General features: G+C 46.6%; 1 long non-coding RNA gene across 1 annotated transcript; it reads left to right on the top strand.

Annotated features, from left to right (window-relative positions):
* The first annotated feature begins 48,899 nt into the window (after positions 1-48,899).
* On the top strand, positions 48,900-118,488 carry LOC142290724 (uncharacterized). The gene is made up of 3 exons (XR_012750369.1): positions 48,900-49,070; positions 89,359-89,576; positions 118,280-118,488. It is a non-coding gene; the product is annotated as an uncharacterized LOC142290724 (long non-coding RNA).
* The last annotated feature ends 25,691 nt before the right edge of the window (positions 118,489-144,179 follow it).

Consider the following 144,179-nt stretch of genomic DNA (forward strand, 5'->3'; position numbering starts at 1 on the left):
CATGTTTGTGTCTTACTCAAACTGCAACATGTGTAATATCATTTACTTATCTCGCTCTCTCCATAGAGAAGAAGACGTAGCAAATATTGATATGGTCTAAAGTGGTCACAGGCAATAGACAAGTATTAGGTGGGTGCGATGGGACCCCTGAAGGGATCAGGTCCATTGCTGATTGGTTTAAGGCCGCTTTACACGCTATGATATATCTAACGATATGCCGTCAGGGTCACGTCGTTAGTGACGCACATCCAGCATCGTTAGAGATGTCGTACCGTGTGACACCTCCGAACGACTGTGAACCAGCAAAAATACTCACCTTATCGTTGCTCGTTGACACGTCGTTCATTTTCAAAATGTCGGTCCTCCTTCTGTGCTCCGGTTGTTCATCGTTCCCGAGGCAGCACACATCGCTCCGTGTGACACCCCGGAAACGACGAACACAGCTTACCTGCGTCCCGTCGGCAATGCGGAAGGAAGGCGGGATGTTACGTCCCACTTATCTCTACCTCCGCTACTATTGGCCGGCGGCTGTGTGACATCACTGTGACGCCGAACGTCCCTCCCCCTTCAGGAAGAGTATGTTCGCCACCCACAGCGAGGTCATTTGGAAGGTAAGTACGTGTGACGGGGGTTTACGACTTTGTGCGACACGGGCAATAAATTGCTAATAATGCACAAGCGATGGCGGGTGCGATCGCATATGCGAACGCACGATAAGTCGATACGTGTAAAGCGGCCTTTATTCCACATTTTAATAGAGAGTAAGAACATTCACAGCCAGGGATGTAGTATCCACAGGTGTATAAACATGTCCTTTCTTAATCTACTTCTTAGACTCTGTTCAGGTCTATGGGGCACATTTACCAAAACATCTGACTTGTTTTGGGTTGGTGCAAATTTGGATTAGCAAATGTTCCACAATGGCTCATGACCGATAGTGTTTATTGTGATGGGGTATGCGACAGAGTAGTAAGGGACGCCAGGCCACGGAACAATCCAAAGGGCTTTATTGGAACCACAAAGATAAAGCACCAAACATGAATATAAATCCTTAAAGTGTGCAAGGAGTCCACAACAAAACAACAGATCAGGGGGCACCACCCAGTATTCCAATGCCAGGGAAAATATGGCAATGGTCCTTATATGAGTTCCTTGAGTCCAACAGGGTGGACAACAAAACACAATCCCACGTGGCCACTGATATCCAATCTGTAACAGTCCATACACAGACACTAGGATCTAGCCTCAGCTATAGATCCTACTCCTTCTCCAGCCAAGATCCAACAATTGACCAACATGGGTCTCATTGTTCTCTTCTCCTGGGATCAGCCCCTTAGATGGGCAGAAGGGCACACCTCCCCCTGGACATTTGATACCTGAAAGTATTCTAGACGTCCTGGCTCTATTCTGTCTACCAAGTTGTGGATTGGAGGAGTTCCATGCTGAGAAGAACAAACAATCTCCCACCAGAAGTAGTACATACAGGACAGTCAAGGAGGGACAGACTATTACACCATGAGCACAGGTGGGGGAGGGACACGCTGTTACAATTATGATGCATCTTTAGACTGTCCAATTTTTCTATCACCTTATAAGTTGGCTTGCTTTGCAGCAGACATTTGTGCTAAAATTTTAGCCTATGGGTCACTTTTCATCATTGGTTGTATTTGCTTAAATCCAATTTTTTTTTTATATGTGACTTTTTGAAATCTATTATATAAGTACCCGTCTGTTTCTCCTCAACCTACTTTCATAGATTCATCGAAGCTTGGAATGTTAGAGTTGGAAGGATACACAGCAGGAGTCACTAAACCACATCAGACAGATGTCTGTCCAGCCTATGTTTGAAGACTTCCATTTGAAGGAGAACTAACCACCACCAACAGTCGTGGCAGCCTGTTCCACTCATTGATCATCCTCTGTCATGAGTGTATCTCGCTTGTGGAGACCCTGGGTGAATCTGGTGTCAGAAGGTCACAACGTCTCACTGCTGGCAGGTCCACTGCTGTTATTTAATAATATCTCCTTCTCCTTCCTCCCTGAAGAGACAATTTTAATATTTCCCAGAGGAGCATTGCAGCTATAAGACTCCTCACCACTGATAGCCAGATTGCTTTGTCAGTCTCCGCAAGGAGAATAGTTTTCCCATGAGACCCCTGTATGGGTTAAGCACCTTTTCCTGCCTGGCTGCGGGCTTTAGCTGTCAATTTCAGGTGTGCCTCTTTGAGATCACTTCCCTTTCCTTTTTAAGTCATGTGATCTGATCACATGATGCCTGTGATAGAAACTGTACCCTCATATCTATGTGGTCCACTTTGGAAAGAGCGAGGTCTGGAAGAAGTCTGTCTTGTTGTATGCAGCATTGGTGTTTATTTTCCTTGCATGTCCATTTCCCCTATTTTTATTCCTTCCCTTGTGTTTCTGTATTGTAGTGGTGAGTCTAATGAACTCGTTGGCCGACTCACTAGGCAGGGTGAATTTAGGGCCACCTGAGGGAATAAGGTACCCTGCTCGCGACAGGTTGAAAGAACTTGTATAGGGATGCTAGGGAGCTCAAGAGTCAGCTTGAGGTGAGTTCAGGAAGTGCCCCCACCCCTTTCCCTAGCAGCAGGGACCTCCGTTATATCGTGACCCCTGTGTCCCCTGTGTGTTGAAACATCTTCTGGGGGTTTACCAGGTACTGGGTAAAACCTGCTTGTCACATGCGTGACACCCTCACTGTCAAAAAGTTTTTTTCTAATATCTAATCTAATATGTGCAATTGAAAATAAAGCTGGCCCTCTACACTGTGACAGCCATTCAGATATTTGTAGGCAGCTATTAAGTCTCCTCTTAGTCTTCTTTTTTGCAATCTAAACATTCCCAGATACTTTATCCTTTCCTAGTAGGACATACTGTAGTTTGCAGTCTGGTCACCATCCTGGTAGCTCTTTTCTAAACTTGCTCCAGTTTCTTGATGTCTTGTTTAAAATGCGGCGCCCAGAACTAGACACAGTATTCTAAATGAGGTCTGACCAAAGAGAAATAGAGGGGAAAAATTATTTCATGTGGTCTAGACTTTATGCTTCTCTTCATACATCCCTGTTCTGATGCGGAACCATGGAAGACCACCACAAATCATTGGTAAAAGGTGACAAGAGCATTGGCAACTAATCTGGCCGCCATCCCCCAATAACCATCAACACTAGAAGTAGCCGAGGGGTGAACTAACATCCTGTGCACCTCGAACCCAGCCAGAGAACTAGCTATCCTAAAGGAAGGGAAGATGAATAACTCTCTGCCTCAGAAAATAGATAAAGAATAGCAAGCCCCCCACATTCAAAGACTGCGGTGATGTAGGAAAACACAATACACAGATAGATGATAGGATTAGAAAAAGGTGAGGCCCCCACTGACTAAAATAGGAAAGGACAGGAAAGGGGCTGATGGTGGCCAGAGAAAAACCCTGCAAAATTCCAAATTCCTGATAGTACAAAAAGGCCCTCAGATCGCACGATCTGCACTCCGTCCTATACCAGGCGCTCTTGTCATACCAATGAACAGAAAACAAGAATCATTACAAATTCAAAAAGCCACAAACACATGGACTTAAAGGAGCTATACTCCAAACATAACTGCAGGGAGTTTCCCAGCTAAGCCACTGATAGGGAAAATCCCTGCATGCAAATAAACAGAAAACAACCACAGTAAATGACAAACTCAGATAAGAGTAAAAGATCCAAACAACAAATAAAGAGCAAAGCACTTATCTGGGGTAGATGTGGTGTGGAGCAGAATGATGCAGGCTGGTGAACAAAGAATAACTGACATCTGGCATAGCCTGCTAGCAGACCAGGAATTAAATAAGCAGAGAGTTAGCAATGGAAACGCCCATTGCTCAACACACCTGGTCTATGTCCAAACCATTCCTGGCCACAAGAGGGAGCCTCCCAGCAGCCAAAGCATAACTGACATTCACAACACATCCCAGAATTGTGTTTGCCTTTTTTGCTGCTGCATCACAATGTTGACTCATGTGTAGTCTGTGATCTATCAGTCTACCAAAGTAATTTTCACACATGCTGTTGCTTATTTCTATTCCTCCCTTTCTGTAGATATTATTTTCTTTTTCTATTGCCAGATGTAGAATTCAGCATTTCTTCCTGGTAAATACCATTCTATGAATTGCTGCCCATTGTTTTAGCTTATCTAAATCCTTCTGAACTCTTTCTCTATTTTCTCTAGCGTTTGCTATCCCTCCTAGCTTTGCATTATCTGCAAATTTTATTAGTTTACCTACAGTTCCTGTATCTAGATCATTTATAAAACTGTTGAATATCGGGGCCAAGACAGATCCTTGTGGGGCCCCACTTGGAACACTCTTCCAATTGAACGTGCAACCATTTATTGCCACTCTTTGCGTATGATCACTGAGCCAGTTATGGCTCCACCACACCGTAACCTTGCAAATCCCATAGTTGGTCATTTTTTAAATAAGGATGGTGTGAGATACTTTATCTTGATACTTGATCAAATGCTTTGCTGAAGTTGAGATATACTAGATCTACTGCATTTCCATGATCCACCCAGTCAATGTTTCCATCAAAGAAGGACATTAGATCAGATTAGCTTTGTAGGTGGGGTTTACGATGTAGAGTACAAAATTATATTGTGGTACCGTTTTAGCCATAAAAATGAATGTAATTTATGCCCAAAAATGACAAAAGTATTCTAGGAGAGATACCTTTATTGGCTAACCAGAAAAATTATATTTGCAAGCTTTCTGTCATGGTCTCTCAGCATTTAGACACTTGTGACAGGTTCTGGTCTGGAGTCTGACAGTGCTCTGAGACTCTTAATGAAAAGATTTTCCTTTCCTTGGGTGTATTAAGGGTTAATGTTAGCCTTGTTGCCAGTAGCTTTCTAGCAGTCCATTTCAGGTGCAGCCGCTGTATGACCCCACCCATCACCTTCAAATAACCGCAATGCTCATGAGCCTTTGTTGGCGATAGAATTCCATTCTGTTCAGGCTGCGTGCTTTGAAAGAGAGGCTGGGGTTCTTACTGGTGCCCAGCCATCTGCAGCCTCAGAGTCTGGCTGCAGCCGCGAAGTTTGTGTTTTTATCTTTTTCCCCCTGTCTTCCTTCATTTCATTAGTGCAGTGGTAGGACTAATACTCTTGCCACTCATCTCACTAGTAAGGTTGAGTTCATGGCTAGCGAAGATTCTAGGTATCCTGCTTGGTGACAGGGTGAAAGAACCCATATAGGATTTGCTGGGTACAGCTGCAGGTGAGTGTAGAAGGTGTCTCATCTTCCCCCCGTAGCACCAGGGCCCATCGTTGTTTAAGTGTACCTGCTGGTGTCCTCTTGTATGTAGTTTGTTGTGTAGTGCGCTGGACGTCCATAGATCTGAGCGCAGCTCTCATGCTGTGAATTCGGACACATGGCAGTCCAAGCATGATATTATCACCAGCCTTTAAAATTTATCCTGTTTCAGTTATGACTAAAGGCCACTTTACACACACAGATAAATCTGCGGCAGATCTGAGGTTGCAGTGAAATTGTGGACAATCAGTGCCAGGTTTGTGGCTGTGTACAAATGGAACAATATGTCCATGATTTCACTGCAACCACAGATCTGCCAAAGATTTATCTCTGCGTGTAAAGTGGCCTTTAGACTACAGTTCTTGCACACCTGATTCAAACCGTCTTGCAGGAGGTTTCAGATCTGCACTCTCAGATGGCGCAGCAGCTGCAACAAGTTATTGGGTTTATGGTCTTGGCTCACACTCAGGCAAAGCCAGAACCCAAGATAGCCCTCAAAGACAGATTTTCTAGGAAAAAGGATACATTCATTACTTTCAGGGAAGCTTGTAAGTTACACTCCAAGCTCTATCATGGTTCCTCGGGGAGTGAGGAACAGCAATGGTGATTGTAATCTCCCTGTTGCGGGAAGATCCCCAGTCCTGGGCTTTCTCTTTGCCGACCAATTCTCTGGCGTTATGGTTGGTGGATGAGTTTTTTGCGGCTCTGGCCCTGGTCTATGGTGATCCTGATGGTGTGTCCCTTGCGGAGACCAAACTCCATAGGCTCCAGCAGGGTGAGTGGCCAACTGAGGAGTACTGCTCTGAGTTCCGGAGATGGGCCACCAACACCTAATGGAATGATCCTGCTCTCAGGAGTCAGTTCTGTCTTATAGGCTGAGGGATTCTCTGGTTCACTATGTTGCTCCAATGTCACTGGAGGCCACCATGGCCCTTGCTATTAGGGTGGATAGATGCCTCAAGTAGATACCAACCGTGACCAGTTCCCTATTAGTTCGTCCACTGGAAGAGGTCACTATGGTGCATCTTGGCAAACACGTGCAATTGGGGGTGTCTGCCATCATACTAGGTTGATTGAGGTTCACCATGGGATGGGGGCTTGCTTTTACTGTGGTCAAAAGGGTCATTACATTGGGGTTTCTCCATTCATACCCAAACAGGTAACATCTTTTAAAAACCCGCATCTCCCTGGTTTTGTGGAGGGAGGTGACTAGGGTGTGTTAATTTCACCCATTTTTCCTTCCAGAGTCTCAGAGGCACAATCAGAGGAAAGCAGTGTTAATTTTATCACTCCTCAGGTTAATACTAAACAACTTTTATAAAGCCACGTTCTTCTGGTCATGTGGAGGGAGGCAACCATAGCCTATATATTTCCTCCATAACACGCGTTTTTTCCGTTGGAGTCTCTAAGGCTGAATCGGAGGAAAGCAATGTTAACATTCCCACTCCTCAAGTTTATGTTAGGTCTCGGTATGAGTGTAAGGATGGGGGGTTTAGTGGTGATTTCTCAGTTGTCGGACCTTCTGGGAGGTTACTTGTTCCCAACAAACGCATGCATCATAATAAACATTCAGGTCCAGACCTGTGCGTGAATGACTAGATATGGGTGTCCACAAAAAACATCAAGTTGAAGTGTGTGGCTGAGGCTCTGGCCTCAAAGTTTCTCCGTTCGTATTGAATAGCAGACATTATCAACCCTTTGGCCACTTAATTTTAGATGTGACAAGGACCAGATGGGTGTGGTGAAGACCAGAGGGATAGGAGAGGTATGAAGTGTAGTGAATATAAGGGCTTTATTTAATATAAACATGAAGATGTGAACAGCTCACCAGACTGTTGAATGAGGGTGCGGTGCCCGGAAGCCTGACCGGCAGTCAGGTGGAACTTGAGAAAAAAGTGAAAGAAAATCCAGCATCCGTATATAAAATTAAAACATGGCTTTATTGAATAAAATTAAAAACTCTAAAAAACCATGACAATATTCCAAGTAGACTAGATAGTCCGGCTACGCGTTTCGAACAGTTAACCTGTTCTCAATCATGACAACCAGGTTAACTGTTCGAAACGCGTAGACGGAATATCTAGTCTACTTGGAAAATTGTCATGGTTTTTTCTAGTTTTTAATTTTTCAATAAAGCCATGTTTTATTTTATATGCGGATGCTGGATTTTCCTTTATTTAATTTGAAGTTCTCGAACGCTCTTGAATCCACATAGAAACAAATTGCTAAAAATCCACATAGAAACAAATTACTAAAGATCCGCATTTTGGCCAAGGCGGATATTGGTAAAATTAAACTAGAATTTTTCAAATCAATTTTATTGCGGCATTTGTTGATCCAGAAATATTTCTGCACAACCTCAAAAATATACATTTGAATATTTGAATATTTTTGAATATTTTTATATGTTAACTAGATCATCGAAACGACCTGTGAACACGTTAAAATATTTATAGGGGACGGCACAAGAAGTCCATTAGTGAAAAACCCCACAGTTTAAGTCGTTTTCTATAGAACAGGGCAAACGTACATCTCAGTATTCCTCCACATTTCTTTGTGTAACCGGTGTCTGAATTATTAATTCGATGCATTTTTCTTTTCGTTTCCCAGCTGACATCTGTAAATGTAATGGTGATTTCTGTTCTATTAGGAGCGCCTTATTCTTCTATCTCTCAGCAGCCACCGCTCCAGTCCTTTTACTCTCTGCCTATTATTTTAGGATTTTTTTTTCCTCCATCCCTCTGGGTATTATCAATTTTTTACGTAATTTATGTATTTTTAAAAACATTCCTCGGCGCTCATCTGCATTGCCTAATGAATGTGTGAGTTACTGCTTTAGAAAATCTTTCATGTATAATTTCTGTATTGTCTTCGGAAAACGCGGCCGTGACACAAAGTTAATGGGCCTCATTCCGCCCAATAATTCTTCATGTTTTTCATATTTAACTTCCCCGGCTCGGAACATCACGTGCGGCTTCACAGATTAATGTATTGATTTTTCCTCCGGCATTTTACTGCATAATAATTGGAAGATATTGTAGTTACCTAAATTCTACATTTATCGGACAAATGAAATTTATATTTGATTATAATTTCTCTTCCATAACAAAAAAAAAATCTTTGCATTGCCATGTAATTAGTTATCGAAATAAAAGAGTTTGCTCAAGAGAGCATAAAATATCTGCCGGAGTTGGCAGCAGCGGAGATATTTTTAGATTTTTGTGATCATTCATTAAATGGATGGAAAATTAACAAGAAGTTTGCCAAAATTGAATTAAAAAAAGCATCCTAGGCACTTAAAGGGACATATCATGGATTTTTGTAATCAGTCTCTAAAGTGACTGTGACAACATGGATTCTGTCAGTGCCTAGCATGGGTTACATTTCTTAAAATTCAGCCAGACATGAAGATAGTTTGTTTGTAGACGAGGGATAAGCCCCTCATTGTTTCTACAAGACTCTTAGGGTACCTTCACACTTAGCGATGCAGCAGCGATCCGACCAGCGATCTGACCTGGTCAGGATCGCTGCTGCATCGCCACATGGTCGCTGGTGAGCTGTCAAACAGGCAGATCTCACCAGCGACCAGTGAACAGCCCCCAGCCAGCAGCGACGTGCAAGCGACGCTGCGCTTGCACGGAGCCGCCGTCTGGAAGCTGCGGAGACTGGTAACTAAGGTAAACATCGGGTATGGTTACCCGATGTTTACATTAGTTACCAGTGTGAGCAGGGAGCCGCGCACACTGAGCGCTGGCTCCTTGCTCTCCTAGCTACAGTAAACATCGGGTTAATTAACCCGATGTGTAATGCAGCTACATGTGCAGAGAGCAGGGAGCCGCGCACACTGCTTAGCGCTGGCTCCTTGGTCTCCTAGCTGCTGTACACATCGGGTTAATTAACCCGATGTGTACAGCAGCTACATGTGCAGAGAGCCGGAGCCGGCACTGGCAGCGTGAGAGCTGCAGAGGCTGGTAACTAAGGTAAATATCGGGTAACCACCTTGGTTACCCGATGTTTATCTTGGATACAGCTTACCTCAGCTGTCAGACGCCGGCTCCTGCTCCCTGCTCGCTTCATTTGTCGCTCTCTCGCTGTCACACACAGCGATCTGTGTGTCACAGCAGGAGAGCGGCTTTGAAGAAAACGAACCAGGGCTGTGTGTAACGAGCAGCGATCTCGCAGCAGGGGCCAGATCGCTGCTCATTGTCACACACAGCGAGATCGCTAATGAGGTCATTGCTGCGTCACAAAAAGCGTGACTCAGCAGCGATCTCGGCAGCGAGCTCGCTGTGTGTGAAGCACCCCTTAGGCGTCTAGAGTTAAAGTTCTTGTTGACTCATGTAATTGCCTAAATTCCCAAAATTGGCCAGTGAAGGTCAGACACCCAGATAAATCAATTATGCGAACTTCCCATTGTATTGGTATGTGAATTGCTAGATGTGATGTAACTTAGCTGTCTCTCCGTCGTCTTTGGATATTTTGTATATGGCTTGAAATCTGGCCAATAAGAGTCCAGTCTTATCCACCAATCGTGAAGACCCCGATGGTCTGAATGGAGAGCTCAGGGGTATAAGAAGGAGGACTGTCCATTGCCCGGGTAGACTCTTGCTACATGTTACCAATCTAGGATCTGCGGATCCGATTGGCAAGCTATAACCAAACCTGAATTATAATACTATATGGACTTCAGCATCGAATGCAAGGATTTGGCTGAGATATCAAGCACTACCTAAGGAAGGAATCCAGCTTGGAACAATCCTGTCACCTGACTACAGGCTTTGTGGTTCTCAGCCAGCTTCCTAAATCTGGCGTTATTCCATTCTCGGTGGGTGCTCGCCGAAAGCGGGGTGCTGCTGGTTTGGAGTAAGTAGCCCAGGAAGCTCTGAGGCACGGACAATCTAAATCCCTGGTGATCCAGCGGAAGGGTGAGAAACTGTTGCCGGTTATATTCTGTGGTTTTTCTGGTTATGTGCCATATGCCGTTAATTTTTTTTGGGATCCAATAAAGTCTTAATATTGTGATTCCCTCACCCTGTGTTGTCTGAGTAGTGTTCCGCCCATGGTTAAGGAGGTCGGGCGTTCAGTTGGGATGAGCCCTGGGCCATGCTGTCTTTCTAAAGGCGGCCGGGTCAGCGGACGAGAGCACCCACTGACCCCCATGTCTCCACAGTGACTTTCTAAGCCTTTTTGCCTATTTACTGTATTTTTAGAATTTATTTTATGTGTTTGGGGGGTGTTTTAATAGTCTAGAACTATAATGATTTTATCTTTACTGCAATAAATATCAGCTCCTGACTGTCTGCTGAGCTTGGTCTTCTGGTAAGCAGCAGCCAATCAGAAGAGGCAGAGTTGCAGGGAGGAGGAAGAGAGCAAAAGTCTGAACCTATGATGTGAAGGGAGGTGTGTCTTAGAATACCTTCCACTGTCTAAAGTATCCCAGAATAATATCAACAATTCCATATTTGCAAATAATTTTAAATAATCTATATCACAAATAATAGCTACAAAGACAAATAATAAAAAACAGCCAAATTCAGGATTGCAGTATATTCAATTAGCCTCAAATGGGTCATCATAATAAAATCCTTTTACTAACATATAATTAAAGGGGTATGTCCGCTAAAAACATAATCAATGATTGATGGGGGGGTCCGTAAGTTCCTTGTGTGAATGAGGCTGTTGAGTTCATGTGTAACCACTGCTCTATTCATGTTTATGAGCTCTAGTAATGTTGTGCGGTGTTCAGCGTTACATTCGTTGGGTGTCATGGCAGCGTTGGACTCTGTTCACACTGCAGAGTCTGACAAACAACCTGGGATCACTTAGTTTCACAGCCTGTTATGGACATCGGCTGGTTCTGGCTTCGCTGCTCTCCAGTACAGTTGAGTTAATTCCTGCTGGCTTGTGATCATCTGCTGGGAACTCAGGCTGCTGATCACCAGCTGCCCTCATCCTTTATAAGGCTCTTCCGACCAGAGCTATTCAGTTGCAGAGCTAAGGATAGCCCAGGACTATAGCATTGATGATCTATCCTTAGCTCTGAAACTAAGTAGTTTTGGCCAGCAGCGTCACCAGGAACAGCTGATTGATCGGTGGGGGTGTGACAGTCAGTGATTATCTGTTCTAAGTAGTGGCCATCAATGTTAAAGTCCTTGACAACCCCTTTAAGAAACTTGTTGCTCCATTTCTGAAAAAAAAAAAAGTTTTTATCATGTGCAAATTAGTCTGAAGTGTTATGAGTGACTAGAGCACTTCTTGAGCCTCTGCCTAATGTTATAGTCCCAGACAAACTCTTTACATGGAGCCTGTCACCAGGTTTTAACCAATAAGCTGCGGCCACCACCAGTGGCCCATTATATAAATCATTCTAGAATACTCTATATAAGAGCCCAGGCTGCTCTGTAGAATATAAGAAGACCTTTGTTATACTAACCTAGCGGGCGGTTGGGTCCGATGGGTGTCGCTGCTCTCGGTCCAGCGTCTCCTCTATCCTGTGCAGTTGCCGTCCTCCTGCCCTGCCCCGTGTGAATGAGGAATCATACGTCATCTGCACAGAGGCCGCCATTGCGCTCCTACACATGCGCACGTGGCTCTGCCCTGCTGATGGCAGAGCAAAGCACTATAATGCGCAGATGTGAGGAAAGGTCAAAGACCGCCTGTGCATGCGCACTACAATACTTAGATCTGCCTTCAGCAGGGCAGATCAAAGTGCACGTGTTCAGGATTGCAATGGCGGCCTATGTATGAATGATGTAGGATGTGTCATCCATACGGGGCTGGGAAAGAAGACGGCGACTGCAAAAAATGGAGGAGGCACCGGACCCGAAACTAGAGACACCCATTTAACCGGACCACCCCCAAGGTGACTATAATAAAGGTCTTTTTTACATTCTACAAATCGGCCTGTCAAGGGAGAAATTTGGGTAAGACTGCTAATGGAGTCTTTGTTCGGGGCATCAGAGGCACGGGGCCAAATTAGATATCTGCACAGATATAATGAAACTCAATAATCAATGAACACAGCACATGTTCTCTGATTGAGCCCAGGCTTGCGTCTGAACTCGTGTATTCTATAGCTCAGATTTTAGTATTACATTTCAACTTTCCGACATGTACAAAAGTATCAAAATCTGTTTTTTCTCATACATCGAAGCCGCATAGGGAGGGTTGGGGAGTGTAGGAACACACATTTCATCCCACAGATACATTCCTTCTTTGTGTGAAACTACTGATAAGGCTTTTACTCATCATGAATACCTTCTCTGTACATTATTTGTACATTTGTCCTTGGTTAACTCTTTCATGACCATACAGCTTAGAATCATATTATGGCGTCTGTGCGATTGTCATATAGACACACAGATAATTATGCAACTACATCTATATTTTGATTATTTACATACACAGATAATCTTATTACATTTGAACAACCAACCTATAGCCCAGGCTACCTTCACAGGCCTTGGCTCTTATATACAGTTTTCTAGAACGCTGTATATGAGAGCTCACTAGTGGTGGTTGCAGCTCCTAAGGGACAAATCTGGTGTAACGGGGGAGAGATCGGGTGTATGCCGCGCTATCACCAGGAAGAAACCATGTTGATCATTCCTAGTGGCTCAACAGCTAAGGGCTTCTGGACATGTTTGAAAGTTGCTGGTTTGAATCCAAGAGGGGGAAAATAAAGAAATATTTTGGGAGGAACAGAACTAGGTGATAGCACTGAGGAAAAGGACTTGGGCATAATAGTGGATCCCAGATTCAAATGAGCCAACAATGCGGAGCTGCTGCTAAAAAGGCCAACAGAATTCTGGGATGTATCAAGACAAGAATTGAATCAAGATTAAGAGAGATAACTATTCCCCTATACTCTGCCCTTGTCAGACCTCACCTGGAATACTGTGTACAGTTCTGGGAGCCCCAATTCAAGAAAGACATCGATATATTGGAGTAAGTCCAGAGAAGAGCAAACAAATTGGTAGAAGGTCTGCAAACCATGTCCTATAAAGAAAAGAACTAAAAGAACTAGGGATGTTTAGTTTGAAAAAGAGAAGGCTGAGAGGAGACTTAATAGCGGTCTACAAATATCTGAAGGGAAGTCACAGAGCAGAGGGAACCACCCTATTCTCATTAGCACAAGGAAGTAGAAGAAGCAATGGGATGAAACTTAAAGGAAGGAGATTCAGATTAGACATTAGGAAAAACTTTTTGACCGTGAGGGCAGTCAGGGAGTGGAACAGGCGACCACGGGAGGTGGTGTGCTCTTCCTCAAATCTTCAAGCGGAAACTGGATATGCATATAGCTGGGATGATTTAGGAAATCCTGCACTCGCAGGGAGTTGGACCCGATGGCCCTCGTGGTCTTTTCCAACTCTACCATTCTATGATTCTACGATTATATGATTATTTCATCTCTTTATTCGTCATGCAGGTCAACGCGTTTCAGAGAACACTGTCTCCTTCATCAGGACAGTCTGTTGATTTTTCCTTGTAGTCCTGATGAAGGAGACAGTGTTCCCTGAAACGAGTTGACCTGAATGAAGAATAAAGAGATGAAATAACCAACATGTTTTATTCACAATCTCTCCCCCGTTACATCTGAATCTTCTATCCGGGGCTGCGGCTGTCGCCATCTTTCATGTGCATTTAGAAGTTGTGATTGACACAACTCTAATAGGTGAGTGAGATTGCCTTGACTTATCTGTTACTTTACTTGCTATTTTACGCTTCTATCCAAGTAATTCCTACGAAAGGGACAAATCTGGTGACAGGTTCCTTTTAAGGTTATATTAATACTGAGTGATTTTCAGGAGTTTTCGGAGCAGAAACTGTTCAACTCTCTAATCAAGAATTCGCAGCTAGTCTCCCATGCCAGGCCTCAAACTTAAGCCTGCTTTACAAGTGTCGATATGTCATGCCATCGCATTTGCGATCGCACACTCCCCCATCATTTGTGCAGCACGGGCGATTTGTTGCCCGCGTCGCACAAAGTCATAAACCCCCGTCACACATACTTACCTTCCAAACGACCTCGCTGTGGGCGGCGAAAATCCTCTTCCTGAAGGGGGATGGACGTTCGGCGTCACAGCGACGTCACACAGCGGCCGGCCAATAGAAGCGGAAGGGCGGAGATGAGGGGGATGTAAACATCCCGTCCACCTCCCTCTTTCCGCATTGCTGGCGGGACGCAGGTAGGCTGCAGTTCATCATTCCCGGGGTGTCACACGGAGCGATGTGTGCTGCCTCGGGAACGATGAACAACCGGAGCACAGAAGGACGTTCGATTTTTAAAAAATGAGCGACATGTCAACGAGCAACGATAAGGTGAGTATTTTTGCCCGTTCACAGTCGCACGTAGCTGTCACACGCTACGATATGTCTAACGATGCCGGATGTGCGCCACTAACAACGTGACCCCGACGGCATATCGTTAGATATATTGTAGCGTGTAAAGTGGCCTTTAGTAACGTCTGCGATCCGTCGACGGCCATGTTGAATTCATTATGCCTGCCCTTGTCGCAAACTTTCTAAACAAAACTCCTTTTTGAACTCCTTGGGGCTTTTCCAGAGTCTGTGTTATTAAAAAACTTCTTTCAGCAGTCAGGAGTGTGTTCTCTTCGAGGTTTTTTTCTGCTAGGTTTTCAGAGCAAAAACTTTCCAAAAACCACAAAAAGTAAAAACAAATAAACGTGAGTTTTGATTGATTAGTTGAAGAGTTTCTTCTTCGAAAACTCAATGCGATCACATCCTTAAGGTTCTGATTGACTGATCTTACAAATACCTATGTACCGCCCCCACGTCAGCAGCCGGGCTGCTCGGATCCGGATTTGCAGTGTGGCTCGAGGGGGTCTTCGGACCCGGGGGTCTCGCGGATACTTCGAAATAAAAGGGGGAGAATGGTATGTGGGGATATTGTATACAGTCCGTGACGCCACCCACGGTGTGTGGTAAAATGGGCTACCACCGCTGCTTTTAGGGAGCATTCAGGGCGTTGGGATAGCAGCTAGCTGTTGTTAACCCTCCGTGGGTAGGGATGGATGCCCCGGGACCCAGTGTCTCTGTGCTGAGGATGGTGATTGCAGGGGGCGGCGCACCCGGACGGACCGGGGTATGTTGGTGTACTCACTATTAAAGAAATCACACAAGTCCGTGGTAAACCAAGGTGCCAGTGGCCGGAGCTCCGCGGCCGGTTGTATTCTGGTCCCTCACCCGGGGTGATGGTCTATGTCACTTTCCTCTGCACTATTTTAGTTCTCTTTTGGACTTCTCAGTCTGGAACTCGTGAGTCCGCTCCCAGGACTTCAGGTGGGAGCCTTGCCCGCAGACTCTGACCCGTGGGATCTCAAGGGGCCCTGGTGGATGCCCTATCCCTCTCGGTGGGCTGCTGGGCTGCTTTTGGGACTTTGGGTGGGACAGGACCTTGTATCCTGTCCTCAACTGGCTAATTATCAAAGTTAGGGGTTCCGTACTCTGCTTCAGGGTCCAGGTACCCCCTCTGTGCACGGTTTCCGGGTCGGTTCTCTGGTGTCGGTACCGGCGGGCTCCTATCCTGTCCCGGTCCACCTCAGATCTCCGGCAGCCGTCTTCCCGTCTCCTGTCAGACACTGACCACCGTCTGCCACCTAGCCAGCATGCCGGGGCTCCAACCCCGACACCTTTCCTCTCTGACTTCACTTGCACTTGATCTTCTCCTCTCTCACTCCTACTCCTTTCACCTTGAACTCCACTCTAACTCAAAACTCAAACTTAACTGACTCTTTTCCTGCCCCCGGATTCTCTAGACAGCTAGGTGGGCATTGTCCTTCCGCCTGGTCCCACCCACTGGTGTGACTGTCCTACCCTTGGGGGGGTGACCAGGGTTTGTTGGCTAACCCTGCGAGGTAAGATGTTATGTGGAGGCATATTCTATGTGTGACCACCTGGGGCGCCAGGGCGTCACACCTACATGCCCAATTATGCCATTTAGTGGGGATGGATTGTGCTAACACTTTCCCTTTTAGAAAAAGTTTCAGTCCTTTGTTTATGTTTTTCATTATTCTTGTATTCAATTGTATCTTTGGCTCAAATAGCTCCATCGAAATCTGCCGCGCCATAATCTTCCAAAAACTGCTGTGTGTGCAATCACCCTATGGTCCAAAAAAATGCCTACAGTGTATAGCCGTAATTCCTAACCGCCATTGAATGGATTCTGATCTATAAATATGTTTTCAATTTTCCAAAGCTCCGGCGCACACGTGCCAGCGACAAATAATCCCCATGTTTATGGTGTGTAGATTGCGAATTCTCCTCTGAACTTCCTGCGCAGCTTTTCAGACTATGTCGTATAGAGATACGTCCATCTGTTTCTAGCAATTTAAAGTGCCATGAAATAGGAGTAATTGCCTTATATTCACTGCCAGCTGTTTGGCTTCCACAAATTGACGGAGAGGTTTGTTGTTATGTTTTATCTTTGTTTTGCATATACTTGATTCTTTTCAATCCGATATTAAACACTCCTCTTAATTCCCGTCTTTTCGGCTGGATTTTTCAGCTTTGTGCGCACATGTTCTGCTACATCAACCTAGAGATGAATGAACAGAACGGCTTTGTAGATGATGAAATGGAGAAGATGTGTTGAATGGCGAGGGGCAAGATGTTTAATTACTGTTTCGGGTAATGGCATATTTTTTAAGCATAAAAAACACAATAATGTGAAATTGTATCCAAAATTGTGAAAACGGGACGTCACTGGTTTCCATTATGTGGAATGTTGTCTACAGCGTCTACTACTTCACCCCTTTATCTCATACTTGCCACGGCTCCCAGGATAAGGGCAGACCTCACAAACAGCTGAAATTCTTGACATATCTCTCCGTTTCCACTAAAAAGTCACAAAAGGAGGTTTTTTGTGTTTCGCTTTTGGATGCTTCATCATTAGATACAGCCCCAACATCCATCACATAACATAAGACAGTTTCTGAAGCCAATACTCACCACCTAAAAACATGAAGATCACTTGAGAATTGGTCTCTACTCCAGATCTTGATGCACGTTTCGCCATCTGGCTTCATCCAGGGGTGCTGTGATGAAAAAACTGAAAACATGCTTTTAAAGATGAAATGTTTGTATTATATCGACTGTTGTATATAGTGTCTACTATTTCATCCCTTTGTGTCATACTTGCCACGGCTCCCAGGATAAGGGCAGACCTCACAAAGGCTGAAATTCTTGACAAATCTCTCTGTTTCCACTAAAAAGTCACAATAGGAGGTTTTTTGTGTTTTGCTTTTGGATGCTTCATCAATAGATAAAGCCTCAACATCCATCACATAACATAAGACAGTTTCTGAAGCCAATACTCACCACCTCAAAACATGAAGATCACGTGAAAACTGGTCTCTACTCCAGACCTTGATGCACGTTTCGCCATCTGGCTTCATCCAGGGGTGCTGTGATGAAAAAACTGAAAACATGCTTTTAAAGATGAAATGTTTGTATTATATCAACTGTTGTATATAGTGTCTACTATTTCATCCCTTTGTGTCATACTTGCCACGGCTCCCAGGATAAGGGCAGACCTCACAAAGGCTGAAATTCTTGACAAATCTCTCTGTTTCCACTAAAAAGTCACAATAGGAGGTTTTTTGTGTTTCGCTTTTGGATGCTTCATCAATAGATAAAGCCTCAACATCCATCACATAACATAAGACAGTTTATGAAGCCAATACTCACCACCTCAAAACATGAAGATCACGTGAAAACTGGTCTCTACTCCAGATCTTGATGCACGTTTCGCCATGTGGCTTCATCCAGGGGTGCTGTGATGAAAAAACTGAACATATGGTTTTAAAGATGAAATGTTTGTATTATATTGACTGTTGTCTACAGCGTCTACTATTTCATCCCTTTGTGTCATACGTGCCATCGCTAGCAGGATAAAAGCAGACCTCCCAAACGGCTGAAATTCTTGACATATCTCTCTGTTTCCACTAAAAAGTCACAATAGGAGATTTTTTGTGTTTCCCTTTTGCATGCTTCATCATTAGATACAGCCCCAACATCCATCACATAACATAAGACAGTTTATGAAGCCAATACTCACCACCTCAAAACATGAAGATCATGTGAGAATTGGTCTCTACTCCAGATCTTGATGCACGTTTCGCCATCTGGCTTCATACAGGGGTGCTGTGATGAAAAAACTGAACACATAGTTTTAAAGATGAAATGTTTGTATTATATCGACTGTTGTATACAGCGTCTACTACTTCAGCCCTTTATCGCACACTTGCCACGGCTAGCAAGATAAAAGCAGACCTCCCAAAATGCTGAAATTCTTGACAAACATCCCAAATTCCACTAAAAACCCCGAAATACAACTTTTTATTGTTTCACTTTTGGATGCTTCATCAGTAGTTACAGCCTCAAAAATCACTTTTAGAAGGTGTTAACAGAGCATGAAAGGCTATTGCTGAAGCTCAGCTGATTGCGAAACTGCTAATAGGACACCATCACGTAACATAAGACAGTTCATGAAGCCAATACTCACCACATCAAAATGTGAAGATCAGGTGAGAACTGGTCTCTACTCCAGATCTTGATGCACGTTTCGCCATCTGGCTTCGTCCAGGGTTGCTGTGATGAAAGAACTGAACACATGGTTATAAAGATTAAATGTTTCCATTATATCAACTCTTGCATACATCATCTACTTATTCACCCCTTTATCTCATACTTGCCACGGCTCCCAGGATAAGGGCAGACCTCTCAGTTCAGGGGGTGTTAACAGAGCACGAAATTTATTGCTGATTATGAAACTGCTAATATGAAACCATCACGAAACATAAGACAGTTTATGAAGCCAATACTCACCACCTCGAAATATGAAGATTATTACTCCAGATCTTGATGCACGTTTCGCCATCTGGCTTCATCAAGGGGTGCTGTCATAAAAGAGTTGCACACATGGAAAGAAATGTTTCCATTTTATCAGATGTTATCTACAGTGTCTACTACTAAATCCCTTTAGCTCATACTGGCCACCGCTCCCAGGATAAGGGCAGACCTCCCAAACTACTAGAATTCTTGACAAATCTTCCCGTTCCCACTAAAAACTCACAATAGGTTTTTTTTGCGTTTCATTTTTGGATGCTTCATCAATAGATACAGCCCCTACATCCAAAAACACTTTTAGAGGGTGTTAACAGAGCATGAAGGCTGTTGCTGAAGATTTTTGGTAAATTTGCTTAAACCGCTCTGCAGATTTAATTAATTTCTGATTAGAAAAAAAAATGGATTAATGAGAAAATTCTTTGAGGTCTCTCCATAGCCAAAGCATAAAAAACATAGGGGAGGGCAGGGGTTAAACCCCCCATTATTCTCACCTATCTTTGGCGTTCACATCTTTACATTGCCTCTTTTGTCATTCAGCCTTCAGTTTAATGAGGCCTTAGGATAGGTAATACGTTTTGTTTTTTTTTGTTAAAAAATATATTTTTTCCCATTCCCAACTGTCCAAAAAATCCAGCGAAAAGCACTAGAATTTGGAATTTTCAGGAAATTTGTAACAATTACAATTTATTTAAAATAAATTAGCTACTCTCTACTAGTTGTGGCCTGGAAAATTGGGGATTAGCTATAAAAAGAAAAAAAAATATCTAGTATAACATTTACGCAAACACTCTCACCAAACTACCCAAAAACAGAGCTGATTGTTAATCTGATAATGTGACATCATCACGTAACATAAGACAGTTTACCTAGAAATATGAAGATGATGTGAGAACTGGTTTGTCCTCTCTACTCCAGATCTTGATGCATGTTTCGCCATCTGGCTTCATCCAGGGCTGTTGTAATGAAAGGACTGAACACATGGTTTTAAAGATGTTACCCAGATTAGTTGATGATAATTGTAGTTGCTGAGCAGCTGTGTGTCAGCTGTGCAGATTGACTTCTGTGCGAGCAATGCTTGACCTTAGGCCTCCTTCACACCTCCGTGTCTCCGGTACGTGTTTGGTCCATTTCCTCACGTGCACATGTAGACCCATTAAAATCAATGGGTCTGCGCTCACGTGTGTGTTTTGCCATGGACCGTGTATCCGTGTGGAGCATACGTGTGCCCCACACGTAGACATGTCTGTTTTTCTCCAGCATCACGGGTATCACACGGACCGCACGGATGTGATCCGTGTGACATGCACCGGAGAAAACACGTGTCCGTGAAATAAAAAGAATATTAAAACACTCACTTTCTCCAGCCCTCCAGTCTCTGCCGCTGCTGGCACTTGCTTCCGACCCCCGCTCATTATGCTCATCGCATATTCACTGCACCGCGGGCCGGAAGCAGCAGCAGCAGCGGGGAGTCGGCAGGATCGGAGACCGAAGATCAGTACCACGGACAGCGAAGCAAGGGACAGGTGAGTATAAAGTTCCCATTCTCTGTGTGTTATCACGGATAACACACGGAGAACACGTGTGACACGGCACACGGAGGGCAATATGCACCTTTGACATGTCCGTGAAAAACGTACGTGATTTTCATGCACATGTGAAAGAGGCCTTAAACAGAGCAGCATCATATTAAGTGGAAGAGTGATAAAAGTCTCAAGTGGTAGATTTGTGCTTGTGCTTGAGCAGTTTTGACTGTATAAGGTGGCCATGAAATAACTTAAGGTTTTTGGAGCCGTGTGCAGACTGACCCAGGGGACAGAATTGGATGAAAATTTGAATGTATGCTATTCAAGGCATGGGGAAATGGAAGGCATCTTAAAAAAAAATGTATACCAAAACTCCCCACCAGGTGAAAAAGTGGCGCTGTACAGTGAGTGAGTGGCCCAAAAAGCGTATGCCGATAATTGGAGATGTGACAATTGTTCCACAGACTAGCATAAATGTTCAATATGGCCGTCATGCATGATGATTAGTGATGAGCGAGTACTAAAAAGCTCGGGTGCTCGAAGCTCGGGCCGAGCCTCCCAAGATACTCGTGTACTCGGCCCGAGCAACGAGCCCAATGTTATCCTATGGGAGACCCGAGTATTTTTGTGAAATGACCCCCCGGCAGCATGGAGAAACCCTAAAAATGTCACAAAAGTCTCAGAAGAGTGCTCAAATGACATGGCAACAGCATGGGGAAGACCCCTTGAAGCATTTATCACTGAAAAGTCACAGCTGTGAACAATTTTGTCCGCGTTTTACGCCATTTTTACGGACTCACCAGAAAACCTTCCAAAATGACCCCAAAATGATTTTTCATGGCGGAAATGTTAAGGGCACATACCCAATAGTGAGATAGAGCTGGTGTATGTTACTTTTTGAGATTAATACATGAAAGATTTTACGTGAAAACATTGTGTGGCACTCCGATGTCCCTGAGAAGAGACGTACATGAAGGCCTCTTGAGTCTAATGTGCCCATTTTGAGGAAGTGAGTCTTTGTAGTATGTTCCTTTGCCAGGGCAGTCCAAAATTGTGAGGTTCACCAATGCCCCTGCATACAGACGTGCATGAGGGCCTCAAAACATTAAGTGTCCATTGTCAGGAAGTGGGTCTATTGTAGTATAGCCCTTTGCCAGGGCAGCCAAAAATTGGGAGGCTCCACGTTGTCCCTGGGTAGAGACGTGCATGAGGGCCTCAAAACATTAAGTGTCCATTGTCAGGAAGTGGGTGTATTATAGTATAGCCCTTAGGCAGGGCAGCCAAAAATTGGGAGGCTCCACGTTGTCCCTGGATAGAGACGTGCATGATGGCCTGTAAACCTGAAGTGCCCATTGTAAGGAAGTGGGTCTATTGTAGTATAGCCCTTAGGCAGGGCAGCCAAAAATTGGGAGGCTCCACGTTGTCCCTGGGTAGAGACGTGCATGAGGGCCTCAAAACATTAAGTGTCCATTGTCAGGAAGTGGGTGTATTATAGTATAGCCCTTAGGCAGGGCAGCCAAAAATTGGGAGGCTCCACGTTGTCCCTGGATAGAGACGTGCATGATGGCCTGTAAACCTGAAGTGCCCATTGGAAGGAAGTGGGTCTATTGTAGTATAGCCCTTAGGCAGGGCAGCCAAAAATTGGGAGGCTCCACGTTGTCCCTGGGTAGAGACGTGCATGAGGGCCTCAAAACATTAAGTGTCCATTGTCAGGAAGTGGGTGTATTATAGTATAGCCCTTAGGCAGGGCAGCCAAAAATTGGGAGGCTCCACATTGTCCCTGGATAGAGACGTGCATGATGGCCTGTAAACCTGAAGTGCCCATTGGAAGGAAGTGGGTCTATTGTAGTATAGCCCTTAGGCAGGGCAGCCAAAAATTGGGAGGCTCCACGTTGTCCCTGGGTAGAGACGTGCATGAGGGCCTCAAAACATTAAGTGTCCATTGTCAGGAAGTGGGTGTATTATAGTATAGCCCTTAGGCAGGGCAGCCAAAAATTGGGAGGCTCCACATTGTCCCTGGATAGAGACGTGCATGATGGCCTGTAAACCTGAAGTGCCCATTGGAAGGAAGTGGGTCTATTGTAGTATAGCCCTTAGGCAGGGCAGCCAAAAATTGGGAGGCTCCACGTTGTCCCTGGGTAGAGACGTGCATGAGGGCCTCAAAACATTGTTCCCATTGCAAAGGAGCGGGTCTCCTGTCGTTGTAATGTCCATTCTGCAAAGAATGGGCGAAAAAATTTACCACTGGGGGTATACCTGAAACAAAGTATTGCAATTTGTAACGGTCATCATCATGGTGGCGCATGAGGAGAAGGAGGAGCAGTCCAGCGATTATCCAAAGTCCAGAAGTGTGTACCCATGGGTGAGTGGAGGTACATGGCAAACTTTAAATTCCGCTCTCATTTGCTGGTGGTGTGGTGAAGTCTGGCCCAATCCAACCCTTGTTCATCTTGATCAGAGTCAGCCTGTCAGCATTTTCAGTTGACAGGCGGGTGCGTTTATCTGTAATGATTCCACCTGCGGCACTAAAAACACGCTCTGACAAAACGCTAGCAGCAGGGCAGGCCAGGACTTCCAAGGCGTAGAGAGCCAATTCATGCCACGTGTCCAGCTTGGATACCCAATAATTGTAAGGCACAGAGGAATGTCGGAGTACAGTTGTTCGATCTGCAAGGTACTCCTTCAGCATCTGGGCAAACTTAGGATTTCTTGTGGCACTACCCCGCACCTCAGGGGCTGTGGTACGTGAGGGGCTGAGAAAACTGTCCCACATCTTAAAGACTGTTCCCCTACCTCTGGCGGATTGGACTTGTGCCTCTCTCGGCTGTACGCCTCGGTTGTCCACTGATTCATGACCTATGCCGCTAGCGTTTTGTGAGGGGAATGCTTTGCCTACTTCCGTGACTATGGCCTTCCGGAACTGCTGCATTTTGGTTGACCTCTCCTCCACGGGAATAAGAGACACAAAGTTCTCCTTGTAGCGTGGGTCTAACAGTGTTACCAACCAGTAATGATTGTCGGCCAAGATGTTCTTAACGCGAGGGTCACGAGACAGGCAGCTTACCATAAAGTCAGCCATGTGCGCCAGACTCTTAACAGCCAGGACTTCAGTAGCCTGACCAACAAGATGACTGAACATGCTGTCCTCCTCCTCCTCCTCCTCCTCATCTACCCTGTCCTCTGGCCAGCCACGCTGAACCGAGGATATGACTGGTGTGCATGTCATATCCTCAATTTGGCCGGAGAGTTGCTCCATGTCTTCATCCTCCTCCTCGTCATAGTCCTCCACTGCACGTTGTGATGAGACGAGGCTGGGCTGTGTGTTATCATCACCCACACCCACTACTGTTTCTTGCTGCAACTCATCGCGCTCCGCCTGCAATGCATCATGTTTGTTTTTCAGCAGAGACCGTTTTAGAAGGCAGAGTAGCGGTATGGTGACGCTAATAATGGCGTCATCACCACTCACCATCTTGGTGGAGTCCTCAAAGTTTTGGAGGATGGTACATAGGTCTGACATCCATCTCCACTCCTCAGGTGTTATGTGTGGAGTTTGACCCATTTCCCGACGGCTTAGGTGATGCAGGTACTCAACAACTGCCCTCTTCTGCTCACATATCCTGACCAACATGTGCAGAGTTGAATTCCAACGCGTGGGGACATCACACACCAGTCTGTGAGCCGGAAGATGCAAACTGCGCTGAAAACCGGCAAGGCCGGCTGAAGCAGTAGGTGACTTTCGAAAATGTGCAGACAGGCGGCGAACTTTTACCAGCAGATCAGACAGCTCTGGGTATGACTTTAGAAACCGCTGAACCACGAGGTTGAGAACATGGGCCACGCATGGAACATGTGTCAGCTGGCCTCGCCTCAAAGCCGCCACCAGGTTCCGGCCATTGTCACACACGACCTTTCCTGGCTTTAGGTTCAGAGGTGTGAGCCAGTGATCTGCCTGCTGTTTCAGAGCTGTCCACAGCTCTTCTGCATTGTGGGGTTTGTCACCTATGCAGATTAGCTTCAGCACAGCCTGTTGCCGCTTCGCCGAGGCAGTGCTGCAGTGCTTCCAGCTTGGGACTGGTGTGGAGGGTACAGTGGATGAGGATGCGCAGGAGGAGGAGGAGGCTGAAGAGCATGACATTCCGGAGCTGTAGAGTGTGGGTGAAACACTGACTGAGGTAGGGCCTGCAAACCTTGGTGTGGGAAGGACGTGTTCCGTCCCTCGCTCAGACTGGGTCCCAGCTTCCACAATATTAACCCAGTGTGCCGTCAACGAGATGTAGCGGCCTTGCCCACAAGCACTTGTCCACGTGTCTGTGGTTAGGTGGACCTTGGGTGAAACAGCGTTGTTCAGGGCACGTGTGATGTTTTGTGACACGTGGTTATGCAACGCGGGGATGGCACACCGGGAGAAATAGTGGCGGCTGGGGACCGAGTAACGTGGGACAGCTGCCGCCATCAGGTCACGGAATGCTTCTGTCTCAACCAGCCTAAAAGGCAACATTTCCAGCGCAAGCAGTCGCGAAATGTTAGCATTTAGAACTGTGGCATGTGGGGTGTTGGCAGTGTATTTGCGCCTGCGTTCAAAGGTTTGCTGAATGGATAACTGAACGCTGCGCTGGGACAAGGACGTGCTTGATGATGGTGTTCTTTCTGCGTAGGCAACTGCAGGTGCAGGAGTGGAGGAGGCTTGTTCGCAGGCAGCATGGACAGGGGATTGGCTCGCATGCACAACCAGCGAAGACGTAGCAGTGACATCAGCAAGCACTGCTCCTCGACTCTGTTGTACTTCCCACAAAGTCGGGTGCTTGGCTGACATGTGCCTGATCATGCTGGTGGTGGTCAGGCTGCTAGTTTTGGTACCCCTGCTGATGCTGGCACGGCAGGTGTTGCAAATGGCCTTTTTTGAATCATCTGGATCCAACTTAAAAAACTGCCAGACTCGGGAAGACCTAACATTTGTACAGGCACCTTGTGTCGTCGTGTTGTTCCGGGGAACGGTTGCCTGACTTCTGCCTGGGGCCACCACCCTGCTTCTTACTGCCTGTTGTGATGCTACGCCTCCCTCCCCCTGTGCACTGCTGTCCTCGCTCTGCATATCCTCCTGCCAGGTTGGGTCAGTTACTGGATCATCCACCACGTCGTCTTCCTCTTCCGCACCCTGCTCCTCCTCCTGACTTCCTGACAATTGTGTCTCATCATCGTCCACCACTTGTTGAGACACGTTGCCAACTTCGTGAGAACGTGGCTGCTCAAATATTTGGCCATCTGTACAGACGATCTCCTCATGACCCACTTCAATATGAGCTGGCGAGAGGCCAGAATGTGTGAATGGAAACGTGAACAGCTCTTCCGAGTGTCCAAGTGTGGGATCATTAATGTCCGAGGAGGACGTGTACTCAGCCTGGTGGTAGGAAGGAGGATCAGGTTCAGAAATGTGCGGTGCAGTATCACGGCTACTGACACTTGACCGTGTGGAAGACAGAGTGTTTGTGGTGGTGCCAATCTGACTGGAAGCATTATCTGCTATCCAACTAACAACCTGTTGACACTGGTCTTGGTTCAAGAGCGGTGTACTGCTGCGGTCCCCAAGAATTTGGGACAGGACGTGCGAGCGACTAGATGTGGCCCTTTGTTGTGGCGAAATTAGAGCTTGCCCACGACCTCGGCCTCTGCCTGCACCACCATCACGTCCACTTCCTTGTTCCTTGCCAATGCCCTTGCGCATTTTGCAATGCTGTGCACTGCTGACGTGTATATTCACTACTTGTGCGTTATATCAAAGTTTGTGGAAATTGCACACAAGTGCACCTGTACGCTGCCACCAACAGGCACACACGTGCGGTTTTAAAAACCAAGCACGGACGCAATAAGAACCTAACAGGTTTTTTTGGGGAGCGACAATTACAGACAAGTCAGACACTATCTGGACTGTTTTACACTGTGTACACCAGCCCCAGATATGATGAAGGCTGGTATACGGTCACCACTAGGAATGGCTATATATACCCTGCCTGCCTGCCTGCCTGTATACTGGTACAATAGTCCTGACAAGGACTCTTCTGGTCACTAGCCTGTATTCAGACCTGGCTATACCCTGCCTGTATATAGCAACAATAGTCCTGAGAAGGACTCTGCTACTGTACTCCGACCTGGCTATACCCTGCCTGCCTGTATACAACTAGAATAGTCCTGAGAAGGACTTTTGGTCACACTGTTTGCAGCCCTGCAACTGAAAAAGCTATAAAGGGCCGCAAAGCTTTCCCTGAATCAGCGACACTCTCCCTGCACTGACTGTCTGGATAGCTGTGAGCAGAGCACAGCGCGCCGGCCGGTATAAAGGCTCGGTCACGCTGTGCAGGCCGGCCAATCACTGCAATTCCACAACTAACAGGGCTGTGGCATTGCAGTGGTCTGCCAGCCAATCCCTGCATGAGGGCTGGCTCTCAAAAGAGCGCCAACATGCAGAAATGAAGACCACGAGTACAGCACGAGTATCGCGAGATTACTCGGTCCCCGCCGAGCAGCCCGAGTACAGCGATACTCGTGCGAGTACCGAGTAGTTACAAGCATGCTCGCTCATCACTAATGATGATCATGTTCATCCTATGCAGAACATGCTCGACGCTTGTATGTACCATGTCTGATGGGATGGTGCACACTTCCAAAATGATGCGGTCTTTGAGGTCAGCCAGGGTGTCGACATTTCCCAGATAAACATGCCAATTCAAGTGTCCCCACAACCCGAAATCACACGGATTGAGATTGGGCGAAAACGGTGGCCATGCGTTAGGGAAGGGGCGGCTCAAAATCCTGTCATCAGGAAAATGTGCGCACAGAACGCTCTTCACACAATTTGCGATGTGAGGAGGTGCTCCATCATGCATGAAGGCGGTCGTCTGAAGACATTGCCGCTGTTGGAGTTGCGGAACGACCGTAGTTTCCAGCATTGTCTGGTATTTCACTGCTGTCATGGAACAGGTAGCAACCCCAGTTGGCCTCATTTCTTTGTAAAGGAACGGTCCAAGGAGGAATGATAAGGTGAAGCCACACCAAATGGTTACCTTTGGTGAATGCAGCAGAACCCCCTCAACCGCATGCGGCTTTTCGGTAGCAGATATGTGTCGCCCCAGGGACATCAATCCAGCTTAAAGGAAGCCACAGGTCTTCTTGTTTAATAAGGCAACAGGTATGTTGGTTTTTGTATATATGTGTCGTGACGCCACTCATGGTTTGCGGTCAGAGATATGGGTGACCGCCACTGCAGGTTTAATGAGCGTCTGGGGCTGATGGAATCTGCAGTCGGATGGTGTGGCCTTCCGTGAGTAAGGCAGGCCCCAGGGGCTCGGGTGTGTAGAACAACAGGTCCCAGAATAATTCAGACTCAGTCCAGAAAGTCTTTCAACTCATTTTTACTTACTTTAGTTGTTATTGTGAGGTAATCCAGGAGATGCTGAGATAAACCAGGTAAGACCAGGGTTCCTTTGGGCCAGCCTGAGAGTAACCATTAACTCGCCTTCCTAGCACTTTTTGTTCTGATAACCCCTGACATGAAGTACTGTGGGGTCTATCCAGGTAGTCGCTTCTGCCTTTTCTCCCCTTTTTTTGGACAGTTTGCCGGCAGCGTGGACCAGGTGAGATGGCTTCAAACTCTGTCTCCTTATGGGTCCTTGCATTGCTGCTGAGGCTCGGACTCTGTATGGTTGGTGAGGTACTTGTAGTTCCCTCACCGGCAGGTTTAGCAGATCATTAAATTGAAGTCTACTCTAGGGACCTGTCCCCCATACGTGCCTAGTCACCGGCAGTCCCTGTACTCGACTGACTCTCTTTCTGTCTTTCTGACTGACTGGTAACCGTTGTCACCTGATAACGGCTACTCCACGTGCAGTGTCTGACTAGTGGCCACGCGCGTTTCCCCCTAGCAACTGCCGCGCTCTACTACCAGACTGGCTCGCTCCACTCCTTTCCTGACAACCTCTGCACTTTAGCTCCCAGTCCCTTTGCTACACCCATTGATAAGAATTGAAGGCTAGCCCCCTCCGGAGACTACCCAAGGGTCCCATCTAATGGTGACGGGGATGATGCGACCGGTGGTAGGGCCGCGGGTGTGTGTGTATGCTCTATTCCAACAAAATCCCCATACTCAGATTTTACCGGTAGTAACATCTCTTTACTATGAAACATATTTATAACACAATCAACCGAACTATCTGCGCACATGTGTATAGTGGAGTCCCCGGATCTTCACTCCTTCCGGGTACGCAGCAAGAAAAAAACAACAAAGAATTGGCGGCAACTTTCCCTAACTTTCCCTACAATCACGTACCAGTCTATCCCAGAAGAAGATGCCGCTCCCACGTCGCAGGTCTGGAGTCTCACGATGCTGGGTCCCGGTGCAGCGCTGAAGGGATGCAGCTCCTCGGTCTTTTCCTTTGATCTTCTCCCGCTGGTAACGGATTCTAGTCAGTCTTTTAGTCCCGGGGCACACCGAGCAGAAGAAGGGAGATCACGGCCCCTGCACTTGCACTCAGGGTGCGATGATCTGCAGTCCGGTTAGATCCTGAGGGAAAACAAAGTCCTGCAGACCGGGGTTGGCAGAAACCACTTCCACAGGGTGATTCCTCCAAGAATCCGGTGGCAAAAGAGCCCTCTGTTCAGGGAGACCACACGCAGCTCTATCCTGGCTGAGCTCCGGGGCTGAATAATCTTCCTGCACTTTTTCTTCCTGGTTAGAACACACAAGCTGCAGCAGGGGATTTTCCACCTCTGTGTTTGTGATTGCACAGTCTGACACTGCCCCCTTGTGGGCAAGTGCTGAAGCAATATTCAAATCCATTTCTACATTAATGATGCAGTCTGAATTGTTGATCCCATTACATACCCCCCCACTTATAGGTTGGCAGTCCCTGTCAACTACCGTCGGTTACCAGGCAGCGATGACTGCAGATGTCATAGGGGTTGGTTGAGAAGTGGGCCATACATACTGGTCCCTGTAAGACCGCCCGGGCGGGATCCCAGCAGTGGTGCGGTCAGTGCGTCTCAAGGGTCGGTTGTTCCCCTCCCCGTCACTGCCTTTACGCCCCACTTCAGTCAGCACTCCGGGGGAAGAACTGGGTTGTGTAGGTGGGTCACCGGTCTCAGAGTCGACGTGATCACTATGCTGGGAAACGTCCGTGACGTCAGTCGTGTTAGCAGCGTCACCCCCTCCGGGTACTGTGGTAGGGGAGTCAGGCTGGGATCGGCAGGGACGCAACATATTTCGGTGCACAGTGCGAATGCTGTGACTGTCTTCACCCTGCACTCGGTATACATGCCCGTTGGGGTAGGGGCGTTCGATTACCCGGTAGACTTCAGTCTCCCACTTGGCTCGAAGTTTCCCTTGTGGCTTCTTGATACGGAGCAGGACTAGCTGTCCCAACTTCAAGGGTTGCTCTTGCACGGGGAGTGGATCAGCATGTATCTGGCCCCGGATTTGTTGGCTCACCAGCCGGTGTACAGTCTCCATCTTCTATCGGTGAGCATTTAGCCAGGAGGGGTAGTTATGGCAGACATCATCTCCAGGGCGGAATAGGTTCAGGTCATGGACCCCTTTTCCGGGGCGGCCAAAGAGAAGGGTGTGTGGGGTGAAACCAGTCACGGAGTGGACCTGGTTATTGTAGGCCCATACTAGATCGGGAAGGAATTGGGGCCATTGGTCTTTCTTATCATCGGCCAGGGTGCGGACCAGCTGGAGTAGAGTCCGGTTGAAGCGTTCACATGCACCGTTCCCTTGTGGGTGGTAAGGAGTGGTCCTCGACTTCTGAATCCCATACATCCGATGCAGCTCTTCGATGACTCGGCCTTCGAAACAAGCCCCCTGGTCGGAGTGCAACCTCTCCGGACACCCATAGACGTGGATGAACTGTCGACAGATGGCCCGTGCAGCCGATTCAGCCGTCTGGTCTTTGGTAGCAACAGCGATAGCGAATTTTGTGAAGTGATCCACCATGACTAGGCAGTACTGATAGCCACTGCTCGCCGTCCCAATCAGCAGGTAGTCCACCATCAACAGCTCAAGGGGCCTGGATGTTTTAATTGTCTGGACAGGTGCCCGCTGCTCAGGGGACTTGTGTAGTTCACAGGTGCGACAGGTCTGGCAGACGTCTTCAACCAGCTTGCGGAGCCCCGGACAATAGATGGCCTGTTGAATCCATCGAAAGGTCTTGTCTATTCCTAAGTGTCCATTCCTTTTGTGGGCTTGGGCCACCATCTCACGGGCCAATTGCTCAGGCACCACAACTTGTGTGCATTCCTCCAGCATGTGCGACAAGAGAACCTTCCGGTATAGCACTCCTTCTCTCAGAATCAGCCGGTCCCACTGACTGAGCAGGGTCAAGGTCCCGGTAGACAGTCGTGCCCGTATATCGGCGGGAGGCTTCTGCTGCCGCTTCACCCATTGTTTGAGTAGAGCCCATTCAGGGTTCTGATCCTGGTGCCTGCACCTCTCCTGGGGTGGCAAGGCGACCCCCACTGGAGTTCCAGCTTCGCCCACAACGAACTGGCGGTAATCCATCATCTGTTGGGCGAGCTTTGCAAAGTCAGGCGTCTCGTCCCCTTCTAATTCTTCATCCCGGTCTCGTTTGAGTAAGGGGTATGACACTCTAGACAGGCTGTTCGCATTTTGATTCTCAGCTCCAGCCCTATATTTGATCTTGTAATTGAACTTGGAGAGCCGAGCCATCCAACGCTGCTCCATGACTCCGAGCTTCGCATTTTCTAAGTGGGCCAACGGGTTGTTATCGGTCAGGACTAGTACTTCAGCCCCCGTGAGGTATCCTGCAAATTTCTCCGCCATAGCCCACGTTAGGGCCAACAGCTCCAGCCGGAACGAGCTATAATTGGTGGGGTTCTTCTCGCCCTCATGTAGGGACCGACTGGCATAGGCTATGACCCGTTCCTTGCCTTCTTGGACCTGTGAAAGTACTGCCCCTAGACCCTGTAGACTGGCATCGGTGTGTAGTTGGAAGGGCAGGTTGTAGTCCGCATATGCCAGGATGAGGGGAGACGTTAAGGCACCCTTTAGGGCTTGGAAGGACTCTTCCTGGCTGGGTCCCCAGCTGATGGGTCGTCCTCTGGGGCTGTTGGTGGTCCCTCGAAGCAGGTCATGCAAGGGTGCAGCAAGCCGGGCGAAGTTTTTGACGAACCGGCGGTAGTAGCCGGCCAACCCCAGGAACGCCCTGACCTCCTTGACGTTTGTGGGCTGCGGCCAATCCCGTACGGCGGCTATCTTCTCTGAAGACGGCTGGACACCTTCGGCTGAGATCCGGTGGCCCAGATAATTGATCTCGGGCTGCAGAAGACGGCACTTGTTGGGTTTCAACTTCAGGCCATGTTCTCTCAACCTACTGAACACACGGCCCAGCTGCTGCAGGTGTTCTTCAAATGTGGCCGAATAGACTACAATGTCGTCCAGGTAGATGAGGGTGAAGTCGAAGTTGAAGTCTCCCAAGCAGCGCTCCATCAGCCGCTGGAAAGTCCCCGGCGCGTTGTTCAGACCAAAGGGCATCCGGTCGAACTCGTACAGGCCCATGGGTAGGATGAAAGCAGTCTTCTCTCTATCTTTCTCGTGCATAGGTACCTGCCAATATCCGCTGGCCAGATCCAACGAAGAGAAGTATTTGGCTTTCTTCAGGGCTGTCAGGGATTCTTCGATCCTTGGCAAAGGGTATGAGTCCCGGATGGTGCAAGCATTCAAACGGCGGTAGTCCACACAGAATCTCAGGGACTCGTCCTTCTTCTTGACTAACACCACCGCTGCAGCCCAGGGGCTCTGGCTTTCTCGTACCACTCCAGCGTGTAGCATGGAATTCAGGAGATTTTTCACTTCTTGGTATTGCTGGGGAGGTATTTGGCGGTACCTTTCACGGATAGGAGCAGTGTCACCTGTGGGGATTTCGTGCTTGATACTGGTGGTGCACCCAAAGTCGGTGTCATGCCGGGCAAAGGACGCCTGATGCTCTTGAAGTAGCTCTTCCACCTGGGACACCTCCCGTTTGGAGTATTGGGATACGTCCAACTGACACTTCTCTCGTAGTTCTCGCCCCGCGTTGGTGTCACCCGCGACAGCGGCCATGGCAGAGACCGTCACTGTCCAATCTCCCTCTGTAGACGGTACAAACTGGAGGGGGCTCATAGGGTTCACCTCTTCGGTTAGAGCATAGACTCGGGCGAGCTGTGTCCCGGCTTCTATGTCAACGCTCACATTAGCCGTGTTGCCCAGCCTGACAGGAATTCTTCCCTTTTTCACTACTGCTAGAGTTTGAGCGACTAGTGGATTCAGCTTCCCTTCCTTCGGGGTGCGCAGCTCGATCAGCACACCTCCACGCCTTCAAGCTGTCTCGTGGTGCTAAGGGGTAGTGAGATAACTGTCTCTTTCCCAGCCGGTAAGGTGATCCTAGTATGGCGGGGTACGGTGATCATGGCCAGCGGCAGTTGTTCTTCTGTCATTCGCTGGAGGTTGCAGGTCCGGACCACTTGCTGAAAGGCACGGCGGGTGGCCCTATGTGCGGTCACTTCTTGCCAGTACTTGGGCCCCTTCTTGGTAAACAACACCAGATTGAGGTCTTTCAAGATGTTCATCCCAATAATCATGGGCGTCTCTGATCCAAAGCCTTCCCTGACCACGATTATCCCTCTCTTCCCGAGATCTTGGCCACAGATTTCGGTGTTCATCCAGGCAACTCCCGTCACCGGAATGGGTAGATTATTGGCTGCTTTGATCTTGATGGCGGTATCAGGGTCATAGGCAACCCGCGGCTTTACACACTCTTCGTAGAACTGCTCGGAGATGGTGGATACCTGAGACCCAGTATCCATTAACCCTTGTACGGCGATCCCTTCCAGTAATACTTCCAGGGTGGGGCTATTTGATGCAAGTTTGTTCCGTGGCTGGCTCTGTTTTCCTACACCCCTCTCTTTGGCGTCCCCTGCCGAGTGAGCCTCTTTGGCAGGGGCGTCTAGTTTAAAGGCGGCTGCTGTTGTGGGACATGACTTGCTGGTTCTGGTAGATCGGACTGTGGATGAACTTGAAAGTTCTGGGGGCAACGGTTGGCTCTATGGCGGGGATTGCCGCATGTCCAGCATCTTCCCATCGGCCGGCTGGGTTGTTGTCTCGCTTGCCGGCCCGCCTGTTGGTCTAGGGTGACCTGTAACACCTGTTTCTGCAACTCTGCCACCATCTGCTTCAGTTCTTGCGTGTTGCTGTTCGGAGTCCCGATACCAGATATGGACCTGCAAGCGGCGGTATATGTCTGTGTCTCCACGACAGGTCCCCTTGAACGTTCTATAGCTTCTTGTTTGACCTCAGCGAACGTAAAGGCCGGATTTATCCGGAGTAGATCTTGCAATGAGCGGTTAAGGTACGGGTCTCTCAATCCGGTCACGAACTGATCTCTCAACACCGGGTCACGGGCACTAGCTATCTGTTCTTCGTTTCTACAGGCTTGTTCTAGTAGCACTTGAAGGGCATTGGCATATTGAGGAATGTCCTCCGACTCGAGCTGAGTACGCCGGAAGAACATATAGCGCAATGTTCCCGCATAAGTGGTCGGCCCATAGGTGTTCTCCAGCACCCGCACCAAGTCATCCAACGTACGCTGGGCCCTAACCGTCTCCAGCCTGACTGTCGTCCACGCTTCCCCCTCTAATGTTAGCATGGCCATTTCTGCTAAGGTCTTAGGATCAGTGTTATACATTTCCCCCACTATCTTAAGTTGTTCAGTCCATTCGGTTACAGGATAGTTCCGTCCGTCAAACTTTCTCACCTGATTGACAATAGACGGCGGGGGAGCTGTCCGGTTATAAGTTACTACCGGGGGATGATTTTGTTGGTCACACATCCTGCCGACTACGCCACATGATGCGGCGACCGGTGGTAGGGCCGCGGGTGTGTGTGTATGCTCTATTCCAACAAAATCCCCATACTCAGATTTTACCGATAGTAACATTTCTTTACTAGAAAACATATTTATAACACAATCAACCGAACTATCTGCGCACATGTGTATAGTGGAGTCCCCGGATCTTCACTCCTTCCGGGTACGCAGCAAGAAGAAAGGAAAAAAAAACAACAAAGAAATGGCAGCAACTTTCCCTAACTTTCCCTACAATCACGTACCAGTCTATCCCAGAAGAAGATGCCGCTCCCACGTCGCAGGCCTGGAGTTTTACGATGCTGGGTCCCGGTGCAGCGCTGAAGGGATGCAGCTCCTCGGTCTTTTCCTTTGATCTTCTCCCGCTGGTAACGGATTCTAGTCAGTCTTTTAGTCCCGGGGCACACCGAGCAGAAGAAGGGAGATCACGGCCCCTGCACTTGCACTCAGGGTGCGATGATCTGCAGTCCGGTTAGATCCTGAGTGAAAACAGAGTCCTGCAGACCGGGGTTGGCAGAAACCACTTCCACAGGGTGATTCCTCCAAGAATCTGGTGGCAATAGAGCCCTCTGTTCAGGGAGACCACACGCAGCTCTATCCTGGCTGAGCTCCGGGGCTGAATAATCTTCCTGCACTTTTTCTTCCTGGTTAGAACACACAAGCTGCAGCAGGGGATTTCCCACCTCTGTGTTTGTGATTGCACAGTCTGACACTGCCCCCTTGTGGGCAAGTGCTGAAGCAATATTCAAATCCATTTCTACATTAATGATGCAGTCTGAATTGTTGATCCCATTACAGGGAACTGGTTGCTGTATGTCTGTGCGTACACACCTCGTTCCGGCCCTTAGGATTACCTGGAAGTACTGTCCCAGCATGGGACTCAGTATGGCCAATTGCCATAAACTTCTACTCTCACCAGAAACATGAATGCAAATGTCATGCGGGTATCATTGTCACGAGGAAGAAGTTGTTTTTGTACGGGTATGTCCGCAGGAACTTTCGGAGAACTTTCCCCACTGAGCTGTACGGGAGCCCCAATTGCCTGGAAACACTGCATGCACGGCTGTTCCTGGCGGGGTGTTCGTGCTCTGTTCCATGATGGAAGTGGCAATGTCCTCCACAACCTCTCTGCTTACTGGTCATCGCACGCACCCTGGCTCAGTAACCCTGTTGCCTCAAAACGTATCATCATCTGTCTCAGTGAATTGCTAGCCATTGGACCGCTATGTGTGTGAAGGTCTTTCAAACGGCAAAAGTCTCTCAGTGCAGCTGTAGCATTCCTGGCATTCTCATAAAACAACTGCACTAACAGCGCACGATCCGGCAAAGAGACAGGCATATTGCAGAGAGAGTTGCAAGGCGCGCTCACTTTTTCACCTGCTGGGAAGTTTTGGTATAAAAAAAATTTAAGATGCTTTCCATTTTCCCATGCCTTGAATAGCATACATACCAATTTTCCACCAATTCTATCCAATAGGTCAGTCTGCACACGGCTCCAAACATCTTAGGTTAACTTATGGCAACCTTGTATATTTATCCCATGGATTTTGTGCAATCTGTGAATGAGAAAATGCATAGAATGTACAATCCATGAACTACAGGAATGGTGGAGATGAACTTTGAGGCAAGACTAGTACACGTATTAGTGACCTGAATGTCGCAATATAGAATGCCAAAAAATGGAAAGTTAGGAGTCAGTGTGGTACAAGGTCAGAAAGAAGAAAAAAAAAAAACAAATGCAAGATATATGGAAATAAAACATAAAAATTGTAAATTGTTGGCTGGAATAAGGGTACCGTCACCTACGTCAGGGTACCTTTAGCGACGCAGCAGCGATCCCACCAGCGATCTGACCTGGTCAGGATCGCTGCTGCGTCGCTACATTGTCGCTGGTGAGCTGTCAAACAGGCAGATCTCACCAGCGACCAGTGACCAGCCCCCAGCCAGCAGTGACGTGCAAGCGACGCTGCACTTGCACGGAGCCGGCATCTGGAAGCTGCGGACACTGGTAATTATGGTAAACATCGGGTATGGTTACCCGATGTTTACCTTAGTTACCAGTGCACACCGCTTAGCTTAGCATGTGCAGGGAGCAGGAGCTGGCACTGGCAGCGTGAGAGCTGCAGAGGCTGGTAACGAAGGTAAATATCAGGTAACCAACTTGGTTACCCGATGTTTACCTTGGTTACAGCTTACCGCAGGCTGTCAGACGCCGGCTCCTGCTCCCTGCACATTCAGGATTGTTGCTCTCTCGCTGTCACACACAGCGATGTGTGCTTATCAGCGGGAGAGCAACAATAAAAAAATGAAGCAGAGCTGTGTGTAACGAGCAGCAATCTCACAGCAGGGGCCAGATCGCTGCTCAGAGTCACACACAGCGAGATCGCTAATGAGGTCACTGCTGCATCAAAAAAAAGTGACTCAGCAGCGATCTCAGTAGCGATCTCGCTGTGTGTGAAGTACCCCTAAGGATGGAGGGTATGAGCTCTTCGTCAACACCACTATCACTAATGGAGGACACAATAACAAAACAGGGGAAACACAACAGCTATCACCAGAGCCCTGGTAGATAGCAAAGACAAACACTTATCTGAGCTCCAGGAACCACAGGAGAATGGAGCAACAGAACACAACCTCTCCACAGCTCAGTCAGGAACAAACTACAAATCGCACCTAAATACCCCTAGGGTGAGGTTCATAAAGGAAGTGAGAGGCTGGCAACTGAAAGAAAAACTGACAGTCTCCTAGGGTCCTAAAGTCTTCAGCTGCAGAAACAGGGATCTGTCAGATAACAACACCTGTTGCCAGTCTCTGGGATTTTCTAACACTGACTGCCACAGGATTGTCAGCAGGCCGTAACAATTAAATAATCTATTCAAATACTATTATGTAATATTATTTATTCCCATAGGAGCTCTAAAATGGGATAATATAGTGGTGCAGCTCATTATGCCAGGTTCTTCTTACTGACACTCAGAACTCACATTCACAGTCACAGCATCATGGCCCATAATGTACTGGACTAGCAAAGTGAATTATAGGTGTATAACCAGCTACATCTGAATGGTCCCTCAGTAACCTGCAAACCTTAAAGGGTAACCATTCCAACAATAAAGGATGCAAGCTGTCCTTAGACAGCAAAAAATGGAGGTTTCCCAGTTCAGGTCCTTTGTAAATCGGTTAGTGATCTAGTGGGTTCACGACACTCTGGAGAAAGGAAGGCATAAAATGTTACACAATGTCAGACCATTTCACTGGAGAAATCAATGTTTGGGATATAGAGAGGAGTGAACAGATTCAATAAAAATAAAACTGGTGTTGAATTTTAGAAAATTTCCTGGAGGTGGCAAAAATGAACTGTCACGCAAAATGCTGAAAATGGCCACTATTATTTTACAGACGTTTTCATTTTTCATCAAAACCTTAGAATCAAAATGAGTGTCTACTCTACAGTAAGGAAATGGTAACAGTACATATAAATAAAATGTAAATAACACAATAAAAGCGTAAAAGGCATCCCACCGTGACAAGGTTTAACCCAAATGAAATAGTCTTATCAACTAATTTTATAACCTCACCTTGGGCCAGACAAACTCAAAGTAGACGGGGCAGAGAAAGAGAGGGGCTGACTGTTGAGACACCTGCCCATGGTAAACTCAGAGGGTGGGCACTCCAGAAGTTTCCATCAGCCAAATTTGGCTCACATAAGATTGGTGCGACCAAACAAACTTAACAGCAATCCCTTGCAGCTATTGCTTAACATAATATCATATCATACATTGTATAAAAGCTGAGGCAGGAAGTGCAGCACCACCATATCATATCATACACTGTATAAAAGCCAAGGCAGGAAGTGCAGCACCACTATATCATATCATACACTATAAAAGCTGAGTCAGGAAGTGCAGCACCACTATATTATATCATACACTGTATAAAAGCCAAGGCAGGAAGTGCAGCACCACTATATCATATCATACACTGTATAAAAGCCGAGGCAGGAAGTGCAGCACCACTATATCATATCATACACTGTATAAAAGCCAAGGCAGGAAGTGCAGCACCACTATATCATATCATACACTGTATAAAAGCCGAGGCAGGAAGTGCAGCACCACTATATCATATCATATCATACACTGTATAAAAGCCGAGGCAGGAAGTGCAGCACCACTATATCATATCATATCATATCATGCACTGTATAAAAGCTGAGGCAGGAAGTGCAGCACCACTATATCATATCATATCATACACTGTATAAAAGCTGAGGCAGGAAGTGCAGCACCACTATATCATATCATACCATACACTATAAAAGCTGAGGCAGGAAGTGCAGCACCTCTATATCATATCATATCATACACTGTATAAAAGCTGAGGCAGGAAGTGCAGCACCACTATATCATATCCTACACTATATAAAAGCAGAGGCAGGAAGTGGAGCACCACTATATCATATCATATCATACACTGTATAAAAGCTGAGGCAGGAAGTGCAGCACCACTATATCATATCATATCATACAATATAAAAGCTGAGGCAGGAAGTGCAGCACCACTTTATCATATCATATCATACACTGTATAAAAGCTGAGGCAGGAAGTGCAGCACCACTATATCATATAATATCATACACTGTATAAAAGCTGAGGCAGGAAGTGCAGCACCACTATATCATATCATATCATACACTGTATAAAAGCTGAGGCAGGAAGTGCAGCACCACTGCCATTTTGGGGTGAAACTGTTTAGTAACATAAAATCCCAGCTCACAGCTTACAAATAGAAATTGGGAGAAATAAAACTTTACATATACTGCACAGATAGTGTGTGACAAACCAGCAGTGAAGAACGTTTGCCATTTATCTACCCATAGCTATGTATGTAGAAGTCACTTTGACTTTACTAAGGTTGTGTTTGTGGTAGAGACTTGAAAAGGTTTAGATAAAGTCCTAGGAACCCTGAGAGTGTTGCACAAATCTTTTCTGGGCAATTGGAGTATCAGTGATTCATGTTGAATTTATTCTCACGCAAATAAAATGTTGGTGAAAATATGAATTTCAATCAAATTACCATATTTTTTGGATTATAAGACGCACTTTTCCTCCCAAAAATTGGGGAGGAAAATGAGGGGTGCATCTTTTAATGCGAATGTAGATTACCGGGATGTGGAGACTGGTCACAGGAGGCAAGGCAAGGCTGTGGGGGCTTTGCTGGCTGCGAGGTGAGGCAGGGGCCATCCCATCCTGAAAAGGCCAGTGGTGCGAGCTTTAAATAATGTCTCCCGGAGTTGGAGCATGTGCAGATAGAGCTCTCATTTCAAGATCTCATCTGCGAATGCACCGCCTATGGCCAATTGATCTCCCAGCAGCAGACTTAAGGAAAATGGTGCCCAGAAGTGGCGCGTGCAAAGATGAGATCTCGGCTTGTCATTGAGCCGATAGTTCAGTCTGTGCACATGCTGATTTTGGGCGCCATTTATTTTGAAGCTTGCACTGGCAACAGTTTCTGCATGTTCTCTGCCTCACAGCACCCACAGTGAGCATCTAGGACACCCGCTGCACTGCCCGCAGCATTTCCCTACTCCAGCATCGCCCCTGCCTCCTTTGAGCCTTATCCACCACCACTGCCGCCCCCCTCCGGTAAGGCTGCTTTCACACCTCCGGCTTTTGCAATGCGGCACAATCCGGCACTTTGCAGGAAAACTGCAACCGTTTTTTTTTTGCTGCCGGTTGCGTTTTTCCTGCATAGACTTTAATTACGCCGCATTGTGCCGCATGGGCTTGCGTTCGGTCCGGTTTTTGCCGCATGCGGCAGATTTAGCCGATGCGGCGGCCGGATGGAACGTTCCCTGGCACGTTTTTTGCTCCGGCAAAAAAAAACGCATTGCGCCGCATCCGGCCGATGCGGCGCTTTTCCCAATGCATCCCTATGGATGCCGGATGCGGCGCGATGCGGCAAAAAACGCATTCGGCCGCCGCATGCGGTTTTTGCTACTGCGCATGCTCAGTAGCATGCCGCAAGCGGCAAAAACCGGACCGGCCGCATGTAAAAAACTTATGCAAAGGATGCGGTGTTTTCACCGCATCCGTTGCATAGGCTTCACAGCCGGATTGAGCCGCACTGCTCAAACCGGATGTGTGAAAGCAGCCTAAGACACCATCAATCTGTTCAGTAGCATGTGGAATTTTACATGGTAGAATATAAATTAGAGATGGAACATTTATTTGGAAGAATTTGAATTCTACAAAATATTTTAGAAAAATTTTCATTTTGCAAAATCCATATTCAATAAAATGGTGTGCCGTTAATTTGCTGAACCATAAGGGGCTTTCTAAAGCTTAAAAATTAAAATATTCACCTTACCTCTCATCTCTGTGGCCAACTCGCTTCTGATTGTCCCCCCCATCTGGCACTTGTCGCATCTTCCTACTGTCACCATGAGTGCCGAATTCCCCGATGTGCACTATGATTATTCACACTCTCGCGGTGGAGATGAGAAGATGTGACGAGGGCCGGAAGGGGGTCGATGAGCTTCGGAGAGGTTGGAGAGGCGTTTTTCTTTTTTTATTTATTTTTTTTTCTACATGTATATTTATCATGCTCTTGGGTCTAGAATCAAATTTCCTGGGAAAATCGGCAACATTTGGTGGGTTTAAATCCTGCCACATCTGCTCATTTTTTATACAAACCATGAAAAAGTTAGTTTGCTCTTCAGACCAAACGTCTGTGCATTGTGATAAAGGTTCCATCTGTTCTAGTGCTGACATAGGGATGCGGAGACTCAAAGATCTCTTTCGGAAAATGAGTGGTTTTCAAAAAAATAATTACGGGAAGTTAAACCATGACCCCGCTTAGACATTGCCCGCTGTATACAACATCCTCATTAATGTCCATACCCTTACCGCCACTATGCAAGTTAGTTAGTATGTGATAGAAGACCACCGATGAAGACGTTGACCTGGCTTATGCATTTATTGACTCCAATCCATTGCTTGAGGTAAGGACCACTCACTGTGACTTTGAACGAGCGGAATATACGTTCTTTGACAATTTACAAATCTCTCGAAGGATTTGGCAGCTCTAAACAACAGGGCAGGAAGGTTAATGAAGTATATGGAAGACTTACTGCTATAAGTGAGATCTACTTGTGCGTAAATTACATCTCGAACAGTAAATGCAACTGTGAAAATCCCAATTCAGCTCTTTCAACGTTACAAAAATATATTTATGATGATGAAGAGTCTGTCCGGGAAATCTGTGTTTCTTTTTCTAGAGATTTGGTTGAAAGACCCTGTGATTAATTATGAAAGCTAACTACCTAGCAGGACAAGGCTTGTTTTTGGATTTCTCTTTATTGCACTTCATGTTTTCTTATTAGTTATTTGCTTATTTTTTTATGCATTATGTTGACATCAGAAGTTCCAGAAGAAATTTTTAGAGAAAATTATCTTATATGCCCCAGTCAGTGATTGGCTGCATTGGTCTCCATGACAGGTCTCCCTGTTCACCAATTTTTGTACCCATTCTGATCCATTTAAAAATTATTTTAAAAAAAAGTGGAAGTGTCACATGGTATGTACAGATGGAATACAAGCTCCTAGACTGACCCTATGACTGGGACTCCTGCACTGTCCCTTATCTTGAAGGTAGGCTCGATGGTAGACGAGTTCGAGTCCCCAGGGTGGCCCCGTTTTCTGTCTGAGCTTTGATACTACTCCTCCCCCAACCAGGGATTAGGCCAGAAACCCAGTAACCAAAACGCCACAAAAAGGCCCAGACACGAGTAAACAAAAACACGTGCATACTGCACTCAAACACAAAGAAAGGGCAGTATGTGAACTTGGGAGTAACGCAAAAGGGGTAGGAAAAAAATACACAACTGGAGAACTCACACATCACGCAGAACCACAACTTGTGGATCACCATAGAACTGGATAACCACAGGAACCAAGGAAGTAAATGCTATATCCGGCACTCAGCTCCAGAAACCAGAACTCTTGGTAACTCCTGTCCCATATGCAAAGTATGGAGTTATGGCACACATGCACATGCATGGCCATTAGCGGTTAACTCTGTTGCTGGGATCTTGGGTTTAAATTGTATCAAAAGGATCAAATCTCCTAAGAGAATGATACCTTGATGTATGCCATCTTGTCATATTTATAAGAAATCCACATTTTTCTCAAATTGTAAATGAGCAATTAAGATCTTTGGACCAGACATAGATCTCCCTGAGAATCTGATGCCAGAGCCTTTAATAAATGAATGGGGGATTTACCAGTGTGAGACATGTAATGACTGACAGTCTGCTCTCCTGATCTACATGTCTCAAACTGGGAACGCCCCCTTTAATTTAAATTAAGCTCTAGAGGCAGATTCTCGGGGAGATCTATGTCCGGCCAATAGATCTTAACAGCTCATTTACATTTTAATAAAAACATGGATTCCTCTTGAATAAAACATCAGATCATAGATATGAAGGTATCATTTTTTTCAGCTTTTTATGACCTAAATGCCCATGTAGATGGCTTAGGAGGATTGATCCTACTGACAGATTCCCTTGAAAGGTCCCAATGACAACATCTGCAATGACATTGTATGTTTGCATGGGTTTCGGCCCACATTAGAAGCACATACTGATATGGAATTTAGGTTCTGACCTCCAATGGGGACAGTGACGATGATGCCTGTAGATCGCTGTGGAATATATTGGTGTCTTTTGTCACGGTCGCCTCCCTGTTTTTAGAGACTGGTGGCAGCTTGAGGACTAGAGCCCCTTATCTCTATCTGGGACTCTGCATTTAAATGTTGTCTCATTTCTTTTGGTACTGAAGTAGTTAAATGTCAGGTTTTCTGCCAGCAGCTCTCCTACAGTTAAGGTCAGCTGCACCTGCTTTGTAGACACATCCGCATGGGTTAAAATGGCAAAGTCTTCCAGCAAGCTTTGCTGACTATACAAAGCCCGCCTTGGTGGAAGGAGCTCCTGTGGATTCTCCCGGAGTTGTATCCTCTCCATTTTGATTCCCGTATTTATCCCCTTTTTGCTTCTATTATCATCTTTTCTTTTTAGAGCAGCGGTGATGCTAGTGAACCTCACCTGCCTCTCACTAGTCAGGGCATCTATAGGGTTTTCATAGGAACCTAGGATACTGCTTGGCGACAGTTGCAGAGACTGTATAGGAACTGGCGAGTAGAGCAAGGCCAGCTGCAGGTGAGTGCAGGAGGTGTCCATCTATCTTCACTAGTCCCAGGGCCCACCATTGTTGTTGTGTCCTTGGTGTGTCCCCCTTGTCTATGGTGTTTTTTAGGTGTGTTTTCCGTTGTGCGTCAGACCTCGGTTGGTCTGAACGCGCTCGCATCTTTTCAGCAAACACAAAAAGTCAAATCATTCCATCCTAATAAAGCGTTTCAGAGCACTTTTCTCAATATCGATGGGGTTGCGGTGCTGGGTGCTGAAGCGATTAGTGAGTAAAGGATAGGTGATAACTTGACGGGTTGTGCCAATTCCTTTAGGCGACCGAGCACAGGCACGCTTTAAGACAAGCCATTAAGCCTGTGTACAGCAATAAATTATGAACGCACCTGATATTGCCACTATATGGGGAATAAATGAGGTCATTACATCTCGCAGTTTTGTATTTTATACTGTGTATGTTTCCTTTTTATATGTGTATGTTTCCTTTGCTTTGAAACTATATACAACAAAGTATCATGGAGCGTCTATGGAAATCCTGCAGATGTGACCGCTTCCACCTGTTTATGGGACCGCTGCTGTCAACTGGAACAGGTGATCGCCTCCAGGGTGGTTCAACACCGAACAGTGGAATATATGACCACTTCATATATATTAACGACAGATGGAGGGGTGCAGCATTTGGGGACAGTGCCATTAATTATTAGCAGTTGGTCTTATTGGCTTATTTCCAGTTTGAGGTGATAATCTTTATTATATTATATTATGGATTAAAATTCATTTAATAGATTTTTATATTAAGACATTGGACCTTTGGTAATAAAATGTCCAGGAATAAAAAGAAACTATTAGATAAATAAGACAGTACAAAGTATAATAAAACAAAAACAAAGGGCGTTTAAAATCTTGAAGGCTGAGAATACAGAAATAGCATTGCAGGAGTATAAAGATATCAATAGGAAATGCAAAAAAGAAATCAAGAAAGCAAAACTAGCTACTGAAACAAAAATCGCCAATGGCATTAAAATAAATCCCCAAATCTTTTATAAATACATTAATGCAAAAAGTAAAACAAAGGATAGTATCGGCCCCTTAAAATATAATATCAAGTTAGTTATGGAGGACAAACAAAAGACTGAGATATTAAATAGGCATTTCTCATCCGTGTTCACCAAGGAACTGACTGTACCAGGGATCATTCAACAAGTGAAAAATCAAAGTACACCACCCGATATAATTAATTTAACACAAGAAGAAGTACGCCTACGTCTGAGTAAATTAAACATTGACATTGACAAACATTGACCGCTGTATCTCATCTTTTTAGACTCGCTTGTAACAGGGTTGGTGCCTCAGGATTGGAGGATTGCTGATGTGGTACCGATATTTAAGAAAGGTAAGAGGGTAGATCCAGGCAACTACCGTCCAGTAAGCCTGACATCAGTAGTGTGCAAAGTTTTTGAGGGCATTTTAAGGGATGACATGCAAAAATATATTGCAGAAAATAATATGATAACTGACAAACAGTATGGATTCATGAAAGATAATTCGTGTCTAACCAACCTTTTGGGGTTCTATGAGGGGGTAAGTGCAAATCTGGATTTGGTAATGAATCTGATGTGATTTATTTGTACTTTGCAAAGGCATTTGATACTGTACCACATAATAGCCTTATACTAAAGCTCCAGAAGCCGCGACTAGGGAAAACTATATGCAACTGGGTAAGGAATTGGCTAAAAGATAGAAAACAAAGAGTAGTCATAAATGGTACATTCTCTAAATGGGCCATAGTCAGCAGTGGGGTGCCGCAGGGATCTGTGCTAGGACCGATTCTTTTTAGTCTCTTTATTAATGACCTTGTGGATGGGATTGATAGTACAGTGTCAGTCTTTGCTGATGACACCAAACTATGTAGAATATTAAAAACTGACCTTGATAGTACAATATTACAAAAAGATCTGGATAAGATGCCAGAATGGGCAGACACTTGGCAAATGAGATTTAAAGGGAACCTGTCAGCAGAAATATCGCCCAAAACCTAAAAGATTCCCCCTCTGCAGCTCCTGGGCTGTATTCTAGAAAGGTCCCTGTTATTATTGTGCCCCATGTGAGACCAAAATAAAGACTTTATAAAGTGGTACCTTTTGTATTCAGATACTGTAAATGTGACACGGGGGCGGGCTTTCTGGCGTCCGTTATTCTGCCTCCTGGTCCTGTATGCCGCCCCCCATCGCTCCTTTCCATAGCTGATGCACCGCCCACTGCTCCAGCCATCCCCGCGCATGCCCAGTGCCAGTCTCACGGGACTTAGCAGTGTGACCGCTGGTGACGTGTGCGCAGGCAAGTGATTATAGGCGGGGCTGTGATTGTTATCAGCAAGTACCCGCCCATAATCTTGTGAGCGCGCAAACCTCACCAGCGGTCACACTGTGCTCAGGGTAGATGCTAGACTGTATGGGCTGCTTCCAGGGATGACGTCCCTTTTGTCACGTGATAGGGGCGTGTTCAAAATACTATCAAAATACTATAAATTTATAAAGTCTTTATTTTGGTCTCACATGAGGCACAATAATAACAGGGACCTTTCTAGAATGCAGCCCAGGAGCTGCAGAGGGGGAATCTTTTAGGTTTTGGGCGAAATGTCTGCTGACAGGTTCCCTTTAATGTTGATAAACGTAAAGTAATGCACCTAGGACGGAGTAATCCTATAGCTGCGTATACATTAAATGGAAGTAACTCGGGACTACAGAACAGGAGAAGGACTTGGGTATCCTCATTACAAATAAGCTGAGCAGCAGCACTCAATGTCAGGCAGCAGCTGCAAAAGCAAACAAGATTCTAGGGTGTATAAAAAGAGAGATTAGATCCCGTGATCCCAACGTATTGTTACCCCTCTATAAATCACTTGTAAGGCCACATCTGGAATATGGGATCCAGTTTGGGCTCCACATTTTAAAAAGGACATTCAGAAGTTAGAGTTAGTTCAAAGGCGGCAACTAGACTACTACAAGGGATGAAGGCCTTCAATATGATGACAGGTTGAAAAAGTTAGATATATTTAGCTTAGAAAAAGACGTCTCAGAGGAGATCTCATTTATATGTATAAATACATGTGTGGTCAATATAAAGGACTGGCACATGACTTATTTCTTCCAAAGACAATACTAAGGACCAGGGGGCGCTCACTGCAAGTGGAAGAAAAGCGATTCCGGAAGCTAAATAGGAAAGGGTTCTTTACAGTTAGAGCAGTTGTCGCGGGCGGGAGGGCGCCGCCACTGATGCGAGCTCGCTAACGCTCGGGTCCGGCGCTGGTGCGGCTGCTGCTGCTCGGTGGCTCGAGCGGTGGGCCGGATCTGGGGACTCGAGCGGCGCTCCTCGCCCGTGAGTGAAAGGGGTGGTTGGTTTGGGGGATTTAGCCCGTGACGCCACCCACGGGTCGTGGTGAAGATGGGCACCACCGCTGCTGGTGACTGAGATCCCGGGAGCGATGGTAGGGAGCAGCTGGGATGTTGTTTTCCCCCTCCGTGGGTAGGGGGTCGGTGGTCCCGGGGCCCGGTGATGATACGGGGAGGCTGGATGGCTAGGGTGCAGGGCTGCAGGGGCAGCGCGGTGTGGTGCCGGATGGCACTGGTGTACTCACTCAGGCAGTCAATGACAGAGTCTCTGGTAAACCAAACGGCTGGATGGACGGGTCCCACAGCCGGCTGCAGTGTCCCTCCCTGGACAGGTGATGGCGGCTGTCTTTCCCTGCACCTTGATGTACTCAGTTGACTACTATGGATCCCCAACGGTAGTCCGCTCCCCGGTGGATGGATGCCGGAGGAGCCCGTTTGCCCGCAGGCGCTGGGCCTTGGGTCTCTAGCCTTAGGCGGTAGCTGTATTCCCTCACGGTGTGGGCGGTTGCCTTCTATCGGGTCTTTGGTTGTTAGGAAACCCCTGGGGTTCCGGTCACATTCGGATTTGACTATTGTCGGCGGCTCCAAGCCTGGTTGGGGTCTGATGGCCCTGCCTGTGTGTGCTGGCTTCGCTTCGCTCCCCGGTCGGTACCGGCGGGCCAATGCCCGACCCCGGTCTTACGGTTCCGAGTTGCTTCACCACTCCTGCAGACGGCCACCACCGTCTGCCAACCTTGCTGTCAGTGCCTGGGCCATAATCCCAGACACCCAAGTGTTTGCTCCTCTCACTTCAAACTCCAACACTCGACTCCCACTTTTCCCGGCTACAGGCCTGTGAACTCCTCGGTGGGTGGGACCAACCGCTTGGCTCCGCCCCACCTGGTGTGGACATCAGACACTGGAGGGAGGCAACAAGGGTTTTTGTTTGGCTGGTGTCCCTGTCTGATGGGGGTGGGGGTGTTTGTGTGTTATCTGTAACGACCTGGCTAGTCCAGGGCGCCACACAGTCAGACTGTGGAATGCACTACCACAAGAGGTAGTAATGGCAGATACTATAACAGCTTTTATATCAGGGCTGGATGATTTCCTCACTACACACAACATTGTTGGTATAAATGACTTAGTGACCAAATGTAGAGCTGGTGGAGGAAGGTTGAACTAGATGGACCTAGGTCTTTTTTCAACCTAAGTAACTGTGTAACTATGTAACTATAATACACCCCAATGAACATGAGAGATATATCTGATCTGTTGCAAAAGGGTGCAGTATTAAAGCCAAAATTCTGGCTCACTACCATGCAATGTCTGAGCTTGACCAAACCAGAATAAATCTAGTAATGAAAATACCATTAGCGGCAGAAGATGTGGGTCTTGGTGAGGACATCTGTCTGTTCCTCAAGTTCTGCTACATATTTGGAAACATTAATTCTAGAATGTGAAATAGGTGCGCAGTGGTATCAGGTCAATGGAAGATCATTATACTGGCGCTTTACAAAGGCTCTGCACTTGTTTCATGACTTGTAAACCCAAATTTCCTTTGGTCCCCACAGTTCCATTGCATAAGAAGGGCTCAAACAGCATTACAGTGTAGCCTCAGATCTTTGTAAGCACTGAATAGCAATGCTCCAAGACTTTAATCTTCAGTCTGCTCTTGGCCTGTGATCTGTAGCGCTGGAGGCAAACCACCCTCAGCCGCCTAGACATCATGTTGTTTTGATGGAGAATAGACCCTGAGACGAGGCGTCCGCTGACACATTTACATTTGATGTGCTGGAGGAACGAGACTTTGAAATGTATATTGATCAAGCTACAGGCAACACAATAAGTAGCATCATCCAGACGTCAACCTCAGCACAAAAATCTGCTCACGGGTAATGATTGCATTATTTCTATCTATGCTTGTTGTGTGTCGTATATAGGGAAATCGCATTGATACTCTATTATTTCATTGCATGTGTTATTGTTGAAAGCAAACAATAACTAGATTATTAACACATAAATGAAACTGCAAATATATGCACTGTATATATATCAATAAGTTTGCAATACATCTTACTCAAGGAAAAGGCATCCTTAATACCGCCTGTAATTTTCCTTTCCCTATCTATACGCTCTGTGAAAATGTTATGAAAATGCCTGAATTCCTATCTAGTTGTCACAGAGTATGTACAAATCGAACAGGGGCTCCTAGGCTGACCCTAAGACTGGGGCCCCTGAGCTGCCCCTTATCTCAAAGGTAGACTTGATGGTAGCTAGGTCTGAGCTCCCAGCATAACCCTGTCTTCTGTCCGAGCACTGATACAACGTCCCCCCCACCCAGAGAGCGGGCCGCAAGCCCAATAACGAAAACCCCACAAATAGACACAGACAAGGGTAAACGTAAACTCGAGCACACGAACACAAACACAAAAGAGGGACAGTATGTGCACTGTGGAGTAAAGCAAAAGAGGTAGGAAATAACTACATAACTGGGGGACTCACACACCACGCAGAACTGCAACTTGTAGATCACCATAGGACAAGATAACCACAGGAACCAAGGAAGCAGAAGCTATATCTGGCACTCAACCCCAGGAATCAGAATTTTATAAAGGGTGAAGGCAGCTGAGGATGGTAATCAGCAACCTGAGCTCCCAGTAGATGATCACAAGCCAGCAGGAATTAACTCCTGCTGTACTGGGGAGCAGTGAAGCCAGAACCAACCAAAGCTCAAGACAGGCTGTGCAACTAAGCGATCCCAGGCAGTTTGTCAGGCTATGCAATGTGAACAGAGTCCAACGCCGCCATGACACCCAGCGAGTGCAACGCTGAACATCGTACGTCTAATATGGTTAGGGATCAGATCACAGTCTCCTATTGGAGCCTATGAAGAGGGGGAAATGGTGATAATAAGAACAATTGCTGTAGTGCTGCTTTAAACACATATTTTAATCCACATTCTGCAGATCAGTGTAATCCAAATGTGATGACGAGAACCCAGGTGTAATAAGACACCAAACCACTGGGTGTTGCCAGGCACACTAGTGTAGTGACTCTGCTGGGTTTGTACACTAGGTGTCGCTAGATGCACCTATATGAGGGGCAGTTATCCAGGGGTCAAAAGCCAGGAGATAACATAAAGAACAAAAGGAGGGAGCAGAGCTGGAGTCAGGGGATGAGCCAGGGTTGGTAAACAGAGAGGTCACATAAGAATAATGGAGCGAGCAGAGCCGCAGTCAGGGAATGAGCCGGGGTCGGTAAACACAGAGGTTACTTAAGTACAACGGAGTGAGCAGAGCTGGAGTCAGGGGATGAGCCGAGGTCAGGGAGTCAGGGAGTCAAGTCAGTAGGTAAGGAGACAGGAGGGGAACAGCAGAACTAGGTAACAAGACAAGATCAGGTCAGACACTTGCGGGAACCAGATATATGCATTGCAAAACAGGAACTATAACTGGCAGCATTCCGGTTGAAACTGCTCCCAGATAAAGTGGAGCAATCACCCGGAACAAGGCTCCAAAGGACAGACCCCTCCCACATCACACAGGACTCCACCGGAAACCGGGGAAAAATATGAGGCCCAGCATAGGCTCTGCAGGAGAACAGAGCATCACGACACCAGTGTAGTTCAATTTTATTTTTCAGTGATAGGACTTTTACTTTACCTAAACTCTGGTCAAGATTGAGTTAAAATGCCCAATGTGTCGAATGCAGTGAATATCCCCAAGACACATTTTGTGCGTGCGTGCTGGAGCTCTAAATTAAAAGGTGTTCACAAGGTTAGTGCAGCACCGCTTTATTACTGAGGCAGCTGGTGTTTGTCAGAGAGGCTACAACTTTTCAAAAGATTCATTAAGTTGCTTTTTGCAGGTTCAAGCTTTGTCTCTGGATAGGTGATTTTGGCAAGCAATATTCCCTCTGTACAGTGTCAGCTGAGCCGTCTATTCCATTAGTGCTTTTATGCCGCTGAGTTTCCTCCAGATGCGTCCAGGCTTTTTCTTTTTTTAAGTGTTACATCTTAAAAGCATAGAATGCCAAATGGCAAAAGATGGCACCTTTCTATTGTCTATATCCGTGCCCAACTCCTCCGGCGTTACAAATGTTATTGTCAGTGGAAATTTAAGCCCCGACTTTAGACTTTTGCTGCTCTGAATCACGGAAGCCATTAAAGCATTGAGTTGACAAGACAAAATTATGGCTACAGGATACGAATACAAAACCGACTATACACATCCAGATATCATTACAGGGAATGCTTGCTCTATTGTGCAATGGGTTTTCCATCAAAACTGTTTTTGCTTATAGTAGTAACAATATTTTGGGCTCGGTTTTTTCTTAATGACCCTATGGCCACCTGGAGACCATTGTCTTCTCTCTGCAATTATAACCCATAATGAGTCTGATATTATGTCACATGGGTGCAACTGGGTTTATAATGAAGCCCCATTCCTCTGTAAAACACCTAAATGCTGTATTGGTATAGAGTATTTCATAATACTCACCTATCGGTCGCGCTGTGGTGGATTTGAGTCAGATGGGCGTCTCCGTTGTCCGGTGCCGGCACCGCCTCTTTCGACCATCTTCGTCCTCCTTCTTCTGTAGCCGGGGTGCATGACGCGTCTACGTCATCCACACTCGCCGGTATTGAGGTCCTTCCCAGGTGCACTTTAATCTGCCGTGAGCGGGGCAGATCAAAGTATTGTAGTGCGCCTACGCGGGATCGGTGAGTGTGTATGATGTAGACGCATCAGGCACACATGCTACAGAAGGAGAACGAAGATTGCCGAAAGAGGAGGCGCCGGCCCTGGACAACAGAGACACCCATATGGCCCAACTCCACTGCAGTGCGATTGTTAGGTGAGTATTATAAAGTGTTTTTTATGTTCTACACAGCATCCTGGGCTCTTATATACAGCATGTTACAATGCTGTATATAAGACCCAGGTGGTGGTGGCCGCAGCTTATATGCCGAAAAACCGGTGACAGCTTCCCTTTAAAGTGGTTAAAACGAACCTATCACTAGGTTTTTCCAATATAAACTATAGTCACCATCTGTAATGCCTCTTTAATACAAGTCTAGCAACCTATATACAGTGATTTGCAAAAGTATTCACCCCCTATGGCTTTTTACCTATTTTGTTAAATTACAACCTGTGTTTAAATATTTTTGGAATCTGATTTGTGTGTGATGCACCTGTATTACTCTAAGTTGGGGAAATTAAGTGAGAAAAATATAGGCTAAAATTAAATATATGGGATAAAATAAATAAAAATTGCCATACACATATGTATTCATCACTTTTGCTAAGAAGCTCTTCAAAATTCTGGTGCAAGCAATTACCTTCAGAAGTTACGAACTTAGTGAAAAGAAGTCCCCCTGTGTGCATCCTAAGTCTACCGGGGTCTGTCAGTATATAGATAATTTTCCTAAAAGGCCATAGAGGCTGCAACACCATTAACAAGAGGCACCACTAACCAAACAACACCATGAAGACCAGGGAGATCTCCAAACAACACCAAGAACACCAGGGATATCTCCAAACAACATGATGAAGACCAAAGAGATCTCCAAACAAGACCATGAAGACCAAGAATATCTCCAAACAACATTATGAAGACCAAGGAGATCTCCAAACAATACCATGAAGACCAGGGAGATCTCCAAACAAGACTATGAAAACCAGGGAGCTCTCCAAACAACAACATGAAGAGGGAGATCTCCAAACAACATCATGAAGACCAAGGAGATCTCCAAACAAGTCAAAGACAAAGTGAGAAGTACTAGTCAAGGTTTGGTTCTAGAAATATCCCAATATCTGATGATCCCTCGAAGCACCATCAAATCCATTATCATCATCAAATGGAACGAACATGGTACCACAACAAACCTGCCGAGAGAGGACCGGCCATCAAAACTCCCAACCTGGGTAAGGAGTGCATTAATCAAAGAGGCATCACTGCGACCAATGGTAGCCCTGAAGGATCTACAGAGTTCTCAAGCAGAGATCGGAGTATCTGTCCATATGGCCACAATAAGCCGTACACTCCATAGAGCTGGCCTCTATAAAAGAGTGGCCTGAAAAAAAGCCTTTACTTACAGCCAAAAATTGGAAGGCTCGTTTTGATTTTGCCAAAAGACATGTGGGAGACTCCCCAAATGTATGAAGGAAGGTGCTATGGCCAGATGAAACCAAAATGTAACTTTTTGGCCACCAATGTAAACGCTATGTCAGGTGCCAAACCAACACAGCCCATCACCCCAAGAATACCATCCCCACAGTGAAACATGGTGATGGCAGTATCATGCTGTGGGGATGTTTTTCGGTAACATGGACAAGGAAAATGGTCAGAGTCAAGGGGCAGATGAATGGTACGAAATATAAGGATATTCTTGAGCAAAACCTGTTTCAATCTGTCAGTGATTTGAGTCTGGGATGGAGGTTCACCTTCCAACAAGACAATGACTCAAAGAATATTGCTAAAGCAATAATTGAGTGGTTTAAGGGGAAACACTTAAATGTATTGGAACGGCCGACTCACAGCCCAGACCTTAATCCAATTGAGAATATGTGGTCAGATTTGAAAGTTGCTATTCACTAGAAGAAACTATTTAACTTTAAGGAGCTGGATCAGTTTTGCCTTGAGGAATGGGCAGAAATCCCATTGGCAAGATATGGAAAGCTCATAGAGACTTGAACAAAGCAACTGGCAGCTGTGCAGCCAGGCTGTAGAAATTATCCAGAGATAGGGCTAGGTGGGTGTATGACAGCATATGTTGCAGGGGATCCACCACATGTACGTAACATGCGTCTCTGGATATTTCTACAGTTTGGATCCAAATACATAGATATCCTTGACAAAGCTCTAGACAAAGTCAAAACGTCGAATTGGATATTTTTGTGGTGCCGAATTGGATTAAAATATTCTCACTTTTTGCAGCATGTATGAATCCAATTGGTCTTATTTGGTGCTCAGGTTATTCTCTGTAACCTAGAGGAAGACCTCTTAACATTTTTATTCCCATTAAGACTGGGATTCATACACTAGTAAAGCCTTTGTACTATATGCAAGGCCTGCCAAAAATGAGCAGTAGGTACTCAAATGCACCCTGAAAGACACATAAAGGACGGCCTCAGAAAACTTTTTTTTACCATTAAGGACTGGGATGCCTACAGTCATGGCCAAAAGTTTTGAGAATGCTACAAATATTAATTTTTACAAAGTCTACTGCTTAAGTTTTTCTAATGGCAATTTGCATATACTCCAGAATGTCATAAAGAGTGATCAGCTTAACAGCAATTACTTGCAAAGTCAATATTGGCTAAGAAAATGAACTTTAACCCCCCAAAACACATTTCAACATCATTGCATTCCTGCCTTAAAAGGAGCAGCTAACATTGTTTTAGTGATTGTTCCATTAACACAGGTGGGGGTGTTGATGAGGACAGGGCTGGCGATCAATCAGTCATGATTAAGTAAGAATGACACCACTGGACACTTTAAAAGGAGGCTGGTGCTTGGTTTCATTGTTTCTCTTTAGTTACCATGGTTATCTCTAAAGAAACACGTGCAGCTATCATTGCTCTGCACAAAAATGGCCTAACAGGGAAGCGTATCGCAGCTACAAAGATTGCACCTCAGTCACCAATCTATCGCATCATCAAGAACTTCAAGGAGAGAGCTTCCATTGTTGCCAAAAAGGCTCCTGGGCACCCAAGAAGGACCAGCAAACGCCAGGACCGTATCTTAAAACTGTTTCAGCTGTGGGATCGGACTACCAGCAGTGGCGAGCTAGCTCAGCAATGGCAGCAGGCTGGTGTGAGTGCTTCTGCATGCACTGTGAGATGGAGACTCTTTGAGCAAGGCCTGGTTTCAAGGAGGGCAGCAAAGAAGCCACTTCTCTCCAGAAAAAACATCATGGACCGACTGATATTCTGCAAAAGGTACAGGGAGTGGACTGCTGAGGACTGGGGTAAAGTCATTTTCTCAGATGAATCCCCTTTTCGATTGTTTGGGACATCTGGAAAACCGCTTATTAGGAGAAGAAGAGGTGAGCGCTACCACCAGTCTTGTCTCATGCCAACTGTTAAGCATCCTGAAACCATTCATGTGTGGGGTTGCTTCTCAGCCAAGGGAATCGGCTCACTCACAGTCTTGCCTAAAAACACAGCCATGAATGAAGAATGGTACCAGAATGTCCTCCAAGAGCAACTTCTCCCAACTGTCCAAGAGCAGTTTGGCGCCCAACAATGCCTTTTCCAGCATGATGGAGTGCCTTGCCATAAAGCAAAGGCTAAACTAAACTAAACAAAACTAAATGGCTCATGGAACAAAACATAGAGATTTTGGGTCCATGGCCTGGAAACTCCCCAGATCTTAATCCCATTGAGAACTTGTGGGCAATCATCAAGAGACGGGTGGACAAACAAAAAACAACAAATTCTGGCAAAATGCAAGCATTGCTTGCTGTAAGAATGGACAGCTATCAGTCAGGATTTGCTCCAGAAGTTGATTGAGAGCATGCCAGGGAGAATTTCAGAGGTCCTGAAGAAGAAGGGTCAACACTGGAAATATTGACTTGCTGCATTAACTCATTCTGTCAATAGAACCTTTTGGTACTCATAATATGATTGCAATTATATTTCTGTATGTGATGTAAACATCAGACAAACACAATTAAAAACCAGAGGGCAACAGATCATGTGAAAATAAAATTTTGGTGTCATTCTCAAAACTTTTGTCCATGACTGTAGATTGGTAAAGTGTACCCATTTGGTCCTGTGGGTGGTTGTATATTTTGCAGCAAAGACTGGTATTTTTAGAGAATAGAATAATTTGAATTAGCCCCGAAAAGGACTTTTGGGTTAAAGTAGCAGCAGCAAGGAATTTAAGGCAATACTCACTACCTACATGCCTCTAATACACTATCCCTTCTCCAGCAGCTCTCCCTACACTAAATGCAGCTAAGAGTGATATTATTAGAGAAGAGAATATATTTGAATTAGCCATAAAAAAAGACTTTTGGGTTAACTTAGCAGCAGCATGGAATGTGAGGCAATATTTACTGCTTAGATGCCTGTAACGCTATTCCTTCCTGACCAGCTCTCCCTACACTAATAGGACTTTTGGTTTAACGTAGCAGCAACAAAGAATCTAAGGTAATGATCACACTTTCCCTTCTCCAACAGCTCTCCCTACACTAATTGCAGCTAAGAGTGGTATTATTAGAGAATAAAATAAATTTGATTTTGCCCTGAATAGGAGTTTTGGGTTAACGTAGTGTGAGACTGTGACCGGGGTTGTCTATGACGGCCGGTACGTCTCGCCCCGGTTGTGCTCCCTCCATGTATAGAAAGCAACTCCACTCCAGGGTTAATGCTGTTTCCCTGCAGGCTGATAGGAGGGTTAAAAGGAAACAGGAACATGGGCGTGGGTCCCTAGTGTGAGGGAGTGAACACAACTCCCTGAGTTTCTGTCAGAGAAAGACATGTGTGCTGTTTTGGACTTTTGTTTGGGCAATAAACCATGTGCTGTGACCATTGGTGCCTGGATCCCGTGTCTTCTGCCGCGCAGCCGACCACGCTACCTCACAGATGGTGGAGAACGCGGGCATGCCAGCCTGGTGAGGTGTAGCATCCATCCCTGGTGACCCAACAGCGCATGTCCTGGATTCGAGCGGCTATACTACAGCCCAAACCCGGCGACGCCATGGAGGACATACTAAAGCAGCTGGCTCAGGCTAATGCACAGCATCAACAGGCTAATGCACAGCAACAACAGACCAATGCACACCTGCTCCGGTCGTTGGATCGTCAGCAGCAATCCTTGCAATTGCAGGAACAAAGGCACCAAGAACAGATGGTTCTCCTGGCCAAGTCGATCTGTGCCGGACCGGCAGCAACAACCCCGGGACCGGGTGACGACGGCAGCATCCGAAAAACGGTGAGACAAGCGTTGCAAAAGATGACCCCGGGGGATGATGTGGAAGCGTTCGTGGCGGTGTTTGAGCGGGTGGCCGAGCGGGAAAAGCTGCTGACTCCCCAGTGGGCTGAGGTATTGTCGCCCTATCTGACGGGGGAGCCCCAAAAAGCGTATCTGGACCTCTGTACCGAGGACGCCATAGAATATGAGACCCTGAAGCCGAAATACTTGCTCGGTTGGGGGTGAATACCTATGTACGGGCTCAGCGGGTAAATCAGTGGTTCTATGAGGAAGTCAAACCCGTACGCTCCCAGGCCTATGACTTGTTGCATCTGGTAAAGAAGTGGTTGCAGCCTGACACTCTGAGCCCAGCGCAAATGGTGGAAAGGGTAGTGGTTGATCGCTTTGTGCGCACTTTACCCGTCACCATTCAACGGTGGGTAGGACAGGGCGACCCAAGTACCCTGGACCAATTAGTGTGCCTGGTGGAGCGGCATGTGGCTACACAGGACTTGATACGGGACACTGAGACTTTGCATGCCGCCCGTCGGTCCAGCCCCTCCAAGCCTCGGGCCAAGGACCCACCGCGGACACCGGTGCGGGAGTCCGCTACCGTCCAGACTGAGGCCGCGCCCGCCGTCCCTGAGGTCCGGAAGGTTATGTACCCTAAACGACAACTCGTCAAGGGGGTTTCCTTCCCTATTAGATGTTGGCGGTGCCGGCGGGTGGGACATATGGAAGCCCAGTGTCCACTCACCACGGAGCCCATGGATTGTGGGGTTACCCGGCGGGGTTCAATGTATGCTCAGGCAGTGTGTACCGCGGACCTTGTCTCCCCGGAGACTGAGCCCCACTTGTGCCATATACAGGTGAATGGATGTCCGGTTACAGGCTTGTTGGATTCCGGAAGCTTAGTGACCCTTGTGCGATCAACCCTAAGGGCTGAAGTAAAGGCCGCAGGACGTACCGTGGGGGTGGTTTGCATACATGGGGACCGCCGAGACTATCCCACGGGGATTGTCACCATCACAGCACCCTGCGGTCAGGTGCAACATGAGGTGGGACTTATTAACACTCTTCCCTATGACGTGATCCTAGGAAGGGATCTGCCGTATTTTTGGACTCTATGGAAGGGGCCTCCTAAGTCCCCTCAGGTATTGGACAGTCCGGGACCTGAGCCCGACAATCCCGAATCCGGGACGCCTGCCGTAGGGGTCCCCATGATAGGGACAGAATGTGAACCCGATAGGTCGCCTCTAGAGGTATTGGCAGGAGAGGCTGAGATGGTCGAGCCCATCCCGGAGTTGGAGGCGTCCCCGGATACGTTTGGGACAGCCCAACTCCAGGACCCTACATTAATACATGCCCGGAGTCGGGTGACAGTGGTTGATGGGGTGGCACAGCTGCCCGGTGCCCAGGTAAGGTACCCCCATTTCACTCTTAAGCAGGATTTACTCTACCGGGTAGATGAAATACGGGGCGTGGGGGTAGAGCAGTTGGTGGTGCCCCAGCCATATCGCCGGCGGGTCCTCGACTTAGCTCATAAACACCTGATGAGTGGCCACCTAGGGGTCAAGAAAACGCAGGAGCGAATATTGCAAAGGTTCTATTGGCCCAGGGTCTTTGGGGAGGTAAAACAGTTCTGCGAAACCTGCCCGGAGTGTCAGCTTACCGCACCCCTGGCCCACTTTCGCAGTCCGTTGGTATCGTTACCCATTATAGAAGTCCCTTTTGAACGGATAGGGATGGATCTGGTGGGGCCCCTCGTAAAGTCCGCTCGAGGGCACCAACACATCCTAGTGATCGTTGACTATGCCACCCGGTATCCAGAGGCGATACCTCTCAGACATACTGCGGCGAAGCTTATAGCTCGGGAGTTGTTTGCTGTGTTCTGCTGGGTGGGGTTGCCCAAGGAGATCCTTACGGATCAGGGGACCCCATTCATGTCTAAAGTGACCAAAGAGCTATGCCGGCTACTCCAGATCAAGCAGTTGCGTACGTCTGTGCATCATCCTCAAACGGACGGTTTAGTGGAGCGATTCAATAAAACCCTGAAAACCATGCTCAAAAGGGTGATTTCCAAAGACGGGAAAGACTGGGATATGATGCTTCCCTATTAGATGTTTGCCATCCGAGAGGTGCCACAGGCATCCACGGGGTTTTCGCCTTTTGAGTTGTTATACGGGCGACATCCCCGGGGATTGTTGGACCTGGCAAAGGAAACATGGGAGCAGGAGCCCACCCCCCATAAAAGTGTGATTGAACACATTTTAGGAATGCAGAACCGCATAAGCGCGGTCATGCCAATTGTGAAGGAGCATTTACAGGAGGCTCAGGCCGCGCAAAGCGGCCGCTACAATAGACAAGCCACCGTGCGGACCTTTAAATCCGGGGATTGGGTGTTGGTATTGATCCCCACGATGGAGAGTAAATTCCTGGCTCAGTGGCAAGGCCCCTACGAGATAAAGGAAAGAATCGGGGTGGTCAACTATAAGGTATTGCAGCCCGGTAGGCGGAAACCTGAACAAATATACCATGTCAACCTGTTAAAACCTTGGCAGGAACGGGAAAGCCTGATGGTTTATTTTTCCCCCATCTCCCTCCTCTTCAGGTCGTTCAAACCCGGCTCCAGCGACCTCCGGAGAGGACGAACCGGAAGTAAGGATTGGAGAAGCCCTCACCAAGCAACAGAGGCGAGAGGCCAGACAGCTGGTTCAGCAGAACCCCGATGTCTTCTCCGAGCTGCCTGGTAGGACCAGTCTGATACGACATGACATTGTCACCGAGCCTCACCTGAAGGTACGCCTGAAGCCATACCGGGTACCGGAGGCTCGAAGACAAGCCATATCAGAGGAAGTGAAGACAATGCTACGCCTGGGGGTCATCGAAAAATCCCGGAGTGAATGGGCTAGTCCCATTGTCCTAATACCAAAACCCGATGGCTCCTTAAGGTTCTGCAATGACTTTAGGAGATTGAACGAAATATCCAAGTTCGATCTCTACCCCATGCCCCGGGTGGATGAGCTGATTGATAGGCTGGGACAGGTGCGATATTTCACCACGCTCGACCTGTTCAAGGGGTACTGGCAGGTGCCACTGACGGAGTCCGCCAAGGAGAAAACCGCTTTTGTTACGCCGGAAGGTCTCTTCCACTATGTTGTCTTGCCTTTTGGGTTACATGGCGCTCCGGCCACGTTCCAGAGGTTGATGGACTTGGTGCTGGAACCCCACCAGGCGTATGCATCAGCGTACCTTGATGACATCATTATTTACAGCTCTGAGTGGCAGACCCACTTGGAACAGGTACAAGCGGTGGTGAACGCGCTCCGAACAGCCAGATTGACAGCCAATCCCAAGAAATGTGCATTGGGGCTCACGGAAGCCCGCTACTTGGGCTACGTAATAGGCCAAGGAGTGATTAAGCCCCAAATTAACAAAGTTGAGGCGATCCAGAAGTGGCCTAGACCCCTGACCACGAAGCCCCCTTGACGGACCTTCTCAAAGGCAAGAAGTCCGTCATGGTGCGCTGGACTCCGCAGGCCGAGGATTCCTTCCGGGCCCTGAAGGGGGTCCTGTGCGGACAGCCCGTTCTTGTCAACCCTGATTTCCGGAAGGAGTTCGTAGTACAGACTGACGCCTCTGAGGTCGGCCTGGGGGCAGTGCTGTCTCAGGTGGTTCAGGGGGAGGAACACCCCGTCCCCTTCTTAAGTAGGAAGCTCACCCCTCCCGAGCGGAATTATAGCGTAGTGGAGAAGGAGTGCCTGGCGATCAAGTGGGCCTTGGAGTCCTTACGCTATTACCTGCTGGGACGACAGTTTCGCTTGGTGACTGATCACTCTCCGCTGGTCTGGATGAGGTCCGTCAAGGAACGGAATGCTCGGGTTACCCGGTGGTTCCTTTCTCTGCAGAACTTCTGGTTTACGGTTGAACACCGGGCCGGTAGGTTGCAGGGCAACGCCGATGCCTTGTCCCGGGGCCCGTGTTTGATGGCGGGAGTTCAACCCCGCACGCTTGAACTGAGGGGGGGGGGTATGTGAGACTGTGACCGGGGTTGTCTATGACGGCCGGTACGTCTCGCCCCGGTTGTGCTCCCTTCATGTATAGAAAGCAACTCCACTCCAGGGTTAATGCTGTTTCCCTGCAGGCTGAAAGGAGGGTTAAAAGGAAACAGGAACATGGGCGTGGGTCCCTAGTGTGAGGGAGTGAACACAACTCCCTGAGTTTCTGCCAGAGAAAGACATGTGTGCTGTTTTGGACTTTTGTTTGGGCAATAAACCGTGTGCTGTGACCATTGGTGCCTGGATCCCGTGTCTTCTGCCGCGCAGCCGACCACGCTACCTCACAGAAGCAACAGCAAAGAATCTAAGGTAATAATCACGCTTTCCCTTCTCCAGCAGCTCTCCCTACACTATTTCCAGGTACAGAGCGCTGAGCGAAATCGGATCCTATATAGACCTGATAATGTGATGTCACTGGCCAATCACAGTAATACCAATAGCCAACATGGCTATGGCATTACCGTGATTAGCAGTCCCTGCATGTTTAGTGGCTGAAAATAGCTGCAAAACATGGGGGGGACTCGAGCATGACGCCCGAGCACTTTTGATATTTTGGTGAGTGTTGAGCATGTTGAGCACACTTATACTCAATCGAGTAACGAGCAATGCCGTCCACATGTGCCGCCCCAGCAGCAGTCGAACTGCTCGGATCCGGGGGTAGTGTCCATTCATGGCTCAAGGGTCTCCGGACCCGGGGGCTTAGGGGCCACACTCTAAAGTAAAAGGGGGGGATATTTAAAGGGTAGTTATAGTTCGTGACGCCACCCATGGTGTGCGATAACTGGGAGTACCGCCACTGCCGTTGGGAGTACCCGGGGTGATGGAGTGGGGCAGCAAGTTGTCGTTGCCCTCCACGGGTAGGGGTAGGCCCCGGGACTCTGGATGGTGCTACTGGGTGCCGTGAAGGGGAAATCAATCAGGTACTCACTCAGCCCATAAGCAGACGCTGACAACCGGGTAAACCAAGTCTCTGGGTGCCGCTGCCTCTCAAAGGGGAGCTCGTCCGGGTCCCGTCCCCTGCAGTGCTGCTGGTGATCCGTGACCTGCCTCCTGGCACAAAGTTTAAATTCACCATAGTGGCCCAGTAGGCTGGAACTTGCTGGGCCTCGCTCCCCACTTTGGCTAAGTGTGGGAGCCTGTTCTCAGGGCTCACGCTTGGGATTTTAGCAGGCTGCTTGTATGGAAGGCCCTATCCCCCTCGTTGTGCTAGTGTCCCGATTCTGGAGCTAGTGGCAACAGTCCATAAAGACTCCGTTCTCTGCAGGTTAATTGCCGAGTTGCCTGAAGCTTCTCCCCAACCTAAGGTCCGTGTACGCCGCCGTGCCTTCGTTCCCGGACCGGTGATAGGACCAGGCTGCTGACCGTCCTCTTCAACAGGTTCAGGCACCTAGCCTCAATCCCTTGCGACCGGGGGTCCGACTCCTCTAGGCCCAGACCACCGTCTGCAACCTAGTCAGCTTCTCCTGGGAGCCAATACTCCCAGCCTCCTCCACTTTACTACTCCTCAACTCCACTCCTCATCTCCACTGCTCAACACTCCTCACCTCCCCTTCCTGACCCCTAGGTGGGCGACCCTATTCTGCTCAAGCTGCCCACTGGTGTCTCTGGTGGGTGTGGTGCAGGGTGTATCTAGGATTTGATTTGCTGTTGGAGGCAGCACTGTATGATGGGGACCCAGAACCATGAGTGATTTGAATACTGCCCTAAAGAGAAAGAGCGCGCAGTACGCTGTGACGACCTGACAGTCCAGGGGCGTCACACACACTTGCTCATTACTAACTATCATACCTACTGTTTGTTACATTCCAATTTTATAAGGCCAAAATAGAGTTTTTAAGGAGTCAGTCAGGCTACATAATTCATTAAAGAGTTAAAATTAATGGTCTAACGAGTTAATGCTCTTACTCCTTAATTCCTGGAAGGCATACATGATGAACGGCTTGTTTATTCTTTATGAATGAGACTCGGCATATACACCGTGATTAATACTTTATCTTCTCCGGTCACATTAACAAGGTTCTTCATTACTTTGCTATTTGTCAAATCCTTTGCAACCCTTCATTGAAGCTCTTATGACACCGTAAAGCTGAACAGTCAGCTTAGCTCTCCTTCTCGTAGTGCCTGCCAATCAGGACTTGAGAATAAATTGGAAGCCATGCTTGAAAAACCATATGCTCCATGCAGACGTATCCTGCCGTAATTTGCCTTAGTAATCCTCGGGGACGTTTTCTTCCCTAATGCGTTGCTGTTCTGTCTCACAGCTTTCTGTTATTGTTCTCATAGGGACCAAATAGGCATCGATGTCCCAACGTTTCTTGTTGGAATGCCATGTAAAATTGTGTTCACACCTCATCATATGGATTGCTTGTACCCCATGCCAGAAATCCATTACCTCTTGTAAACTTTCAGCAAGTATTTTTTTTTTTATCCATTATCTTATTAGAACACTTAGTTGTTTTTTCCCCAAAATCTATAGGTTAAATCAGTTTCGAGTTACCATCCGGCAATATGGTTACATCAGTCTGTTACCTAAAAGTACACTAGCGAAATACTTTGGTGTTCTTAGTGAGATCTTAACCCTAAAAGTAAAGGTCATCTGCAAACTGACGGATCATTAATAATCTATTTTCTCTGATGTACAGTGATTAATTGATAACTCATATAATGTATAGATGCAATGGGGACAACAAACAGAAGGTGCAACTAAGTGGCTTGCTGTTGTGGCACATACAAGTAGGTTCCTTGCAAGGAACATACAGTTAGGTCCAGAAATATTTGGACAGTGACACAAGTTTTGTTATTTTAGCTGTTTACAAAAACATGTTCAGAAATACAATTATATATATAATATGGGCTGAAAGTGCACACTCCCAGCTGCAATATGAGAGTTTTCACATCCAAATCGGAGAAAGGGTTTAGGAAGCATAGCCTCCTCTTTTTCAAGGGACCAAAAGTAATTGGACAAGGGACTCTAAGGGCTGCAATTAACTCTGAAGGCGTCTCCCTCGTTAACCTGTAATCAATGAAGTAGTTAAAAGGTCTGGGGTTGATTACAGGTGTGTGGTTTTGCATTTGGAAGCTGTTGCTGTGACCAGACAACATGCGGTCTAAGGAACTCTCAATTGAGGTGAAGCCGAACATCCTGAGGCTGAAAAAAAAGAAAAAATCCATCAGAGAGATAGCAGACATGCTTGGAGTAGCAAAATCAACAGTCGGGTACATTCTGAGAAAAAAGGAATTGACTGGTGAGCTTGGGAACTCAAAAAGGCCTGGGCGTCCACGGATGACAACAGTGGTGGATGATCGCCGCATACTTTCTTTGGTGAAGAAGAACCCGTTCACAACATCAACTGAAGTCCAGAACACTCTCAGTGAAGTAGGTGTATCTGTCTCTAAGTCAACAGTAAAGCGAAGACTCCATGAAAGTAAATACAAAGGGTTCACATCTAGATGCAAACCATTCATCAATTCCAAAAATAGACAGGCCAGAGTTACATTTGCTGAAAAACACCTCATGAAGCCAGCTCAGTTCTGGAAAAGTATTCTATGGACAGATGAGACCAAGATCAACCTGTACCAGAATGATGGGAAGAAAAAAGTTTGGAGAAGGAGAACGGCACATGATCCAAGGCACACCACATCCTCTGTAAAACATGGTGGAGGCAACGTGATGGCATGGGCATGCATGGCTTTCAATGGCACTGGGTCACTTGTGTTTATTGATGACATAACAGCAGACAAGAGTAGCCGGATGAATTCTGAAGTGTACAGGGATATACTTTCAGCCCAGATTCAGCCAAATGCTGCAAAGTTGATCAGACGGCGCTTCATAGTACAGATGGACAATGACCCCAAGCATACAGCCAAAGCTACCCAGGAGTTCATGAGTGCAAAAAAGTGGAACATTCTGCAATGGCCAAGTCAATCACCAGATCTTAACCCAATTGAGCATGCATTTCACTTGCTCAAATCCAGACTTAAGACGGAAAGATCCACAAACAAGCAAGACCTGAAGGCTGCGGCTGTAAAGGCCTGGCAAAGCATTAAGAAGGAGGAAACCCAGCGTTTGGTGATGTCCATGGGTTCCAGACTTAAGGCAGTGATTGCCTCCAAAGGATTCGCAACAAAATATTGAAACTAAAAATTTTTTTTGGGTTTGGTTTATTTGTCCAATTATTTTTGACCTCCTAAAATGTGGAGTGTTTGTAAAGAAATGTGACAATTCCTACAATTTCTATCAGATATTTTTGTTCAAACCTTCAAATTAAACGTTACAATCTGCACTTGAATTCTGTTGTAGAGGTTTCACTTCAAATCCAATGTGGTGGCATGCAGAGCCCAACTCGCCAAAATTGTGTCACTGTCCAAATATTTCTGGACCTAACTGTATGTACTCAGAAATCTTGTGCCATGATACCCCGCCACAAATGAAAAAGCACTATTCATATTATATTGTGATTACCCTTCAGATAAAAATCTACTCTTTTGAGAAGTGGGGTTTCATTTTGAAAAATGTAAATAAAGCACCTTCTCATCCAAACCACGGACTGGACCTTGATTTTTATCAACAGCAGCGCAGATGGTTCCACTCTTTTCCAGCTTCCTTTTATAATTTTCACAAGGGCAACAGTTAAAATTGCACCATAAAATTGGTTGTGCAATTTCTCCTGAGTACATTGATACCCCATATGTGGTGGAAAACTACTGTTTGGGTGCACGGTAGGGCTTGGAAGGGATGGAGTGCCATTTGACTTTTCAAGACAAAATTGTCCATAATCGTTAGCAATGCCATGTTGGGTTTAGAGAGCTCTGGTGTGCCCAAACATTGAAATACCCCCACAAGTGACCCCATTTAGAAACTAGATTTCTCAAGGAACTTATCTAGATGCGTGGTGAGCACCTTTATCCCCCAGGTGCTTCACAGAATTTTAGAACATTGAAGCAACAAAATGAAAATATCACATTTTCTCCACAAAAATATTCTTTTAGCTCAATTTTTTTTAATTTTCGCAAGGGTCACGTAAAACATTGCACCCTAAAATTTGTTGTGCAATTTCTCCTGCGTACACTGTAAATGCTTATGTGGTGGAAAACTACTGTTTGGGAGCACAGGAGGGCTCAAAAGCGAAGGAGCGTCATTTAACTTTTCAGGCACAAAATTGTCTAGATTCATTGGCGGATGCCATGTCGCGTTTGGAGAGCCCCTAATGTGCCTAAACAGGGGAAACCCCCACCAAGTTACCCCATTTTGTAAACTACACCCCCAATGGAATTTATCTTGATGTGTTGTGAGAGCTTTGAACCACCAGGTGCATTAGGGAGTTTTATAACATTGTGCCATGAAAATGAAAAAATACCACAAAATTTTACCACAAAAATCTTCTTTTAGCTTCAATTTTTCATTTTCGTAAAGGCAACAGGATAAAGTGGACATAAAATGCGTTGAGACATTTCTACTGAGTAAATTGATACCCATATGTGGCTGAAAATGATTCTGTGGGCGCACAGCTGGCCTCAAAAGCGAAGGAGCACCATTTGACTTTTCAAGTGGATGCCATGTTGTTTTTGGAGAGCTTCTGATGTGCCTAAACAGTTGAAACCACCACAACAAACCCCATTTTGAAAACTATACCCCCCATGCAATTTATCTAGATGTGTTGTGAGCGCTTGGAACCCCCGATGCTTTAGGAAATTTTATAACACTGTGCCATGAAAATAAAAAAAATTAACTTTTACCACAAACATGTTCTTTTAGATTCAATTTTTCATTTTCACAAGGGCAACAGGATAAAATGGACCTGCTCCTATGTACAAGAATAGAACTACTATAATACTGCCCCTATGTACAAGACTATAACTACTATAATACTGCTCCTATGTACAAGAATATATCTACTATAATACTGCCTCTATATACAAGAATATAACTCCTATAATACTGCCCCTATGTACAAGACTATAACTACTATAATACTGCCCCTATGTATACGACTATAACTACTATAATACTGCCCCTATGTACAAGACTATAACTACTATAATACTGCCCCTATGTATACGAATATAACTACTATAATACTGCCCCTATATACAAGAATATAACTCCTATAATACTGCCCCTATGTACAAGACTATAACTACTATAATACTGCCCCTATGTACAAGAATATAACTACTATAATACTGTCCCTATGTATACGAATATAACTACTATAATACTGCCCCTATGTACAAGACTATAACTACTATAATACTGCCCCTATATACAAGAATATAACTCCTATAATACTGTCCCTTATGTACAAGACTATAACTACTATAATACTGCCCCTATGTACAAGAATATAACTACTATAACACTGCTCCTATGTACAAGAATAGAACTACTATAATACTGCCCCTATGTACAAGAATATAACTACTATAATACTGCCCCTATATACAAGAATATAACTACTATAATACTGCACCTATATACAAGAATATAACTACTATAATACTGCCCCTATGTACAAGAATATAACTACTATAATACTGCTCCTATATACAAGAATATAACTACTATAATACTGCCCCTATATACAAGAATATAACTACTATAATACTGCCCCTATATACAAGAATATAACTACTATAATACTGCCCCTATATACAAGAATATAACTACTATAATACTGCCCCTATATACAAGAATATAACTACTATAATACTGCCCCTATGTACAAGAATATAACTACTATAATACTGCCCCTATATACAAGAATATAACTACTATAATACTGCCCCTATGTACAAGAATATAGCTACTATAATACTGCTCCTATGTACAAGAATATAACTACTATAATACTGCCCCTATGTACAAGAATATAACTACTATACTACTGCTCTTATGTACAAGAATATATCTACTATACTACTGCTCTTATGTACAAGAATATAACTACTATAATACTGCTCCTATGTACAAGAATATAACTACTATAATACTGCTCCTATATACAAGAATATAACTACTATACTACTGCTCTTATGTACAAGAATATAACTACTATAATACTGCTCTTATGTACAAGAATATAACTACTATAATACTGCTCCTATATACAAGAATATAACTACTATACTACTGCTCTTATGTACAAGAATATAACTACTATAATACTGCTCCTATGTACAAGAATATAACTACTATACTACTGCTCTTATGTACAAGAATATAACTACTATACTACTGCTCTTATGTACAAGAATATAACTACTATAATACTGCTCCTATATACAAGAATATAACTACTATACTACTGCTCTTATGTACAAGAATATAACTACTATAATACTGCTCCTATGTACAAGAATATAACTACTATAATACTGCTCTTATGTACAAGAATATAACTACTATAATACTGCTCCTATGTACAGGAATATAACTACTATAATACTGCCCTCTATGTACAAGAATATAACTACTATAATACTGCTCCTATGTACAGGAATATAACTACTATAATACTTCCCCCTATGTACAAGAATATAACTACTATAATACTGCCCTCTATGTACAAGAATATAACTACTGTAATACTGCTCCTATGTACAAGAATATAACTACTATAATAATGCTCCTATGTACAACAATATAACTACTATAATACTGCCCTATATGTACAAGACTATAACTACTATAATACTGCTCCTATGTACAAGACTATAACTACTATAACACTGCCCTCTATGTACAAAAGTGTAACTACTATAATACTGCTCCTATGTACAAGAATATAACTACTATAATACTGCTCCTATGTACAAGAATATAGCTACTATAATACTGCTGCTATGTACAAGAATAAAACTACTATAATACTGCTCCTATGTACAAGAATATAACTACTATAATACTGCCCCCTATGTACAAGGATATAACTACTATAATACTACCCCCTATGTACAAATGTATAACTACTATAATACTGCTCCTATGTACAAGAATATAGCTACTATAATACTGCTGCTATGTACAAGAATATAACTACTATAATACTGCTCCTATGTACAAGAATATAGCTACTATAATACTGCTGCTATGTACAAGAATATAACTACTATAATACTGCTCCTATGTACAAGACTATAACTACTATAATACTGCCCCATGTACAAGAATATAACTACTATAACACTGCTCCTATGTACAAGAATAGAACTACTATAATACTGCCCCTATGTACAAGAATATAAATACTATAATACTGCTCCTATGTACAAGAATATAACTACTATAATACTGCCCTCTATGTACAAGACTATAACTACTATAATACTGCTCCTATGTACAATAATATAACTACTATAATACTGCCCCCTATGTACAAGAATATAACTACTATAATACTGCCCCTATGTACAAGGATATAACTACTATAATACTACCCCCTATGTACAAAAGTATAACTACTATAATACTGCTCCTATGTACAAGAATATAGCTACTATAATACTGCTGCTATGTACAAGAATATAACTACTATAATACTGCTCCTATGTACAAGATTATAACTACTATAATACTGCCCCCTATGTACAAGACTATAACTACTATAATACTGCTCCTATGTAGAAGAATATAACTACTATAATACTGCCCCCTATGTACAAGAATATAACTACTATAATACTGCCCTCTATGTACAAAAGTATAACTACTATAATACTGCTCCTATGTACAAGAATATAGCTACTATAATACTGCTCCTATGTACAAGAATATAACTACTATAATACTGCTCCTATGTACAAGAATATAACTACTATAATACTGCCCTATATGTACAAAAGTATAACTACTATAATACTGCTCCTATATGTACAAGAATATAACTACTATAATACTGCCCCCTATGTACAAGACTATAACTACTATAATACTGCTCCTATGTACAAGACTATAACTACGATAATACTGCCCTCTATGTACAAAAGTGTAACTACTATAATACTGCTCCTATATACAAGAATATAGTTACTATAATACTGCTCCTATGTACAAGAATATAGCTACTATAATACTGCTGCTATGTACAAGAATAAAACTACTATAATACTGCTCCTATGTACAAGAATATAACTACTATAATACTGCCCCCTATGTACAAGACTATAACTACTATAATACTGCTCCTATGTACAAGAATATAACTACTATAATACTGCCCCCTATGTACAAGAATATAACTACTATAATACTGCCCTCTATGTACAAAAGTATAACTACTATAATACTGCTCCTATGTACAAGAATATAGCTACTATAATACTGCCCCCTATGTACAAGAATATAACTACTATAATACTGCCCTCTATGTACAAAAGTATAACTACTATAATACTGCTCCTATGTACAAGAATATAGCTACTATAATACTGCTCCTATGTACAAGAATATAACTACTATAATACTGCTCCTATATACAAGAATATAACTACTATAACACTGCTCCCTATGTACAAGAATATAACTACTATAATACTGCCCTCTATGTACAAGAATATAGCTACTATAATACTGCCCCTATGTACAAGAATATAGCTACTAGAATACTGCCCCTATGTACAGGAATATAACTACTATAATACTGCCCCTATGTACAAGAATATAACTACTATAATACTGCCCTCTATGTACAAGAATATAACTACTATAATACTGCCCTCTATGTACAAGAATATAACTACTATAATACTGCCCTCTATGTACAAGAATATAGCTACTATAATACTGCCCCTATGTACAAGAATATAGCTACTAGAATACTGCCCCTATGTACAGGAATATAACTACTATAATACTGCCCCTATGTACAAGAATATAACTACTATAATACTGCCCTCTATGTACAAGAATATAACTACTATAATACTGCCCCTATGTACAAGAATATAACTACTATAATACTGCCCTCTATGTACAAGAATATAGCTACTATAATACTGCCCCTATGTACAAGAATATAGCTACTAGAATGCTGCCCCTATGTACAGGAATATAACTACTATAATACTGCCCCTATGTACAAGAATATAACTACTATAATACTGCCCCTATGTACAAGAATACAGTTAGGTACAGAAATATTTGGACAGTGACACAATTTTCGCGAGTTGGGCTCTGCATGCCACCACATTGGATTTGAAATGAAATCTCTACAACAGAATTCAAGTGCAGATTGTAACGTTTAATTTGAAGGTTTGAACAAAAATATCTGATAGAAATTGTAGGAATTGTCACATTTCTTTACAAACACTCCACATTTTAGGAGGTCAAAAGTAATTGGACAAATAAATAAACCAAACCCAAACAAAATTTTTTTATTTTCAATATTTTGTTGCAAAGTGATTGCCTTTGGAGGCAATTACTGCCTTACGTCTGGAACCCATGGACATCACCTAACGCTGGGTTTCCTCCTTCTTAATGCTTTGCCAGGCCTTTACAGCCGCAGCCTTCAGGTCTTGCTTGTTTGTGGGTCTTTCCGTCTTAAGTCTGGATTTGAGCAAGTGAAATGCATGCTCAATTGGGTTAAGATCTGGTGATTGACTTGGCCATTGCAGAATGTTCCACTTTTTTGCACTCATGAACTCCTGGGTAGCTTTGGCTGTATGCTTGGGGTCATTGTCCATCTGTACTATGAAGCGCCGTCCGATCAACTTTGCGGCATTTGGCTGAATCTGGGCTGAAAGTATATCCCGGTACACTTCAGAATTCTTCCGGCTACTCTTGTCTGCTGTTATGTCATCAATAAACACAAGTGACCCAGTGCCATTGAAAGCCATGCATGCCCATACCATCACGTTGCCTCCACCATGTTTTACAGAGGATGTGGTGTGCCTTGGATCATGTGCCGTTCCCTTTCTTCTCCAAACTTTTTTCTTCCCATCATTCTGGTACAGGTTGATCTTGGTCTCATCTGTCCATAGAATACTTTTCCAGAACTGAGCTGGCTTCATGAGGTGTTTTTCAGCAAATGTAACTCTGGCCTGTCTATTTTTGGAATTGATGAATGGTTTGCATCTAGATGTGAACCCTTTGTATTTACTTTCATGGAGTCTTCTCTTTACTGTTGACTTAGAGACAGATACACCTACTTCACTGAGAGTGTTCTGGACTTCAGTTGATGTTGTGAACGGGTTCTTCTTCACCAAAGAAAGTATGCGGCGATCATCCACCACTGTTGTCATCCGTGGACGCCCAGGCCTTTTTGAGTTCCCAAGCTCACCAGTCAATTCCTTTTTTCTCAGAATGTACCCGACTGTTGATTTTGCTACTCCAAGCATGTCTGCTATCTCTCTGATGAATTTTTTCTTTTTTTTCAGCCTCAGGATGTTCTGCTTCACCTAAATTGAGAGTTCCTTAGACCGCATGTTGTCTGGTCACAGCAACAACTTCCAAATGCAAAACCACACACCTGTAATCAACCCCAGACCTTTTAACTACTTCATTGATTACAGGTTAACGAGGGAGACGCCTTCAGAGTTAATTGCAGCCCTTAGAGTCCCTTGTCCAATTACTTTTGGTCCCTTGAAAAAGAGGAGGCTATGCATTACAGAGCTATGATTCCTAAACCCTTTCTCCGATTTGGATGTGAAAACTCTCATATTGCAGCTGGGAGTGTGCACTTTCAGCCCATATTATATATAGAATTGTATTTCTGAACATGTTTTTGTAAACAGCTAAAATAACAAAACTTGTGTCACTGTCCAAATATTTCTGGACCTAACTGTATAACTACTATAATACTGCCCCTATGTACAAGAATATAACTACTATAATACTGCTCTTATGTACAAGAATATAACTACTATAATACTGCCCCCTATGTACAAGAATATAACTACTATAATACTGCCCCTATGTACAAGAATATAACTACTATAATACTGCCCCTATGTACAAGAATATAACTACTATAATACTGCCCCCTATGTATAAGAATATAACTACTATAATACTGCCCCTATGTACAAGAATATAACTACTATAATACTGCTCCTATGTACAAGAATATAACTACTATAATACTGCACTTATGTACAAGAATATAACTACTATAATACTGCCCCTATGTACAAGAATATAACTACTATAATACTGCCATCATCTATAGTAATATAACTACTATAGTACTGCCCCTATGTACAAGAATATAACTACTATAATACTGCCCCTATGTACAAGAATATAACTACTATAATACTGCCCCCTATGAACAAGAATATAACTACTATAATACTGCCCCCTATGTACAAGAATATAACTACTATAATACTGCCCCTATGTACAAGAATATAACTACTATAATACTGCCATCATCTATAGTAATATAACTACTATAGTACTGCCCCTATGTACAAGAATATAACTACTATAATACTGCCCTTATTTACAAGAATATAACTACTATAATACTGCTCTTATGTACAAGAATATAACTACTATAATACTGCCCCTATGTACAAGAATATAACTACTATAATACTGCCATCATCTATAGTAATATAACTACTATAGTACTGCCCCTATGTACAAGAATATAACTACTATAATACTGCCCCTATGTACAAGAATATAACTACTATAATACTGCCCCCTATGAACAAGAATATAACTACTATAATACTGCCCCCTATGTACAAGAATATAACTACTATAATACTGCCCCTATGTACAAGAATATAACTACTATAATACTGCCCCTATGTACAAGAATATAACTACTATAATACTGCCATCATCTATAGTAATATAACTACTATAATACTGCCCCTATGTACAAGAATATAACTACTATAATACTGCCCTTATTTACAAGAATATAACTACTATAATACTGCTCTTATGTACAAGAATATAACTGCTATAATAAAGTTTCTTATGTATTATAGATACTATACCTGCATTGTTCTCCAATTATTAGGGATGTGTTATCTTGATCTTGATTCCTCACCCTTATGCTGATAACATCATCTTTCCCGTTTTGATAACCAATAGATGACCCCTTGGCACGGCGGCATAGCGTTGCGCTCTTTCCCATTCCTCGCACATACTCCGCCTGTTCCGCGTCGTGTCCTCGGTCCATCTTCCATGCTGTAAGAAGGAGTTTCTTATGTCTTCTGCATCTATTGAATTTCTTATTACAGGCTGTCAAGGTTCCTTTGATTTAGGTTTGATATCTTCCATGGCATCATGCTCTTCACTATAAATACGCGGGACGTGTCATCTCTGAAGCGCGGGATTGTTATTGAGAGCCACAAAATATGTTTCATAATCACAGAAATGAAAACTATTTGCAGTTTATAGTCAAATACACAGAATTCATTAAATCTATTGTTGAGGGAAAGATCTTGTCAGTGTAATGAAATAGTAGAGGAGAAGCCGCGACCACGTATTTATTTTTGCAATCTTATCCTGCGTTTGTTGATGCTTTAATGAAATTTGCTCCTTAATGCTTTATTCATGGTCCCTCGTATTGGGTCCATAGTAATATGGGCAAATTAAAGAGGGTTCCAGTCCAAAATAATAAGTCTGCGGTCACTTTATGTGACCATAGACTAATGAACCCTTTCAGCACATGCACTGTGCGTTGCGAGGTTTTGCCGATTTCTAAGCTGGGAATGGTGGTAACGTGACCAGGAGTACTCGATATGGATGCTACCGGCCAGAACCCAACTAGTGGGCATAGTTTAGCTAAAATACAGTGCATGGAGTGAAGCCGAGCCCCATATAGTGGACGCTTCAATCTAGTAGGTGTAGCTTCACTCCATACATTTGAATTGAGTGAGGCTGCACCCACTAGTCGAGTTCTGGCTGGGAGTATGAATATCACATACTCATGGTTTGGCCACCGCCACACCCAGCTCAGACAACCGATTTAAGGAAGATCGTGGTCATCAAGCTCCGATGAAGTATTCCAGTCTAAGCAAGCTCTCACCTGTCCACTGGATAGTGGAACTGTCGCGGGCGGGGAGGAGGGTGTCAGCACACCGCGCTCACCCCTTCTGCTCGGGTCCGGCTGCTCAGTGGTGGCTCGAGCCGTAGGCCGGATCCCGGGGGTTTTCTCGAGCGGCACTCCTCGCCCGTGAGTGAAAGGGGGGTTGTTTGGGGTGTTGGGATAATGTCCGTGACGCCACCCACGGTTGTGGTGATGTGTAGCACCACCGCTGCTCAATGCGGGGATCCCGGGGATGGTGATGGGGAGCAGCCAGGTGTTGTGTTGCCCCTCCGTGGGTAGGGGTTGGTGATCCCGGGGCCCGGTGATGGCTTGTGAGGTGCAGGGCCTGGTGGGCGCAGGGATGCGGGGGCAGCGCTGTGCCTTGCGGCACTGTGGTACTCACTCAGCCTGAGACACGGACACAGTTTGTACGGTAAACCAAACGGCTGGTAGGACGGTCCCACAGACGGCTGCTTTGCTTTCCCGGTAGGTGACGGTGATGTCCCTCTTCCTTGCACCTGTATGTACGGTTGGTTGCGATGGGTCCCCACCGGTAACCCGCTCCCCGGCTTCAAGCTGGGCCGGAGGAGCACTACACTTTGCCCGCAGGCGCTGGCCCTCAGAGACTGGTGCCCTGGCGGTGGCGGTGCCTCTGTTGTACGGGTTGGGCTGTTGCCTTCTATCGGGACTTGGTTGTTGGGGAATCCACGTCCCCTTCACTGACGGATTCGGCAAATTTGGCGACTCCTAGCCTTGCCGGGGTCCGAGAGGCCCCTGCCCTGGTGCTGACTGTCTTTCGGAACACTGCTCCAGACCACCGGGCACACAGCCAACGGGGTCCTTCCAGGAACTTCCAAACGGTCCCCCTCCAGACAGTCACCGCCGTCGCTGACCTTGCTGTTCTGGCCCTACACAAAGCTGGGCTCTCAGGCTTGCACACTCTCTGCTCTGTCACCACTTCTTGCTTTCCTCCTTTTCCACTTTTCTTTCCTTCACTTTCACTTCTCTGTTGTTTACTCTAGCCCTACCCGGGCTACTCTGCTGTTGACACAGGCTCACCCTGGGCTCATCTGCCTGACACTTCCTGCCTCCAGAGCTGTGAGCTCCTTGGTGGGCGGAGCCAACCGCCTGGCCCACCCCCTGGTGTGCATCATCAGACTCCTGGAGGAAGGCAACAAGGATTTTTGGTTCAGCTTAGGTGTGCCTACCTGGGATGTGGGGTGTGGTGGTGTGTGACCTGTGTCCCCTGGCTTGCCCAGGGCGACACATTCCCCCTTAGCAAAATGCAGACCGTCCGCGGGCTGCCGTCCTACACCGGTTTTATTTTTCTGTAAAAGGGGATAACAGGGTTAAACAAACAATAATAACATTTTTAATAACTTCTTCCCAAGACGGGAGGCACATTTTACTTTTAACGTTTCACGGTCACGGTTTCCGCTCTCTCCCACCCAAGTAACCTGGCCCTGATGCTGCCCCTAAAGCCCAGGCAGCACCCCTTGACCCACAGTCCAGCACACGGTACCCGAGCGGGATCTGTCCTTCCCTCCAGAGGGTAGCCACCGGTTCCTTTGGTGGCTGGGCCCTGGCCTGCTCTGCTCAGGGCCCTCCCTCCAACCTGCCTCTCCGGAGGCGGCCTGCGGAAACGGTAACGGTACCCAACATATTTACAAGCCACTAACGTTTGTGGTTGCCCTGCAAAGTTCACGGGCTTGTCCATGGATAGTTCCCATGCATAACTTTTTAAACGGTCCCCACGGGGACAACGGTGCCGGCTCCAGCCGGTTGCTAATCACAGCAGACAATCAGGTGAAAACTCGGGTAATCATCTTTTTTATCATTGCAGAACTTTCAAAACGTTTCAACCAAACAAACAACCACTCCTTCATATTGGCGGACCCCCTTTTACTCATAGAACGGTCTCCCTGTACCTAAGTGGGGGTCTACCTAGGTTAGAACGGGTGGACCTTCGGGGCCCGGTGTCAGTGGTGCTAGGCAGTGGGGTAGAGGGAACAATCGGTTCCTGCTCCCTGCTATAGTGTGGAGCAGGCGGAGGCGTAGGGGAGCTGGGTACAGGTTCATCCCTGGGCACTGGCACTGGTTCTGGCTCACGGTTAATCGCTTCCACTACTTCTTCATCCACGGGTTGTGGGAACAGTATCACTGGAAGTATTACCGCGCCGTTCTGTGTAGGCCAGTTTGCTGGGAAGTCACCCATTACAGTGTGGATTACCTCTGCTGCCTTCTCCACGGGTGGAGGAACCGGTACTTCAGCCTCTGCCTTCAACGCTGGGGGGCATTTTTTTAGATGGTCCCGGGAAACTGTGGCCAGGGTGCCCCCTTGGTCATGACTGATCTGGTAGGTCTTCCCATCTCCCCATTCTGTGGGTTGTATGACGTAAGGGACTTGCTCCCACTGATCATCCAGCTTGTGGGCTTTTCTCTTCCGTTTCAGCACCACATCTCCTGGCTGGAAAGGACCTGCAGGCGCCTTCTGATTGAACCGGTGCTCTTGCTGTTCTCGACTTCGACTGAGATTTTTCTCCACATACTCCTGGATTTGCCGGTACTGGGCCCTCCTCCGACTTTCCCACTCTGCTGTTGAAGGAAGTGCTTCCGGGGCCTCCAACCCCATCTCCAGATCCACCGGCAGGCGGCCAGGCCGAGCCCTCATCAGATACACTGGGGTGCACTTCGTCGAGCTGGACGGGATATTATTGTATATGTCGACCAAGTCGGGCAACTTTTCCGGCCACATGTTTTGTTCTTCCAGCGGTAGCGTCTTGAGGAGTCCCAGGACCAAGTGGTTCATTTTCTCGCACATGCCGTTGGTTTGGGCGTGGTACGGAGTGGTCCAGATCTTCTTGTAGCCGTACAACTGACAGAATTCGTGAAACACTTCTGCTTCAAAAGCCGGGCCTTGGTCAGTCAGTACCTTCTCGGGGTACCCATGGGGTCGGCAAAAATAAGCCTGGAACGCTCGAGCAGCGGTTCGACCAGTCAGGTCCTTAACGGAGACTACCACCATAAATCTTGAGTAGTGGTCTACCATGGTCAATGCGTAGGTGTACCCACTTCGGCTAGGGGTGAGCTTGACATGGTCTAGGGCGACCAGCTCCAGCGGCTGATGGGTGACTATGGGATGTAACGGTGCCCTCTGGCTAGTTTCGTCCTTTCTCCTCAGCGTACAAGGACCGCACTCTCGGCACCAGGCTTCCACCGACTCACGCATCCCACTCCAATAGAACCGCTCCCTCAACAGCATCTCCAGCTTCTTCCACCCGAAGTGGCCAGCACCATCATGGTACGCCTGTAGGACAGTGGCAACATCAGCTTGAGGAACGATTAACTGGCATATTTTCTCATGGGTCTTCGGGTTGATCAGCTCACGGTACAGCCTCCCTTGGTGTAGGTAAAGCCGTTTCCGTTCTTTCCACAAGCGTTGGGCTTCGGCTGGAGCGGCAGGGTCTATTCCCATAGCACCTTGTTCCACCAGAGTCTTGACAAGGCGGACAGCCGGTGCTTGGTCCTGGGCGTCCTGCCACTCTTGACTGGGCCGCGGGTCCAGATCCACCCTTTGCTGACATACTTGTACCCTCTCAGTTGGCGGCTGGTGAAACGCAGGCAACTCGATCTCCTCGAGGTCGTCATCCTCGCACCCCTCTTCTGACAAATGGGGCATCCGGGAGAGTGCATCAGCATTTATGTTGACACGACCAGCTCGGTACTTTATGGTGAAATCATAGTTGGCTAGCCGGGCTACCCACCGCTGCTCCAGCGCGCCCAACTTGGCCGTGTTCAGGTGAGTCAGCGGATTGTTGTCCGTAAACGCGGTGAATTTTGCCGCCGCCAAGTAGTGGCGGAACCGCTCCGTGATAGCCCACACCAACGCCAATAGCTCGAGCTTGAAGGAGCTATAGTTCTCAGGGTTCCGTTCGGTCGGCCGGAGTTTTTGGCTGGCGTAGGCAATCACCTTCTCCTTTCCATCCTGGACCTGGGATAGGACCGCTCCTAGCCCCACGTTACTGGCGTCCGTGTGGAGGATGAACGGGCGCCCATAGTCAGGGTACGCCAGGACCTCTTCTCCGGTCAAGGCCGCCTTCAACTGGCAAAAGGACTCCTCATGCTTGTCCTCCCACGACAGTGGGGCTCCGATGGGTCTACCACCTTTGGTCTGTCCCACGAGGAGATCTTGCATGGGGGCAGCCATCTTCGTGTACCCCTTTATAAAGCGCCGATAGTACCCCACCAGACCCATAAACTGCCTTACTTCCCTCACTGTAGTTGGTCTCGGCCAGCTCTGGATGGCAGTGATCTTCTCAGGGTCGGGGGCGACACCATCCGCACTCACCACATGCCCTAGATACTGCACCCTGGGTTTCAGCAGGTGGCATTTTGAGGGCTTCAACTTCATCCCGTACTTGGCAAGGGACGCGAACACCTCGGCCAGGTGCTCCAGATGGGCTTCATACGTCTGGGAATAAACAATCACATCATCCAAATGCAGCAGGACGGTCTCGAAGTTTAAATGTCCCAGACAGCACTCCATCAACCGTTGGAAGGTCCCGGGGGCATTGCACAGCCCAAACGGCATGCTATTGAATTCGCAAAGCCCCATCGGGGTGGTGAAGGCGGTCTTCTCCCGGTCCTCTGGGGCCACGGCTACTTGCCAGTATCCGCTGGTGAGGTCAAGGGTCGAGAAGTAGTTTGCAGTTCTCAGTGCAGCCAAAGACTCTTCAATACGAGGTAATGGATAGGCATCTTTATGGGTTATCTGGTTGATCTTCCGGTAGTCCACACACATCCGCATGGTACCATCCTTCTTCTTAACCAGTACCAACGGAGCGGCCCAGGGACTACAGCTGTCCCGAATAACCCCTGCCTCCTTCATATTCCTCAACATATCTTTGGCACACTGGTAATGTGCAGGGGGGATAGGTCTATACCTCTCTTTGATAGGGGGATGTTCACCTGTGGGAATGTGGTGTTGGACCCCCTTGATCTGCCCAAAGTCTAGGGGGTGCTTACTGAAAACCTGTTCGTACTCCTGCACCACCCTGTGTACCCCTGCCCTGTGATGTGTAGGGGTATCATCAGTGCCTACATGTAGCTGTTGATGCCACTCCTTTGTCTCCCCCTGGGGTGGGGAAGTGCTGGCGGTAGGTGGAAGTGTGGATGGACTGGCTTCATGGATAGTGCGAGGGTCCAGGGTGAGCAGCTTGGCAATGGTGGCATACCGGGGAAGCCTGACTTCTTCCTCTCCACAGTTCAGCACTCTCACAGGCACTCTCCCTTTCTTCACATCCACCACCCCTCGGGCGGCCATCACAGTGGGCCAGTGCTCAGAAGGCATGGGCTCCATCATCGCAGGGTAGTCACGCCCCTGAGGCCCTACCGCTGCCCTACACCAGATCATCATCTCACTCCTAGGGGGCACAGTCAATGGAGCAACATCCATCACTCTCACTCCACCAATCTCCCCTCCTGTTGAGCTTACATGCTGGCGGTACATCAGGGCACGGATTTCACGCTGTACAGCCCTCTGCCGGCTCCCTGCCGCTGTGGCGGCCAGCTGTTGCAATAGGGTCAACACATCAGCCATGCAGTGTTCCATCACATTGGTTCCCAGCACTATCTTCGGGTTATGATCACTGGGTTCATTCATGATCACAATCATACCCTGGTGTTGTAGTTCAGCTTGCCCCACTGTCATAGCCACTTGTTTATACCCCACCTGGGTCAATGGAAGTCCATTAGCGGCTATCAACGTTATGCTAGTGTCTGGGGGCGCCAGCTCGTCTACGGCCCAATACCGCTGGTACAACGTGTACGGTATGGTAGTTACCTGTGATCCAGTGTCCAAGAGAGCCATCACTGGTATGCCGTCCACAGCCACGGGGATGATAGGGCGGGCCCCGATATATCGGTCTCGCCAGTCCGGGGGGCCACGATGTTCTACTCCTGAGGATTGGCCCGGGGCCCCAGGGGTTGCTCGTTTAACGGGCACTGTCGGTAGTAATGGCCCGGCTTACGGCACTTGTAGCAGATTGGAGGTCTGCTCCGCGGGTTGTTAGCACTTCTTCGCTGCATCCAGGGAACATCCTCGGGACTGTCAGCAAGCTGTATCTGCGCTGGAGGCTGAGATCTGGTCAAAGGTTGCAGTGCAGCAAGGATTTTGGCAAGGTCTCCGTCCATGCGACGGACCTGGGCTGCCAACTCTTCAACTGTGCTGCTTGGGGCTGCAGGCATTACAGAGGTTGGTTTGGCTGAGGCCGCCACAACAGGAGCCGTCTCAACGGGCCACGGGACGGGTTCCAGAACTTCGGCAGCTGGGGGCTGGAGTGCTTTGATAGCCCCCTCTTTTAACACAGCAAAGTCCACATCAGGGTGTTCCAGAGCCCACAGCCGGAGTTGTTTACGATCCTCAGGGGACCTCATCCCCTGCGCAAATTGCTCCACCAGCATCTTGTTGCTATCCGCCTCATTAATAGAGTTCACCCGCTTCAGCGTGCGGAGGGCGGTCTGCAGACGTAGAGCATAGTCCCGAATGCTATCCCCGGCTCGTTGCCGGCACTGGTAAAACTGCATCCTCAGCTCAGCTTCAGTCCGGGTCTCGAAGGCAGTCTGTAGCTTCTCAAAGATGGTGGCTACAGAGAGCCGGTCCCCCTCGGCCCAGGTCTCCGCTTCCTGCTCCGCCGCACCGGTTAGCTGGCCTAGCACTATCGCTGCACGTTGCTTATCAGTCAGGGGGTACAGCTCTAGCAACGGGTTAAGCTTTTTCCGGAAGGCCTGTAGGGCATCCGGTTTCCCATCATACTGCGGTAGCCAGGCAGCTCCGGGCGCATAGGGCAAGGAAAACGGCATGACCTGAGCGAGCGCGGGGGCCGCGGCACCTCCCGCTGGTACAACCGGGGCTTGGGCAGGCCCATTCCCATCCGCGGGTGCCGCTGCGGCTGCGACCACCGCTCCTCCGGCGGCTCCGTCGGGCGCAGACATCTTGTTTTCGTCCCCCTTAGCTCTTTCCGGCCCCTCCTCTCTCGGGGCGGGGTTTTGGCCTTCGCGCCTCTACTGCTCGAGAAGACGCTCGAGCGGGAACTTTTCGCGCCAAAGATGGCGGCTTCTGAAATTTTTCTGCCGGATACCTCCGGCGGTAACAAGGCGCACCTCTACCAGACGGCAGAGCGGTAAGATCCTGTTCGTGACGCCAAGTTGTCGCGGGCGGGGAGGAGGGTGTCAGCACACCGCGCTCACCCCTTCTGCTCGGGTCCGGCTGCTCAGTGGTGGCTCGAGCCGTAGGCCGGATCCCGGGGGTTTTCTCGAGCGGCACTCCTCGCCCGTGAGTGAAAGGGGGGTTGTTTGGGGTGTTGGGATAATGTCCGTGACGCCACCCACGGTTGTGGTGATGTGTAGCACCACCGCTGCTCAATGCGGGGATCCCGGGGATGGTGATGGGGAGCAGCCAGGTGTTGTGTTGCCCCTCCGTGGGTAGAGGTTGGTGATCCCGGGGCCCGGTGATGGCTTGTGAGGTGCAGGGCCTGGTGGGCGCAGGGACGCGGGGGCAGCACTGTGCCTTGCGGCACTGTGGTACTCACTCAGCCTGAGACACGGACACAGTTTGTACGGTAAACCAAACGGCTGGTAGGACGGTCCCACAGACGGCTGCTTTGCTTTCCCGGTAGGTGACGGTGATGTCCCTCTTCCTTGCACCTGTATGTACGGTTGGTTGCGATGGGTCCCCACCGGTAACCCGCTCCCCGGCTTCAAGCTGGGCCGGAGGAGCACTACACTTTGCCCGCAGGCGCTGGCCCTCAGAGACTGGTGCCCTGGCGGTGGCGGTGCCTCTGTTGTACGGGTTGGGCTGTTGCCTTCTATCGGGACTTGGTTGTTGGGGAATCTACGTCCCCTTCACTGACGGATTCGGCAAATTTGGCGACTCCTAGCCTTGCCGGGGTCCGAAAGGCCCCTGCCCTGGTGCTGACTGTCTTTCGGAACACTGCTCCAGACCACCGGGCACACAGCCAACGGGGTCCTTCCAGGAACTTCCAAACGGTCCCCCTCCAGACAGTCACCGCCGTCGCTGACCTTGCTGTTCTGGCCCTACACAAATCTGGGCTCTCAGGCTTGCACACTCTCTGCTCTGTCACCACTTCTTGCTTTCCTCCTTTTCCACTTTTATTTCCTTCACTTTCACTTCTCTGTTGTTTACTCTAGCCCTACCCGGGCTACTCTGCTGTTGACACAGGCTCACCCTGGGCTCATCTGCCTGACACTTCCTGCCTCCAGAGCTGTGAGCTCCTTGGTGGGCGGAGCCAACCGCCTGGCCCACCCCCTGGTGTGCATCATCAGACTCCTGGAGGAAGGCAACAAGGATTTTTGGTTCAGCTTAGGTGTGCCTACCTGGGATGTGGGGTGTGGTGGTGTGTGACCTGCGTCCCCTGGCTTGCCCAGGGCGACACAGAACTACCACTGACCACCAGTACCGGTACATCCTTGACCATGTCGGGGTATTCACCATCAGCTGCTGCAGTGAGCTGGCAGTGATCCCTTCACATGTTTGCTGATTTGCATAGCAGACATGTGGGGCTAACAGGCGTGGGTGGAGCCGCGATCCATCCACACCTGTTAACCCCTTAAATCGCATTGTCAAAATGTGACAGCAAAATTTAAATGGCTGCGGCGGGGAATGCCATCATAGGAGGCCCTGTGATGCAATTGACGCACCCCAGGGCTTTGGGGTACTCGGTCCCGGGCCTTGTATTCACTAGGATGCATCGGGTGGCCGAGGCCCAGTTCCATGACCCTGGGGATCACTTAAAAGGGGATTTGTACAAGGGAAAAATAAAAATAAGGTTTTTCGTGACGCCATTTGTAGTATGCGGCTAAATGGGAAAAGTCACTGCTGCAAAGTCTCTCATTGCTGGGGCTGGTGGTGTTAAGCAACTTAGATGTTATGGCCCTCCGCAAGTAGAGCTGAGCCCCAGGGAAGGATGGTGGTGGTTGTAGTATATAGATGCAGAGATGTAGGAAGAATTCAGACAACACATGGGTCGCAGTTTAACTTGTGCTTTACTCACTGGTTTGGAGTTGCTGCAACCCGGCTGGTGCTAGTCTCTAGTCTACCAATTTGGTATTCCCTTTGTTCCAGTGCTAGTGTAGTGACCTGGTGAACTTTACTTCCATGCACCGGTTTGTAGTTGGTGGGTCCCCGTGGCCTGGAGCGTTTTTGGGGTCCCCTCCGGTCCTGGCCCGTATGGCAGGCAGCTTGAACCTCTCGTGGGTCAGACCTCTGCCCTCGTTCCCAGGTTCCCTCTTGGCTGCTGCTGTGCCCCGAACACTAACATCGCTAAGGTCCTTGATGGTTCCCTCACCGGGCAGATTCTTATCAGGTGAGCCTGAAGCGTCTTCCTGAACTAGTGCTCTGTACCCCGCCGGTGCTCGGTCCAGTGAGTATGTGACGCCCCTGGACTATCAGGTCCTCACAGGGTATTGCACAATCTGCCCTCCCATGCAATATCCACCTCCTTTTTGGTTATGGATCCCCAACTACATGGTGTTTCCTACATCAGCTAATCAAAATCCTAGGTACACTCTGCACCACACCCATCAGACACACCAGTGGACGGCCTGAGTGGAATAGGGTCGCCCACTTGGCGGGTTGGTTAGGGAAGGTCAGGAGTGTCAGGAGTAAGAGAGTTGTAGTTTGGAAGTGAAGGAGAGAGGAGGACCGGAGCAGGGCTCCTAGGAAGCTATCTAGGTGTCATACGGTGGTCTAGGCCTAGAGGAGCTGGAGCCCCGGTCACAGGGGATCGTGCCAAGGGGCAGGGAATTGTCGAGGAGGACAGCCGGCGGCCTTGCACCATCACCGGGCTGGGACCAGGGCACGACTGGGTACGTGGACCCTAGGTCAGGGAGTAGCTTCAGGTAACCTGGCAATTTGCTCGATGGAAACGGAGACTTCAAAATCCGCTCGAACCCGCTCCAAAATCGGGGTACTAGCGCAACGATGAGGATAGGACTTTCCACTCAAATGGTCCAGAAAATCCCAAGTGTGAAGCCTAAGAGCAAGCTCTCACACTTACCCATAATGGGGAGCGGGACCCGGCAAGTTCCATACTACCGGAACCAACAGAAAAGTAAACTTAGTGCCAGGAGGCAGGTCACGGATCACCAGGCAGCACCATTGGAGACGGGACCCGAACGAGCTCCCATCAGCACCAGCGGTATCCAGAACTTTGGTTTATCCAGTTGTCGGTGTTAGCTTAATGGACTGAGTGAGTACGCAAGTGACCCCTTTGCACCCGACGGCACTTTTCCACCATCACCGAGCCCCGGTGTATTCCCCCTACCCATGGAGGGTCACAACACCTGGCTGCCCTGTTCCATCATCCCCGGGTACTCCCAACTGCAGCGGCCGTTCTCCAATTACCACATACCATGGGTGGCGTCACAAACTCTAATACAATCCCCTGTAAATACCCCCCTTCATTTGAGTGGCCGCACGCCCCTGGGTCTGGAGACCCCTCGAGCCACCGCAGATCCAGATCCAAGCATCTCGGCTGCTGGCACGGGGGGCGGCTCAAGTACTTACACCATACTCTCCCTGGCTACCATACTCCTTTTACTCAGTCAGTCACTTTACACTTTCCGTCTGGGTACTGACTTCTGACTTAACGTCTTACTGACTTGAACGTCTCACTGACTTCTGTCTGACAAGATATCCGTCTCCCATCACTCCACTGCCTAGCCCCTCCTCCTCCCAGGTTTCTGACTAGTGGATTGGATGAGTACCGACCAATAGATGGCCATCCATCAGTTTTGTCTCTAGCCTGTTACCCAGTCTGGGGAAAGGAGCGTGGATTTGTCTGTCTGTTGTTATGTTTTACCAGCACTGGTCTTCCAGGAATCCGGGGTTAGATGACTCTCAGGGGTGCCTATTTATCATGGGGAACCGATGGCTGCCATGGTGGCTATGGGTCATGTGATGTGCATTTCCTGTGTGAACCGAGAGAGCAGCAGCTCTAACAGGAACGCTGCATTTGTGCTGATCAGAGCTGTGCAGCTCTGATCAACAGAAATGAACAAGTGATCAGACTGTGCAAGCATAAAGTCTCCTAGGAGGACTAGTAAAATAAATAAAAAAAATTTGAAAAAAAGTTTTTGAAAATATGTTATATAAAAAACCTAAACGTTCTAATCACCCCATTGAAAATTAAACAGTTAAAAAGATTAAAAAATGTACACACATTTGGTATCACCACGCTTATAAATGCCCGATCTATAAAAATATAAAATCAATTTATCTGATCAGTACACGGCATGGCGAGAAAAAAATTCTAAATGCCAAAATTACATTTTTTGGTCACCCAAAATTTTTTTAAAATGCAATAACAAGCGATCAAAATGTGGCATCTCGAGAAAAATGGTATAATTAATAATGTCAGCTCAAGTCGCAATAATAAGCCATCACTGAGCCCCAGATCCCAAAAGTGAGAACGCTATGGGTCTCAGAAAATGGCACAAAAAACCCACTTCTTTTTTTGGACAAACTTCTGATTTTTTGTAACCCCTTAGATAAAAGTATACATATTTGGAATCTACAAACTCATACTGACGTGAGGCAGCACAGCAACAAATAAGTTTTACCATATAGTGAACACAGTGATTAAAATACCCCAAAAACTATCATGCAATCGCACTTTTTTTTGCAATTTTTCCGAACTTGAAATTTTTTGCCCGTTTTACAGTACGATATATGGTAAAATGAATGGTTTCATTCAAAAGTACAACTCATCCTGCAAAAAAAGCTCTCATATGGCAAGATTGATGGAAAAGTAAAAAAGTTACCGGTCTCGGAAGAAGGAGAGCAAAAAAAAACAAAAAGAAAAATGGAAAATCCCCTGGGGGTGAAGGGGTTAATAGTCTAAAATGTGATTTATACAAATTCTTTCAACTATTCACCAATTATGAGTAAGGGGGGCTTTACACGCTACAACATCGCTAATGCGAACTCGTTGGGGTCACGGAATTGGTGACGCACATCCGGCCGCATTAGCGATGCCGTTGCGTGTGACACCGATGAGCGATTTTGCATTGTTGCAAAAACGTGCAAAATCGCTCATCGGTGACATGGGGGTCTGTTCTCTAATATCGTTACTGCAGCAGTAACGAAGTTGTTCCTCGTTCCTGCGGCAGCACACATCGCTCCGTGTGACACCGCAGGAACGAGGAAGCTCTCCTTACTTGCCTCCCGGCCGCTATGCGGAAGGAAGGAGGTGGGCGGGATGTTACGTCCCGCTCAGCTCCGCCCCTCCGCTGCTATTGGGCAGCCGCTCAGTGATGTCACTGTGACGCCGCACGGACCGCCCCCTTAGAAAGGAGGCGGTTCGCCGGTCACAGCGACGTCGCCGGACAGGTAAGTATGTGTGATGGGTCTGGGCAATGTTGTGCGGCACGGGCAGCGATTTGCCCGTGTCGCGCAACAGATGGGGGCGGGTACCCACGCTAGCGATATCGGGACCGATATCGCAGTGTGTAAAGCCCGCTTAAGTCTATCGAAAGCTAAATCAAAGATAGATGAATTTTACCCCAGTGATAAAGTAAAAGGTGTGATAATTTGGAAAGGACTTGGTGACACCAAACTTGCACCCCATGCCGACCTTCGTGGAAGCTCAATGATAACACAATTCAGTGTGGTCAGTTCAATGTAAACTGACCACACACATTAGATATACATTTGCCAAACCCACCAATATTAATACTACCCAATCGTCTAAAGGACAAGAGATGCTCCAGACTATCCTCAATAAGGATCGAAAATTCTTGGCTATAAACTGCCAAGATCTTTTGTGTCTCGAAAGACGTTCTGCTGCTATCATGTATGGTTGCTAGACCTCTCAAGTCTTCATTCCAGGTAAATTATCAGCTTGTGTCATAAAACCAGTGGTATGGCCATTTCTCTGAAGTGTCAGTGGAGCCATTTTTAACGGCACAAGTTGCATGTTGCTGATTTTACTGTGAGCAGCCTAAACATGGCACCATGGCCAGCAGCGTCTCCTGACTTGTCTCCCAAGGGATGTCATTGCTCAGGGTTTGCAAAAGAAGCTGCCAGCAGCAGATCTTGATTATTTGCATGCAGAAAAGTATTCACATTTCTCAGACAACCATTAATAGCTTCCCTGATATCCAGTATTGTGTAATACTTTAACACTCGCGGCCGGTGTATAGACAGTGAGCGGGATTAGTGCACCCACTGGACAATAATAGGGACCCGAGCTTACCCTTTAGTAGGAGGGGCTTAACTAAGTGCCCACTGTGAGGTGGACACCAGATGCCACTTCCAGGGCAGTGACCGGGACTGTAACATCTGACCCCCAGGACTCAGGATTAGATGGGTAAAGGTGGGGTTACTGAGATATGCTAGACTGGCAGGTACAGACAGGAATGCTGGGTGCATCAGGGAGAGACAGGTATGGGAAGACAGGTACTGGAGATGGAAACAGGGATAACATGACAAGAGCTCAGGACCTGACCACTAGCTAGATAGCAGACTGGAGACTGACTGACCAACTAGTGGCATTGCACAGGCACCTCCCCTAATGGGAGGGTGCCTTAAATAAACAGTGCTTCTCAGGCTCAGAAGCATTTCCTGGAGATGGAGTGCCGGCCTTTTAAGAGGAGGGCCGGTGTGTGTGCGCATGCCCAAAGCACACTCCCGGGGAAACTCGGCCTTGTGCAGAGGTCCCAAGAAGGGAAAGAGGCAGCAGCACACATAGATGGCTGGGGGATATCGCGACATGGCCGGGGCGGTGGGTAAGTCAACAATTACTGTGTATTCTTGAGATTTAATAAATTGAGATAATTTTTGAGGGGTTTTTTCCATTTTTTTTTAGCATTTGGAGATCATTATCATTAGGGATGACCGAATACCTCAAATATTCAGCTTTGCGAATATTTTCCGAACAGGTCACCACTATGCGAATATTCGATGCGCAATGTAAGTCTATGGGAAGCTCGAATAGTTCCGAATAGTGACTTTTCCTTCTTGCTGTCACAATTTCAATGCTTGGGGAGTTTATAAGTAACTAGATGAGTTTGCCATTCGTCTTTCACTAGACTAGGAAGCTTGAATATAAGTGAGTAGTTTGCAAACCCTCTAACTCCTTTCCATTGGGCTTGCTTAATTTTAATAAATGCCAATTTTTTTCACATTTTTTTGGCAGCTTGTTCTTGTGACAGAGGAGCTGTCTAATGAAAAACAGCATTATTGGAGCACAAACAAGCTTCTCGGAGGGCAACTAATGGATTTTTCGCTCACATGCAGACTATGGAAAGATATTTCTCAATTAGGCAAAGAGCTGCTGATACATATATAACTGAGGTGGCCTTTTCAATCCATGGAGAAGAGTTTGTCAATTTGAGGCTTTCTCGGAGATTGCAGGTGAGCATTTAAAACACCTTTTTTCTGATATTCTAACTAGTTGACAAAAAAGATGTGTTGTTGTGTTGTCAGATCTCTTAGTATATAAAGTAAAATACCAATTTCCCAAAGTATTTATACCACATTTTTTTCTTTAGTCCAGAAAATAAATAACTATAAAGCTTCAAAAGTTTTTAAACAAATAATAATCCTGATCCTTTTTCCAAATTAAATTTACTTTAACATCGCTAAGATATGTTTCTGTGCTGCTACTTTCAAGTAAGTGTTTATCTCACCCCAGAGCTGGATTCACAGTTACACTGCTCAGTACTGCTGTATAATGTCCTCCTTGCAGCTGTGTAGGAGTTAGTTTTATCTCGCTCCAGTGCTGGATTCACAGTTACACTGCTCAGTACTGCTGTATAATGTCTTCTATGCTGTGGTGTATTTATTTTGATCTCACTCCAGTGTTAGAGTCACAGGTATACTGCTCAGTATGTATGTATAATGTCCTCCTTGCTATGTAGTTAGTTTTATTTCACTACAGTGCTGGATTCACATATACACTGCTCACTACTGCTGTGTAATGTCTCCCATGCTGCTGCTGTGTAGTTAGTGTTTATCTCACTCCAGTGCTGGATTCACAGTTACACTAGTCAGTACTGATACCGGTATATAATGTCCTCCATGCTGCTTTGTAGTTAGTTCTTTCTCACCCCAGTGCTGTAGCCACAGTTACACTGCTCAGTACTGCTGTATAATGTCCTCTATGCTGCTGTGTAGTTAGTGTTTATCTCACTCCAGTGTCAGATTCACAGTTACACTGGTCAGTACTGTTCTATGATGTCCTCCATGCTGCTGTGTAGTTAGGGTTTATCTCACTCCAGTGTTGGATTCACAGTTACACTGGTCAGTACTGTTCTATAATGTCCTCCATGCTGCTGTATAGTTAGTGTTTATCTCACTCCAGTGTTGGATTCACAGTTACACTGGTCAGTACTGTTCTATAATGTCCTCCATGCTGCTGTGTAGTTAGTGTTTATCTCACTCCAGTGTTGGATTCACAGTTACACTGGTCAGTACTGTTCTATAATGTCCTCCATGCTGCTGTGTAGTAAGTGTTTATCTCAATCCAGTGTTGGATTCACAGTTACACTGGTCAGTACTGTTCTATAATGTCCTCCATGCTGCTGTGTAGTTAGTGTTTATCTCACTCCAGTGTTGGATTCACAGTTACACTGGTCAGTACTGTTCTATAATGTCCTCCATGCTGCTGTGTAGTAAGTGTTTATCTCAATCCAGTGTTGGATTCACAGTTACACTGGTCAGTACTGTTCTATAATGTCCTCCATGCTGCTGTGTAGTTAGTGTTTATCTCACTCCAGTGTTGGATTCACAGTTACACTGATCAGTACTGTTTTATAATGTCCTCCATGCTGCTGTGTAGTTAGTGTTTATCTCACTCCAGTGTTGGATTCACAGTTACACTGGTCAGTACTGTTCTATAATGTCTTCCATGCTGCTATATAGTTAATTTAATTTCACTCCAGTGCTGAATTCACATTTATACTGCTCAGTACTGTGTAATGTCCTCCATTCTGCTGATGCTGTTTGTTAACATGTGCTAGATAGAATTAGGAGAGGAGTAATCTCTGTTCTTACTGTGCTTTTTACAAGAAATATCATATTAGCTGCGCAACCAGCTCTGTCCTCACCTATTGTACCATCACCCATTCCCTGTAGACTGTGAGCCCTCGCGGGCAGGGTCCTCTCTCCTCCTGTAGACTGTGAGCCCTCGCGGGCAGGGTCCTCTCTCCTCCTATACTAGTCTGTCTTGTACTGTTAATGATTGTTGTACGTATACCCTCTTTCACTTGTAAAGCGCCATGGAATAAATGGCGCTATAATAATAAATAATAATAATAATAATTAGCTAGTCTCTAACTCAGTAGAGAGTCTCCAACCACTAGAGAGTTACAGGACCCAATACATGAAATGAAATAGAGTTATTCCTTGTGTACACACTCAAACAAAATGATCTGAGTGGTCACCTGGCAGGTAAGGCTACTTTCACACATCCGGCTGTAGCAGTGCGGCACAATCCGGCGCTCTGCTGAAAAAACTAAACCGTTTTTTTTTGCCGCCAGTTAATTTTTTCCAGCATTGACTTGTATTGGCGCCGCATTGTGCCGCATGGGCTTGTGTTCCGTCCGGTTTTTGCCGCATGCAGCAGATTTAGCCGATGCGGTGGCCGGATGGAACGTTCCCTGGCATGTTTTTTGCTCCGGCAAAAAATAACGCATCGCGCCGCATCAGGGCGCTGCGGCGCATTTTTCAATGCATGCCTATGGACGCTGGATGCGGCAAAAACCGCATCCGGCCGCCGCATGCAGTTTCTTCCACTACGCATACTCAGTAGGGTGCCGCAACTGGAAAAAAACGGACGGGCCGCATGTAAAAACTTATGCAAAGGATGCGGTGTTTTCGCCGCATCCGTTGCATAGGTTTTACAGCCGATTTGAGCCGCACTGCTCAAACCGGATGTGTGAAAGTAGCCTAAGCCTTAACGCCTTTCCACTCTATCTAATTTTTTCCAAGAGTCATAACATTTTTATTTTTTCATTAATGCAGTCAACACAATGACATCACTCATTATTCCATATTCGAAATTGAAAACAAAAAATCCAATTGCAGGGGAATGGTGAAAAAAAAAAGTATTTGCACCACTGTTGAGTTTTGTTTGTACCGTGTGCACTATATGATAAAAGTGACTTGTCCACATGATTCTTCAGGTCAGTATAATTACAGTAAGAGTAGATTTGTTTGGTTTCTTTTACTTCAGTGATGATAAATTTCAGAAAATTGTAAAATCTAAAAATTAAATTGGTGCCATCATTTTTTTATTCCTATAACTTTTTTTTTTTTTTTTTTAATTTTTTTTTATTTTTCTGGTTCCAAATGTTTTGATCACTTTCAATTCAGGAGAGCAGGAATAACGGAAATGTTATTTGCTGTTTTCAACGTACAAGATATATAATTTTATATTTGTCAACTCAATATTGCTGAAAATCTTTATTTTTGTAGTTTTAATGTATTTTTTAAAGAAGGGGTGATTCAAACTTATTTTTTTATACATTTTTTCCCCATTTTATTTTTTCTAAATCACAATCTGTATTATAAATTAAAAAGACACATCTTCCAATTTTCACACTGACCACTGGGGTTATTTTAGACTATTAGCAATGAGTCTGACTTTATCTTTGTATTGAAACAATTGAAGTATCTAATGAGCATGTGCATATCATTGTGGAGGGAGGGAGATTGGTGACATCCCCTATTGTGATTGGATCACCCGGGAAAAAGGAGTTACCAGTCACTGTAATCCTGCCTCTGAGGATAAGGAAGCTTCTGTAAACAAAGAAAGTATAAGCCTAACATGGCTCCACTGGCCACTGTAAAAATGGCAAGATTAGTATTACTTTTTTAAAGTTTTTCCATTATTTCAAGTTCTTAAAATTTGGACCCCTTTATATTTTATAGATGTATAGGTCTTTTATGGTGAAACATCTTTTCAGAAAAATGTAATTTTATTATATCACTAGCTGTAGTACCCGGTATTGCCTGGGATAATAACTAAATCTCTCCCTATCCCTCTCCCTCTCTCACAATCTTAAACTAATCCACTCTTCCTCTGTCCCACTCTCTCTCCCATTCTCCCTCTCTTTCTCTCTCTCGCTCCCACTCTCTCTCTTCCACTTGCCCTTTCTCCCACTCACCCTTACTCCCTCTCTGTCTTTCCCACTCTCCCATTCTCCCTCTCTCTCTCTCTTTGTCTCTCTCCTACTGTGCCACTCTCCCTCTCTCTCTCTCCCTCCCTCTCTTCCACTCTCTCTCTCCAACCCCCCCTTACTGTCTCCCTCTCTCCCCTTTTCTCTTTCTTTCTCTGTCTCCCTCCCACTCTGCCACTGTCTCTCTCTCTCTCTCTTCCACTCTCTCTTCCACTCGCCCTTTCTCTCACTCTCCCTCCCTCTCTCCCTCTTTCCCACTCTCACTCTCTCACATTCTTCCTCTCTCTTTCTCTGTCATTCTCCCACTCTGCCACTCTCCCCTTCTCTCTCTCTTCCACTCACCCTTTCTACCACTCATCCTCCCTCTTTTTCTTTCCCACGCTCACTCTCTCCCATTCTCCCTTTCTCTCTCCCTCTCTGCCACTCTCCTTCTCTCCCTCCCTCTCCCCCACTCTCTCTCCCACTCTCCCTTTCCCCCTCCCTACCTCTCTCCCACTCTCATTCCCTCCCTCTCCCCCATTTTTCCTCTCTCTCTCTGTCTCTCTCCCACTCTGTCACTCTCCCTCTCTGCCTTGGTCCATCTCTCCCTCTCTCCCACTGTCCCTCCCTCCCACCCTCCCCATTTCTCCCCCTCTTCCTCTCTCTCTCTCTCCCACTGAAATCATATTACCTCACACATAAGCTTCTTCTACTAAGAATGTCCTTCGTTGCCTATAGCAACCAATCACAGCTCCTATTAATGACCTGTAGTAAAATAGATGCAGAGCTGTGATTGGTTGCTATAAGCCACCTGACAAACATTCAGGCTAAATGTCAAAACAGCCAATATATTACCTCACACATCCAAACAGTAAGTAAGCGGGTTTTTTTGGTGAATAATTGTAAAGCGCGGGGTTAAAATTTCACCTCAAAACATAGTCTACGATGTTCCCTGGGTCACATGGGGTGTCTGTGCACAATTTCATGTTTGTAAATGCGATGGTGTGGATTCCTTTAGTGGACATACATACACACATACACACACACATACACACGCATACACATACACACGCATACACATACATACACATACACACATACACACACACATACACGCATACATTTACACACACATACACACACACACATACACATACATACACACACATACATACACACACACACACACACACACACACACATACACACACATACACATACATACACACACATACATACACACACACATACATACACACACACACACACACACATACACACACACACACACATACACATACACACATACACACACATACACATACATACACACACATACATACACACACACACACACACACACATACACTTAGCTTTATATATTAGATTGTGTGGCAAAAACACCCTTGCCATGACATACTGTCTTTATAGGGTCTTGCACGTGTTCTGTAACCACCGATGTCTTTTGAACACCCTGGTAAATCAACACCCTATGGCCCAGACCAGGTAAATGTAACGAGTTCTCACTTACGATGTTTATTTATGAATCCATTTACCAAGAGAAGAAAACATCGGCAAGATGAAGCATCATTATGTTCGAGGGAAGTCATTTATCATTGTGATTAGGAACTTGGACTGTCAGAGTCAATAAATGAAACCGTCCATTGAAATAATTCCAGCCAGTGAAGCAGAGCTTGAATATATAATGCTTAATTAGGTGTAGTAGATTAACGCATTTCTTTGTAAAGTGTTTATGTTATTCACAACGAACAGTTGAATTAAAAGAGAAGCTTAGAAAGAACGCGGCACAACAGAGGAACGACACAAACAATTCCATCATGGAAGACGCTCTCACGACTTCATAATATGAATCTGGAGAATTCTATCTCGGAAATGCAGGACGCTCTACTTTGTATGAGCTTAAAGGAGTAATTGTTCTGCTCTTCGGCTTTCTTCTTTACGCCGCTTTGTTTCTTTGGAAAATGTTATGTTCTGACTCAATCACAGAGAGTTGAAGTCATTGAACGAGAGAAAAGTGAAATATCTCAGCTAGACGGCTCGGACTGACCCATTCCTAGTATATGGATGAAGAGGAACGCATATTTTCATAGTTTGTGGGGATCTTGGTCATTGATGAGAAGACCCATAGAAGTTTGGGTTCGGCAGGATCAACTGGACTTTAGATTAAGTTCAGTTTGGGACTCGGATGAGGAACCTCTATAGGGACTGGCTAGGAGTGCAGGGTACAGAGGCAGGTAAGTAGAGGAGGTGTCCATCTTCCCTCTCACTAGTCCTAGGGCCCACCATTGCTAATGTGTCCCCAGTGTACCCCTTGTTTGTCGTGGTGTTACCCCTGTTTTGTTGTTTATTTGGCCTCACACCGAACCTACCCTAGTCCATGTATGACATAAACAAAGCCTTTCCAGGGAGGGTGAGGTTATTTTTTTTATTTTTATTAGGCCCAAGCCACATGGCATGAAAATCGGAGCTAGTGGAATGAGATGTTTTATCGCATTCCACTCGGACCAATACTACCCTATGTCCCAGCGCACATGAGCGATTATTTTCTCAGCCCTAATCAGACCGAGAAAACAATCGCAGCATACTGCAACTGTAATGCGAGTCTTGTTTCTCTCGCACCCATTCAAGTCTATGGGGTGAGAGAAAAATCGCACTGCACTCGCGGTACACCGGTGTACCGCGAGTGCAGGGCGAGAATGGCAATAGCCAGCCTCCATTAGGAGAGAGGGAGATAAATTCCCTCCCTCCCCTCCGCAGTGCCGGCCCGCCGCTCCTCAGATCTGGCCCACCCCCCGCAGCTGAGGTTTGATTGCATGATTGGACCTCAGTCGCAGGGACACTCGTATGACACTCGGCTCCTGCTGTGCTGCTAGCGTGAGCCGAGTGTCATGTGAGGATCGCAGTAGATCCCCGTGCGGTCCCGGACTCAGACACAACATCCAAAAATATTGATTTTACGCCCAGTTAGAGCCATTCAGAGACTGCAAATGGCTCACACTGCCCCGAGCCCGAGCGTACCCGAGCACACCGAGTGGTTAGCATACGTACAATCACACGAACTCCAAACTTGGACACTTAGTTTTTGAAAAGTCCGTGTTTGCAGTTCAGGTTCGCTCATCTCTAATTTTGGTATATTTTTGATAAATTAGCCATTCTTTTTATAGACAATTATTATCAAAATATGTACTCATTTTTTTTTTACTTTTGCATTAAGATAAGTAAATTGATTTGCCAAGAATCCTATTAGTTATTAAAAAAATTCTGAATCGTTTCACACAAATGAAATAGAATTGTGGCCAGTTGGCTGCCATTTCTTTTGAGGGCAAGGAATGATTTAAAATGATTTAAAAAAGAAAAACTCTTCCTTTACTTGCCTTTGGTCTTCAAAATGGTCCTCAAGCTTTTACATTCTTACATGCTACATGAAGCATGTCGTTGACGTCAAATTTGTGCATCACAGCTCTAAAAGCCGCTTTACAAGCAGCGACATCGCTAACGATGTCGTCGGGATCACGGATTCCGTGACGCACATCCGGCATCGTTAGCGACGTCATTGCGTGTGACACCAATGAGCGACTATTAACGATGGAAAATACTCACCAAATCGTCCATCGTTGACACATCATTCATTTTAAAAAAAATCGTTGATTGTTGAGGACGCAGATTGTTTGTCGTTCCCGAGACAGCACACATCGCTGTGTGTGACACCTCGGGAACGACGAACTGCAGCTTACCTGCGGCCGCCAGCAATGAGGAAGAAACGAGGTGGGCGGGATGTTACGGCCGCTCATCTCCGCCCCTCCACTTCTATTGGGTGGCCGCTTAGTGACGCCGCTGTGACGCCGCACAAACCGCCTCCTTAGAAAGGAGGCGGTTAGTCGGCCACAGCGACGTCGCTAGGCAGGTAAGTCCGGGTGACGGCTCCTAACGATATTGTGCGCCACGGGCAGCGATTTGCCCGTGACGCACAAACGACGGGGGCGGGTGCTTTCACCAGCGACATCGCTAGCAATATCGCTGCTTGTGAAGGGGCCTTAACACCAAAAGATCAGGATCAGAGCCTAATCTGAAGACTGACATGAAGAGGATGACCAGGTGGAGAGGTGAGTTGCCTTGTAGGGGACAATAATCTTTTTTTATTTAAACCCCTTCCAAAACATCCATTTATTTTGCTTTGGGGTCTGAAGGGACCTTAAAACATAATTAAGTATATTCAGGGCAGATTTATCAAAATCCAGTTCATATAGATGCAGGCTGTATTACACAGCTGGCATGTGCCTGTAACACCGGCCTGGAGCGAACTCTGGTGCCGGCTTTTTATCCATTTAAATACTGCTATCAGTCACTCACAATGGCATTTAAATGGTGCGATCACCGGTGTGCAGTTCCTATTAGACCTCCACAACACGCTCACAGGGAGCTGATGTATTTCTGTGGCAGTTGGGGGCTTACTTAAGACTCCCATAGTTCTCATTTTGGTGGTGGTCGAGCTTCATTGGAGACCATCATTTACACTATATAGTGCAATTGTCATGGTCCAGGACCAGTATTCTCTGCTCCAGAGTTTCACAGACTCGGCCTGGTCATGTTAGGGGTTAACTCCCATCAGCCTCATTCTGGTTTCAGGAGATGCTATATCTGGTCTCAGCACTGGCATTCCAGTGCTGGTTATAGTTTTGCTCTGCAGCCTGTGACTGGCTCTGGTGTGATTTCTTGTTTGATCTGACGCCTTGTTACCGTGCCCTGACCTGTACCCTCCCCTGTTCGTTCGTCTATCCCTGTCCCTGACTATGTGCTCCTGTCTGTTGTTTGTGTTTCCCTTTGCATTCTTGATCTCCCAACTCCGGCCTCGGTTCTGTTTTCTGGTTTGATTTTGATCCTCCCTTTGCTGGGACTTGAATTTCCTGGTAAGACCCTGACTGTTTAACTACTCTATTGCCCCCTGGTGGTTCACCTGTTAACTGCCTGCTAGAGTTACTCTGCTGTACTTCAGCTGCCTTTCTATTACAGTGTTATTTTGACTCTCCTTCACTACTCTGCTGCCACCTAGTGGGGAATACGCTGTACTACATCGTACTAGACCAGGGGTGGGCAATTAATTTTCCCTTGGGGCCGCATGAGAAATTGGGATTGGTTTAGAGGGCCGGACTAATATAATTACCTCAGTTCTACCCAATATACTACATCACTACACCCCCCTCCATATACTACACCTGTAATATACTACACCACTACACCCCCCATATACACCTGTATTATACTACACCCCCTCCATATACCTGTAATATACTACACCCCCATATACACCTGTATTATACTACACCACTATATAATACACCTCCTATATACTACATCATTACACCCCATATACTACACCTGTAATATACTACATCACTACACCCCATATACTACACCTGTAATATACTACATCACTACACCCCATATACTACACCTGTAATATACTACACCTCCATATAGCACACCTGTAATATACTACACCCCCTCCATATACCTGTAATATACTACACTCCCATATACACCTGTATTATACTACACCACTATATAATACACCTCCGATATACTACATCACTACACCCCATATACTACACCTGTAATATACTACATCACTACACCCCATATACTACACCTGTAATATACTACATCACTACACCCCATATACTACACCTGTAATATACTACACCTCCATATAGCACACCTGTAATATACTACACCTCCATATAGCACACCTGTAATATACTACATCACTACATCCCATATAGCACACATGTAATATACTACAACTCCATATAGCACACCTGTAATATACTACATCACTACACCCCATATACTACACCTGTAATATACTACACCTCCATATAGCACATCTGTAATATACTACACCTCCATATAGCACACCTGTAATATACTACACCTCCATAGAGCACACCTGTAATATACACCTCCATATAGCACACCTGTAATATACTACATCACTACACCCCATTTACTACACCTGTAATATACTACACCTCCATATAGCACACCTGTAATATACTACACCTCCATATAGCACACCTGTAATATACTACACCTCCATATAGCACACCTGTAATATACTACACCTCCATAGAGCACACCTGTAATATACACCTCCATATAGCACACCTGTAATATACTACATCACTACACCCCATTTACTACACCTGTAATATACTACACCTCCATATAGCACACCTGTAATATACTACACCTCCATATAGCACACCTGTAATATACTACACCTCCATATAGCACACCTGTAATATACTACACCTCCATATAGCACACCTGTAATATACTACATCACTATACCCCCATATACTACACCACTATATACACCTCCATATAGCACACCTGTAATATACTACACCTGCACCCCCATATCACACACACTACACCCCATACAGCCTGCACCCCCATATCACACACACTACACCCCCATATGTCACACACCCTGCCCACATATCTCACCCTGCCTGTACCCCAACTTACCCCTCTCAAACACTCTGCACCCCTTCACATCCTTCTGTCAGTCTGCAGCCCTCATATGCACTCACCCTGCAGCTCCATCTTCCCTCATATGCCACTCACCCTGCAGCTCCATCTTCCCTCATATGCCCCTCACCCTGCAGCCCCCCTCACCCTCATGTCCCCTCTTTTCTTATTACCAGTCATCATGTGTCCATATCTCCTTCAGGATTCAGCATGTCTTGCTTTCTGCCCGGCATCCTGTGTCTCCTCCCACACAGTCACATGGGCGTGACATCATCGCAGGTCCTGCAAGATGAATAATTCCGTCTGCTCTGCTGTGCTGCTTCTTCTCCTGCACTGACTGTGCGGACCTGCACAGGATCTCTCCCTGCTCGGCACGCTGTAGCCCGGCTCCACTGCATCGGCTGAAGACGGGCGGGCCGGTCACAGAGAGCAGGCGGGCCGGATGTGGCCCGCGGGCCGTCCCTTGCCCAGGTCTGTACTAGACCTTTGTACAGCGTGACAGCAATACTTTGGAATTGCAGTATTCACTATAAAGTATCAAATAATCTCAAGTTCAAGCCCCCTAAGGGAAATAATGAATACAGCTAATCAATAACCACAAGGAATGAAGAACGCTTCTCGACAAACTTTTTCTAAACTATAAACTGATGTAGTTGGATCCCATTCCTTGTAACCAATTTTGAGCTGATGGCACTGCTGGACATCTTCCGAGAATGAAATAGGAATGATGTGCCCCTCCTCCGCTGCACCGCATTTTTTTGGGCTAGCCACTGCCTCTGTGGTTCTCAAAATTGCCTTTTTCTTGGTGTTTCTTCAAAAGAGTTTGAACAGCACATATTGAAACCCCTGCTTTGATTTTTTTTTGCTTGGGAAAGACCTTGCTGATGTGGTATAACTACCTTGTGTGTACGTGCTGTGCTCAGTCTGACATCTTGTATAACTTGTGACATGAAACTTTTTTCCAGAACCTCACCTACGTAGCAGAGTTTGTCTATTCCTCACCCAGTTTTAAGCCTCATATACAGCTGTTTTTGTTTCAGTTAATGACCGTGCTTCAACCAACATATGAAAATGATGATCTTTTACACCTGCTGACGTATGAAAAAATATACCGTGAATTTTGGAGATACAAACTTATTACAATTGTGTGAATTAGGCTTACTTTTTTAAAAAAGTATTACTGAAAAATATCCAGGAACAGAAATGTGGCAACAAAATGTTAAAGATTATATAATAATAATAATAATAATAATAATAATAATAATAATAATAATAATAAATACTAATAATACTAAAAGTAATAGTATATAATCATAATTAATAATTTAATAATCCATTTGTTAATAATAATAATAATAATAATAATAATAATAATAATAATAATAATAATTATTATTATTATTATTATTATTATTATTTAACAATATATAATAATTCATTGAATTATTAATAATTATGTAGTATATTATGATTAATAATAATAATAATAATATTATGTATTAATATATAGTGCTATTAATTCCATAGCACTTTTTACATACATCACCAACACTGCCCCCATCGGGTCTCACAATCTATATTCCTTATCAGTCTTTGGAGTGTGGGAGGAAACCGGAGACCCTGGTGGAAACCCACGCATACACAGGCAGAACATACAAACTCCTTGCAGATGTTGTCCTTGGTGGGATTTGAACCCAGGATCCCAGGGCTGAAGGGCAACAGTGCTAACCACTGAGCCACCATGATACTAAATCTAAATAGTAGGTATTGCTGTCACACACGGACTAGGGGAGAGTCTGGCGTGAGGCCAAACACACAACTTAAACGGGGAAAACACCATGACAAAACAAGGGATACATTGGGAACACTTTAACAACAGTGGGCCCAAGCATTAATGAGAGGGAAGATGGCCACCACCTCACTTACCTGCCACTGTACCCTGCACTCCTAGCCAGTCCCTATACGGGTTCCACACCTGTTGCTGATCAGGAACCTGAAACCCTGAGACGACCCTACAATAGTCCCTGGCTAATGAGTGGGCAGGTGAAGGACGCTAGCCCTACCGCTGCACTAAAACGATACACCAGGAAAGGAAGACAAATGGGGGAACACAACAACCGACTGCACCAGTCAGAACTATGACTGCAGCCACACCATCAACTTGAAAAGAGGGTTCCACCAGCTCATTCCACCTCCAAGACCAGAATCCAAGACTAACCGGCACCGTCTGCTGGTATCAGAGAGTATATAACAGGACTGGGAGTGGTCCCAAACCAGAAACCCTTGGGATGGTAATTGGAGTGCTTGATGTCAAAGAATACTGCCATTAACCCTACAACTGCCAGAGGAAAGACAGAACCGTGACAATTGCCCCTAGGAACCAATGAGTGCCTCACGGGACTGGCCATAACCCGTATACAGTCTGCTATCCAATAATAATATGCAATCAAAGCAATCCACCCCTAAAAAGAGCACTGAGAAAACTGTATAGACTCCCTTAGTCTTTCAAAATTTACCCCGTTGTGGGAGGATCCAAATTTTACTCAAGGGTCTCAAAACAAATTATTTCAAGGATGGAAGCAGAGGGGGATACGGAGGTTGGGTGATTTACTGAAAACAGAGGAGGGGAGAGTTCTGAGCTGGGCGGAGGTATCGGAAAAATTTAACATGGAAAATCACCATTACCTACAATATTTACAAATAACAACACATTACACATCAGTGGTAAAAGAGGTCGGGAAGGCTGAGAAGAAGGGGAGTTTTGATGTATTGATTGGTCAGGGAGCGGGACATGAATCCCTTTCGATCATATACCAACGATTGAGAGATCAAGTACAGGGCCCCTGGAAAGAGCAAATATTTAAAACCTGGGAGACTGCTCTGGGCGATCCGGACATCTATGATAAAATTCTAAGGGGGTTGGAATCTGTTAAGAAAGTGATGATAAATGAACAATGGAGGGAGATGCAATTTAAGCTAGTACACAACGCAACATACGCCTATGGCTATGTGCCCACGCTGCGGATTTACCGCGGATTTTGCCGCGGATTTACCGCGGATTTTCCGAAAATCTGCAGCAGCGGCACTTCCAAGCCATTTCAATGGCATTTTGGAAATGCTGTGTCCATGCTGCGGATTTTTCGGCGGCGGATTTGCCGTGGATTTTGATCCGGAAAAATCTGCAGCATGTCAATTATTGTTGCGGATTTTGGTGCGGATTTTGGGTATAGAATGGGGAAAAAAAAAATCCGCATCAAAATCCGCGGCAAATTCGCGGTAATCCGCGGTAAATCCGCGGCAAATCCGCGGGAAAAATAAGGTGCGGATTTGCTGCGAAAGTCGCGGATTTTCATGCAGAAAAATCCGCAGGTACATTCTACCGTGGACACATAGCCTTTAATATACCACATAGCAGCGCACCAGTGCATTTCTTGGACCATTGCCCTAAATGTGGACTCCATAAAGCAAAACTGTTTCACTGCATATGGGAATGCCCACAGGTGAGGGGGGTATGGGAGGAAGCGGTGGCGTACATATTGAGGATTTGGAAAGTAGTTATACCCGTCACCCCTCAGGCCTGTTTGTTTCACTGTATAGAAGCCCCTACGGAAACTGACAGAGCAAGTGCTCACATTCCAGATGTAATACACGTAGTATTGCTTGTAGTCAAGAAATGCCTACTTAGAAATTGGCTGATAAGACAGACTCCGAGAAATACAGAAATAGTTGATACCCTAAAAACAATAATGATGTACGACAAACTGGATTCGGAGAAACATAAGGAGAAGTCCACTAAAAGATTCTTCAAAAAGTGGAGAACATTTATTGAGCAAAGCTTCACACAGACGGAAATCACCCAGTTAATTAAAGCATTTGAACACACGTCTTGGTATTGTTTTCAAGACACTGCAGGGACACTGAAGATGGGCAGCATCCAAAGGACCAACTGAAGGGAACAAATAGGTTAGGTTGTTAAGTTAGAGTGTGACGCCCTGGGCAAGCCAGGGGTCACAGGTCACAACATCACATGCACCCCACATTCCCTGCAGGTACACCTAGCTAACCCAAAATCCTTGTTGCCTTCCTCCAGGGGCTGATGTCCACACCAGGGGGTGGGCCAGGCAGTTGGCTCCACCTACCGAGGAGTTCACAGCCCTGGAGGCGGGAGAACCAGGCAGATGAGTTTAGGAGGAGGAAGTAGAAGGAGTAAAGCGTGAGAGTAGAGACAGTGGAAAGTGACAGTTGTAAAGCCTGAAGTTGGTCCGGGTGTGTGCCCGGGACTGTGACAGCAAGGTCAGCAGACGGCGGTGATAGTCTGCAGGGGGACTGCTCGGAGGTTGCTGGAAGGACCGCGGATGGGTGGTGACCCGGCGGTACCGGAGCAGTATACGAAGAACAGTCAGCACCAGGGCAGGGGCCTTTCGGATCCCGGCAAGGCTAGGAGTCGCCATAATTTGCCAAATCCGTCAGTGAAGGGGACGTCTGTCTCCTAACAACCAAGTCCCGATTGAAGGCAACAGTCCGACCGTGAAGGGGAGACACCGCCACCGCCAGGGCACCAGTTTCCCAGGGCCAGCACCTGCGGGCAAAGTAGGGCTCCTTCGGCCCAGATTGAAGCCGAGGAGTGGGTAACCGGTGGGGATCCATCGCTACCAAAGAGACTTTCATAGGTGCAGGGAAGAGACCGTCACCGCTAACTGCAGGGAACATCAGCACCGCGAACCGTCCGAGGGACCTGTCCAACCAGCCGTTTGTTTACCGAGAACTGTGTCATGTTTACTGGCTGAGTGAGTACCTCCGTGCCGTGCGGCACAGCGCTGCCCCTGCGCCCCTGCACCTCCACAGGCCCCATACCCGCCTGTCCACTATTCCAATCCCATCACTGGGCCCCGGGAGCACCACAACCCCTACCCACGGAGGGGCACATCAACAACTGGCTGCTCCATACCATCACTCCCGGGCTCCCCATACAGAGCAGCGGTGGTGTTAACAAATCACCACAACCATGGGTGGCGTCACGGACAATAAACTATCCCAAAACACCCAATCCCCTTTTCACTCACGGGCGAGGAGCGCCGCTCGAGTCCCCGGGATCCGGCCCATTGCTCGAGCCACCGAGCAGCGGCAGGCCGCAGCAGCCGCGGCAGCCGGACCCGAGCAGTAGGGAGAGCGCGGCGTCCCCTCCTCCGCCCGCCACAAGAGTAAATTATTGTTAAGATAATTCTATGGAGATGAAATTGTTGTGACAATGAAAAGGAAAATGATGTAACAGAAGCATTGTACGATCCGGAGACATTTTATGGAATGTAACAACATGTTCTCTTGTTGATGATATGTGCTTGCTGACATCAAATAAAACATGTTTAAAAAAAAAAAAGAGGCAGAGTGGTAACTACAATGACAAACACAAGTAGATGTGGAAAATAAAAGTAAAAACAATGAATCAACTTTACTTTAAATGCAAATGAACAACAAGTCACTAAAATTATGAACCCTTATGAATGTCATGTGCAAAAGCAATACTGGATGCCAATAAAGAGCCAGCAGCAATAAAAACAATCAATTTGCTGATAATTAAGTATAAAGAATGCTAGCACCATAAGGATACATCGATCACCGGTAGGACAAACAGCAGCACTGACCCAACGCATTCTCCTCCGTCACAGTTCATCAGGGGACAATGTAAAATAGATACATACACGCCTGTAACTGTACGGTAGAGAACTGAGATATTATGTGCCGGATTGGATGTAACTCCTTCCCAACCAGGCAATCTTCCATGTTTCTTCTTTCACTTTGTCCTCTGGTCTAAGGCAGAGGCGACTCTGGGGGACACAGTTACAGCCGGCACTCACTGTATACTAAACTCGCACTGGTGCCACCTCTATGACTGGAAGCTGAACGCTGCCAGAAGGAATAAAGTTAATTTCCTATCTACATCTGGGCTCTGTGTTTGGGCGCCGGGTAGATTCAGAATGCTATTAACCTGCAAATATTAACCTACAAATTAGTCCATATCTGCAGGATATTATGTTTTTTTCCCATGGCAGGTTTCATTCAAACCCTTCACCAATATGTCATCGGTCTTGTTGCGCTAATCACTGCCAGCTGCTGCAGTGAGCCGGCAGTGATCCCCACACGTCTGTTGATTTGAACAGCAGACATGTGAGGCTGGATACGCGATCCACCCACGCCTGCTTGCTACTTAGAATGCGCTTTCAAAATGTGACAACATGAGCGCAATTTAAATGACTGTAGCAGGAATGTGCCATTCCCCGTCACCATTGGAGGCCCCGTGACGTGATCACAGGGAGCCGATCGTGGTCATGGTGATGACCCCTAACGTGTCCACGACGTAGTTTCTGTAAATTTCTACAGAGTGGCAGCTCTTAAAGGAACAATGCATTTTTGCTGACCAGAGCTATGCAGCTCTGATCAACAGAAATGCATAAACAATCAGACAGTGGATCAAGTCCCCTAGGGGGACTAGTAAAATAAATGAAAAATGTAAAAAAAAGTTTTAAAATATGACAAAATAAAAAAAAACCCTTAAAAATAAAATCACCCCCCATTCACCCCATTGAAAATAAAACAGTTACAAAATATGTTTATTTTTTAAAAAAATTTTATCATCACATTCAAAAATTATTGATATATAAAAATATAAAAAATATAAAAGATGTGACGAGATGAAAATTCCAAGCACCAAAATTACATTTTTTGGTTGCAGCAAAAAAAATGTAAAATGCAATAACAGGCGATCAAAAAGTAGAATCCGCATACAAATAGAATAAATTAAAATATCACCTCAAAGCGCAAAAAATAAGCTGTCACTGAGCCCCAGATTCCAAAAAATGAGAACGCTACGGGTCTCGTAAAATGTTTGGTGTCTACGAACTCGTACTGACCGGAGGCAAAATACCAACTCATCAGTTTTACCATAAAGTGAACACAGTGAATAAAATACCCGAAAAACAAATTTATGCAAATACCAAATTGCGAAAAAGACTCAAGACAGAAGAGAAGATTGGAGCCGGAGAGGGGAAGCATTCAGTGGAGGAGCGGACCGGGAGCTGCGGCACTTGGACAGGTGAAGGACTTGGGTAACTATCTCGTTTCCATAATTTCTGAGATTCTATTTTGGACGTGTCTCATAAACTGAAGCAATTATTGATAACATTTCCACTTTTGTTATTTTTTAAAACTATAAAATTGGCATAAAAAAAGTCCAACCCCGTAAATCATTGACCCAAACGTTGCAGTGAAGGACGTTTCGGCCACCAATTGTGATGTCTGCGCGGAGTTTACTTAAGCTGCCAATGACACTGGTGTCCCTTTCATACTTATCATCCATGTTATTAATTTATCTTTTGCCACGAACAAGACGGGCAAAGGAGGATTAATTTCGATTTCCTGGCAGACGCCCAGCCACTGGAGAAATGACATATCAGACTTATTTTTGGAAAAAAAAAAAGTAATTTAATTAAACGTTTCCACCGATGCGTCACAAAAGCAAAAATTGATTTTAAATGTTTCCAAGAACTCGTAGCCCTTGACGAAATTTTGTACACGCTCACTACATCTTGTATAAGACAAATGAAAGTGCCGTAACTTGGCACAATGGCGGTAAACTTTCCGTAGGAATCTTCCATTAGAGATGTTGCTTCTTTTTCAAGTAATCTTATTATGTGTATTAAAGTGCTGTATATGAAGTACAGAGTGAATTCTGCCTCTTATTTATCTAATAAGGTTATTCTTAAGGCTCTTTATGCCCTATGTGTAATATTTCTAGCCGGATCTGCACAAGTGGTGTCTTCCTTTGTTGCCAGCTCCACCATATTCAATCTGGTGATGAGGAGGTGGCATTGCTTGGAATACTTGTGTTGCTGGGACTCATTAGTAGTAATCAGCTCTTCTCTGTGGTCTATGGATCAGTACCACACCCTACTTAAACTCCTAGCATTCTGCTGAGAGTTGCCGGTTAGGCCTCCTTTACACGTCAGTTATTCTGGTACATACACACGTGGTCAAAATTGTTGGTACCCCTCGTCCCTCATTTAAAGAAAGAAAAACCCACAATGGTCACAGAAATAGCTTGAATCTGACAAAAGTTACAATAAATAAAAACATCTATGAAAATGAAAAAATGAGAGTCAGACATTGCTGCTTTTCTGCTTCCATAGAATTTAAAAAAAATAAATAAAACTCATGAAATTGGCCTGGACAGAAATGATGGCGCCCACCTCCTTCTTCTCCTTCTCCCCCTCCTCCTCCACCTACTCCTCCTCCTCTTCCTCCTCCTCATCCTCCACCTACTCCTCCTCCACCTACTCCTCCTCTTCCTTCTCCTGCTCCCCTCCCCTTCTCCTCCACCTACTCCTCATCCTCTTCTTCCTGCTCCTCCTCTTCCTCCTCCTCCTTCTCCACCTACTCCTCCTCCTCTTTCTCCTCCTCTTCCTCTTCCTCCTCCTCCTTCTTCCCTCCTCTCCTCCTCTACCTGCTTCTCATCCTCTTCTTCCTGCTCCTCCTCTTTCTCCTCCTTCTCCTCCTTCTCCACCTACTCCTCCTCCTCTTTCTCCTCCTCTTCCTCTTCCTCCTCCTCCTCTTCCTGTTCCACCTCCTTAACTTAATATTTTGTTGCACAACCTTTTGAAGCAATCAATGCAATCAAATGATTCCTGTAACTGTCAATGAGACTTCTGCGCCTCTCCACAGGTATTTTGGCCACTCCTCAAGAGCAAACTGCTCCAGGTTTCTGGTGTTTGAAGGTTGCATTTTCCAGACGGCATGTTTCAGCTCTTTCCAAAGATGCTCAATAGAATTTACGTCAGGGCTCATAGAAGCCACTTCAGAATAGTCCAATGATTTCTTCTTAGCCATTCATGGGTGTTTTTAGTTGTGTGTTTTGGGTCATTATCCTGTTGCAAGATCCATGATCTGCAACTGAGCTCAAGCTTCCTGATACTGGGCAGCACATTTATCTCTAGAATCCCTTAATAGTCTTGAGATTTCATTGTACCCTGCAAAGCAGCCCCAGAACATAATTGAGCCACCTCCATGTTTCACAGTATGGACTGTGTTCTTTTCTTGATATGCTTCATTTTTCCGTCTGTGAACATACAGGTGATGTGCCTTGCCAAAAAGTTCAATTTTTTTGTCTCATCTGTCCATAGGAAATTCTCCCAGAAGCTTTGTGGTTTGTCAACATGTAGTTTGTCAAATTCCAGTCTAGCTTTTTTATGATTTCTTTTCAACAATGGTGTCCTCCTTGGTCGTCTTCCATGAAGTCCATTCTGGCTCAAACAACGACGGATGGTGCAATCTGACACTGATGTTCCATGAGATTGAAGTTCACCTTTAATCTCTTTAAAAGTTTTTCTGGGCTCTTTTGTTGCCATTCATATTATCTGTCTCTTTAATTTGTCATCAATTTTCCTCCTGTGGCAAAGTCCAGGGAAATTAGCTACAGTCCCATGAATCTTAAATTTCTGAATAATATGTGCAACTGTAGTCACAGGAACATCAAGCTGCTTGGAAATGGTTTTATAACCTTTACCTTTAACATGCTTGTCTATAATTTTCATTCTAATCTCCTGAGACAACTTTTTACTTTGCTTCCTCTGGTGCATGTTGAGTGTGGTACACACCATGTCACCAAACAGCACAGTGAGTATCTGTAGCCCTATATACAGGCCCACTGGGGAGGTGAGTATAAGTGCCTGATCTCTGTGTGCTATCACAGATAGCACACGGAGAACACACGTGTGTCAAAATCATGGCACACAGAGAGCCAAATGCACCTTTAACATGTCAGTGAAAAACGTGAGTGTTTTTGAATGACGTGTGAATGATGCCTTAAAGTGTTTTGTTGCCTCTGGCTAGAGATGGGTAGATCGATTCATAGGACTACTAACCTGATCGATGGACCCTGGTATAACAAATCTTTTACCTTCTGGAATCCTCAGCGCTGCTTTTGATTATCTAGGCTGCCGCAATGTCATCCATGCAATTCATGGTAATGATGATGCAAACATTTCTACATTTCTGGGTTTTGTTCTGTCAAGATGGGGTGCAGAGTGTACATTAATGAGAAAAAAAATGAACTTTTTTGAATTTACCAAAAGAGTGAAAAATTTAAAGAGTCTGATTACTTTCCATACCCACTGTATACCCGATATGTCTACATCTGTATGTTGTGTATGTGATGTTAGACTGATTTTGTACTTGGAGCCTTGCGGACATTTAAACTCAAGCGATGTAGCAGAGCAATAGATGAAGCTAGGTTCAATTTTGTGAAGCATTTTGGGACGGTGCCATGCAGAATGCTGATTTAGAAGATAATGGAACCTAGGTCTAGAGGAAAACATTTAGACAGAAAATTAGTCAAAGCATGAACAGGACTGAGCAGTTTTAAATGGAACATTTTCCAATTCAAGTACAGAAACTCAAGGTTACCGAGACCTCTAAACCAGACGCGTGTTCACAGGGCAGTGTAGGGTTTTTTTTCATGACAAACAAACTCTTGTAGATATAAAGACAGAACTTAAAAGCGTACCTGTTATTTCAGGTGACTTTTGGGAAGAAGATATCGAGTGTTCATATGAGAAATAACATTATTGTTTACATGACTTGCATCCAAAACCACCAGTTTTCTGTGATGGGAAACTATAGAGACTAAGGAGGAACAGGGTTCCTAAACTGACCCTACGACTGAAGACCCTGTGCTGTTCCTTATCCCAACGGTAAACTTTGTTGTAGTTAGGGTCAAGCCACCAACGTGACCATGTTGTAAGGGAGTGTGAGCTTCGACCACCCCAGACATGAAAATCCACAATGTGTAAGGTGTAGTTGTGTACTGTGTACAGTTTGTGAAGTGTAATGTCTAAGTTGGTGTAATATGTGAGAGGCCATTAGGTGGCCACATTGGGCTAACTGCTTTTCCTGGTACTCGGGGCTAGAGAGAATTAATAGCAGGGAAGAGTCCAGCTAATAAAAAGGAGAGGGAAACAGAAAAGGACAGGAGTCTCTGAGAGACTACTTCATGTATATTCCCAACCTATTCAATAAGACGGACCCTCTGGGTCAAACCCTGGTACCGGATGTCGCGCCCTGGACAAGCCAGGGGCCACAGAGCACAACACCCACACACCCCACACTCCCGGTCAGGCACACTGAAGTCAGACACAAAACCCTTGTTGCCTTCCTCCAGGGGCTGATGTTCACACCAGGGGGTGGGCCAGGCAGTTGGCCCCGCCCACCGAGGAGTTCACAGTCCTGGAGGCGGGAAAAGTAAGGAGATCAACTAGGGAAGTGAAAGTGGAAGGAAGGAAAGTGGCAGCTGAGCAGACTGAAGTTGGTCCGGGTGTGTGGCCCGGACAGATCAGCAAGGTTGGCAGACGGTGGTGACCGTCTGCAGGAGTGGCTTATCGGAGTCTACCGTAAGGACCGTGGATGGGCGGTGGCCCGGCGGTACCGGACCGGTACACAAAGAGAAGCCAGCACCATCTGGCAGGGGCTTACGGACCCCGGCAAGGCTAAGAGTCGGCGTAAATTTGCCGAATTCGTTAGTGAAGGGAACCTCCTGGGTTTCCCAGCAGCCAAGTCCCGACAGAAGGCAACAGTCCAACCAAGAGAGGGAGACACCGCCACCGCCAAGGCAACCATTTCCCAGGGCCAGAGCCTGCGGGCAAAAGGGGCTCCTCCAGCCCATATCCAAGCTGGGGAGCGGGTTACTGGTGGGAACCCATTGGAACCATCCACCGTACATAGGTGCAGGGAAAGGCAGTCACCATCAACCTGCCGGGAGAAACAACACCGCAGCCGTCTGTGGGACCCGTCCATCCAGTCGTGTGTTTTACCGAGAACTGTGTCCTCATCATTGGCTGAGTGAGTACCACCGTGCCGTGCGGCACAGCGCTGCCCCCGCTACCCTGCACCTCACCAGGCCCTGTAACCCGCCTGTCATCCACCCCTACCCCCATCACCGGGCCCCGGGACAACCAAGCCCCTACCCACGGAGGGGAGAACTAACAACAAGGCTGCTCCCTGTCACCGCTCCCGGGATCCCCGTCTAGAGCAGCGGTGGTGTCACCAATATCACCACAACCGTGGGTGGCGTCACGGACAATAATCAAATCCCCACAATCAAAATCCCCCCCTTTTCACTCACGGGCGAGGAACGCCGCTCGAGTCCCCGGGATCCGGCCCACCGCTCGAGCCACCACCGAGCAGCAGCAGCAGCAGCAGGCGGATCCGAGCAGTGGGAGAGCGCAGCGTCCCCTCCTCCGCCCGCGACACCGGACACGTGGGGCCCCAGTGTGGAGAGGGCTGTGCGAACCACGTCCCAGAGTGTGGGTAAAGTCTGGATGGCCTGGCTGGTGGTTACCCCCTGGCAGATACTCAAAGAACCCCCTCAAGTAGCGGAAAGACAGTGGGCTCTAACAATGGGAGTAGGTCCTGAAAGCACCGGCAGAGGAGTGCCATCCCTGGAAAGTCCATTCTAGCTTATAGCCGAAAATCCCTGTGGGTGGGATGACGGGACACCTGGAGGACTATTTGATCCTGCCCAGCAGAATGAAGGTGAGTTAAGGGATGAGGGGCTCGTATGCCCGAGTAACAGGGAAGTGGCTGTCCTGCAAATTAAGAGTGACTCCGGTTGCTAGTGGAAACCCCGATGGGGAACCAAAGTGTATGTCTGAAGTGTTCTGGAGAACGATTTGTATACCCGTTGTGATGGAGAAGAAACGTGCCCGCCACTGGCGTGATGTGAAGCTTGTTGAGTATTTGTCCACTAAAGCAACATTAATGTTTAAGGAGATCTGTGCCTTTGTGTGGTGCTTGAGGGTACTGGGACCTGCTGCAGCTGGCAGCTTGGAAGCGGTATAGAAGAACGAACTAGCCCTGGCCTCCAGCCTGAAAGTAAGTGCCCCACACCACAAGTCCCAGCAAACAGCCCCCTTTAATACTGTCTCCTATCCAGGCCCTAACAACTGTGTACCCACCACCCAGGGCAGGGGAATGACCCGGACGGAGCCCAAACACCCACCTATACAGAACAAAAACAAGGGTAAAAAAAAACTCACTCACATCTAAAGCCTGCTCCAGGGGATAACCACAGGTGCACGTGAAGGGTACAAAGAAAAGGAGGGAGGAAAAATGACATCAATCGCAGCAGTTAGTTGCAGATCGCAGGAGAAACCAACAGACCCGTCCGCTCTGCTCCTGGGCTAGCACCAACTAAGTTGAATATCCAGCAACCTCTCCAGGAAGCAGAGGGATTACATAAATCAGGAAATTATCAAATGAACGACACCTGAGAGAGACTGCCGCAGCACAGAAAGGAGTTAATCATTAAGTGCCCAAAGGAAATTAACACCATTTAAATTTGCACAGTGAAAATGGTAATAGAGAGGTCTGATCCTGAGTCTGTCTACAGTCATGGCCAAAAGTTTTGAGAATGACACCAAAATGATATTTTCACATGATCTGTTGCCCTCTGGTTTTTAATTGTGTTTGTCTGATGTTTACATCACATACAGAAATATAATTGCAATCATATTATGAGACCAAAAGGTTCTATTGACAGTTAGAATGAGTTAATGCAGCAAGTCAATATTTGCAGTGTTGACCCTTCTTCTTCAGGACCTCTGCAATTCTCCCTGGCATGCTCTCAATCAACTTCTGGACCAAATCCTGACTGATAGCTGTCCATTCTTGCATAAGCAATGCTTGCATTTTGTCAGAATTTGTTGTTTTTTGTTTGCCCACCCGTCTCTTGATGATTGCCCACAAGTTCTCAATGGGATTAAGATCTGGGGAGTTTCCAGGCCATGGACCCAAAATCTCTATGTTTTGTTCCATGAGCCATTTAGTGATCACCTTTGCTTTATGGCAAGGAGCGCCATCATGCTGGAAAAGGCATTGTTGGGGCCAAACTGCTCTTGGACATTTGGGAGAAGTTGCTCTTGGAGGACATTCTGGTACCATACTTTATTCATGGCTGTGTTTTTAGGCAAGACTGTGAGTGGTGCGATTCCCTTGGCTGAGAAGCAACCCCACACATGAATGGTTTCAGGATGCTTAACAGTTGGCATGAGACAAGACTGGTGGTAGCGCTCACCTCTTCTTCTCCTAATAAGCTGTTTTCCAGATGTCCCAAACAATCGAAAAGGGGATTCATCTGAGAAAATGACTTTACCCCAGTCCTCAGCAGTCCACTCCCTGTACCTTTTGCAGAATATCAGTCGGTCCCTGATGTTTTTTCTGGAGAGAAGTGGCTTTTTTGCTGCCCTCCTTGAAACCAGGCCTTGCTCAAGCAGTCTCCGCCTCACAGTGCGTGCAGAAGCACTCACACCAGCCTGCTGCCATTGCTGAGCTAGCTCGCCACTGCTGTAGTCCCATCCCGCAGCTGAAACAGTTTTAAAATACGGTCCTGGTGTTTGCTGGTCCTTCTTGGGCGTCCTGGAGCCTTTTTGGCAACAATGGAAGCTTTCTCCTTGAAGTTCTTGATGATGCGATAGATTGTTGACTGAGGTGCAATCTTTGTAGCTGCGATACTCTTCCCTGTTAGGCCATTTTTGTGCAGAGCAATGATGGCTGCACGTGTTTCTTTAGAGATAACCATGCTTAACTGAAGAGAAACAATGATACCAAGCACCAGCCTCCTTTTAAAGTGTCCAGTGGTGTCATTCTTACTTAATCATGACTGATTGATCACCAGCCCTGTCCTCATCAACACCCACACCTGTGTTACTGGAACAATCACTAAAACAATGTTAGCTGTTCCTTTTAAGGCAGGAATGCAATGATGTTGAAATGTGTTTTGGAGATTAAAGTTCATTTTCTTAGCCAATATTGACTTTGCAAGTAATTGCTGTTAAACTGATCACTCTTTATGACATTCTGGAGTATATGCAAATTGTCATTAGAAAAACTTAAGCAGTAGACTTTGTAAAAATTAATATTTGTAGCATTCTCAAAACTTTTGGCCATGACTGTAGACACATGTGACACTTTCTTTCTTCAGGCTCCATATCTAATTTTCAGTTATTTCTGAGCTGGTGGGTGGAGATTAGCTGTGACGATGTCTCCCATACATTTCACATGGAGAGAGCAGAAAAGCAGGAATCCCTCATTTTTATATATCACTTTTTAGATGAAGCAGCATGGAGAATATTATATAGCAATACTGTCACACCAGAGTGTATGGACACTGTTGTGTACCACAACACAAAGATAATGACTGGAAAGGAATAGAAGGAAAGCCCTGGCAATATGGGGATTTGGGCTCTTATATACAGTGTTGCGGGCGGGGGCCAGACCGTAGCTAAGGGGCTGCTCGAGGATGCCCGGATCCGGGGCTTTACTGCGGCTCGAGTGGGAACCGGACCCGGGCTCGAGCAGCGGTCCGCCACCCACAAGTGAAAAGGGGTATTTACAAGGGAGATTGTCTGTGACGCCATCTGTGGGTTGCAGTGATGGATGGGGACACCGCCGCTGCCTAGATATGGGGGTACCCGGGGCTGATGGAGCAGGGCAGCAAGGTGGGATCCCCTCCACAGGTAGGGGAGGTGTAGTCCCGGGGCCCAGGATAATGTGAGAGGTTGCAGGGAGCAGTCTTTAGGAGGCAGGAAGTAGAGCACTTACAGTTGGTAGTCGTGGTGCTGGATGAGGCTGTATTGATATGTGGAGTCAGTAAACACAGAGTCTTTTGTAAACCAATTTGCCAAATGGCCGGTCACCTTTGGCGGGTGTCTTCGGGTCCCACACCTAGATGTACAGCCAGGGCCCTTCCTTCCACACTCTCTGTCTGTCTCTTTCTTGTCTGGACTAGTCCGTTTGAACGGCTTCCGGATCGGGTTCCTCTCCCAGCACTGTCGAGCTACAACCCTGTCCCGGTTACTTCAGGATCCCCGTGACCGGATCTCCGTCGCCTGTGGTCCTCACTGCCACCGAGTCCGGTAGTCCAGGGCTACAATTCTGGCTACCACCTTCTCTCCGGGGAGCTCCAAGCTTCCCCTGTCAGCTCTCCACTGCCTAAGCACAAACTGAAACCTGACTCCTCTCTACTTCCTTAGCTCCTCTCGCACCCTCCATTTTTCCTGGGGAGGGGGTGAGTAGTGCCTAAATTGGCTGGTGTACATCTGTGTGGGGATTGTGTAGCTGCCAAGGAGAATTAAGTCTTTCTGTGACTAACTGGTTTTGCCAGGGCATCACATTAGCATTCTAGAATAATATATAAGAGCCCAGGCCACTGTTTAGAACATAAAAAACAGCTTTATAATACTCACCTAGGAGGGGGGCGTTCCGGTCTGATGGGTGTCACTGATCTCCGGTCCGGCACCTCCTCTCTGCTGCGTTCGCCATCCTCCTCCTTCTGAGACCTGTGTGCATGACGCGTCTGACATCATCCACACAGGCCGGTATTGCAGGCCTATGCAGGCACATTTTGATGTGCCCTGCTGAGAGTAGATTAAAGTGTTTTAGTGTGCATGCGCGGACAGTCTTTCACCTTACCTTGCGCCTCTGCACTACAGGTGCAGGGCAGATCAAAGTGCACCTGCACAGGACCACAATACCGGCCTGTGTGGATGCTGTAGGACACGCCATCCACACTGGGCTGGGTGGAAGGAGGACATCGATTGCCACAGAGAGGAGGTGCCGGACCAGAGAACAGCACCCATCGGACCGGACCGTCCCCTAGGTGAGTATTATAAATATAAGTTATTTTTACGTTCTACACAGCGACCTGTACTCTTATATACAGTTTTCTAGAATTCTGTATATAGGGGCTCACATGTGGTGGCTGTAGGTTATAGGGGCTAAATCGGGAGACAGATTCCCTTTAAGAATTGTCAGGGAAAACAGCATAAAATGCACCCATTTTTGCCTCATTATTGCTGTATGTTTTTGCATTTCTATTTGATGTTTGTCACCATTTATTAGAATAGATTAAAAGCGCTGCAAAACTGCTGAAATAATTGACGTGGCAGATCTCAAACTGCTTCAAAAATGCACTGGAAAAATAAGCAACATGTGCATGAGTTCATGAGAATTCACTTTACTGGCACTAGGAAATCCTTCAGTTTTTGTGACAAAACTGCACGGGGAAAAAATTACAAAAACACAGCAAATACTTAAAGCGCACCAATCAGCAAGATTTTCCTATATAACCTAAAGCCAGTGCTATACTGGCACTATCAGGCTGATTCTATACGTACCTTTAGTGGTCAGCTCGGATGTATAGGTTTTGAAACACAAGCAAGTAAAGTTTGTAAAATAAGCAGCTTTTTGATTGGCAGCTGCTGCCAATCAGCTTATTACTGGGTTGGGTATTCATAGTGATTCCCGCCCCCTTGCCAGTTGTTCCTCCCCATATCTGTTATTTATGCTAATTCCATTATAGAAGCATTTTACTAACAGTTGTTGGTAGAAGGACCTGTGCTGATGTCATACCCATGTGACCAGAAAAGGCAGGGCCTCAGGACAGCAGAAAAATAATGTTACTTCCTGGTATTAGCTATGTTGGCTGAGACCCCGCCCCTTCTGGTCATATAGGTATGACATCAGCACAGGTCCTTCTAGTCACAACCATTAGTAAAATGCTTCTATAATGGAATTAGCATAAATAACAGATTATTATTATTATTATTATTATTATTATTATTATTATTATAACACCATCAATGCCATGGCGCTTTACATGTGAAAGGGGTGTACATAATAGGGACAGGTACAATAATCATAAACAATACAAGGCACAGACAGGTACAGGAGGACAGAGGTCCCTGCCCGCGAGGGCTCACAGTTTACAAGGAATAGGTGAGGATACAGTAGGTGAGGGTAGAGCTGGTTGTGCGGCGCTGTATCAGACTGAGGGTTACGGCAGGTTGTAGGCTTGTCGGAAGAGGTGGGTCTTCAGGTTCCTTTTGAAGCTTGTCAAGGTAGGCGAGAGTCTCATATGTTGTGGAAGAGCATTCCAGAGTATGGGGGAGGCACGGGAGAAATCTTGCATGCAGTGATGGGAAGAGGAGATGAGAGGGGAGTAGAGAAGGAGATCTTGTGAGGGTCAGATAAGGGAAGGAACAACAGGCAGGAATCATTATGAATACCTACCCCAGCTATCAGCTGATCGCCAGCTGCTGTCACTCAAAAAAACTGCTCATTTTACAAACTTTACTTGCTTGTGCTTCAAAACCTAAACATCCGAGCTGACAACTAAAGGTATGTATAGAATCAGCCTGATAGTGCCAGTATAGCACTGGCTTTAGATAATATAGGAAAATCCTGGTGGTTGGCGTGCTTTAAAGAGTTCATTACTGAATGATGTGAGTAGACAAGTTACCCTTTAGAATAAATCGAGATATTTTGAAAAATTTGCTTTCATTTTTTCATCATTTGCAGATCAGCATCATGTCTATCCCTCCTGTGTGATTTAGAATTCCACCACTTTTCCTTCTTGGTATTTCAATTTCAATTTCTGCGGACTGCACAAATCTATAGTTCAATATACTGAAGTAATTACCAACGGTTACGATCAGGTGTGAAATAACGAGAACTGCAAACACAACGACCTGCTCAAGTACCAACAGCCTCAAAAAGCTCTAGACGAATCACTGGAAACTGCAGAAAAAAGTCCACATTTTTATTGACTTTCTGGAAATTTATGGACGGTTGGCGTCCCTGTGCTGCTTATAAGAACTGCGGAAAATTCTGTAACTGACAAGTTTATTTGCTGTTTACTTTTCCATTTGCTTGTACTGTAGGTTTAGTGTTTCTTTAACCCACACAATTTTTTATGTTTCTCTTCATTATTCTCTAAGAGATATGTATGTATGTATGTGTGTCTATATTATACACAGTAAATCACAAACGTGAGTACACCCCTCTCGTTTCTCTAAATATTTTATATCTTTTAAAGGGTCAAGATTGAAGATCTGACACATTGATACAATATTGTTACACCCGATAAACCGAATGAGAAGGAAGTGAGTCCATTGGTCCAAGATACCGTTCACTTACCCAAAGGAGCAGACCTGAGTGGCCATCGAGTCTTCAATACAACCACAGGAGGTGTAAATAGGTACACACATGGACAGGTAGCCAACAGGAGGCAGCCTCGGGGATCCCAGTACCTCGGTAGCTGGCGCCAAAGGACGAAGACCAGTAGCTGGAGCGAGATGGTGTAGACTGGTTTCAGTGGACACAGGCAGGTGGGAGGATGCTTGCAGGGTCTAGAGGACACAGGATGGAAACAGGTGGGTTCTCTGATAGTACTAGGGAGAAACAGAACAAAGTCACTGGACAATACAGAGTGCGGATAAGAGCAGGGGGACCTGACAACTGGCATAAGCAGACTAGCTACAGAGACAAGTTGAACTGGCACCTCCCAAAGAGGGAGGATGCCTTATATATTCTGTGCTTCACTGCGGGTGGGCGAGAGGCACTTCTGGCTTAGATCACGCTGGCCATATAAGTAAAGGGAGAACAGTCATAAGCATCCTACCAAGAGCCCTGCGGCATATGTGCAAGCCTAGGGAGCCAGAGGACAGGACAGGTAGCGTTGAGCAAGAGGGAGCAGCTGAAGGAGAATGTTGGCACCTACAGAACATCAGAGGACAACTGGAGGCCGTGGGACCAGACGGAGGATGCGGGAGCAAGGAAGGTGAGCGGGCATGAGCATCGGTACCCGTGGGCTAGGAGCGGCGATGGTGAGACAAATATAAAGCAGTCTGTGTACAGCTTGTACAACAGTGTAAATTTGGTGCCCTCTAAATAACTCGACACACAGCCATTGATGACACACTATGAAGAAAAAGACATGGATCGCACATCCCAAAAAAATACAATGATCTAAAGCCGCTAGGCAAAAAATTAAATAGAACATGAGGTTCTTTTGTTACCATTCTGATCAGATTGTATTAAGCCCACTGCCATGTCACAGCGAACCTCTTGAGTGGTTCCCTATTCTAAACCTTTTAGCGCGGCACTGTGCAGCAACAAAGCGCCAGCAGGGCAGGCGACCTGGTGCCTCACAGCGCCCATGCTGCAAGGTGAAGCCCCCAAGGCTCCAGGCCGCACCGCCCCACTGACACGACACCACCACAACAGCAGCAGCCACACAGCACCAGCACATAGTGAGAGGAGCTGTGCACTTGTGGCGCCCTGGACTAGCCAGGTTGTCACAGGTAACACACATACACCCCCACCCCCATTAGACAGTAACATTAGCCAAACACAAAATCCTTGTTGCCTCCCTCTAGGGTCTGATGTCCACACCAGGTGGGGCGGAGCCAAGCGGTTGGCCCCACCCACCGAGGAGTTCACAGGCCTGGAGGCGGGAAAAGTGACACAACAGTGGAGGAGGTTGAAGTGAGAGGAGTAAAGTAGGAGAGTGTCTGGGTTTATGGCTCAGGCAGTGACAACAAGGTTGGCAGACGGTGGTGGCCGTCTGCAGGAGTGGTGAATCAACGTGGAACCGTAGGACCGGGGTCGAGCGGTGGCCCGCCGGTACCGACCGGTGAGCGAAGTGAAGCCAGCACACACAGGCAGGGCCATCGGACCCCGACAAGGCTTGGAGTCGCCGTCAACAGTCAAATCCGAGTGTGACAGGAACCCCAGGGGTTTCCTAACAACCAAAGACCCGTTAGAAGGCAACTGCCCGCACCGTGAGGGTATACAGCTACCGCCTAAGGCTAGAGACCCAAGGGCCAGTGCCTGCGGGCAAACGGCTCCTCCGGCACCCATACACCGGGGAGCGGACTACCGTTGGGGACCCATCGTAGTCAAACAGTACACAAAGGTGCAGGGAAAGACAGTCACCATGACCTGTCCGGGGAGAGACACTGCAGCCGGCTGCGGGACCCATCCATCCAGCCGTTTGGTTTACCGAGGACTTTGTGCATCTCTTGCTGAGTGAGTACACCCGTGCCAGCCGGCACCGCGCCGCGCTGTCCCTGCAACCCTGCACCTCACCAACCCTGCCTTCCCGTCACACCACCGGACCCCGGGACCACCGACCCCTACCCACGGAGGAGGAAAACAACATCCCAGCTGCTCCCTACCATCGCTCCCGGGATCCCCGTCACCAGCAGCGGTGGTGCCCATCTTCACCACAACCCGTGGGTGGCGTCACGGACTAAATTCCCCAAAACCAACCACCCTTTTCACTCACGGGCGACGAGCGCCGCTCGAGTCCCTGGATCCGGCCCACCGCTCGAGCCACCGAGCAGCAGCCGCAGCAGCGCTGGACCCGAGCGTTAGCGAGCGCAGCGGCGGCGTCCTCCCTGCCCACGACAAAACTTGGCGCTGTGAACAGGATTGAACCCATCTACTTACTAGTAGAAGTGCGCCTTGTGATCTCCACCGGCGGTGTCCGCCCGAAAATTTTGAAGCGCTGCTATCTTTGGCGCGAAAATCTCCCGCTCGAGCGTCTTCTCCGAGCAGGGTAGGCCCGCCCCCAACAAGTGGAAGTGCTGAAGAGAACCAAGGGGGGGCGGGTGTGTGTCTGCTTAATGTAGCCGAGGCTCTAAAAGCGGGGACGCCAGGACTCTGCAAAGATACCCGGTTCCTGGAAGCAGCTTGCAACATGTCCGCACCACCTGAGAGGCCTGAGTCTCCGGAGCCTGCCACCGGGATGGCAGCTTGGCTTGGTATACTTGGAATACCCAAGTGATGCTGTTGTGCTGTCGTAACGGGCCCAAGTACGGGATCTGCTAGATCGCTGGACCGCTGAGATGGAGGAGCTGGCTGCGGTCGTGTGGGCGCATGAAATAGAGGCCATGCTAGAGGAGCTGGTGAGTGACCCACGTCCTTGTGCCCCCGAAGGACCAGCCGCTGCGGCTGAAGGACTCGGTCTACCCCTGGCCCCAGCAGGGCCCGCTCCATCACCTGTGCTGACCGCCCGTACAACCCCGCTCAGGCCGCCGTCCTCGATGGAGGTGGCGGAGTCCGTGTTGCCCCGCCAGGGCCCGGAGGCCCGAGAGGACGTCCGCCCACCAGTGGCTGGAGCGGTTGACTTGGAAGAACCGATGGCGGGCCTCCGTACACCGGCTGATGACGGGTCACTTGCCACTGAGGAGGCACGAGTCTGGGCTCAGCTGGAAACCGTTACCAACCTGCCAGGTCCCACCATTAACCCCCTGGAGTCAGATGACAGCGGCTCGGGGGCTGACACGGAGCCTGTCTTACAGGAGGAGGGAGTCCTCGGCTTCTATGACATGGAGGCCACTTACATCCCTCGGAGCGGAAATAATGGATACCGGGCAGCCCTTCCTCATTGCGCCTGCCATGCGCTGGAGGGGCTGGAACCCGTGTTTCTTCACCTGGAGCCGGGTGAGGAGTACGGAAGTGAGCAATGAAGGCAGCGGTCCACCGTTGCATACTGTTGTCCCCCGTTGGGACCCCCAGCACCGTTTGTTATGTGAGTGAATGAAAATTAATCATCCGAAAGATCATCTGATTATCTACGTGATTATCCCGGCCGTTGCCGGCAAGTTGTCCCCGGAGGGACTCTGTGTGTTTTTACCACCCACATGAGAAACTGCTCATGAACATGGCCGAGAACTAGCAGGCCACCCACGAACTTGTGGGTTTGTAAATAGTATTGTGGGATGGAAATGTGACGCCCTGGGCAAGCCAGGGGTCACAGGTCATCACACCACCACACCCTACACCCCAGTTAGGAACACCAAGGCTACTAAAATCCTTGTTGCCTTCCTCCAGGGGCTGATGTTCACACCAGGGGGTGGGCCAGGCGGTTGGCTCCACCCACCGAGGAGTTCACAGCCCTGGAGGCGGGAGGAACTGTCAGTTCAGTTAGGGAGGTGAAGGAGTAACAGTGAAGTGGTAGAGGAGCTAAGTGAAGTGAAAGTGAAGTAGTAGTGGAGCAAAGAAGAAAAGAGTAAAAGTGAGAGGAGAAAAGCCTGAAGTTGGTCCGGCTGTGTGCAGGACAGTGTCAGCAAGGTCAGCAACGGCGGTGACAGTCTGGAGGGGGACTGCTCGGAGGTTGCTGGAAGGACCGCGGACGGGTAGTGGCCCGGCGGTCTGGAGCAGTATACAAAGAACAGTCAGCACCAGGGCAGGGGCCTCTCGGACCCCGGCAAGGCTAGGAGTCGCCGTAAATTTGCCAAATCCGTCAGTGAAGGGGATGTCTGTCTCCAAACAACCAAGTCCTGATTGAAGGCAACAGTCCGACCGTTACAGAGAGACATCGCCACCGCCAGGGCACCAGTTTCTCAGGGCCAGCGTCTGAGGGCAAAGTAGGGCTCCTCCGGCCCATATCCAAGCCGGGGAGCAGGTTACCGGTGGGAACCCATCGCTACCAACACAGAAACATTACGTGCAGGACAAAGGGACATCACCATCACCTACTGGGAGAGCAAGTGCAGCCGTCCGTGGGAACCGTATTTCCAGCCGTGTGTTTTACCGAGAACTGTGTCACCGTCTCAGGCTGAGTGAGTACCACAGTGCCGCAAGGCACAGCGCTGCCCCCGCGTCCCTGCGCCCACCAAGCCCTGCATCTCCCAACTCATCACTGGGCCCCGGGATCACCAACCCCTACCCACGGAGGGGCAACACAACAACTGGCTGCTCCATACCATCCTTCCCGGGATCCCCACACAGAGCAGCGGTGGTGCTAACAAATCACCACAACCGTGGGTGGCGTCACGGACAATAAACTATCCCAAATCCCAATCCCCTTTCACTCACGGGCGAGGAGCGCCGCTCGAGTCCCCGGGATCTGGCCCATCGCTCGAGCCACCGAGCAGCGGCAGCAGCAGGCCGCAGTGCCAGCCGGACCCGAGCAGCAGTGGGAGAGCGCGGCGTCCCCTCCTCCGCCCGCGACAGAAACCGTTGCTGCCTCCGGAGAGGCAGATTAGAGGAAGGGCCCGCAGCAGAGCAGGCTGGGGCCTGGCCACCACCAGGACCGGTGGCCATCCTCAGGGGGTCAGGGGTCCCCCTTGGACGTGGGGTCCCCTGAAGTGACAGTCGGGTGCGAGTAACGATACCCGTTCCCGCTTGGGCAGCCTGAACCTGGACTGGGGTCAAGAGGTGCTGCCCACTTCTTAGGGGCAGCATCAGGGCTAGGTTGCTTGGGTGGGAGAGCGGAAGACATCCGTCCGTCATTATTAAAAATGTTTTTATGTGTAACGTTCAAGTGACCTGACAAGAATGCTTATGTTTTATATGTTTATCGTTACCATGTTATGTATATTTTACAGTTTTGAAAAAAAAAAAATAAAACCGGTGATGGACGGGCAGCCCGCGGACGGTCTGCATTTCACCAAGGGGGAATGTGGCGCCCTGGACTAGCCAGGTTGTCACAGGTAACACATGTACACCCCCACCCCCATTAGACAGTAACATTAGCCAAACACAAAATCCTTGTTGCCTCCCTCCAGGGTCTGATGTCCACACCAGGTGGGGCGGAGCCAAGCGGTTGGCCCCACCCACCGAGGAGTTCACAGGCCTGGAGGCGGGAAAAGTTACACAACAGTGGAGTAGGTTGAAGTGAGAGGAGTAAAGTAGGAGAGTGTCTGGGTTTATGGCTCAGGCAGTGACAACAAGGTTGGCAGACGGTGGTGGCCGTCTGCAGGAGTGGTGAATCAACGCGGAACCGTAGGACCGGGGTCGAGCGGTGGCCCGCCGGTACCGACCGGTGAGCGAAGTGAAGCCAGCACACACAGGCAGGGCCATTGGACCCCGACTAGGCTTGGAGTCACCGTCAACAGTCAAACCCGAGTGTGACAGAAACCCCAGGGGTTTCCTAACAACCAAAGACCCGTTAGAAGGCAACCACCCGCACCGTGAGGGTATACAGCTACCGCCTAAGGCTAGAGACCCAAGGGCCAGCGCCTGCGGACAAACGGGCTCCTCCGGCTCCCATACACCGGGGAGCGGACTACCGTTGGGGACCCATCGTAGTCAAACAGTACACAAAGGTGCAGGGAAAGACAGCCGCCATCACCTGTCCGGGGAGAGACACTGCAGCCATCCATCCAGCCGTTTGGTTTACCGAGGACTTTGTGCATCTCTTGCTGAGTGAGTACACCCGTGCCATCCGGCACCGCGCCGCGCTGTCCCTGCAACCCTGCACCTCACCAACTCTGCCTCTCCGTCACACCACCGGGTCCTGGGACCACCGACCCCTACCCACGGAGGGGGAAAACAACATCCCAGCTGCTCCCTACCATCGCTCCCGGGATCCCCGTCACCAGCAGCGGTGGTGCCCATCTTCACCACAACCCGTGGGTGGCGTCACGGACTAAATCCCCCAAAACCAACCACCCTTTTCACTCATGGGCGAGGAGCGCCGCTCGAGTCCCTGGATCTGGCCCACCGCTCGAGCCACCGAGCAGCAGCCGCAGCAGCGCCGGACCCGAGCGTTAGCGAGCGCAGCGGCGGCGTCCTCCCCGCCCGCAACACACTCACCTCCCACTGGCTTCCATATGTGAACTGGGAGCAATAAAAGGCTGACCCCTCTTGCAGTCTCCTGCTGATTAAAATCACGTGTGCCAAATGGGGGGAGTGCAGATCCAAGCAAAAAAAGGCATTGATGTCTAAACCGCTGACAACAAAAGTGAATGCACCTTTAAGTAAAAATGGCAAATTGTGCCTAATTAGCTAATTTCCCTCCCCAGTGACATGAGACTATCATCCTTTTATAGGCAATCATCTTGGCTATCTCATACATAAATTTGACTTGCATCTATTTAGCCTATGATTAGTTATGCAGATTCTTGTCAGTTACTGCATTGTTACTGTTTTGCTCCTGCAAATCAAAATTTAAATTTTTATTATTTTGTTAGTATTTTGTAAATCCCCCTTTGGTATCAGCACTGCCTGAATCCTTCTGGTCTCTCGATCAGATTCCAGCATGTGTGGACTGAAATCTGATCCCAGGTCTCTTCTCCATGTTCCCAGTGTTGGTGTATACTGGTCGGCTCACTTGGGGATGTATACAGCTTTTTATTCAACTCTACTCACAAGTGTTGGATTGTGTTGATGTCTGGGGACAATCCAGCTCCTCTACTTCATTGTTATTGAACCATTTCTTCTCCAGTCTCGCCGTATGCTTCGGGTCGTATTCCTGCTGGAACACTATGTCATCCTTTTCCTACCCATAGTACTTGAGTTTATTAAGTAACTCATCTGAAAGGTTTACAATGCAGTACTAGTGGACCTCAGATCGTTACTCAAATATTTTTCAGGGTAATTGGAGTTTTTGCATTACATGTAATTTGTAAAAAAAATCGATTTGCTGCAAATTGAACTTTTGAGGAAAAATTTTTGAAGACGGGCAAATTCAAATTTTCAAAGATTTGTTTATCTCTAAGTACTATACAGGTTAACTGCAAGGATCCAAATTTTTTTCATCCCAACATTTGTAGCTGAGCTGGGGCTGTATATTTCATCGTTCCCGTATCTTTCAAAATGTCATCGTGCAACAAGGGGTTGTCATGATTCTGCTCAGCGGTGCTCTGCTCTCCTGCAGAGGCTATGCTGAGCCTCATATTTTTCCCCGTTTCCCGGTCGAGTCCTGTGTGATGTTGGAGGGGTCTGTTCCTTGGAGCCTCGTTCCAGGTGATTGCTCCTCTTTATCTAAGAGCAGTTTCACCCGAAACGTCGCCAGTGATAGTTCCTGTTTTGCAGTGCACGTCTCTGATTCCCAAAAGTGTCTGACCTGATCTTGTCCCGCTACCTTGTTCCACTGTTCCCCTCCTGTCTCCTTACCTACTGACTTTATTCCCTGACTCCTTGACCTCGGCTCGTCCCCTGACCGCGTCTCTGCTCGCTCCTTTGTACTTACATGACCTCTCTGTTTACTGACCCCGGCTCGTCCCCTGACCCCATCTCTGCTCGCTCCTTTGTACTTACGTAACCTCTCTGTTTACCGATCCCGGCTCATCCCCTGACTCCGGCTCTGCTTACTCCCTTGTACTTACAGAACGTCTCTGTTTCTGACCTCAGCTCATCCCCTGACTCCTGCTCTGCTCGCTCCCTTGTACTTACGTGACCTCTGTTTGCCCACCCTGACTCATCCCCTGACTCCCGCTCTGCTCGCTCCCTTGTACTTACGTGACCTCTGTTTGCCCACCCTGACTCATCCCCTGACTCCTGCTCTGCTCGCTCCCTTGTACTTACAGAACTTCTCTTTTTCCGACCTCGGCTCATCCCCTGACTCCATCTTTGCTCTCTCCTTTTGTCATTTACGTTTTCTCCTAGCTTTTGACCCCTGGCTTGTTTGACTGCCCCTCACTAGGTTTGTCTGGCGACACCTAGTGTACAAACCCTGCAGATCCACTCAACTAGTGTGCCTGGCAACATCTAGTGGTTTGGTGTCTTATTTCACCCGGGTTCTCGTCATTACAGGGGTTAAATGAAACCTGTATAATGAAACACAAGAGAAGCAATGAAGATTTCAGGTTTCAAAGCCAATTTTCAACTTTCCAACACACCGAAATCTTTGTAGCATCTCCAGATTTCAAAGTCACATTGCAAATAATTTATTACTCGTGAGTTCAAAAAACGTTCCTGCTTCTCTTTAGCGACATGTTAGCTCCTCTGGGTAAAGGGCCAGGCTGGATCTTATTAGCGGCTAGTCCTCATTGTGACTGTTTTTTTGTAGCCTGGAAAATTAGCATATCATTATAATTGAATTATGTCTTATGAGGTTTTGTTTTGATAATATGATTTCCAAATGTAATTGCATTAATTTCATCCATGTGAGATAAAATGTAAAGCTAAATGTCCCGGCTAAAGCCCCATTAAAAATAGCGAGCCGATCATTTTAATTAGACAGAAGCATTTAAATCCAATCTATTCCATGTTTGCTGTGTATGCGGAGCAAAAATGATACTAAATATACTGAATATTTACTCTGCATGACAAAAAGAAGTGTATTAAAAACCACAAAACAACTCCAATCCTATTCCCGCCTACTGATTTTATAATAATAAAAAAAAAGACAATGCTTAAGCATGCAAACAATGAGTGCAAGAATATAGATATGCATTACTGCTTAAGGAAATCTAGGAAAAAAATTAACATACAAAAATGGCGATTTCAGTTCAGTGTAGGTTCCCAGTATAGAGATATGCCTTGACGTGGCTACTGGGCAGATATCGAAATGGCCATTTTTGTATGCTAAATAGCTCAATTTTTCCTAGATTTCCTTAAGCAGTAATGCATGTCTGTATTCTTACATTCATTGTTTGCATGCTTTAGCATTTCAGAGTGCAACTGTCTTTTTTTGTTATTATATTTCATGTTCAGTTTTGCACCTGTTCAGACTGCATTTTGGGAGTGCCTTCAGTATTTTTGTCTAGATTATGGAGTCATGCACTCAGACTGTGCACCCCTCCCCCATTAGCCACAGGTGACTTTATTCTCTAGTAGCAGGTTCCTACTCGCCCATACACATGGAGCTTTCTAACCCAGAGAGAGGCTTCAGTTTAGTGTAGGTTCCCAGTATAGAGATATGCCTTGACGTGGCTACTGGGCAGATTTAGAAATGGCCATTGTTGCATGCTAAATATCTCAATTTTTCCTACATTTTTTTGAGCAGTAATGCAGATCTATTTGGATGCATTAGCATTTCAGAGTGCAACTGATTTTTTTTGTTATTATATGTCATGTTCATTTTTGGACCTGTTCAGACTGCATTTTGGGAGTGCTGTCAGTCATGCCCTCTGACTGTGTACCCCTCCCCCTTTAACCACAGGTGATTTTCTTCCTACTTGCTCAAACACATGGAGGTTTGTAACCTAGAGAGAGGCTTCAGTATAGAGTAGGTTCCCAATATGCGAGATATGCCTTGATGTGGCTACTGGGCAAATATAGAAATGGCCATTTTTGTATGCTAAATGTCTAATTTTTTCCTACATTTCCTTAAGCAGTAATGCATAGCTATATTCTTGCATTCATTGTTTGCATGCTTTAGCATTTCTAAGTGCAACTGTCTTTTTTTATTACTGTTTTTTTTACTGTAGAAGAAAAAAATATATTTGTTGTAATTATGGAAGGGTGGCGAACACACAGTTAGAAAGAGCGCATAACCATACTGTAACGCCTGCCTGGAACCACAGTCTCAGAATTGCTGTCACGGACAGGCTGTAGGAAAGCCGCCCACTAATAAGGATTCCAAGAATCCTGAAATCCTTTAACCCCTTTACAGGGATTTGGAATTACTACAGGGCCCCGGACATCGCTACATGTAGAAGGCTGAGTCTAGAGGAGAGTAGTCATCAGGCAGGGTCAAACCAGGAGATAAAGAAAAGGGACAAAATCAGTAGACAAGGGCGTAGTCAGGAAATCAAGCCGAGGTCAAATCCGAAGATGAAAGTGAGGTACAAAAATGGCAGGCAGGAAAGTAGTCAATGAGCAGTTAGAGGTCAAAATACAGGTATCAATATACAGAGTTGGGCGAGAACCAGAAACAAGCAGTACTAGAATATGATATCTAGCAGCGACTAGCAGACAGGAGGGGGAATTAGAAGGGTGTGGTGTCTTCTCATTGGCTTTAGCTTAAAGGTGGAAACTTCAGCTGGAAGACACATGTTACTACAGTCCGCCAGTGGTATTGCAGGTTCCACGAAACCCAGCCTAGTGGATGGGTGAAGCCTGTGCTCACCAGAGCCACTGGCACTGACTCCTCCCCTATGACCATCACTGTTTGCAGTGGGAATACGGTATTGCCTGGTGGACGAAGCAGAAGTCGCAGGAGCGGACTCCGGTGAGGTCGTAACACATACCATGGGAAGTTATTTTGCGCCTTTTTTGCCCAACCTGCTTCTTGCGACCCTGTTGGCTATTTGCCATGAAACACTTGATTGTTCAGTGATCACGCTTCAAAAGTTTGGCAATTTCAAGACTGCTGCATCCCTCTGCAAGACATCTCACAATTTTGGACTTTTCAGAGCCCGTCAAATCTCTCTTCTGACCCAATTTGCCAAAGGAAAGGAAGTTGCCTAATAATTAAGCACACCCTATATAGGGTGTTGATGTCATTACACCACACCCTCCTCATTACAGAGATGCACATCATCTGATTTACTTAATTGTTACTTGGCTCTCAGCCTATACAGCTTGGAGTAGGACAACATGTATAACAAGTATCATGTGATCAAAATACTCATTTGCCTAATAATTCTGCACACGGTGTAAATAAATATTTATACATAATCCGAAAACGATATATGGGAATCGTCTTTTTATTATAAACAGTATTATTTTAAAAAATGAACATAAAAGGAGAAGATAAAATCCACATGGTTAAAAGATTATAAAACGAGTGGGCAACATGAAATGTAGTGTTAACATTTCCAGGATACTTGTAGTAACAATGGTGGGTATGAATCGGAAAAACACAATTCAGATAACAATGTTAGATTAGAAACATCTCCAACTTAGAAGTTTTTAAGATTCAGATTAATGCCTGTGAGAATAAAGGAATGTGATTTACAACAATATCCAGGAGTGTTTGTATATTTAGGGTTCATGGGTAGTGATGGGCAGATCACATGGGCGGGTCCCTGTTATCTGTTTTTTAAAATCTGGTTCCGGAACAGATTCCGGTCCCCATATAAGTCTATAGGGACAATTAAACATGGTGGTAGAAAGGATAGGGGGATAGGAGCAGGCACGCTATACTTACCGAGATTCCAGCGATGCTATACACTGCTTCCAGGCCAATCATTCCCTTCCGGCGCTGATAATTTACTTTCATTGCATATGCACTGCTTTCCCGACATCTGTGATTGCTTGCAGTTAGACGCGCCCCCAGCCTGAGTGATAACAGCGTACCTGACACTTCCAATCACAGCCGCTTTGTGCATCAATATCGTACAGTAAAAATAAATAAATAAATAAATAAAAAAATTGGCATAGGTTCCCCCATATACCCAGCATAGATAAAGCAGGCGACTACAGGCCCCAGCTGTGAACTTATCTTGGCTATGTATCAAAATAAGAGGAACCGCATGCGGCTTTACTTTAAATTATTTAAATAATGTAAAAATTGGTCCCCCCCCCAATTTTGATACACAGCCAAGATAATGCCAGACAGCTAGGGGCTGGTTTTCTCAGATTGGGAAGGCCTTTGGTTATTAGGCCCCCCCAGCCTAAAATAGCAGCCTGCAGCTGCCAAGATTGTCGCATTCATTAGATGTGAGAAGGCTGACGCTTTACCCAGCTCTTCCCAATTGCCATGGTGCAGTGGCAATTGGGGTAATAAGGGGTTAATACCAGCCCACAGCTGCCACTAAGCCTTAGATTAGTAATGGGAGGAGTCTATGAGACCCCCTCATTACTACTCTGTAAATGAGAGTAAATAAACAAAAACTGAAAAAAATCCTTTATTTGGAATAAAATACAAAAATAACCCTCTTTCACCACTTTATTAATCCCCAAAACAGCCCTGCAGGTCCGAAGTAATCCACACAAGGTCCCACAATTATTCAGTTCTGCAACATCTGAAATTATAGTGCGCAATCATGGAACATATCTGCATGATCAGTGGTGATGGCAATCAGGTTAGCCATGGTCACAACAAAAGGCGGACCATGGGAATTTTTCTGCTGTGACTTTAACTAACTTGATTGATATCACCACTGACCGTGGCTCATTCTCTGCCTTCATTTACAGCGTGCAGACACATTCCATGATCGCGCGCTATAATTTCAGATGTAGCAGAGTTAAATAATTGTGGGACTTTGTGTGAATTATTTCGGACCTGCAGAGTGTTTAGGGGGTTAATAAAGTGGTGAAAGAGAGGTTTTTTTGTATTTTATTCCAAATAAAGGATTTTATTGGTGTTTGTGTATATTTGCTTTCACTTACAGATTAGTGATGGGGGTCTCATAGACCCTCCCCCTTACTAATATAGGGCATTTTTAAGCTGGTGCGGCCTAATAACCATAGGCCTCCCCAGTCTGAGAATAATAGCGCCCAGCTGTAAGGCTTTACCCTGGATGTGTATGAAAATTGGGAGAAAACGGCATGTCAGTCTCTTAATATTTATTTATTTAAATAATTTTAAAAAAGGTCACATGCGGTTCCTCTGATTTTTATACACAGCCAAGATAAGCGCATGGCTGGGGGCTGCAGCCTGAAGCCTTATGCTTTATCTGTGCTGGACATCATAATATGGGGGGACTCTATGCCATTTTTTTTTCATTTATTTTTACTATACAATATAGATGCACACAGATTGGAAGGGTCATACACGCTGTCACTCAGGGTGCGTCTGACTGAACCAATCACAGATGTCGGTGGGCGGGGAAAGCAGAGCATATGCAATGAAGGTAAATTATGAACCCTGGAAGTGTATGATCAGCTTGGAAGCAGCTATGGTATTAACGTGAACGGTGGGCAATACCCGCATGTTGATTGGCTGTCTAACAGCTGTGAAACATGTGGGGCATGATCAAGTATTAAGCAGTGCCAAGCATGCTAACTCACCACTAAGTACAACCCCTCCTCCGAGACCAGTGATTGAAACTGTATACAGGGGATTGTCTGTGTGTACGGTGCACAGTGTGCCTAACCTGTCTTCTAATGATAATGAGATAACTCTGCTTATCTTGTCCAAGTCTATACAGCAAAAAAAACAACATTCTCTTACCTTGGCAAATTCAACTAATAAAATAATATATATATATATATATATATATATATATATATATATATATATATATATATATATACAGTGGAACTTTGGATTATGAGCATAATTGGTTCCGAGAGTCACACCTTCTCATTCAAAGAGTTTTCTTTGTTTTCATGACTCTGAAAATTGTAGATTCACATTGAAGACATCACAACTATGAATGAAAACATGTGGAATGAAATACTTAACAAAACAGTGTGAAGCAACTGAAAATCTGTCTGATATTCTAGGTTCTTCAAAGTAGCCACCGTTTGCTTTGATTACTGCTTTGCACACTCTTGGCATTCTCTTGATGAGCTTCAAGAAGTAGTCACCGGAAATGGTTTTCCAACAGTCTTGAAAGAGTTCCCAGAGATGCTTAGCACTTGTTGGCCCTTTTGCCTTCATTCTGCGGTCCAGCTCACCCCAAACCATCTCGATTGGGTTCAGGTCTGGGTACTGTGGAGGCCAGGTCATCTGGCGTAGCTCCCCATCACTCTCCTTCTTAGTCAAATAGCCCTTACACAGCCTGGAGGTGTGTTTGGGGTCATTGTCCTGTTGAAAAATAAATGATGGTTCAACTAAACGCAAACCGGATGGAATCGCACGCCGCTGCAAGATGCTGTGGTAGGCATGCTGGTGCATGGAGAGGTGCGTGCTGCAGAACAAGTAGCCCCCTGAAAACTCTCTGGCGATTGGGCCCCTTATTAAATATCGTCTCCTGATGCACCCCAGTGGATGTAATGGGGAGAAACGCGTCGAGACTTTGTGATTTTATAGTATTGGGTTGAGGACCATGAAAGCCGAGACACCTTCACCTCAAGGGAGAAACAAACGCTAACCAATTTTTGACCTGAATTATCTCAGATAAGTGTATACTATTTTCTATATTCCCTCACTATTTGATGGTATAACCCCTTAGACTACCCGATAACAAGGGAGCATAGGGATATCATAGGAGGGAAAGCCGCCGAGGAATGGGGGCACCTTTTTACCGTTAGGGTGCGTGTAACCTTGGTTATATCTCCATTGGCAGGTAGAGGAAAGAGAGAAGGAGGGTCATTTAGAGATTTTTCCAACTGTTGAATCCCATAAGAGTGATATAAAATTGGAACAACCGCTGTGTTCCGTAGGTGAATACTATTGAGGCTGTATCATGGTCCTGGGATGTTTTGTGTGTGTCACATTTCACAGGTGGAATTCTAAATTGTTTTAATCTATTTCATTAAAAATTGTTTTTAGACATACTAATTGAGGTAGGCTTGGGTGTAACTATTTGATATACTACCTTTAAACTGTTTTCTAAGTGTAAAATGCTGGTTCTGTATGCCTTCAATTTTGAGTAAATGCCCAACAGTGTCACCAGCAAAGCACCCCCATACTATCACACCTCCTCCTCCATGCTTCACGGTGGGAACCAGGCATGTAGAGTCCATCCATTCACCTTTTCTGCGTCACACAAAGACACGGTGGTTGGATGCAAAGATCTCAAATTTGGACTCATCAAACCAAAGCACAGATTTCCACTAGTCTAATCTCCATTCCTTGTGGGCTTTTTTTTTTAGCCCAAACAAGTCTCTTCTGCTTGTTATAGTTAGAGAAAGTTTCTCCTATATTATTCTTCTGCTTGTTGTCTGTCCTTAGCAGTGGTTTCCTAGCAGCTATATTACCATGAAGGCTGCTGCACAAAGTCTTCTCTTAACAGTTGTTCTAGAGGTGTGTCTTTTGCTAGAACTCTGTGTGGCATTGACCTGGTCTCTAATCTGAGCTGCTATTAACCTGCGATTTCTGAGGCTGGTGACTTTGATAAACTTATCCTCCACAGCAGAGCTGACTCTTGGTCTTCCTTTCCTGGGGCGGTCCTCATGTGAGCTAGTTTCTTTGTAGCATTTGATGGTTTTTGCCACTGCACTTGGGGACATTTTCAAAGTTTTCCCAATTTTTTGGACTGACTGACCTTAATTTCTTAAAGTAATGATGGGCACTAGATTTTCTTTACTGAGCTGCTTTTTTCTTGCCATAATACAAATTCTAACAGTCTATTCAGTAGGACTATCATCTGTGTATCCACCAGACTTCTGCACAACACAACTGATGGTCCCAACCCCATTTATAAGGCAAGAAATCCCACTTATTAAACCTAACAGGGCACACCTGCGAAGTGAAGACCATTTCCGGTGACTACTGACTACCTCTTGAAGCTCATCAAGAGAATGCCAAGAGTGTGCAAAGCAGTACTTTGCACACTACGACATCGCAAGCCGATGCTTGAGATGCCGAGCGCGATAGTCCCCGCCCCCGTCGCAGATGCGATATCTTGTGATTCCTGGCGTAGCGAACATTATCGCTACGGCAGCTTCACATGCACTCACCTGCCCTGCGACGTCACTTTTGCCGGCGACCCGCCTCCTTCCTAAGGGGGCGGGTCGTGCGGCGTCACAGCGACGTCACACGGCAGGCGGCCAATAGAAGTGGAGGGGCGGAGATGAGCGGGACATAAACATCCCACCCACCTCCGTCCTTCCGCATAGCCGGCGTGAGCCGCGGTGATGTAGGTAAGCTGATGTTCCTCGCTCCTGCGGCTTCTCACACAGCGATTTTTTTCTTTTCTAATAATAAAGTAAATAAAATATAGCTGGAGAATTAGACATGATCCGCATGGCAGACATTTTAGTACCTGAACATGAGGTTCTTGGTTAACATTCGGATCAGACTGTACGAAGCCTCTAAAGCATTATAGAGAGGGGGAGCAAGCACTGCCTAAGAATGGAATGCAACAAATAAAAACAGTACAGTAAGGAATGAATTTGTGAATTTACACTTTTAACTGTTTGTATGCCATCCATAGCCCTCTCTATAATGATTTATTGGTTTGGTGGCTGACCCCCACTATGCCGTGCACACCCAGTGTGGTTTGTAAATTCCTTCTGTTACTATCAAAACTAATGTTGGTGGCTGTTCACATTCAGCCACCTCACCCTGCTCCACAGGCATCATTAATTAAGCACCATTTACTTGGGCCTGCTCCGCCTTTATCCATGGCTGCTGGTCTGACACTGTGAGGGCCAGTTCTGACATTGTCCTGGTGTGTGGCGTTCGCTGCACATGCTGGCACCTGGACTGCCTTTTTTTGAAGTTGTCTGTCTTTGCAACATGGGAGCGGTTCTGAGATGTCACAGGTATATGTGTTGCTTTTATATGGTTCTGCTTATTAAAACATTTAGGAGGCCATATGGCATAATGGTGATTTATACGATATAGAGTAGGACCCCCCTTTTGAGATATGCCGTGACGTGGCAGGGGTGGCTCAAATTATTGATCAATTGTTTGCGAAAAATCTCATTTTGCATTATAGTACAGTAAGAAATGAATTTGTGAATTTTACATTTGTTGCATGCCACTCTCAAGCAGTGCTGGCTCCCCCCTCTCTATAATGTATTATGCCACTGCCACGTCACGGAAAATCTCTGACTGGGTCTTTTTTGAGGCTTAAAGGTGCAGTGTCATGTGCCAACCACCACCACAGCAACAGTGCATCATCAGGGCATGTAACCTGGTGCCTCACAAGATCCATGCTGGAAGACTGAGTCCCCATGACTCCAGGTCCGACTGACACAAAATCACCACAAAAATGGCCGCCACACAGCACAAACAATGCAACATAGCTGGAGAATTAGACATGGAGAGCACATCCAAAAATCATCAGATGATCTAATGGTGCTAGGCAAGAATTTATATACCTGAACATGAGGTTCAGTCTGTATGAAGTCCCCTGCCCCTTCTGGTCACATGGAGATGACATCAGCACAGGTCCTTCTAGTCACAAAGTGAAATGATTGTATAATAGAACTAGCATAGGTAACAGGGGGAGGGGATAACTATGAACCCCCCAGCTATCAGCTGATCAGTAGCTGCTGTCACTCAAAAGCTGCTGAGTTTACAAACTTTACTTGCTTGTGTTTCAAAACCTATACATCCGAGCTGACCACTAAAGGTATGTATAGAATCAGCGTGATAGTGCCAGTATAGCACTGGCTTTAGGTTATATAGGAAAATCCTGGTGATTAGTGCGCTTTAAGGACCTTTTTTGTTTTTTTGGTATCCTATGATTTTTTCAGTCACATTGTTCCAAATTGGATATTAAGTTGATGAATTTTGCGCAGTCATCCTGTTTTGTAACCTTTTAGCTGAGAAAGTTACATTTTCTGCTAAAATGACACAACTTTCTTTTATTAGGAGATAAGCAAGTGGGACGATCCAACAAATCATTTTGTCTCCTTTGCTATATTACTATGGCGTCGAAAATTCACCTTGCCTCAAAAGGAAAAGGCCTCTAACTTGTCAATTCAAGCAGTAAGGGATAGGCTTGATAAGATAATGTTATATGAGTATATAGATGCAACATGGTCAGACAACTTGGAAAATTTTTGGCCGTATGCAGCATCGGACTGGCTATCGGAGGAAACTCCAGTAATGCCAGGGCTGGATTCAGGTACCTGCACTGCACTCCGGAGCTCTCAACTGAGCTCCGGCCTGTAGCCTAGACTGTACCACGAGCGCCGAGTGATTGATTCCCCGGAGCTTACGGTTCAGTTCATGTCAGCTGCAGACAGGCCGGGCTGATCTCCGGTGCTCTCACATGAACTCTGGAGATCAGCCCGGCCTGTCTGCAGCTGACATGAACTGAACTACAAGCGCCGGGGAATCAATCACTCGGCGGTCGTGGTACAGTCTAGGCTGCACGCCGGAGCTCAGGTGTGAGCTCCGGAGTGCAGTGCAGGTACCTGAATCTAGGCCTGGCATTACTGGAGTTTCCTCCGGTAGCCAGTCCGATGCTGGCCGTATGGACCCCCTGGGTAGATTCCCATCAGGAATGTAGCAATGACCTTTCTCAAGTACTGCACATATCCCCATGAGCCTCCCCCGCTTTGAGAGACTTATGGATATGTAGCTTTGACCCTGGTGAAACGAAATAGGTGCAGGTCAACTCCTCCCTCCCACTCCACCCCTCCCCCTCTTTCCCTATAATCTCTATTGCAGTCTATTCTCTTTATACCTCCCTCTATTGTCACTAAGTTAGTGTCATGATCCAAGACCGGTATTCTCTGCTCCAGAGTTTCCCAGACCCGGCCTGGTTATGTCAGGGGTTAACTCCCATCGGCCTTGTTCTGGTTTCAGGAGACACTATCTCTGGTTGCTAAACTTGCATTCCTGTGCTGGTTATAGTTTTGCTTTGCAGTCTGTGACTGGCTCAGGTGAGATTTCCTGTTTGATCTGACCCCTTGTTACCATGCCCTGACCTGTACCCTCCCCCATCCGTCTGTCTGTCCCAGTCCCTGACTTTCCACTCCTGTCAGTTGTTTACCCATCCTGGTTCATCCTCTTCCCATGTTTGTGTCTTTTCCGGTCTTCTCTTCTGTTCCCTGTCCCCTTTGTGTTCCCCTCTGCATACCTAATCTCCCGACCTCGGTTCTGTTTTCTGACCTGATTTTGATCCTCCCTCTGCCCTGACTTGACTTCCCGGATAGGCCCTGACTGCTTGACTACTCTGTTGCCCCCTGGTGGTTAACCTGTGAACTCCCTGCTGAAGTTACTTTGCTGTACTTCAGCCTCCTTTCTGTTACAGTGTTACTTTGACTTTCCTTCACTACTCTGCTGCCACCTAGTGGGGAATACTCTGTACTACGTCTTACCAGCCCTTTGTACAACGTGACAGTTAAAATTAGATTCTTTGTCTTTTTCTCTCTCTTTTTTTTCTAATAATAAGTACTTTGACTTGTAGTAACCCCGGATAGGAGAAAGTATTGTTTGCATTGCTTATATTGTATTGTTGAAAAAGCAATAAAATCTTTGAAACTAAAATGTCACAATTTGTTTAAGTATCTATAAAATCACTCTAGTGGGGCTGGAGTACATTTGTTCAAAAAGTTTTGGAACTTTTAAAAAAAGTTTCAATTGAGAAATTAACTGAAAATATCTCTAAACCCCAAACCCTGCCGACAATGACAAGTAGAAAAAGCAAACAGGCAAACACATAAAATAAACTTTAAAACAAGGTATAGATTAAAAAAATAATAAACTGCAAATGAAAAACAAAAGAAAACACCAAAAAGAAAGGTGAAAATGCAATAATGAGTGGGGCTCTATGCATTTGTGACGCCCTGGCCGGGCCAGGTAGTCACAGATAGGGCCCCACAAAACACCAGTCCCCTAGCAAGGTGACAGCAGCCAAACATTTAAACCCTAGTCACCTCCCTCAAAGCTTGATGGACACACCAGGGGGCGGAGCCAGGCAGTTGGCACGCCCACCGAGGAGTTCAGAGAGCCTGAGGCAGGAAAACACAGTTAGTTGAGTTTAGTCTGTTGAGTCTGTTAGTGGAGGTGAAGTAAAGTGGAGGCAGGTCTGTGTGTAGCTGACAGGTGCCAGGGTAGGAGCCCGGGCACCTTTGGCTAGGAGGCAGACGGAGACCTCTGCCTGCAGGAGCCAGGAAGACAGCTTGGTGGAACCGTGGTGGACCGGGACAGGGTAGTGGCCCGCCGGTACCGACCCGGGAAACTGACTCGGAAACCGGAGCACAAAGGCGGGTACTCAGACCCTGAAGCTAGGTCCAGAAGCTACTGAGGGCTAGCTAATTTAGTGATTGCGGGCAGGACTTTAGGTCCTGGCCCACCCAAAGTCCCGACTGAAGGCAACAGCCCAATGAGGGGGATAGAAAGCCACCGGCATGGCAGAGAGATCCCACGGGCCAACATCAGCGTCTGCGGGCAAAGGGCTCCTTCGACAATCACAAGCCGGGGAGTGGACTCCTGGAGTTGCAAGCGCAGGTAGTCCATCGTCACAAAACAGGTACAGGAGAAAGGCAAAGACCACCAAAGGGACCAGACTGCAGCTGGCTGCGGGCACCGACCACCATCACCTTGGTTTACCAAAGATTCGTGTGTGTTTACTAATAGTGAGTATATCAGTGCCCTCCGGCCGCCCATCTCCCTGCACCGCCCAACTACTCCCACAACGGGTCCCGGGGCTACCATCCCTACCCACGGAGGGGTTAACAACTTGCTGCGCAACATCTCCCCCGGGTGCCCCATAACTGCAGCGGTGTTGTCCACCTTCACCACAACCCGTGGGTGGCGTCACAAACTCAAAACGGCTCCGGCCGTAAACCTACGTCCCCCCAAACCGCCAACCTCTTTTAGATCGGAGTGACCGTGGACCCCCGGGTCCGGAGACCCTCGAGCCACCCACTGAAGGTCTGGACCCGAGCGGCTCGGCACACATTATTTTTTCTTTATGGATATTTTTAAAAATGTTGGCATGCTTTTTTAAAGTACAAAATATTTGGTATTTATGAAAAAATATCTAAAAATGTCAATGTAACCTTCACAGAAAACAAGAATGGCTCGCCTTCCTTTTTGATGTTGAGTTTGGCCACTGGAGAACAATAAATTAGAATACAACAGAGTAGAATAAATAATTAGTCCAGGTTTCCTTTTTATGAGATTAGATTTCCACATAATTAAGCTAATGGTTCTGTAGATAAATAAATCTTTAGAGAAATTACCGACCAAGATGAAATAAATACTTATGGGGTCTCCTCGACTTCAAATAAACAGAAATCCTGTCGACATTAATTTATAAAATCACGTTATCAGGAAAACACTAATATTTAATTTCTGCTAACGACCACAAAAACATACGAAGAAGCCAAAGGATAAACTGAGGTGAGTCACAGGTCATGACTCGATAAAACAAACAGAAACTGAACTTCGGAAGACGAGTCTGCGGAAAGAAAAATAGAAGGATCCATCCACCCGTAAAGGACTTCATCAATGGTTTCTGAAATATTCCGGTGAAGGGTAGTTTTTCTGACCTGAAAGAGATTCCAATCCAAATTTAAACCAAATTAAGCCCTAAAACAAATTTTGGAAAATACCTGCCTAATTTTGAATTAGGAAATTTAATTTACACCAAATTTATTTCATGTGAGTTAAATGTGTCTTATTCTTCATTTAAGACCCTATGGAGACACTAGTGGCCTGCATTGCTCAGGTGGTATTTTGGGCCCATTCTTCCACACAATTACACTTTACATCCCTCAGGTCCCGGCTCCTTCTCTGAACTCTGAGCTTTAGTTCCTTCCATACATTTCCTATTGGATTCAGCTCCGGTGATCGGCTCAGTCATTCTAGTATCTTTATTTTCTTTCTCTGAACCAATTGAGAGATTCCTTGGCCGTCTGTTTGGGATCATTGCCTTCCTAAAATCTCCACCCTTGTATCATTTTCATCCTGGTAGATGGCAGCAGGTTTTTATCAAGAATGTCTCAACACTTTTGTTCATTCATCCTTCCTTCCATTATCTGAAGCTTGCCAGTGCCATATACTTGAAAACAGCCTCGCACTATGATACTCCCACCACCATGCTTCATTGTTGTTGGTGTTTTGCCTTTTGGCCTCCAAACATGGTGTGTATTATGGCATCCAAAGAGTTCAATTATGGTCTCATCTGACCAAAACATATCCTCTAATATTTCACAGCCTTTTCTAAATTGTCTTGAGCAAACTTTAAATACTCTTGAACCTGCTTTTTGTTCAGCAATGGAGTCTCGCGTGATGAGCGTCCATACAGGACATGGAGGAGTGCATTACTTATTGTTTTCTTTGAAACAATTGTACCTGCTGTTTCCAGGTCTTTCTCTAGATCTCCACAGATGGTTATTGACTTTTGGACAACTCTTCTGAATTGGTTTTCCACTGTAAAGTCTGGATGGACCAGTGTTAGCTCGGCCTTATAGCAACCATAGCCATAAACTGAGTCATGTGATACCTATTGGTAGGGCCGGCTCCAGGTTTTTGTGGGCCCCGGGCAGAAGAGTCCCAATGGGCCCCATAAACACGCAGACATACACCACACACACATACACAGTGCATATACATATACACTGACATACATAGATATACATCATACATGTATACAGACATACACACACAGCTCTGCTGCATACGTACAGAGACACACACTGCTCTGCTGCATACATACACATACCCACTGCTCTGCTGCATACATACAGACACTGCTCTGCTGCATACATACACACACACTGCTCTGCTGCATACATACATAAGCACAAACACACACTGCTGCTGCATACATACATACAGACAGACACAAAGCTCTGCTGCATACATACAGACACACACTGCTCTGCTGCATACATACAGACACACATACTGCTCTGCTGCATACATACAGACACACACACACACTGTTCTGCTGCATACATACAAACAGACACACACACACACTTCTCTGCTGCATACATACATACATACAGACACACACACACACTGCTCTGCTGCATACATACATGCATACAGACAGACACACACATACTGCTCTGCTGCATACATACATACAGACACACACCTTGCTCTGCGGGGCCCACACATGCGGCTCTGCGGGGCCCAAACACGCGGCTCCGGGGGCCAGCACATATGGCTTCAGGGAGGGGAGGGGGGGCAGGGCATACATCGCATGGGGGAGAAGCCTAGACAGTTCACCGGGGCCCATAAATCGGGGGGGGGCAGGGAGGGCACATACAGATCGAGAGGGGGGTCCCACATACCGCTCAGGTCACGGTGGAGAGGGGCCCATACAGCGCTGGGAGCAGCGCTGTGCTGGGGGTCGTTGGCTGGCACTGCGCGTCCTTCATCTGTGGGACCAAGCAGGACGCCGGGCGGTAGCTCTGCCCACAGATGAAGCTCGATCCAGGAGGACACAGTGAACGCTATGGTCTGCGCGCCTTAAAGGGATGGCAGCCACAGTTTCCTGCGGAGGACTGCAGTCCCTGGAACTCAGCCCAGGGGCAGCAGAACTGCCGATGCCGAGTGGGCCCCCCTAGCTCTCCAGGGCCCCGGCATTTGCCCGGGTATGCCGGGTGCTGACGCCGGCCCTGCCTATTGGCAGTATGATAGTTTTAATCAGTGCCACAAAAAGCTAATTAGAGCATGTTGTATAGTATTGTATATTATGGTGGAATGTTTAGCTGATTGATGTAAAAATACGACTGGTGATAAGAGACGGATCAGTGGACGCTCAAATAAGCATGTTGTGTTGCTTTTTGTCCCTTATTATAGAGTTAGTGTCGCGGGCGGAGGAGGGGACGCTGCGCTCACCCACTGCTCAGGTCCGGCTGCTGCTGCTCGCTCGGTTGGTGGCTCGAGCGGTGGGCCGGATCCCGGGGACTCAAGCGGCGCTCCTCGCCCGTGAGTGAAAGGGGGTGGTTTGGTTTAGGGATATTGTCCGTGACGCCACCCACGGTTGTGGTGAGGTTGTGACACCACCGCTGCTCTGGACGGGGATCCCGGGAGCGGTGACAGGGAGCAGCTTGGATGTTATTTCTCCCCTCCGTGGGTAGGGGGGTTGGTTGTCCCGGGGCCCGGTGAGGGAGGGATGGCAGGCGGACTACGGGGCCTGGTGAGGGTACAGGGTCGCGGGGGCAGCGCTGTGCCGCACGGCATGGTGGTACTCACTCAGCCAGTAATTTACACGGAGTCTCTGGTCAAACAAACGGCTAGATGGACGGGTCCCACAGGCGGCTGCGGTGTTTTTCCCCTGACCCCAGGTTGGTAGTGTAAGTCCTTTCCTTCACCTTCGTGTACGCTCCTCCTGCACTCCGGTTTCCAGCTGGCTCCCCGGTTCGGTACCGGTGGGCCACCGCCCAGCCCCGGCTACCTACGGTTCCACCAAGACTGTCTTCCCGGCTCCTGCAGACGGCCACTACCGTCTGTCCCACTGGCTACACGAGGGACCTAGGCTCCAACCTAGGCCCCAGTCTGCATCTGCCTCTCTGCAGACCTCCTCTCTCTTCCTCTGCCTGGACTTGTCTCTGTTGTTTCCTGCCTCAGACCAGCTAAATTTCTCGGTGGGCGTCTCCATCTGCCTCACTCTGCCCACCTGGTGTGTCTGTCTGAACCCGAGGGAAGAAATCAGGTCTCACTGGGGATGTCTGCTGTGAACTGCTGGGGGTGGGGGTGTGTGTGTGTTGTTACCTGTGGCCCCTGGCTTGTCCAGGGCGCCACATTAGCACATCATATTTTTTGCCACTTCTTTCTATAATTGTGGCTAAGCTATAACATTTCTGCAATGCTTTTCCAAAACATTTGCAAAAACGCTGCATTTTCACTGTTACTTTAGAAAATTGTGGTAAAATGTATGTCATAAAGACACGGCCAGAATAGTCAAGACTGGTCATTTTGTCGCTAGTTTTGATGAGGAGCCGTGGAGGAATCAGAAGCTCTTGATTTATTAAGAGTGTTTGATGAGTGGCATGCACCTCTGTGTGCATCAACACAGTAATTGGGGCAGGCCTTTGTCTCTGTATAGTAAGTGGGGGCGGCCTTTGTCTCTCTATAGTAAGTGGGGGCTGGCCTTTTTCTTTCTACAGCAAGTAGGGACTGGCCTTTGTTACTCTAGAAGAAGTGAGGGTTTGCCTTTGTCTTCCTAAAGGAATAGGAGGTATTTCTTTATTTCTCTACAGAATCATAGAATGGTAGAGTTGGAAGAGATCTTAAGGGCCATCGGGTCCAACCCTCTGCGAGTGCAGGTTTTCCTAAATCATCCCAGCTATATGTTTATTCAGCTTCTACTTGAAG

Source organism: Anomaloglossus baeobatrachus, chromosome 2 (genome assembly GCF_048569485.1).
Source record: "Anomaloglossus baeobatrachus isolate aAnoBae1 chromosome 2, aAnoBae1.hap1, whole genome shotgun sequence".
Taxonomy (NCBI): Eukaryota; Metazoa; Chordata; class Amphibia; order Anura; family Aromobatidae; genus Anomaloglossus; species Anomaloglossus baeobatrachus.